The following is a 144,179-nucleotide window of genomic DNA, read 5'->3' on the forward strand; positions in this document are numbered from 1 at the left end:
ATGCAGAGAAATACAGGATGAAACAATGGAGGAAGAAAACACAAAATTCACTGGGATGATTAAGTATAATGGCAAAATAATATAACAATCAAGTTATCTCATTAAAAAGTTGTTATTCGGGGTGGCTAGGTGGTGCAGCGGATAGAGTGCCTGCCCTGTAGTCAGGAGTCCCTGAGTTCAAATCCAAGTCTCAGACACTTAATAATTACCTAGCTGTGGCCTTGGGCAAGCCACTTAACCCCATTTACCTTGCAAAAAACTAAAAAAAAGTTGTTATTCTAGCATACCAAAACTATGTACTGTACCATGAAATAAGTGATGTTTGCTATAACAGCAAATGCTCTTGATCTGCATATCCCCTGTGGTTTCTCAAGGCAATAAAATTGATATTATTGACTGCAACAAAATGTCAGGAGAATCATTTATATACACAAAATCTAGTAGAGAATCTTAGTTGGGCCAGTTGCAAGATTATTGTAGATATATTTTCTACCAAACATAGATTTAAATAGATGAAATCATATAAAATCAATTTATAACAATTTGTCCCCCACAAATGGCCCACTTAAAAATAAAAACTCAATCTTTTTATCATTTATATGTGTTTTAAAAGTATGCATCAAGTTTCAATAAAGGACTGGAGCAAAACAATATCCCCTTTTAACTGCCCTCAAGATAGATAGCTAGGTAGAGAGAGTACTGGGCCTGGAGTCAGGAAACATCAGTTCAAAGGCTTGGATATCACTTTTGAGGATGGGGCACTAAATGTCTTCTGGGTGCAATGGGGTTCTTCCAGGAACCATCTTAAGAGAGGTGAGCTATGGTGCTAGAACTGGGAGGTGGAATATAAATTCCTCTCAAGATCAAAGAGAAAATCAGGAGAAAAAACACAGCCAGGGTTGAACTAAGGTATCTGACCTAGTTTTATATAGTTATATAGTTACTGATATATGTATATATATATATATATATATATTCCATATTATATATAGAAAGGTTTTATGCATATAGGGAGATTAACAATAGACTTCCCTGATCAATGGAATGATTTTAATTTGGGTGTTGAGTGAATTTAAGACTCACTATCCTCTGGACATAGACTTGGTGCTGCCATTAGGATAGATTTCACAAATGAGATTATCCTGGGAAAATATGAGCCTGGAATCTAGCTTAAGCAAGAGAAGAGAAGAAGATCATCCACATAGTTTTCATAACTGAAGGATCAGCAAAAATCTATAGCCTTAACCTATGGAATCAAGGGAACTGAATTCATTCCTCTAATATAACCATGAATTATTCAAACTACACAAATCTCCTGGGAAAAGAGGTTGCCTATCTAGCAGTCCCAAGTTCATTTACCTTAAAAAAAAGAGTTCAAACTACAAAACAGTGCTATATATTTCAGGATATTAGGACCCTGGAGAAAAATAAAGCCCTCTAGAGAGGAAAATCAACTGTCTTGTTTATGAATGATGGCATTCAATACATTATTTATTCTCTGAGAGAGAATAGATGCTGGCCTGAATTGAATAGGTTTATTAACCTCAGTGTTTGTATGAGTGAACTTGAGTTATAATGAGTTGCAGTATATTCTGATGCTTCCAAGAGGCAACTCCAGGTGGATACCACAAGTCAAAAGAAGATAAACAAAAAGGAAAAAGAAGGAAGAGGAGAAAGAATTTGATATATAAAATGGGATGATTTGCAGAATACATGAATGGAGATAAATTTTCACAAATGTACAAAAGAAGATAAAATTAAAATTATAACCAGTAATGATTTATATATAGTGACTGCTATCAAGCAAAAACTATAGGAAAAACACGTCGAATATTTTACCCTAATTGTATCATTGGAGTGGTAAGAAACAATCAGTAAAGTAAATAGTTTCTACCTAAAAATATGAAAAGTCCTATTTTCATAAACAATAGAGTAGCTAATAGTTGGCTGCCTGTAAGGAACTATAATCAATTCTGTTTTAATGAGGGTCCTGCTATTGTGGTTGTTGGTAAGGTTCGTGGGACTAGGAGAGGTACAGAGGGGAAGAGCAGGAGAGTCATTTGGGTGTTCTCTTTGCCTTGTCCTCATTCTTCTTCAGTTTGCATCCCTGACTCTCCACAGGATTTTCTCCAACTTGTCAGAAATCTGGAAGCTCATTCCACTTATGAACTATTTCTAATACTGGGAAGAACCTTCTGTCCGTGTGGTTTCTCCCTCTTATTGCCTGGTTTCTCCTAAAATTTCCATTTTAAAGAAGATGCTCAAGCCAACCATGTCTTGGTTACTCTCTAACCTGCTTTGCTCACCCTCTAGACTTTTTTCTACTTTCATTTCTTCTTTGACTTTGTCAGCTTCCTTTTGTGTGGTGTCTTCCCCTACTAGATTGCAAACTTCTTGAGGGTTGAGACTGTATTTGTATTCCCAGAGTATAGCAAAGTGTCTGGCACTTGTGAAGTTTCATAAAAGACTGTTATTTTGCTTTTTCTTCATCTGTCAGTATCCTCAAAATATTTTCTAAGACCATAAATTGCAAAGTATATGCTGATTAGCCAGCTAGATTCCCCCCTCCCTACCCCCCCCAATCACAGTCTGATTCAAAAGAAACAAAAGCAGGCATGAGATGGCGCAGTGGATAGAGCACCGGTCCTGGAATCCGAATTCAAATCCAGTCTCAGATACTTAATAACTGCCTAGCTGTGTGACCTTGGGCAAGTCACTCAAACCCCATTGCCCTAAATAAATTATAAAAGAATTTTTAAAAAGAGCAAGAGAAGCAAAAACAGCAAACACCCACCCACAAAACTATGAAAAAGAAAGCTGCTCTGTTGGGGGTCTCCAGACGATACTAGTTAGATGGAGTACCCCTGATGGAGTCAAAACCGTGAGTATCCTCATTATCTCTGGTCTTCAGTGGATCCCATATGCTGCTCCTGGATCTCAGAACCTGAATGTGGTGGAGATCCAAGAGCTCTCCTAGGCTGACTCCTAGCAGCCCTCCACACACCCTGTTGTTATCCGGCTCGCCAAGTTCCAGTGCAACAAACTCCATTCTCAGGATAACCTCCAAAAGAAATGGCGCTCTCTCCACCGCACTCCTGTTGGCTTTTCTAGAGGATTCGTTGACCCTTTCCCCCCCTTTGATGTGAGTGCCTATTCCCAACTTTCGCATGACATTGGAAGTTGGCAGAAAGAAATGGACAGATCTCAAGGCTGGAAAGAATGGGAGGACCAGTCCTGGAAGGAGAGAGGCGCAATGCCCCCCCCCCCAAATCACATAAGCCTGGGGCTGGGGCTTGGGGAAATGAAGTTCTTTCTCCACACTCCTCGGCAATGACTCCATAGGATCCTTAAAAACAAATCACCTGAGCAGACATGTGCCTAGAGAGGATTTCCTAGAGCCCAGAGGCTGCTGTTGGTAGATGATCCAGAGTGGAGCATCGAAGGGGATGTGGAGCAGCTGAGGCCGAGCGAGGCCGGCCCCAGCCTCTCCCGCGCACCTCCCACTATGCAACAGGTAATGAATGAAAGGCGGAGAGGCGGCCGGGGGCTTCAGCCTATGAAGTGGCCGGCCTGGCTTTCCTCTGACGTAGCCCTCGGCCGGCTCGGGCTATAAAGGGCGAGCAAGCTGCGGCGGCGCGCTTCCTTCCAGCCCGGCCCCAGAGAGGGCTGCAGCTGGCCTCCCTGCTCCCCGGGCTGGCCCAGGAGGACGCTAACAGCTCCCTCGGGCTCGGGGAAAGGAACTCCCTTCTTCTTCCCCTCCGGTTCCCGACCCCCAGCCCTCCCCCGCCTGCTTGAACCGCACTTCACGTGGCTTTCCAAGAGGAGAAGTTAACGTTGCCTTTGCTCCCCTCGATCGCGGAGGGCGAAGAGCAGAGAAGCGGGGAGCTAGGGAAGTCTGATGGCTGGAAGAGTTGAGGGACTTGAGCAGCACCTGCCATGATGGCCTCTTTCTCTGGATGGACGAACTGGACAGAGGGGGGAGGTGGGGGCAACCCCCCAGACTGGGAGAACCTCAGCTCTGTTCTCCCAGGGGCTCTGGAGGCTGTGGGCACCCCCGGAGGCGACTGGCTGCAACTGGTGGCGCACGAGGGGAACGTGTCTTCATCGTCGCCCCCCCTGGGCGTCTTCGGGGGTGCCTTGGCCACGACCTCCCCGGCGCCCTTGCATCCCCGAGCGAACCTCACCAACCAGTTCGTCCAGCCCTCCTGGCGCATCGCGCTGTGGTCCCTTGCCTACGGCATGGTGGTGGCGGTGGCCGTCTTTGGGAACCTGATAGTCATCTGGATCATCCTGGCCCACAAGCGCATGAGGACCGTGACCAACTACTTTCTGGTGAACCTGGCTTTCTCCGACGCCTCCATGGCCGCCTTCAACACCCTCGTCAACTTCATCTACGCTCTGCACAACGAGTGGTACTTCGGGGCCAACTACTGCCGCTTCCACAACTTTTTCCCCATCACCGCCGTGTTCGCCAGCATCTATTCCATGACCGCCATTGCGGTGGACAGGTAAGAGGGGGAAGGAGGGGGCTGAGCAGGGCTCTAGAGGCGTGACAGTTCAGAAAGGGAATAGAAACCCTCCAGGGAAGAAGCCTCGAGCTGGCAACCTGTTCGGAACCAGACACTGGTGTTGGGGAGAAGTGAGGGGAGATCGTAGAGGAAGGGGAAGCAGGGTCTTCAGTCTGCCTGCGAAGAAAAATGCCCTTCTTTTGCTCCTTCTTCGCCAAAGCGCAGGGTCCACAATCACATCCCCTTGCTTCTTCTCCAGTCCCAGCTCCTAGAACCTGGCAGAGACTTCGCAAGAACAGGCAAGGAGCAAGGTCAAGGGGAGAGGCAGCAGCTTTTGAAGCCATGTGCTTAGTCTGCAGTATTATTTCTCTTACCACCGTACCACGCTGTCTTTTAATCCCATTTTTCTCTCACATGCCTGGCACCGACTTTACCTGTTAGAAGTTACGTGTAGAAGCGACTCATTTACCCAGGCTACTAGAGACTAAGGGAGTAGGGGGGTTGGGGAGCAGTGACTGTGCCTTTGAATTCTTCCTCATGTTTGCTGAACGGGTGGACTTGAGCCGAAACTTCATTACCAATAGCCAAATCTAACTTCTCTGGCTAACATTCCGGACTAGCTCGCGGAATTGCGTTTATCTATTGCTGGCTTAAACTTTAGCTCCTCTGCTTCCAGGGTTCCTCGAGCTCCGCCTCTCCACCTGCAACACACAAGATTCTGTGGCTCAAGCCATAGCTAGGAGGATTTAAGCCCCCCCCCGACCCCATTTGCATGACTCTCAGCCCAACCCCAGCGTAAGGCTGGGAGCTCTCCCTCTGCTTCAGCAGCCTTCCCTGCCTTGGTGCCGGACCCCAGCGGCGCTCCGGGCAGAGGCGCAAGCCGAAGCGGCACCTGGGGGGGGGGGGGGGGCTCAGCGTTCACCACCCACCCACCCCCTCTCCTGCAGGTTCCCAAAACATTATCTGGCCCAAGGGTTGGAACTATCATCTATCTTCTCTTCCTATTTGGTTATCATTTACCTTCCATCACTTTCTGTTTCTTTCTCTTGTCCATCTTTTCTCTATCATCTTCTACCTATATCTCTTTCTGTCTTTCTGTCTCTGACTGCCTGTCTATCTCTCTCTGTCTCTCTGTCTCTGTCTCTCTATCTCCCTCTGTCTCTCTTCTGTCTTTCCGTGTGTGCCTGTGCCTGTCTTTCTATTTTGTAATGACATAATGTCACTTATTAGTTGTCAATACTAAGCACATCTTTTCACCTTCTAGGAGATGGGCAGCAAAAGTCTCTCTTTAGATAGGACTGAAAGAGTTGGATCATATGCTTCTGACCAATCGCAATGCCTCCTTATAAATGCAATACTTGTATTTGTGGAGCACCTCTAACTTTTCAAAGTTCTTTCATATCATTATCTCATCTTAGGGAAGGTAATACCCTCTCCCAAGATGCCCAAATTATTAATGTTTCATAGACATTGTCCCCTTTAAAAACAGCCACAATATAAAAAAAAATGTAATCTCCATTCTCAGTATGAACACATAACATAGAGGCACATGTGGGGGAAAATACTATGAGATACCTATCTATTAATTAAAGTTGCTTACACAAAGATTCAGTCCAGCCTGTATAAGGCAAATATTGTGAATGTATAAATGGGTGGGTGTATAAAATTTATAGAAACAGATCTTTTGAACTAGGAAAATGTACCAATGCAGGTCAGCAAACTAATCTGCAATTTATTTACTGTCTTAGAGAGTTCCTTAGAGCCCTGAGAGCAACAGGTTGCCAAGGACCCCTTAGATGAGACTTGAACTGTGGTCTTTTCACTTAGGAGAACAGCTCTCTGATCACTACAGTGGTGCTGACTCTCAATGTCATATAAAAATATATTTAAATATAGATGTATAGAAATAGCATTTGAATTGATTCTAATTACTCTAACGTCCATCTATCTACCATCTACTTTTCTATCCTACATGAGATAAATGAGCACCAATGCTCATCTATGTGTCTGAGTACATGTGTATGTATCTTTCTATCATTTATTTCTTCCCATGTTTCTCTTTCTATCACAACCTTCTCTATTTTATTTTCTCCTAGTCTAGACAACTCTCTAAGATTCTAAATTGCATTGACCTGGAAAGGTACAGGTTATTTCCTCAAAGAGGTCTCCATTCCAGTGAAGTCAGAGGTCTAGTCAAGTTACTAACACTCCCCCCTCCACCAAACACATACACACACATCCAGACTATGTTTTCTAGATTTGTCTTTGACTTACAGAATAACATTTGTTAAATCACTTTGGACCTCAGACCTGAGATGTTTCACTTTCTTCCTGTCAAAGAGAATGAAAGAATTTTATTGTCCTAACCCATAGGATTATTTTGAGATTAAAAGGAAATTATGTGCTTCATTTATCCCACTCTTTCCTTCACTTTCCCTTCCCCATTTGAGAAGGAAATTAAGAAGAATGGCTTTCCTACATAATAGATATTTTCCTGGAGTCCACTCCCTCCCTCAGTACTGAAACAATAACCACCTTGACTCTTGGGGCATTTTAAAGAATATCAATCAATAGTGACTTTAAAGGATTAAACTATAGGAACAGGGACTTCTTGGCACTGGTTGGGATGAGGAGAATGAATCAGCATTTACTGCTCTAATCCTACAGTTGCCTCTTTCTCTGGTCCCTACCTTTATTTTTGCTTCCTCCCTACCCACTGTTAGGCTGGGTGCTAGTGTACTGAACATGGCCAGTAGTTAATTGTCTATAAACAGATTTTGCCATGGTTCAAGGTACATACTGGTTTCTTTGGGCATTTGTTGAACATTTCAAAGCATTTACAACCAAATGGAGTAGGGAATTGGTAATTTAATTGCTTCTTATTCCTTATGATACTGGATGGAAAAAGTTTTATTCCTTTGCTCAGTTTTCCTGACTCTGTCTCTCTCACTCTGTCTTTCTCTCTCTTTCTCTATCTCTCTCCCTTTTGCCCTTCTTCTTCTTCCTCTTCCCTCCCTCCTATAATCCCCTTTCTCATCACTTCCCTCTCCCTTTCTCCCTATCTCCCTTATTACTCCTCTCAAGCCTCTCCTTCTCCGTTCTCCATATCTACCTTTCTTCTTTCCCTTACTCTCCCACACATTTTCTTTTCCTCATTTTTCCTCTCTATCCTCAAAGCAAACATCAGAATACACAGTTCTCATCTTCCTAACCAACCCATCTACTACTGCATTTCCTGATTCCTTTTTCATAAAATTTGATATTGGTGCTGGAGCCTCTGTTAGAGCATTTTAGAAGGCAAGGGATAGGAAAGGTTGTTAGTTATATCAGAAATCAAGATTAGATGGTCATTGATAACATATCATCTTTTGCTTTATCAGTCTGCCCCATAACAGAAATAGATTGCACATCTGTGACTAGCTTGTGTGTTCTACAATTAAAAAGTGAAACAAAGGTTTACTATGATCTTGTGAACTGATCTTGTAGATTGAACTATTATAATATTGATGATTCAAAGTCATGACTACTTTTAGCAAGTTGTTTTACAGAAACATTTTCTTTCCAGGCTTAGCTTTAATCACTATCACTCAAAAAAAAAATGCAATAGCTCCACATATTATTTTGTAATGAAAATTAAATACCTTATCCTAGCATTCATGACCTCCTGTTTTTGTTTTCTCTCTCATTATTTTCCTAAATATTCCAGCTCCTCTTCATCCAGTTAGATTTTATTGCGTGTCCTTATCCAAACATGCCAAGATATGCCTATCTTGTTAGTCTTATTGGCCCTTTCCTAAAGGTCAGGTCTTATGGGAAGGGGACTGAATGCCTGCCCAGCTCCTTGGGGAATTTATAGACTATCCTTATGCTACATGTATGTATGTTTTGTGTGTGTGTGTTGTGTCTGTGTACATGCACACACACATAGCTATATATCTTGATCTTTCTCAGATAAGAATTTATGAGTCAAGAATTGTAACAGGCAATATGCTATCAGTGTTTGTGCCAACACAAACCTGACTGTTTTCTTGATAACTATCCACTACTATTGTCAAGGGCTCTATCCCACATTAGAATCTTCTCCAAGAAATATAAAGAAACTCTAGTCATATCCATTGACCAAAAGAATTGGACCCTGGACTCAGCACAAAAAATTATGTATCAAAGAGAAGAAGAGTATGCCACCCAGAGTTTTAGGAGATGTGATTTTGGGCATTTCCTAGTCTTCCTAAGCAACTCTGAAAGCTCAAGTCAATATTATTAAAGTTGGGGCAACTGGAACTTTTTGTTCTTCTGGATCTGTGAACTCATTAGTAAAGGTATATATAAGAAATTAAATTCCCCCTACTAATATAGCTACACTGTTTTAAAACCCTCATTAGTTTAGATTTTCTTGGAACACTGAGAGATTAAATGACTTCCCAGATTCATAATGCCAATATGTGTCAGTTCTGGGAAGATAGCTCAAATGCTACCTTCTATAAGAGACTTCTCCCATGTGCCTCAGTCACAAGTACCTTCCCCTTCACATCTACTTTGTATATTTGAGCTTATTTATATGCAGTGTGTTCTCTCTTCCTTCATAAGAATATAAGGACCTTGAGGACAAAAATCTGTCTTTGCTTTTTCTTGTATCTCCAGAGTGAGCTTGGCACAGTGCCTCTGAATACATATTAAGTCCTTAAGAAATTCTTATTAAATGAATGAAAGATTAAACCTGGCATTTCCTGACTTTTCACCCATCATAACCTCTCCAGGTGGTAAGATATTTGAAAACAAGGCAATGAATGTGATCCATTTGCAAGTTCTGACATATTCATCGAATTGGTTGATACTACTCCATGATTGGAGGAGTAATTAGGACACAATTTGCATCTACAGCATTAGCAAGGAAGATGCCATCAAACTCATTTCCTATCTAGTTTCTTGTCTGAAAGTTAGTATTTGTGCCAAAAGTTCCATTGCATAAAATTATTTAAGATGCTGTTTTAAGCTCCTTAACAGATTACCAGCAATTAAAAACTGAGAAGACTGAATCTCCCTAACCCCAACCCCTCCTGAAAAGATAAATCTTTAGACAAGGATATTCAATAATAAATAAAGAATAAATAAAGAATAAAATGAAACACAAAAGCTACATCAATACAATTACCTGCAGATAATTTGATTTTTCATTTAAACCCATTTATCATGCTATTTTTAGAGCAATGTCTTAAATATATTAGGCATTCAACTGATATATGTTAAATGAATAAAAGACAACTAAAACCTAGAATCGTCCAAAACCTTAACCAACAAAGCCACAACTACATTCTTCTACTTTGACCTGTGGACTGTAACCATGAACCTTATTCCTCTATTTTATAAAGTATCTCCACTATACACTTCACACTTGGAGTAGTCCAGGATATCAATTTTAGTTGATGATACTTTTTGTATATTGTCCTTGCTACCTGTACTTGCCAGAATCATGGAATCATATAATCTTAACTTTAAAAAGCATCCTAAAAGCTTTTATCGTTTAAATTTTGTCTGATGTAAGAATCTTCATATACTTTTTTTTTACTTCATATAGAAATCCTCTACTTTGAATAAGTTTAAGTGAATAAAAAAGTTAATATGTTTTGGGGAAAAGAAGGTATTATAGGTTATATTGTGCTTCATATTCAATGAGAATAATAATATTATGTTGTGTTGTTATAATTTGTTAAGGGAGTAAAGTTATAAAAGTTGGTCAACTTCACAAGAATATCTTAATATCTATTCCTATGAAACATATACCACTGAGAGATAAATAGTTTAATCTTTTTGAGATAGTTAGGAAATTTGGAAAATTGAAATCCTGTAAGTTATCATTTTGTAAATGGTTTTGAGGAACATGGTTCCATCAGTTTTAACAATTACATAGAGCATGTTTAGAAGCTACAACAACTACCATGCTAGTATTTAGGGCATTGAAATAGTCATTTATAATATGATAAAGTTTTAGTACAGTTTCCAAAAGCAAGTTACCTCATATGCTAGGAGAATTTGATCATTAACACAATTTATTTAACCTAAGAGACCTGAGTACCCATTCCTTTGAGTCAGAAAAAAAAATTTATTCAACATTTAATGCTTTGTGGAGAAAGTATCTCCTTTCCATAATTTTTAGTACATGGAACAGCATTCAAGGCAGGACTACAGCTGGTATTTCTAAGAATTAATTATACAGACATAAAATTGTGTTCTCAGATTATAAAACAAAGCCCTACCCTCTGAATAAATTACCCCCAAAATATTTTGATACAATTTAAATGATCATTGCAAATATTTTAAGCACAACAACTTTTCCCAACCACACAATAATTACCACCCCTTTCCCCCTAAAATACAATTACTTTTCCATTCATTATCACCTCCACTATGGTAAAAAAAATTGGAAATAAAATACATTATATGAGCATTCTATAAGTCATTACTTAGTCCATGTAAGGGAAAAGACTAACAAATTACAATGTTATTTTCCTAATTGTATTAGGAATTACCAGAGCTCCTTGAAAAGAGGACTGACATGGTAAGATACACACTTTAGAAATATCACATTGGCTACTGTGTGGATATTGGATTTGAGGAAAGACTTGAAGTGGGGAGAATTAGTGCAATAGTCCAGTTGAAAGGTGATAAGGGTTTGAAATGTGTGGTATAGAAAGTGGTTAGATGTAATAAGGTAGAGGTAGAATTGACAATATTTGACAACTGGTTAGATAAGGGGGTGGGGGTGAAGCAGATGGCAAAGTCCATAATAATTCCTGTAGTTATGAATCTGAGTGTTGAAAAAAGAATGGGTAAGGAACTTAGGAAGAGGAGAGGGTTTGAGAAGAAGACAATAGAATCACTTTCGGATATAACAAATTTAATATGCTTATAGGATATCTAGTTGGAAATGTTCAAAGATTGATTCAGCACTGGAATGCAGTGGTGAAATTAGGACTGGATATTTGGACCTCAGAGCCCTCTGCCTAGAGAGGAAAATGTAACAAATATGAGCTAATGAGAACACCAAAAGGGAGAGAATTGAGAGAGGAGAGAGGATCCAGGACAGGGTCATGGCAAATACCCATAGTTAGGTGCCAGGATCCAGCAAAAGGAGAAGGGGGGGGGGGAGAGAGAGAGAGAGAGAGAGAGAGAGAGAGAGAGAGAGAGAGAGAGAGAGAGAGAGAGAGAGAGAGAGAGAGAAACAGAGAGAAACAGAGAGCGAGAGGGAGGGGAGGAGAGAGAGAATCATGAAAACTCGGGGGGAAGAGAGTATCTAGGAGGAAATGGGTTTTTTTCAATCCTGTTAAATGCATTGGAGAGATTAAGAAAGAAAATGGAATGTGGGAATGTAAACTAAGAAAAGAATATCAACATATAGTTAAGAAATCAAAGATAGACATGGAGACAGCAATTTCAATTGATTTATGAAGTCAGATGTCATATTGAAATGAAGAAAAGCATCAAATCATTAAATATCTACTATGTACCTGCCACTGGACTAAGAACATTACAAATATCTTTTTTCTTCTCACAACCCTAAGAGGTAGATGCTATTATTACAATAACTCTAGGAGGTAAGAGCTATTATTATCTGCAATTTATAATTAAGGAAACAGACTGACAGAGGTTAAATGATTTACTCAGGCACACAGCTATTAAATATTTGAGGTTGGATCAAACTCAGTGATTCTGCTGACAAGCTCAGAGATATCCATTGTATGTACCACTTTAGCTGCTTCTATAGCTTGAGAATTAAGAAGTGAAGGTAAAGAGAGTCAACAGATTTTGGATTTTTTTTTGTTTTGTTTTGTTTTTGTTCTGGAGTCAAAAAGTGAAAGCCTAGAGTGATATAAAACAGTAAATTGAGATAGGGTAAAGGGAGTTCTTATTTTTTTCCCCCAAAGATGGATAGTATTTGAGCAACTTTATTGGTATCAGAGAAAAACAAAAACATAAGAATGAAATTAGAGGATAGTGAGAAAGAGGTGCCATTTATATTTCTCATCATCTTTAAATTTTTGTAGTTCATTTACTTTTTTGGGGTTTTTTGCAAGGTAATGAGGTTAAGTGCCTTGTCCAAGGTCACACAGATAAGTAATTATTAAGTGTCTAAGGTCAGATTTGAACTCAGGTTCTCCCCACTCCTGGGCTGGTGCTCTATCCAATGCATCAGCTGTTTTAACTTTAACATCTATTTGAAAGAATCTTTTTTTGGGGGGGGGGAATGCCTTCAAGTTATTATATGGTTTTACTAAGAAAAATGCTCTAAAATCCAATAAACAATAGACCTCAAGAAATCTTATATTCTCTAAAGCTTTCCATCATTTCTATAATTGTAAATATGTGACTTGCCCTAGAATATCTTCTGAAAAAGAAAACCTGCCTATTTTATTACATGGTTTCATCAAGAATATCTTTGATTCATGAAAATATGATTTCTATGAAGAATTCATAGAATTGTAATTGCCAATTTTTAGCTGTTTTTTTGAGGGAGTGAGGTTATCTGATAAGTTTTATAAGGAAAGTTTAAAAAGTACAAGCCATTCCTCAAACCTAAAATCCTGAACCAAATCAATCCAAAAGACCAATTTTATGATCAAGAAATGTGATATAGAAGAGCATGTACTTACTTGACTACTTTTAAATTCAGATACAAATTTTATGAATGACTTTCCTGAATGACACTTAATAACATTGCATGAATGACATTATTTAATTAATAGACCTGGAAAGGTCTATTAAACAACTTCAGATCATATGAGAGGAAATTAGCATTTTTATTATATTTAATGGAAAAAATACATATGTATTGAAGACTTTAAGATATCTATCAGCTCTTAAATTATCTAAATTAAATATCTATCAGTACTTAAATTCTATGTTTAAAGCTATTTTCCTTCAAACATTCCTTGACTGTCATAAATTACAACAATAAGAAAAAGTTATAAGTTACAAAAACAAAAATCTCTCCAATAATAAAAAAAAACTTCATTCAGGGATTCAGAAATTCAGGGCACTATCTGAAAAATTTAAATGAAAAGACAGTCACGTACAATCTCATAACTTCTCTCAAATCTAATGCTCCATTATAAAAAATTCAGTCTTTTACTAAATAGCTATTATCAGGTGCAAGGTTCTGAAAAAGATCTTGAAAAGAATACAATATTGTGAAAAACATAGTCCCAGCATGCAAGGACACATTCGACTAAGCTCTAACTGGAATGAAGATGGGGAAAGGGCATGAGAAAGGAATAATGGTTTATTCTGCATGAACAGGCAACAATATCTCCCCCAGTAGAAGAGGAAAAAGGAAAACTCTACAAAAATAGGACAATAATGGAACTCTAGCCTAAATTCTTACTATTCAATTTAGTCAGTTTTTTAAGTTGTCTACCCTTTGTAGGCTAGTTTAGCCCCATAAAATTATAACAACTGTCACTCTAACTAATGTCTATCAAGTCTAAAGTTCACGTTAAACATTCAAAAATGTAACTATGAAGTAATTAAACTAAATATTATTTCCTAGAAAGTATAGAAGCTTTTATCAAATAGGGAAAAACACTGTCCAACCTGTCTCTGAAGCTATAGCTTGAGCCATATTAAAGAAAATGTGTTTTTGATAAAATATAGTGTTATCTTGAACTTCATAAAGTTTAAAAATCACACGATGGTTTGGAAAGACTTTTTGACTCTTCCAAAATCAAATCCACTCTCAAGGTATGTGACATAGCTCTTAAAGAGAATGGTCCAAGTGGATTGCCTAAAATGCCATGTGTGCGATATCAGTAAGAATATAGCCTACCATGGGAACTGTTTTATAGAAGTAACACTAATTTGCATGTTTTAATTTGACTGTTTCTATAAAAAACTATCTTATAATCACCTCGATTGTACATGGAGATCTGTATTTTGAATCTGCTCTTTCATATAAGGAGGATGAAAGGGAATAAGTATTTTTTAAGTAGCTACTCTGTTTCTGAAGGGCAACTAGGTGGTAATGCATAGAGCATCAGGCTTAAAATCAGAAAGATCTGAGTTCAAATTTGACCTCAGATCCTTACTAACTGTTTGACCCTGGGCAAGTCTTAACATGTTTAACTTAACTGAATCCCTATCTAACTCAGTTTCCTCATCTATAAAATGGGGGCACATTGGAGAAGGAAATAACAAACCATTGGACAAACTCATGGGGTCATGTAAGAGTCTTATATGACTAAATGACTCAATAACAACAATAGTGTGTCAGGAACTCTACTATGTGTTTCATAAATATTATCTCATTTGACTCTCACGAGAAACCTGGGAGATAAATATTGTTATTATTTAAATTTTACGGTGTAGAAAATTGAGGCAGAGTAAAATGACTTGTGAATCTCTTGAACTCAGGAGTTTTATACTACAATAGGATAAGACAATTGAGCATTTACCCTAAACCCATAACCACTTTAGTAAAAAACAACAGCAGCAACAACAGCAAAAAAAAAAAAAAAAAAAAAAAAAAAAGATCCCACTAAGCTACCTAAAGAACTGACCCATATCAGCAATGGATCAGATCAAGAATCCTGGACTGATCAGTAGTGGGATCCATAAGTAGCCCTTGTACTTCCAATCTGGGCAAGATAGGGAAACTCAGTTTAAAAAGCAAACAAACATAATGACCCATCTCTTCTCCGTGTTTACAAAGGATAGAATAGGGAATAAATGAGTTTAATTTATGGCAAAAGGAAAAATTTCCATGGAAGTAACTGAAAAGAGTTTTTCTTATCATTCCTAATCACTTAAAGTTACAACCTTGAAATTTTTTTAAACTGCTCTCTTTTATCAATCACCAAATCCCATATTTATGTATATATCTTCTTTGTCATTTACTTGATTACTGACTTCCCCTGGTTCTACCTGTCTCTAGTATTTTTCCATTCCAGTATGACCAGTATACTGCTCCATAGCAATGATTGGAAACATTATTATTCACACCCATGCTGTTATGTCACCTAAAATACCTCCCGATCTGTTAAATGATATTCAGGTTCCATAATCTGACATTCAATTAATTACTAAGTATTCATTGAGCAACTGGTTTGCCCCTGATACTATGATATAAAAAGATATAGGTAATAAAGGACAAAAAAAATAAACAATTTTTGCTCTAAGGAAGTTTACATTCCATTGAGGAGTATGACATATGCTGTGATAAATATATGCAGAATATACTCAAAATAGTGTCGCAATAAAAAAATCCCTGATAAAGAGAAACTAAAGCACAAAATTTTGAATATGATCGATTTATTAGCAAGGCTAGAAAATCTCAATAAATGAGATCAATGCGTCATCAATAGCCAAAAATCTATCTGATAGCCAGAACAGCTCTTTTATTCGATTGAAAATGTGTCAGGTTATATAGGGTATGAAAGCAGTTCATTGTTCTGAACTAATCTAGACTGTGATTGGTCTAACATAAAGATGGAGGATGGGTTTTGCTTGACTTGATTTGAAGAGATAGGGGAATGGATGAGTTTACAATACCCATGGTCTCTGGAAAGCCTCTTGTGAACAAACATTTTATGACAAGGTTGCCTTACATTTCCTGATGGATAAGGATAAACTCACAGATTCAAATATTTGTAGTTGAACTGTAGTCCATAGAAATATAGAAACAAACTCTTACAAACTTTTTCAACTACAGCTTGTATAAGCAAGTTAATTATGATCCATAAATATTGATTCTAGTAATTAGATACAATTATTAATCAGAACTTCAAAAATTAATAAACTGATGCATCAATTTGCAAATTATGGTACTTAGTGATTATTTGAAAGTATTTTGAGAGGAAAGGCACTGATAAGGAGTGAATAGGAAAGACTTTAAGGAGTGAGTTGGTGTTTAAAGAGTCTTGAAAGAAGTAGAAATCCTATGAGGTGAGGTTAAGGAAGGAATGCTTCCAGGTATGAGGAATAGTCAAGTCAATGATATGGAGATAGGAGATTGTAATATGGTGTTTGAGTAACAGGAAGATAAGTTTGACTGGGCTCTTGAATTAGAAAAAGGGAGTAAAGTATGGTGAAGATAGAAGACAAATTAGGATCGAATTCTCAAGGATTTGGAAAAACAAACAGACCAATTTAAACTTTGTCCTAGAGATACTAGTGAGCTCCTGCAATTTACTGAGTAGGGGAAAAACACAATCAAATCCCTTAAGGAAAAAAAATCACCTGCTCATAGCTGAGTATGACAGCTCTCTCATATCATCTATATGGAGGATGGGTTCAAGTAGAGAAGTAACTTAAGGAAGTGAGACCAATTAGAAGTTCATTTCAGGGAGGCTAGGTGTCTCAGTGGATAGAGCACCAGCCCTGGAGTCAGGAGTTCAAATCTGACCTCAGACATTTAATAATTACCTGGCTGTGTGGCCTTGGGCAAGCCACTTAACCCCATTGCCTTGCAAGAACTAAAATAAAAGTTCATTTCAAAAGTCTTAGATTCTGATGTGATAGCTACATGAATAGAGAAAGGGTCAAATGTGAGAGATATAGATGGTAAAATGGCAAAATTTGGTAAAGTGATTGGGTACAATGTGAGAGAGAATGAAGATTCAAGGGATTTGATCAAATGACTGCATCATACTCATTCACCCTTTATCTATGAATGTTTTCAAATCATAACTCTCTTCTCTAACTAAAACAAATTTGTTTAGTTTGATGTTCATGCTTTGCTTATTCCTGCCTTCCCATCTTTGCCTAAGGACAAATATTTTCTTACGCTGGTGACATTGCTTCTAATTCTCTCCCTCACTCAGGTAAAACTCTATGCAAATGTACTAATTGTCTGCTAGATGCTAGGCATTGTGCTAAGGCTTCAAAATCTCCGCCCTCAAGAATATAACATTTTCTTTGGAAAGAAAACATATATAGAAAAAGTTAGATATAAAATAATTTCTATGAGGAAAACAGGTCATATATAAAACAAAGTTTATTAATGATAAAATGGAGATTCCATGAGGCACAATCGAAGGATAGAGCACAGTTGAATAGGGACCCAGAAGGGATCAATGGATAAGGAGTTTGCAAGGGGTGCTTACGGAAAGGAACTTCTTCCTAGGCAACCTATAATTCAGAGATCTCAGTCTCCAGGATGCTGAGGATTTTGAATAGAAGTGCATAACTTTCTCAATACAGTGGTAGTGTGAACTTCATAATTAATCTTTGAGTAACAGATGGAAAGTGGCAGTTGATAGAATGTGCACAATAGGATAAATGTCAAGTCCCTGATTCTTCTTAATGGCCAGAGAAGGGATCAGTGAATTTCTAGGGTTTGCTTATATACAAGGGAGTGAAGTAATATTCACTCCCTCAATTCTCAATCAGTTTGATTTCACTTAAAAGTTTATTCCAATATTGAGTAGGTTTTCTTTCCTACCATGTATATGGGGAGAAGGGGTAGGAATCTTAAGAATATCTTTGTTTCTGGAAAAATGGTCAATGTTTAAGGCAGGACTGGTAGCATTACAGAATCTCTAGTTCCTTTGAGGCACAATTTAGAAATCAATATGTCTTGTCTTTTCCTTCAATATATTTTCTCTGCATCACAGTCTTCCTATATTCATGCAAAAGTTTAAGGATTTAGTATACTTTAAGGCTGATATGGAGGGAAAATATCTCACAGCAATATGAAAAACTAGTCTCTTTTATTCAAATTTGATAAGGGAGGCAAGAGCTGTCATACTCAGCTATGATCAGATCATCTGTAATATTGCTGTTACTTTAAAGTAATTTGTTATAGGAAAAAGCAACAATGTGATTCCACTGTCTATAAAGCTGTTGAAATGAGTGACTTCATATTAAGTGAATATACTAAATAAATGACATCCCACATGAAAAATTGACCTGTCTGGATTCAAGATTATTAAAATGAAATTTGAATGGGGCTGGTTCTCGGTTTCATGCAAAATTACTAGAATATGGCTATTGATTGAGGCACTGGGCACTTTGAACTAAAGACATGTTTTGCAATCCCACTGTTTATCCCACTGATATAAGTGCTAATATCTTGGAATCACATCCAAGGAAAAAAAGTAACAGCCAATAGGTGGAGATGTTGGCCCTTCTGTATATGTGCGAAACCTTACCTTCTTCATATGGGTTATGACATTCCTAGCATTCTCTTCACTTCTCAATCTAGGTTTGGTCTTTGCAGCATCTTAACCAGTGGGAAAGCAATGGGTTATATACCACCTTCAATCTGAATCTATGTTTTTTGGATCCTTTGAGCAATTATTTTTGTTTAGGGGATACAAAAGGACAAAAAAGGAAGTAAAGAGAAATGAAGAGAAAGTCTGCTTCACTCCATGAGTGACCCTATAAATGTATTCACTGAAAAGAGATGAGGATCTTTAGACATTTAATCAGTGCATTCTTAGAACCAAGGGTAGCAAAGTTTAATGAAGAAAAGAACAAAAAAAATGCCGTAAACTTTACCTAAGACCCGAATTATTTAAAGTTCTTGAACATTTATCTCAGAGAACCTCTAAATTTTATATCAGGTTTTGGGGTGAGTGGGCAGAAAGTAGAGATTGACATAGTATTTTGTTCAGCATTTTTTCTTTGGGGTATTTTGCTATTGGATGATTCAGCAGATAAGTAAGTATAGGACACTGAAAAATATCAAATACAGAAAGTCAAGCTAAAATGGTGCGAAGAACAACCAGTATGGGAATCAATATAGTAAAATGGAAAGATCACTGGAGAAGAATACAAGTTCTTTGAGGTGGAAGTATTTTTTGTGGTTTTGTTGTTTTTTCTTTTATCCTCAATATCTATCGTAGAATGGTGACATAGAAGGTTGATCATAGAAGGTTGTTGTTTGTAAAACTGAATTTTGGTCAGAGGACTTGGGTTCAAATCCTACCTAGAGTTGTCTTAGAGCTTCCACTTCTCCAGGGAAGAGAAGCACTCACAATTGTGTCATACAAAGATCAGTTGTAGAAAATGGAGATATTTACTTTGAAGAAGAAAGAGAACACTAGGTCACCTGTTTGCTGTCTTCAAATATTTCCTTTTGGAATTTTTGTGTAATTGAGTTTCCTCTATTTGAAGGTGTTTTAGTAGATGAAGATGCTGAATATCTTTTAGGGATATTACAGTGAGGAATCATGAATCAAATGGGAATTTTATTAGATCTCTGAGGTCTCTTACAACTCTAGAATTCTACAAATTTACCTCTATATAGATAATATGAATAATATTCTTCTTAGTGGGCTGAATTGTTGTAGGTACTGTGATTCAAACATAAATTTATGATTAATTTCTCCAAAGCTAAGTTACGAGTATATTGAAGGAAGGAACCATGTCTTTCTCTTTTAATATGTTTCTATATTTAATATGCTACAAGAGTTTTTGAGGCAAAGTGGGAAAAATGCTATTGAGTTCCATTCATTTTACAATACCCTTTGCTAATGTCTCAGGAGTGACCTGCCTATATATTCTTTAGTATCAGAGCTTATTTTTGTTCATATTTAGAAGGCTAGGTTATTCATAAGCAAGAACTTCCTGACAATCAAATATTATTCTCAAAATGAGAGATTATACTGGAAGTTTGTTGAATTTCCTTCTGGGGAAACTTTAGAATTCTTCCATCTGTCTAGAGTAGTTTCCATTTGATTACAGTAGGCAGGTGGTACAGGTTTTAAGAGATTGTATTTCCATTATCATTTGAATCCTATTAGTTCTCAAAATGGACATTTATTTTCTCACTCATATTACAATAATATGTTTTGTTTTTATTTTCTTAGGCACACTTCTGTGAGCAGATTATAAAGTTATATAAGGTGATTCTGCTTCAGTTAACAGTGGCCAATATGTTTCATATGAATAATATTGAGTTTTTGCTCAGACCCACAATTTTAGAGCAGCAATGGCTCCACTAAATGTATTTGGTGAAGAATCTATTCTTTCTCCATTTCACAAGAAAATAAAAACAGGAAAAAGTTCCCACAGATTTTTAGATACTACATACACATTTCATTGGGGGAAAGGGCTTTGAAAAATCCTTTCAATGACAAATTCAAGAACATAACATTTATATTAAACTAAATACTGCTCTATTATCAGTAGACAGGCTTTGGAAATGAACATTTTTTTCAGCAAAAACTTGTGTTCTTGAAGGAAGAAAGCAATTCTAGTTATAATCCACAAAAATTTGCCATCTATTCAAATAAAGAATTAATCTTCCATGTTGAACAGACCCTCTTAATTTAAGATACACTTCTGAAATTCTAAAATACAAGATTACAAAATAATATTTTTAAATTTGCATACTTGCAAGAAGGGCTGCAGCACAATGGCAAAATTCTTTAACTCTTAAGCCAGGAACCTTAAACCTTCATTATATTTAGCTATCCTTAACTGTATTAAATGCAGATATTTTTAAAGGTTTCATCAAAAAAGATTTAGATTATCTAAGGTTCATTGTGAGGACTACAGAATTTTTTTTTTATCCAGAGGGATTAAAGCAATCCAATTTCAACTACAAAAGAAAGGATTAAAATGAATCGTTTTTTTCTTTGTAAGCAATTAGTGACAGCCAGCATTCCACAGCCTTAGGAGTCCAATAGATAATAATCATCAGTGAACAAAGACCTAGATAAGACTCCATGGACACAAATCAAGAAAAACAGTCTGTTAAGCTGTAGCAACTCATAAATGGAGCATAAATCTTGAAGCTGAAAAAAGCTTTCAGTTTCTAGACAGAGACAAATAATCACATTCCAAATAAGAGAGAAATAACCACTTTTGACTTTCTCAGATTATTTTAGAGCATCACACAGAATCCTAGCAACAGGTTGGTTAGTTTTAGTCATATAATGACATAGATATAAATATTATGGTTATAAAAATTATCAGAGGCATGAATTGCATAATGGTGTAAAAGAGAAGAAAAATCAATTGCAGCTATTGATCCCCAAGGGTACATTGGGAACACAACCAAATTCAAAATTGTTCTTTTTGCTTGTTTGTTTTTCCCAGTTTATATAATTAGTCTTAACATTTCCCAAGAGGTCATATGATTTCCCAGTCTTCATATGGTAGTATATACATACTATTGTGGATCATTACATTTCTTTTTCTTTTTTAGTATTTTTAAGAAAAATTTTCTCCAATTACATAAAGTAAAAATTTTTCTACTCATTTTACAAGATTTTGAATTCCACATTTTCCTCCCTCTCTCCCTCACCTCCTCTCTTCTGAAAATGGCAGATAGTTTGATATAGTTTATATAATTAGTCACAACATTTCCCAAGAGGTAAACAAACTCCAAGGGTAGAAGTGTCCATTTTCAGGAACTCTAGTGTTTGACTTTGCTCAGAAAAGGAAACAGAAATGTAGAATAAGGTCTGGTTACCCATCTAGCTTGAGACTGAATCACTGTTTGGGGAGTCCCTGCATCCACCTATGTATATTGAAGTGCTTCATCCATATTGCTTATTTCAGTTACAACTCTGATTTCTTCTACCTTGCTTCTTAGCAACAACCTTGCTTCTATGTGGGTATTTACCCTTCTGCCTTCCGCCAGTCTCCCCATCATTTTCCACTTCTTTTTTTGTATTTTGTAGGATAGTTAGGTGGTCCAATGGATAGAGAACCTGACCTCAAGTCAGGATAAACATGAGTTCAAAATCAATCTAAGACTGTAACCCTGGGCAAGTCACCTAATCCTGTTCACTACAATTTTCTTATCTGTAAAATGTAAGAGAAGAAAATGGTAAATCACACCTGTATCTTTTGCAAGAAAATGTTAGAGGGGATCATGAAGAGTTAGACACAAATGAACAACAACAAAATCAGAATATAAACTCCTCCAGGGGAGAGACTATCTTGTCTTGGTTTTTATATCTACATTGCTTGACCCATAGATAGCACTAAATGCTTTGCCTTTCTATCTATCCGTAAAGACTCTTCTCAAACATCTGGAGAAGCCAGGGTTACTACTGACCATGTACTTTTATTTTTTTCTGCTCCTAGGTGGAGAGGGTGGGTAAGATCCCCTTTACTGTAATTTCGTTTAAAAATCCAAAGATGAGATGATCGATTAACCCTGAGAGCCTCAGTCTCTGTATTCAGCTCAGAATAAGCTACTCTCTCAGACTACAATGAAACTAATTTTAGATTTACTGAGAGAATCCTTTAAAGCATAAAGAAATAGAACACAATTTTTCACATACTTGTGCAAAATTAAACACAGTAGCAGTTGTCTGTTGGTAAAGTTATCTTGCTTCCTTCTGTCCCCAAAAGTGAATTCTGTTCCAGGGTCCTATATCAGCAGCTGGCATAAGGATGTTACCAGGTCTGAGGAGCTAGGTCATGCCTCCTTGAATTGCTTTTATCACCAAAAGCTGGATGTTGCATTAGCCCTGTGATTCATCTGACAACTGTCAAAATGAAGTCTGCATAATTTAGGATTAGTCTCTGAATTGTCTCCTTTTATTAATCTTTTTCTGAACTCTTTCATTTCTCCAGTTAAATTTCTACCATGTATACTAGCATTGTGGTACCTCCTCACTGCAGAGAATCTTAATTTGGGAGCCATGAACTTTAAAAAACATTTCAATAACTATATTTTAAAATAATTTTTCCCACCATTTTCCTATGTATTTTATTTGTTTAAAGAATCATTCTGAGAATGGATGCACAAATCTATCATATTGCCTAAAGAGGTCCATGACAGAAAATAAAGTTAGGAACCACTGATAAATACATAAGTACTTCCATATACATTCTGCAATATATAACCATGTTTTATGCAATAATGAGCTACATTAGGCATTGTCATATTTAACAATATCAAGACTTTTAAATGGGAAATAGTTACACCAATTTTGATCTTTTGTGTACCTGTCTTATTTGCTTTGTAAGAATCACTCTCATTTTGAGATATAACCAGGACATAGGCTGATCAAAATCCACTAGATCATAAATGTAGAAGGCTGAACTGACTGACATCTTAGCCCACCTTCCAAAAAAATTCCAAAGCAGTTGTCAGAATTGCTTGAAGGCAACCTCAATCACTGGGGCCATCACCATTACTACTCCCTTATTCAGGCAACAATGAAAAAATTTGGGAAAAAAAGAAAAATATTTAATTAAATGCATGAAATTAAAATATGGTTGCTTCCTTAAAGGAAGGCTATGGCAAATCTGGACCCCTTGTTGCCAAAGCTCTATTGTCAAAGCTATTCTTTTTCCTCCAGTGATGATTGGTTCTGAGAGTTCTTGAACAGAAATGGTCTTTTGAGTTGTGCTAGAGAAGACTTTTGAGAAACTCTTGGATAGGAAGGAGATCAAATCAAAAAATTACTTAAAGAAACTAATTCCCCTTTTTTACTGGAAGGTAAAATATTGATGTTGAAATGTCTAATGTTGGGAAATATTGAAGGTAAGAGTAAAAGAGGATGGCAGAGATTGAGATGGGTAGATAGTGTCATGGAAACAGCAAACATGAACTTAGACTATGAGAGACAGTGGAAGACAGAAGGATCTGGTATTCTACAGTCCTTAGGGTCACAAAGAATCAGACAAGACTGAAGGCATTTGGAATAATAAATCTAAAGTAATACTAAATTCATTTTTGAATAATAAATATAGAATTATAAGGGACATCTGAAGTCATCTAGTCTAACCTCCTTATCATTAGAAAGACCAGGCTCATCAACTGCATCAATAGATACAAGAATCTATTTAAAATTATAGTTTAGTATAATTTCTCCTCTCTATTCAAATGGACTTTAAATACAAATGATCACAAGTTGATATTATCCTTTTACTTTGAAATAAAAATTGTGCTTCTAGTATCTCTAGTATATACAAATACATTGTGTTAATTGACATAGTTTGGCTTTTTGAGGTAATCTACAATTCCAGAGGAATCTACAACACTTGAGGAAACCAAGGTCTAGGGATATTAAATGACTCATTTAGGTCCCACAAAAGATAACAAGCATCAGAAAAAGGATATAAGCTTGTATCCTATTTTATGACTGTACCATAGTCCTTTCCATCTGTAGACTTTAATTTACTTCATGACTTTTTCCTATTTTTATAATATTCTGTTACTATATAGAATTCAGGCTGAGCATTTCTGTACCTCATGTATATTCATGAAAGTCTTTCCAATTATTACATGTAAGTCATTTGTCAATTATTAACATCATTAGGGCAATCCCAAAACCACTATTTAAGTATCTCATGAGATAGAGCATTGGGAAAGATGCAACTTCAGTGAATGTGTGTGTGTGTGTGTGTGTATGTGTGTGACTAAATTTATGTAAGACTTGATCATAAAGAATAAATTATAGAATATATCTCCCTTCTTTTTTTGAAGAGATGAGAGATTATGGGTGAGGCACATTGCACAGGCCATTAAGATAAATGATGTTGATAAGTTTTGCTAAAATGCCTTTTATTTCCTCTCATCTGTCCTTTGTTGAATGAGATGATTAAAGAGAGTAGGAAGTGATAGTATTTATAAATGAAGGTGATGTAAAAATTGAAAGCCTTCAATAAAAAATTAAAAATAAAATTCATAAAAGTTAGACATTTAGAGTGCTGTTTTACCAAATTTTTTTAAAACACTTCAGTAATATGCAACATACAGACAAAAGATTTCAAAGCATGTGGAACACACAGGTACAAAATAGATCAGAATTGATATATACTTTGTCTATTTCCTATTTTAAAGCCTTGATATTGTTAAATATGACAATGCATAATGCAGTCCATTATTGCAATTCTACTATTAAATATTTTTATAGTCTTTTAAATTTTCAAGATCATCAGTTGTTTTTACTCATATTCCCTTCAAATAAGTCTATTTCAAAATGAAAGATTACTGTTTTCTACAGCATCACAGAGCATTTCTGGGAAAAGTATAAATTTAACAAATCATCCATCTTCATTTGAGTGCTTCTTACAGTCATTCATCTTTAAAATAGCGAAAAGATATTTATTTATTTTATTTGTTTTTGTTCCATATAATGGTTTAATATTATTTAGCCTGTCTTTAATAGTATTGAAAGATAAATTGGTGCATTTAAGTCTGACTCTCAAACACTCTATTGTGATTTGTCTTTCATCCAGAGAGATTGGACATTAGAGAAAATTAGGAATAACTGAGGTCAAATTATAGAGATATCATGTTTCTCTAAAATTAAAAAGTAGGAAAAAAGAGAATATGAGATAAGTGGATCAAAAAATGAAAGAGCTAAGGTTATTCAGAAAGCTAAAAAAATAAATCAACCCAAAAGAAATTGAGGCACCATTAACATGGAAATTCAATATAACACTTGAATTTTACTTTACTTAAATTCTTTAAATCTGTACTTGTACTGTATGTATTCATTTTATATGTATACCTATAAAACATATTTGGGTATTTGTATTTAAATTTACTTGTTCTCTCCTCCATTAGAACATAAGCTTAGGGAGCAACTAGGTGGTTCAGAGCACCAGCCCTGGAGTCAGGAGGACCTGACTTCAAATCCAGCCTCAGACATTTAACAATTACCTAGCTCTGTGACCTTGGGCTAGTCATTTAACCCCATTGCCTTAAATAAATAAAATTTAAATTTAAAAGAAAAAAGAACATAAGCTTATCATGAGAAAAGAAATTTTTACTCTTTGTACTTGTAGCCATGTTATCTAATACAGTGCCTGGCATATATTAAGTATTTAACAAATACTTGATTGATTGAACAAGTGAGATTATATTGACATAAATGTCATCAAAACTATAAAAATCAAGGTTAGCTTTTCAGTAAATATTAAATAAAGCAAGTGGTTACTTGATAATATTTATGCTTCATCAGACTGGCATGATGAAGTATATTATGCAAATTTAAGAAACATTTTAGATGAATGACATTCAGTCAGACTAAAATGATTTATTAATATTCACAGCCAGGTCTGGGATAGAACAGTAATTGTGTCCTCCCTGATCCCTGGATAGCTTGAAGGATGGTGGTCCTAAGGAGCTAGGTGGATATCCCCTTCCTTCAAAAGTCCAGAAAAATGTTGGGGGCCGTGGTTTATAAGGAGTTTTTAGAAAATGGTCCAGGGGTAATAGCTATTGTTTTGCAAATAGAGTGAAGTGGTCAAGAAATATGGGTCTTTGAAAATCAAACAGGATGACATTTTCAAGATATGGACAGTAGAATTTATATCTGTGCCCCAATAGTATATTAGCAGCAGAATTTCAGTACACGGTTCTGTTTAGTATGAATTAGGAGTTACACTTCAAGAATACTAGAATTGTTTGACTGGGAAATCAGGACCTTTGGCTATATTTTCCCTACTTGTTTTATATGGCTCTATTTAGGTTGCATTTATAATTGACTTTAACCATATTTATATTTTTTCATATTAGAAACAATTCTGGTCAAAACTTTTAGTTGACCATATGTTCAAAATGAAATAGAACTGAGATGAAATTGTTAAAATCAGAAAAGCAATTTTTGACTGAAGCAGCTCATGTTCACTGTACTCAGAGCATATTTAGGATCTTACAGCTTCCATTGCCTCTTCTCCAATTCACTTCCAAACTCTTTGTGATCTTTCAAACTCTCTCCTTCAATTGAATCTAATCATTGCAGAGTTACCATTGCTCTCTCTTTTAAAAATTGTTTTTATCTTTTGTTTTTATATTCCCTAAATTTTCTTCTCTAGTGCTCAAAAAGCTTTCACATATATCAAAGAATTTTTGTGGAGAAAAAAGAAAAGGGGAAAAAATAGAAAAACCAATTCAAATATTGGAAAGAATCTAAGTCTATGCTATGTTACACATTCATAGACCCCCATACCTTTGCTAAGAGTGGGTAAAGGTATCTTCCCATGTCTTTTCTTTGGAGCCATGCCTGTCATTTTTTTTAATTGCAACATAAATTTTAATTGTCTTGTGGTGGTTGTTCTTTTTATTTTCATCGTTGTAGTCATTATGTATATTGTTTTCTTGGCTCTTATTGCTTTACTTTGCCTCAATCCATTCAAGTCTTTCCATGCTTTACTGCATTCACCATATTTATCATTTCTTGCAGAAGTCACATTTCAGCTAATGATTTCTTAACTTCCAAATTCAAAGGCTTTTTCACAATCTGCATCTTTCTTGACCTTTCTGAACCTCCCCTTCCTTAAAATATCTAGTCTATCTATTTTCCTGACACTACTTTCTCTTGATTTCCTCCTGTTTGTTTGATTGCTCTTTTATTTAAGTTTCCTTTGATGGATCTTCATCCATATCATGGTCACTAATTAGGCATCTCACGAAATTCTCTCTCTCTCTCTCTCTTTTTTTGTTTTAGGTTTTTGCTAGGCAATGGGGTTAAGTGGCTTGCCCAAGGCCACACAACTAGGTAATTATTAAGTGTCTGAGGCTGGATTTGGAACTCAGGTACTCCTGACTCCAGGGCCAGTTCTCTATCCACTGTACCACCTAGCTGCCCCCACACTCAATTTTCTTGATGATTTCATCAATTCTCATGTTTTGAGCCCAATGTCTCTATCTTGTGCTCCTGTCCTACATCACCAGCTTTCATTTTAAATTTTGAAATCCATTCCAGAAAGGTTAAGAGATTTGCCAGAATTTTATAGGGTTTTTTTTGCAAGTCAAATGGGGTTAAGTGGCTTGCCCAAGGCCACGCAGCTACGTAATTATTAAGTGTCTGAGACCGGATTTGAACCCAGGTACTCCTGACTCCAGGGCCGGTGCTTTATCCACTGCACCACCTAGCCGCCCCTGACTGCACCACCTAGCCACCCCTAGAATTTTATAGGAAGAGCCAAGACACAATTGAATGTAGGTCCTCTGACTTAAAATTAAGATTATGCTCAATCTTGAAACTTGAGAAGTTAGTGCATCCACTTCATACCAACACTTTTAATATAAATCATGGTAATGGAAGTAGAGATGCTGCCCTCTTATCTCTTTAACAGCATGTCTCAATCTAATCAATGGGGCAACTAGATAGTGCAGTGGATAGAGTAAAGGAACTGAAGTAAGAAAGACACTTCCTGATTTCAAATCTGACTCAAGAAACTGTGTGTCCTTGGACAAGTCACTTAATCCTATTTGCCTTAGTTTACTTATCTGTAAAGTGAACTGGAGAAAGAAAAGGCAAATCACTTTAGTATCTCTGTCAAGAAAAGCCCAAATAGGGTTATGAAGAGTCTGACATGACTGAAACAACTGAACAACAAACTTGTAGAAAGAGATGTAGCACATTCACTACCAGGAACGCTCCAAAACATCTAGAAAAGAACATCTGTAAAGCTTCTTCTGATTCTCTACTATACATCCTTGGCTAATAGGTAATCTATGTCTAAAAGAATGGATCATTTAAGTTCTGTTATATAGAGACAATGAGAAATATGACATGAAGTGAAATAAATGTTTATTAAGCATCCATTGTGCTCTAAGCACTAATCTAAGAACTTAACAAATATGATCTCATTCAATCCTCACAACAAACTTAACAAACATGACAAACTATTAACCCTTCTTTGCATTTGAGAAACTGATGCAAAAAGAGGTTAAAAGAGGTTTTCCCAGGGTCATACAGCTATTTAAGCTGAATTTAAACTCAGGTCTTTCTGACTTCAAGATCAATATTATATCCAGTATACCACTTAGCTGTCTCAATATGTGCAAAGTACTCTGTAATACTAAAAACTCTATGTAACTGCTTATTATTGTTAGGAGTTACCAACATCATTTCTGTTCAAGATCCATAGCCCTGATCTTTACCAAGTTTGATTTAAAGGTATCATACAACCTCAGCTAGGGATACTACAAATACCAAGTAATATTGCCCGGATTGTTCAATGCTCCTGCAATGTTATGAGAATTCTCAGACACACCATCTTCTAAATCCTGTTGTACTGTGAAAATGATATATTAATTTATTCTGAAGAATTTGATTAACAATACTTGACTTTGTACTCCAATTCATTGCACAAGTACAAGTTGTGAAGCTGTAGCAAAAACAAACAAAATAAAAAAAAATCTATTTATTAAACAACAGAACATGGACCCCAATCTGAGATAGTAGTAGAATGTAATAACAAAAAAATACTTGGTTGCACTAAGAGAAGCACAATATCTAGAACAGTGAGGATGATAATGCCTCCATATTTTGCCTTACTCAGATGGCATCTTGAATGGTTGTCTTCAATTCTAGGAGTTACATTTTATCTAGGATGTAACCAAAGAGTGAAGGTATCAAGAATACTGTTATAGGTGGAGCAAATGAAGAAACTATGAATAGTTTTCTTCTAGCAGAGAACACACACTTTCCTTCTCTTGGTAACGTGGTTAGAGACAATAGTGTGAACTGATGCCTATGCTGTCAGGCAAATATTCCTGTTCTTTTTGCTTTTATTTTTGCTATCATTTCTGTTGTTGTTAGAAAGGCAGATCAGTACTGGGAGTAGGATTTGTATCTGAAATGGTTGTGATATAAAAAACAAAAAGACATTAATGGTGTTTTTTAAATAATTTCAAGGCTGAAGAGCTGCCAATAAATTAATTGAAAATTTTGATGTCACTTTAGGAAATTCATGATGGGCTTGGTTAGGGTCTCCGTAATGACTTGCCCACCTGTCATGCTACCCCATGGACACCTTTAAACATGCCCATTGTTTATTTCTTTCTTGAAGTTGATTTTTTATATCACATTCACTTCTAACTCCTCTCCCAAGTGAGCTTTCCCTTTAATCAAAAATTTTAAATGAAAGATATTTTTAAAACAGTTCAACAAAGTCAACTAATATGCAAAAGACAGATGTAAATATATACATCTATGTGCAAATATCAGAACATTCAAGCTGGCAAAGATGTACAATTGAAAAGGCACCATGCCTATAGACACTCTTTACAGAATATACCTCTATAGAACTGTGACATTGGCCTTCTCCCAGGAAATTTGATTCCACCTCCTCAGTGTTATTGGATTAGGTATAATCACAGCTCACATCTGGTTACATCTAATGGAGCAAAGATAATTACATTCTTTTCTTGAAAGACATTACATGAATGCTTAGGTTATAGTGTATACAATCACCCTCCTGATACAAATGAGCATAAGACCCATATTATCTCAGCAATTTTGAATTACTTTAAATATTGATGGGCAAAGTCTATAAAACTGAGTTAATTAAAATATAGATTTCTTTTGGGATCATCAAGACTGTAGAGCAGTATTGTAAAAAAGTATTTCTTGTCTCTCACACAATCCTGCTACTAACAAGCAAGTCCCCTAATTAAGAAACTAAAAAATAAACAAGAAAAAGCAATGCATCCTTGTAACCATGAACTTGGAGGTATCTTGACTGTAAAGATTGCCAATCATAATTTTATCTAAAACTTCAATATTTAGAAAAGTATGGCCTTTAAAATCAGATGTTATCCAGAATACACAGAGAGAAAATACTACATAGAGGCATCTATATTGCCTTTTCATCTTGGTTCTATATTTCAGTTATAAAAACCTGTGGCACAGTAGATAAAATGCTGGGTCTGGAGACAGGAAGATATTTTTTCTTGATTTCGGATCTGGTCTCAGAAACCTACTAGTCATATGAACCTGGAGATTATGAATGCTCTCCTAACCTGGCCCTGATCTGTGGGGCATCCCTTTCTGCCTTGGAACTGTGAAGAGGGTCACTGCTCCACTAAAGCAGTAAGTTCCATAATGCCTCACATCCTTGTCCTGGAACTGGAACCCCAGAATGTGACCCAGATCTGAGTTCAGGCAAAGCAACAAAGTCCTGACTCAGAGATAGTAGAGCCCTTTGTAATCTCCTTCTGACCCCACTTACTGTCCATGAGCTGAGACCTCTGGAAGCAGTTGCCCCTGCTGAATCAGTGACTCCTGAAGTTGTTCCTGTTTGACTGGGATCAGGTCTGGGCTGCTGAGACGTGCGATGCACTGTGTTCCATTCTCACCCAAGTAGCAGTTTTCCTACAGATCTTCCAAGTTGTCCTTGGCAATCTCCAGACTTTGATGTCTGGAAAATACCCTCACTTTCACTGATCTAGTCACTCCACAGTTTGTTCCTGGATGGTTGGGGCTGGCTTGTTTTCAAGGCAGCCCAAACTGCACTGTGGGTGCTTTCTCACTCCAATGCAACAGTCCCTTTTTGCCAGTCTTCCAATTCTTAGATTGAAAAACTGTTTCACTCAAGTTTTTGTGGGTTCTCTCCTCTAGAATTTGATTAGTCATCATTTAAAGGTATTTGGAGTGGTTTTCTCCGCCATCTTGGCTCCACCCCCTAAACTCTAGGTAATTCTCTAAGCTTGGGATATAGGTGTTGATCTGCATAGGTAAAAAGAATCTATCCCTGGAAGTTTCTCATACTCATGAAATCACAATTTCGGTTATAACAAATTAACAGAAACAAAAAACCTTTTACCATCTCCTGCTCAATGTGCATCCTGATGTCTTCAGGTTTCAGGTTCATAATATTGTGCCAGATTTAGGTCTCAAATGAGGTCTGCAAAAAAGCTCTTGGTCTCCAGGAGATCATTTTTTTTTAGGTTTTTGCAAGGGAAATGGGGTTAAGTGGCTTGCCCAAGGCCACACAGCTAGGTAATTATTAAGAGTCTGAGACCAGATTTGAACCCAGGCACTCCTGACTCCAGGGCCGTGCTTTATCCACTGCGCCAACTAGCCGCCTGAGATCATTTTCTTAATTTCTCCTTGACTCTCTTATAATAGCAGTGTTTTTAAAGGGAAAAGCAGATTTGACATAATTTCCATTCAACTAAAAGTACTTTTGAGCAAAACTTTAAGTGTCATGAAATCATACTGTCCATTGTCTCATAGGAAAGCCAGCTTTCAAATCAATTTGAATATGTGATCAAAATCTGAAGGTTAGATCGGGGGGGGAGTCAGTGAAGAGGAGGGGAAAGAGGATGATGATAAGATTGCTTTCCCCAGAGATGCAAGGAATCAAATTCTGGTAGATTGCAAATAGAACAAGATTGTTCACTTTCAGCAAAAGAAAGACAATATGACTGTAGAAAAGTCATTTGTTGCTTCAAATGCCTGATCACTTAAGCCAACTAACTTCTGATTTCACAATTTTGTTAAAAATTACAGTAATGCCGAAAGTAGTAAGAAATTGACACATTGTAGGCTGCTTTGGAAAACTTTAAAATTATCTCTATCTCTGAGTCTAAAATTTGGAGGGAGAAATTATTTAAATTAAAGCAACTGCTTCCAGAGCTTTCAGGTCTTGGATCATAAAGGGGTCAGAAGGAGATTTAAATTAATTAAATTAATTAAATAAGGGCATTTTTACAAAATCACTTAGAATTACTATCTCTTTTTTAGCCATAGAATGTTTATTAAAGATATTATTTGAGGTTTACAGTTTTCCCCCAATCTTGCTTCCCTCCCCCCACCCCCACCCCACAGATAGCACTCCATCAGTCTTTACTTTGTTTCCATGTTGTACCTCGATCCAAATTGGGTGTGATGAGAGAGAAATCATATCCTTAAAGAGAACAGAATTCTCAGAGGTAACCAGTTCAAATCATAAGACATCTGGGTTTTTTTTCCGAATTAAAGAGAATAGTCCTTGCACTTTGTTCAAACTCCACAGCTCCTTATCTGGATACAGATGGTACTCTCCTTTGCAGACAGCCAAAAATTGTTCCCAATTGTTGCACTGATGGAATGAGCAAGTCCTTCAAGGTTGAACATCACTCCCATGTTGCTGTTAGGGTGTACAGTATTTTTCTGGTTCTGCTCATCTCACTCAGCATCAGTTCATGCAAATCCCTCCAGGTTTCCCTGAAATCCTGTCCCTCCTGATTTCTAATAGAACAATAGTATTCCATGACATACATATACCACAGTTTGCTAAACCATTCCCCAATTGAAGGACATTTACTGGATTTCCAATTCTTAGCCACCACAAACAGGGCTGCTATAAATATTTTTGTACAAGTAATGTTTTTACCCTTTTTCCTCATCTCTTCAGGGTATAGACCCAGTTGTGGTATTGCTGGGTCAAAGGGGATGCACATTTTTGTTGCCCTTTGGGCATAGTTTCAAATAGCTCTCCAGAAGGGTTGGATGAGTTCACAGCTCCACCAACAGTGTAATAGTGTCCCAGATTTCCCACATCCCTTCCAACAATGATCATTATCCTTCCTGGTCATACTGGCCAATCTGAGAGGTGTGAGGTGGTACCTCAAGGAAGCTTTAATTTGCATTTCTCTAATAATTAATGATTTAGAGCATTTTTTCATATGGCTATGGATTGCTTTGATCTCCTCATCTGTAAATTGCCTTTGCATATCCTTTGACCATTTGTCAATTGGGGAATGGCTTTTTGTTTTAAAAATATGACTCAGTTCTCTGTATATTTTAGAAATGAGTCCTTTGTCAGAATCATTAGTTGTAAAGATTGTTTCCCAATTTACTACTTTTCTTTTGATTTTGATTACATTGGTTTTATCTGTGCAAAACCTTTTTAATTTAATGTAATCGAAATCATCTAATTGGTTTTTAGTGATGTTCTCCAACTCTTCCTTAGTCATAAACTGTTCCCCTTTCCATAGATCTGACAGGTAGACTAGTCCTTGATCTTCTAATTTGCTTATAGTATTGTTTTTTATGTCTATGTCCTGTAACCATTTGGATCTTATCTTGGTAAAGGGTATGAGGTGTTGGTCTAATCTAAGTTTCTTCCATACTAACTTCCAATTATCCCAGCAGTTTTTATCAAAGGGAGAGTTTTTATCCCAATGGCTGGACTCTTTGGGTTTATCAAACAGCAGATTACTATAATCCTCTCCTGATTTTACACCTAGTCTATTCCACTGGTCCACCACTCTATTTCTTAGCCAATACAAAACAGTTTTGATGACTGATGCTTTATAATATAATTTTAGATAGGGTAGTGCTAAGCCACCTTCGTTTGCATTTTTTTTCATTAAGGTCCTGGCAATTCTTGACTTTTTATTTCTCCATATGAATTTACTTACAATTTTTTCTAGCTCATTAAAGTAATTTTTTGGAATTTTGATTGGTAGGGCACTAAACAGATAATTTAGTTTTGGTAGAATTGTCATTTTTATTATATTAGCTCTACCTATCCATGAGCAGTTGATATTTGCCCAGTTATTTAAATCTGATTTAATTTGTGTGAGAAGTGTTTTATAATTGTTTTCAAAAAAGATTCTGAGTCTGTCTTGGCAAATAGACTCCCAAGTATTTTACACTGTCTGAGGTTACTTTGAATGGAATTTCTTTCTAGCTCTTCCTGCTGTTTCTTGCTAGTCATATATAGGAAAGTTGAGGATTTATGGGGGTTTATTTTATAACCTGCAACATTGCTAAAATTGCTAATTGTTTCCAGTAGTTTTTTAGATGATTTATTGGGATTGTCTAGGTAGACCATCATGTCATCTGCGAATAGTGAGAGTTTTGTCTCTTCCTTCCCAATTCTAATTCCTTTAATTTCTTTTTCTTCTCTAATTGCTGCTGCTAACATTTCTAATACAATATTGAATAGTAGTGGTGATAATGGGCACCCTTGTTTAACCCCTGATCTTATTGGGAATGCCTCTAGCCTCTCCCCATTGAGTATAATGCTTGTTGATGGTTTCAGATAGATACTGCTAATTATTCTAAGGAACAGTCCATTTATTCCTACACTCTAGTGTTTTTAGTAGGAATGGATGCTGTATTTTATCAAAAGCTTTTTCAGCATCTATTGATATGATCATATAATTTCTGATAGGTTTGTTGTTGATAAAATTGAGTATACTAACAGTTTTCCTAATATTGAACCAACCCTACATTCCTGGAATAAATCCTACTTGATCATAATGTATTATCCTAGTGATGACTTGTAGTTGTTTTGCTAAGATTTTATTTAGGATTTTTGCATCTATATTCATGAGGGAAATAGGTCTATAATTTTCTTTCTCTGTTTTAACTCTTCCTGGTTTAGGTAGCAGTACCATATTGGTTTCATAGAAAGAGTTAGGCAGAGTTACTTCTTTCCCTGTTTTTCCAAAGAGTTTATATAGGATTGGAACCAATTGTTCCTTAAATGTTTGGTAGAATTCACTTGTGAATCCATCAGGCCCTGGAGATTTTTTTTTTAGGGAGTTCACTAATGGCTTGTTGAATTTCTTTTTCTGAGATAGGGTTGTTCAGGTATTTAATCTCTTCTTCATTTAACCTGGGCAACTTATATTTTTGTAAATATTCATCCATTTCACTTAGATTATCAAATTTATTGGCATAAAGTTGGGCAAAATAATTTCAAATTATTACTTTAATTTCCTCCTCATTGGTGGTGAGTTCACCTTTTTCATTTATAATACTAGCAATTTGGTTTTCTTCTTTCTTTTTTTTAATCAAATTGACCAGAGGTTTATCAATTTTATTGGTTTTTTCATAATACCAACTTTTGGTTTTATTTATTAATTCAATAGTTTTTTGGCTTTCAACTTTATTAATTTCTCCTTTGATTTTTAAAATTTCTAATTTGGTATTTGATTGGGGATTTTTGATTTGTTCTTTCTCTAATTTTTTTAGTTGCATGTTTAGTTCATTGATTTCCTCTTTCTCCAATTTATTCATATAAGCATTTAGAGCTATAATATATCCCCTGAGAGTTGCTTTGAATGAATCCCATAGGTTTTGGTATGTTGTTTCATTATTATCATTATCTAGGATAAAATGGTCAATTCTTTCTATAATTTGTTTTTTGGTCCACTCATTTTTTAATATGAGGTTAGTCAGTTTCCAATTTGCTCTGGGTCTATATCTCCTTGGCCCAGTATTGCATATGACTTTTATTGCATTGTGATCTGAGAAAGATGTATTCACTATTTCTGCCTTTCTGCAGTTGATCATTAGGTTTTTATGTCCTAGTACATGGTCAATTTTTGTATAAGTTCCATGTACTGCAGAGAAATAGGTATATTCCTTCCTATCCCCATTCAGTTTCCGCCATAAGTCTACCATATCTAATTTTTCTAACAATTTATTTACCTCCCTAATTTATTTCTTGTTTGTTTTATGATTTGATTTATCTAGATCTGATAGCGGGAGGTTGAGGTCTCCTACTAGTAGAGTTTTGCTGTCTATGTCTTCCTGTAATTCTTTCAGCTTCTCCTCTAAGAATTTGGGTGCTGTCCCACTGGGTGCATATATATTCAATATTGAAATGACTTTATTATCTATGATACCTTTTAGGACGATAAAGTTTCCTTCCTTATCTCTTTTAACGCTATTTATTTTTGCTGCTGCTTTGTCTGAGATAAGGATTGCTACCCCTGCTTTTTTTACTTCAGCTGAAGCAAAATATATTTTACTCCAACCTTTTACCTTTACTCTATATGTATCTCTCTGCTTCAAATGAGTCTCTTGTAAGCAGCATATTGTAGGATTCTGGTTTTTAATCCACTCTGCTATTTGCTTACGTTTTAAGGGAGAGTTCATCCCATTCACATTTAAGGTTATGATTACTAATTCTTTATTGCCTTCTGTGCTATCTTCCCTCTGTTTGTATTTTTCCCCCTTTACGCCCCTTTTATCCATATTCTCCAGTATTTTGTTTTTGAATACCACCCCCTTCAGTGTGTTTGCCCTCCTATATCACTCCCTCCCCCTTCTTTCCCCTTTCCCTTTTCCCTTCCCTTCCTTTTGTTATTTCCCCTTATTTCCTCCACTCCCCTTCCCTTTCTCTGTCCCCCCCTCCCCTTTTCCCCTTTTACTTCTTGAAAGGTTAGATGTTTTATAAGTTAACTGAGTATGTGTAGGTTGACTTAAGCCAAGTCTGATGAGAAGATTCAGTTGTTTCTCCTCTACTCCCTTCTTCCCCTCTATTACCATAGGTTTTTTGTACCTCTTAGTATAATGAGATTTGTCCCATTCAATCCCCTCCCTCCTCCTGTCTCTTTCCTGTCCCCCTTTTTGGGGAGGTAGTGTATTTTTTTTAGATCATTCTATCTAAGTCATAGAAAATTCTGAGTGTCTGACCCTTCTAGTTCAGTATATTCTGTTGAATAGAGTCCAAATTCCTGAGAGTTATTAGAGTCTTTCTCCCTGGTGGAGTTAAAGCCAGTTACATCCCATTAGATATCAGTCTCCTGGATAGGTCATGGATGTCCAGCATTTCTGGCTAGATATATTCTCTCTGTTAGAGTCACATTTCTCAGGATTCTCAGGATTTATGAGAGTCTCTACCCCCCCCCATGCTGGGATATAGCCAGTTTCAACTTGCTGGATTGCATTTTTTTCCTTCTACCGCCCCCCCCCCTTTTTTTACCTTTTCATGTGTCTCTTGAACCTCCTGTTTGATATCCAAATTTTCTGTTTAGTTCTGGTCTTTTCATCAGAAATTTTTGGAATTCTTCCATTTCATTAAATGTCCATCTTTTTCCCTGGAAGAGAAGGCTCAGCTTTGCAGGAAAGTAGATCCTTGGCTGCATTCCAAGCTTTCGTGCTCTTCGAAATATCTCATTCCAGGCCCTTCGATCCCTTAAAGTTGATGCAGCCAGGTCCTGCGTGATCCTTACTGTGGCTCCTTGATATTTAAATTGTTTCTTTCTGGCTGCTTGCAGGATTTTCTCTTTTATCTGATAGTTCTGGAGTTTGGCCACAACATTCCTTGGTGTTTTCCTTTTAGGATCTTTTTCTGGTGGGGATCAATGTACTCTTTCAATAACTACTTTGCCCTCCGATTCCATGATGTCAGGGCAGTTTTCCATCACTAGATCCTGTAATATTAAGTCCAGGCTTTTTTTCTCTTCAGTGTTTTCAGGAAGTCCTATAATTTTCAGGTTCCCCCTCCTCGATCTATTCTCGAGGTCAGTGGTTTTGTTGATGAGGTATTTCACATTTGCTTCTATTTTTTCTATTTTTTGATTTTGTTTAACTGACTCTTGCTGTCTCGTGGAGTCATTAGTTTCTGTAGACTCCATTATTTTTTGGGGGGAGGAGTTTTCTTCATTAACCTTTTCCAATTGGTCGATTCTACTTTTGAAAGAGCTTTCCATTTGACCAATTGAGGTTTTGAGAGAATTAATTTCTTTTTGCATTTTCTCATTTGAGGATCTGAGAGAATTATTCTCATTTTGCAAGGTATTAATTGTCTCCCCCAAATTTTCCAGTTGATTTTTAAACTCCTTCCTTATTTCTTCAAGGAAGTTTTTCTGTGCTGGAGACCAGATTGTATTCTCCTCAGAGGTTCCAGGTCTCTCTGGGTTGGGGTCTTTCCCTTCCAGGAATTTTTCTATGGATCCACCTTTCCGCTGACCCTTCTTCATTATGCTAAGACCTTGAGTTGAATGGGGCTGGTTCACCTGGGCTTGGGATCTCTAAAGGTTTTACTGAGTGCAGTTTCTCTGGCTGGCCAGTAGGAGGAGCTGGTTGCCCTCTCTGGGGTGTCTGTGACCTTGGTTTCGAGGCCTTCTCCCTTTGCTTGAGGGAGGGAATTGGAGCTATTGAATTCTTTTGCCTTCAATCAATGGTGGGCTTTACCCTGGCCTGAGGTGATTCCTCAGCTGGGCTGGTTCTTTTGCTCACACACCTGGGCCTGCTGGTACTCAGCCAAGGCTGCTGCGGGAGACGAATCCTGAGGTAGATTTTCCTCTCCTGGCTTTTCTTTCTGGGTTTCCTGGTTCGGATTTCTTTTAAGAGGTTTGTTTCATGTGATAGATGGGGAAGAGATCAGGAGACTTTAGAACTGTGCCTGTCTTCTCTACGCCATCTTGGCCCCTCCTCCCCTAGAATTACTATTGCTAATTAAAATTTAAGTTTCCTCTTTGAGGTTGCTCCTGCTCTCAGTTTCATGGCTTAATTTAAAGTACTTGTGCAAGTTAATTCCATTACAAGGGCATATGCAGATTCTATTATAATTTCACAAGAATTTGATGCTATCTCCTTTTTTACATTTCTGAAAAAATGGATTTGGTAAAATTGTTAGAGAGTGATCAGTTTCATTTCATTTCTGTTTCGAGGTTATTAGAGGTTTCTTTGTTTAGATTCAGTAATTTTAGGAAATATCTAAATCTGGTTTGAATTTTGAACCTTTTTTAAAAAAGAAGCAAAATTTAGTTTTGATTGAAGGTCAAAAAACCATATTTGGGTTCAGTTTATGGCTTAAAAAGTTAATTGATTCATCATAGTTTAGAGGTCAAGAGATCTGGAAAATACAGACAACAATTTTTGTCCTAAGAGATAGAAAAAGACAGTTTATTTTTCAGTTGTTAAATGAAGGCCAAAAGAAATCTTTCATGTCAAATCTGATGATTCAAATTTCATGGGCCATGGGTAGCTACAGAAGCAGTCACTAATCTTTATGATAAAAAAGGGTATCACCAGGCTTCATTCTACATTGGGCTTCACAGATTAAAACATTTTGTACAGGAGTCAGAAGCAAATGGGAAAAGAATCAGGCCCCAATAATGCAAGCAAATTTGCTCTCCCTGGTTAACCATACCAAACAAGCATCTGCAAATGCATCCTGACTTCAGAGAAGAAATGGCAAACAACCAAAGGAAGCATATTACAGTAATCTCACCTACAAGGTGCCCAGAGATATAAAAAGTAAATGCATTGAGTAAGCTAAAATTGACAATAATGGTAGCAAGAGAGGAAGACAGAAAAAATGACTGAGTACAATGATCCAGAAAAGCAAAGAAATTTCAGAGAGATAAGACATAATAGTTAACAACAACAATAATAATAATGATAATAATAATAATAATAAACTGATTCATGCAATATTTACTACATACCAGATATTAGGACAAGTGTTTTATAATTACTTTCTCTTTTGATCCTCACAGCCACCCTGAGAAGTAGACACGATTCTCATCCTCATTTTCACAGATGAGGAAACTGAGATAGACAGGAATTAAGTAACTTACCCAAGGTCACACAGCAAATAAATGTCTGAAGCTGGATTTAAACTCAGGTCCAGAGTCCAGTACAGGACTCTATCTACTCTATAATCTAGCTGCCCCTCAAAAAGACAATTTTAAATTTTACTTTGTTCACTTTTTAAAATTTCCTCTATATCTTATCTTTCTTTCTTATGGCTTTTCCTACTTAGTTCTAATTTTTTTCACAACATGACTAATATGGAAATATGTTAAATATGATTACACATGTACAATTTATACCAAATTGCTTCCATGGAATGGGGAGGAGTGTTTCCATATTAGTCACCCTGTGAAAGAAGAATCAGAACAAAATGGGAAAAATCATGAGTTAGAGAAAAGCAAAAATTAAAAAATTAAAAAGGCAAAAACTATATGCTGTGATCTCCATTCAGATTTCACAATTCTTTCTCTGGATGTAGATGGCATTTTCTATCTGAGGTCTTTTAGAATTGTCTTTGATCACTGTATTGCTAAGAAGAACAAAGTCCATCAGAGCTGATTATCACGCAGTGTTGCTGTTAGGGTATACAATGTTCTCTGGTTCTGCTCACATCACTCAACATCAATTCATGCAAGTCTTTCTAAGATTTTCTAAAATATGCCTGCTCATTGTTGCTTATAGAGCAATTGTATTCCATTATATTCATATGCTATAACATGTTCAACCATTCCCTAGTCGAAGGGCATTCCCTCAATTTCCAATTATTTGCCATCATAAAAAGAACTTCTATAAATATCCTTGTACATGTGGGTCTTTTTCCCCCTTTTTTTGATCTCTTTGGGATACAGACCTATTAGTAGTATTGCCCATTTGGCATTTGTAAAAGTAATATTTAAGATAAGGATGAGAACAAGCTAAAAGAAAATTGAATCTCTTTATGGATATCACAAAGCTGAATTTAGCATTTATTAAAATCTATATCTATGAAAGAAATGCCAGTGACTTTGAAACCATTTTGGCAGCATTTGTTTGGAGAGTGAGGAATTCTGTTCGAAGAGAGAATGATGTAATTAAAGTTTATTTAAGCCTATTGTGTTGGTAAAAGTCTATAATTCTCACTTAGGCTGAGGGTGGTGAACTGCTTAGCTTAGGCTAAGTACTTTACAAATATTATCTCATTTCATCTACAAAATAACCCTGGACTTAACCTCAATGCCTTGCAAAAACTAAAAAAAAAAAAATGACCCTGGGAGGCGAGTGCTAGCATTATCCCCTCTTTATAATTGAGGACATTGAGGCAGACAGAGGTTAAGTGACTTTTCCAGAATCACACGAAAGTAAATATCTGGGGTCAGATATAATACTCAATACTCAAATTTTCCTGCCTCAAGACCCAGTGCTTCTTTTATTACTCCATCTGGCTGCTTATAGTGAATTTCTAGAGAGTGGAAGACCATTAGGCTTCCTAAAGGGAGATGAAAAATTAGCACTAGGAAAAAAATGAAACAAGTTTCAGTTTCTATGCTCATCAGAAAGAAAGTAGCCACCATCTTTGGAGGTGAAGTGGAGGGAAGAGAGGGAAGAAAAAGGGAAAATAAAAGTTATTTGATAATTTTATTATATAGTTTAAAAGAATAGCAAGCTGTTATAATAAATTTTCAATTCTACATATAATCTTTTTTTATTCTACTATGTTATGAAAATGCTTATTTTGTTTCTAAAGTTCCAAGTAAAATAATTGTTTTTAAAAGTGTTTACCAATTTCATATTGCTTTTCATAACAGAGAGATACTTAGTCATGAGCCTTGAATTTTTATAAATAAAACTTCTCCTAACAAGAATTTGGATTGTTGCTTTGTTTTCAAAATAGGTATGTGGCCATTATACATCCTCTGAAACCCAGACTATCTGCAACTGCTACAAAAGTCGTCATTGGAAGTATTTGGATTCTGGCTTTCCTTCTTGCCTTTCCACAGTGTCTTTACTCCAAAACGAATGTGATGCCTGGCCGAACACTTTGCTATGTACAATGGCCAAAAGGTCCAAAACAGAATTTTACGTGAGTTAATTTTATTTTCTGTCTTTCTTATAAACAGTATAGTGGGAAAGAGCCATAAAAGATCATGGACTATTAGGACAGACTTTGTGTTTCTCTACTGTTTTATCAAATTTTTGATGTATATTTAAGATAAATATATTTATTTTTTATTATTTAATTTCTTTTTAATTTTAATTAACTTTTTTGTTTTTCTTTATTTTATATTTATTTATTCTCTTTGTTTGTACAAATAATGTTTTTATATATTAATAAAATATTCTTGTTCAAGAATAAACAGAATACCCCTCCCCACACAAAATATAGACTCGCTTGAGCGATAAAGTAAAGGGGAGAGAAAAAACTAAAATTAAAATTAAAAAAATAATAGTAATAATTGTAAGTATGGCCAGGTGGCACAATGGACAGAGCCCCAGCCCTGGAGCCAGGAGTACCTGAGCCCATATCCGGCCCCATACACCCAACAATCACCCAGCCTTGTGTCATGCAAGCCACCCCAACCCCAATGCCCTTCCAAAACCAAAAAAAAGAAAAAAAGACCCCCCCCAAAAAAATAAACTAGTAATAATAGTAGGGGTGGATGGGTGGCAGACAGAGCATTGGCCCTTGAGTCAGGAGTACCCGTCCAAATCCGGCCTCAAGACACCCAAAGATCACCCTGCTATGCAGCTCCAGGCAGGCCACCCAGCCCCATTTGCCCTGCAACCCCTCCAAATAATAATAACAAAAAATGTGCTTCAGTCTTTGTTCCAATACCAACAACTCTGTTGTGGGTGAATCACATTCTTTATGGTAAGTCCATCACAAAAGTTACTTCCATATTTTTCCAATGTTGCCATTGCTGATCGCGACTACCTCCTTTTGTATTTCTCTACTAACATGTACTATATTTTCTTTCTCTTTCACTCTGACTCTGCTGTAGGGTAGCTGAGTGGTGCAGCAGACAGATCCCTGGTCCTGCAGCCAAGAGGCCCCGAGCCCCCATACCACCCCTTAGGCCCAGCATCCACCTGGCCCTATAGTCCTGGACAGGCCATCCAATCCCAGCCCCTTGCAAGAAGTAAAAAAGAAAATGTGTCATATCTGACCATTATCCCCCTATGGTCCATCCTCTGGTCCATCCTCTCCTCCATCACTCACATCACCCCCCTTCCCCCTATGCCCCGCTTCTTACTCCAGATGCCTATACCCCATTGAGTATATATTCTGTTTCCTCTCCTAACCACCTCTGATGAGAGCGAAGATTCCCTCATTCCCCCTCACCTTCCCCCCTTCCATATCACTGCAATAGCTCATTGTAATAAAGAAAAAAACTTATATGAGATATCTTGGCCTATTCCCCCTCTCCTTTTTCTTTCTCCCATTACATTTCCCTTTTTTCTATTGACTCCATTTTTGCACCATATTTGATCTTCAAATTCGGCTTTCTCCTGTGCTTCAACTATAAAAGCTCCCTCTACCTACTCTATTAACTGAGAAGGTTCATATGAGTATTATCAGTGTCATTTTTCTATGCAGGAATACATGCAGTTCATCCTCATTAAGTCCCTGATATTTCCCCCCTCTCCTCCAATCTCCATGCTTCACCTGAGTCCTGTATCTGAAGATCAAACCTTCTGTTCAGCTCTGGCCATTCCAAAAGGAATATTTGAAATTCCCCTGGTTCATTGAAAGTCCATCTTTTTCCCTGGAAGAGGACATTCAGCCTTGCTGGGTAGTTCATTCTTGGCTGCATTCTAAGCTCTTTTGCCTTCCGGTATATTATATTCCAAGCCCTACAAACTTCCAATGTTGTTGCTGCTAAGTCCTGTGTGATCCTGACTGCAGCTCCATGATATTTGAACTGTGTCCTTCTGGCTGCTTGTAATATTTTCTCTTTGACTTGGGAGTTCTGGAACTTGGCTATAATATTCCTAGGGGTTGGTTTTTTGGGACCTCTTTCTCGGGGGGATCAGTGGATTCTCTGCATTTCTATTTTGCCCTCTGCCTCTAGAATATCAGGGCAATTTTCCTGTAGTAATTCTTTGAAAATGATGTCAAGGCTCTTTTCCTGATCATAACTTTCAGGTATTCCAATAATTTTCAAATTATCTTTCCTAAGTCTGTTTTCCATATCAGTTGTTTTTTCAATGAGATGTTTCACATTTTCTTCTAATTTTTCATTTTTGGGGTTTTGAAGTATTGATTCCTGATTTCTGGTAATTTCATCAATCTCCCTGAGTTCTATTCTTTGTCTGAAGGATTTGTTCACCTCAGAGAGTTTTCTTATCTCTTTTTTCCATCTGTCCAATTTTGCTTTTTAAAGCATTCTTCTCCTCCATAACTTTTTGAACTGTTTTATCCATTTGACCTAAGCTGGTTTTTAGCATGCTATTTTCTTCAGCATTTTTTTGGATTTCCTTGACTAGGCTGCTGACTTCATTTTCATGTTTTTCCTGCATCTCTCTCCTTTCTTTTCCCAGTTTTTCTTCTAACTCCTTCATTTGATTTTCAAAGACTTTTTTGAGCTCTGTCATAGCCTGAGCCCAATTTCTGTTTTTCTTGGAATCTTTAGATGGAGGAGCTTGTGCTTCCTCTTCTTCAGACTGAGTATTTTGATCCTTCTTGGGCTCATATGAAAATATTTCTCAGTGGTCTTCCTCTTGTTTCTCTGCTTGCTCATTTTCACAGCCTGAGCCTGTTTGGGGTGCTTCCTGAGCTTTTGGGACACTCCCACAAGGGTCTCAGTGTGTGAGGCTCTTTCCTCCCTCCTGGTCTGTGAGTGACCATATGCCCCCCCCTCTGCCCCATGGCTAAGGTGGAAGGGGTCCTGCTTTTATATGGAGGGGGCCTAGACTGTGATCAGGATCTGAATGTGGTCAGAACCCCAGTGTCCTGTTCCAGGGGTAGAGGACAGAGTTTGGCAGTCTCTCTTCACTCCCTCCCTAGGTTCAATGGGCTCATGCCCTGGGGGCTCCTGCTTATTGGCTCCGCCTACTTCTGTTTCCTGGATCTGGGCTGCAGAAAGACCACATTGCTAGCTGTGTGCCCTGAGCACTGGGCTTCACATACTTGCTCTGGCAGAGGTCCCCCAGCTGTTCCCCCACTTTGTGCCTGGTGCTCCCTGGGGAGTAGCTCAGGAGACTCCCCCGCTGCTGTGAGCCGCAGCTCCCAGCACCCTGGGGTTTCCTCCAGGAGGCTGAAGTCCTTTCACTCTGGTGGGCCACCCCTCTGGCAGGCCACCCCTCCAACCCTGGGGAGCAGAGCCTTTCTGCTCTTTTCTGGGTTACCTTGAGTAGGAGAACTGCCTCCCTGGGTCCCTCTGTGGGTTCTGTCTCTCTGGAAAGTTTAGTTAGAGTCCTTAGTTTGGAAGTTTTATGAGAGAGTGCCTAAGAGATGTTGCTCTTTTGTCGCCATCTTGGCTCTGCCCCTTCAAGAAAGATATATTTAATAAAATCAAAAAGGGAAAACATTTTTTTATAAGGACCTGAATTTTTTACAATATGTTTCATTGAATGATGAGGGAAATGAAAACATTCAAATATACATTTCTTGGAAATCTCAGCTTTGGGTTAATACTATGTCTGAACCTATAAGGAAATCTGAATGAAGATATGGGAATATTTGATAGATGTTTTATTTTGTATCATTATTTATCTTTACTGTTTCTATTGTAAAATTAAATGTTGTATATGATTAAATATACATATAATATTTATTTCTATATCACTTAATTTCAACTAGAATTTCAGTATTTTCTTTTTTCTTTTTTCTTTTTTTAGGTTTTTGCAAGGCAAATGGGGTTAAGTAGCTTGCCCAAGGCCACACAGTTAGGTTATTATTAAGTGTCTGAGACTGGATTTGAACCCAGGTACTCCTGACTCCAGGGCCGGTGCTTTATCCATTGTGCCACCTAGCCGCCCCTTTCCTTTCTTTTCTTTCTTTTTTTTTTTGTTTTCTTCAAGGCAATGGGGTTAAGTGACTTCGCCAAGGTAATTATTAAGTATCTGAGATCAGATTTGAACTCAGGTCCTTCTGATTCTAAGGCTGGTGCTCTATCCACTGTACCGCCTAGTTGCCCCCAGTATTTTCTCTATGAAAGTGACTTTTTCCTTTTGAAATAAGAAAATTTTCAACTATAATTGTCTTTTATTTACAATCATCCTGTAAACTGAATATATTTATTTTAATTTTTCTTGGCATTTGTGGGCTGTCTGATTTTTCTTTCACATGACTAATATGGAAATAAATTTTGTATGGCTACATATGTATAATCTATACCAAATTTCTTTCCTTCTTAATGAGGGGAAGAGGAAGAAGGGAGAAAGAGAGATTTTGGAATTCAATTTTTTTTTTAATTTGGTCAATTCTATTTTTATTTATTTATTTTTAATTGAGGTATTATTTTATTTTTGCAATTATATGCTCTAAAAGTTTTTCAGCATTCATCTACACAATTTTCTTCCACCCTCCCTTCTCACCCATTCCCTTCAGTGATGAACAGTCTAATGAACATTGTAAATGTACATTTGTGTTTAATGTGTTTACATATTAGTTATTTTCTGTTTGAGGAATTGGGACTAAAAGAAAAGAAAGAAAAGCATGGAATAGAAAATAAAAACTTAAGGGAAACTTTTTTTAAAAATCCCTACATTAATTTTTTAAAATTTAATATTTTTTTGTTTTTGTTTTTGCAAGGCAGTGCAGTTAAGTAATTTGCACAAGGTCACACAGGTAATTAAGTGTTTGAAATAGAATTTGAACTCAGGTCCTCCAAACTCCAGGGTTGGTTCTCTATCTACTGTACCACCTACCATGCCTTGTTCAGAACATACATAGAACTCAATTGTTCTTGCTTCTTTCTCCCAGCATCCATCAAATTTTAGCATGTGTCATCTTCTACAAACTGATCCCCAGGGGGAAGAGAAACTTTTAAAAAGCAAACATGTTATTCATTCAGATTCTGTAGTTTCTTGGGAATTTTTGGTTTGGTTTGGTTTGGTTTTCTTTTTCTGGATGTGAATGGCACTGTCCATAATAGGTCTATCAGGTAATCCTCAACCTATATATGTATAACCTAATAAGAAAATAGAAGCTAACAGATTAAGTTTTCTCCCACCAAGCTCATCTACCATCTGGAAAAGTTTTGAGTTGCAAATGAAATTTGAAAGATGGCAGCTGTGGCTAAGAGACCAAGATTTTCTCTTAAGTTAGGAATTATCCATGTACCTTCATTTAGTTTTTAATTGCTGTGAATTTTTTCTATTGTTTTAAAAAATTATTCATTCTTCCCCATTTCCTTTATTAGAATACAGGTGTATGTGCCCCAACAATTTAAGAATGTAGGTCAGTAGACTGCTAAAAGACAAGTCAGTTTTCCTCTGATTTTAACAAGGAGTATAAGTTATTAATTCAAAATTTTTTCAGCTCATAGAAAATGAAGACTATTTGTTCTATTTATACTATCTGATCCTATTTATAATATATATTCAGAAATATATATTTATAAGATAAATTTATATATTATATTATTTATATTTAAGAACTTATTTACAATATCTCTTTTGATATATCTGGCAGAAAACTCAAAAGTTTCAACCCACTTCAAAAAGGAAATGTAACAGCAAATTAGTTTCTTTTGTGTTGCACAAACTGGGTAACAATTAATTGTATTAATTTGTTCATCTAGTTCTGTAGGACTTATTTTCATTCAGTATTTATTATATTTTAATCACTGAGAATACAAACACAAAAATGAAACAAGCTTTACCCTTAAGAAAAGGAGACACCACATGCAAGGAACGATAAAACAGAAAGTTTCTTCTAGTGAGAAGGCAGGAGCAAGTAGGGGATCAGTTTGTTTGTTTTGCCTTAAGTAATAATTAAGTGTCTGAAGCCAAATTTGAACTCAAGGTTCTCTGGACTTCAAGACCAGTACTCTATTGTATCACCTAGCTGCCCCTGGGGATCAGTTTGTACAAGATGACACATGCTAAAATTTGATGGATGCTGGGAGAAAGAAACAAGAACAATTGAGTTCTATGTATGTTCTGAACAAGGCATGGAAGTGGGAGATAGAATTCCAAAGGGAACAGCCAATAGGACAGTTTGTCAGCTTCCTTTCATTACCCTACACTGTTAAGTGTTGCAGTGGATAGAGCCTTGGGATTGGAATCAAGAAGCCTCCTCTTCATGAGTTCAAGTATGGCCTCAGACACATATTAACTGTGTGACCCTGGGCAATAACCTTATATGTCTCTTATTCCTCATCTGTAAAATTAGTTGGAGAAAGAAATGACAAACCACTCCAGGATCCATGTCAAGAAAATCCCAAATGGGGTTATTAAAGCATCAGACATGACAGAAAAATGACTCAGTCAAAACAATAAAACAGTTCAAACTTGGTATTTGTGTGTGTGTGTGTGTGTGTGTGTGTGTTTTATTTTGGTTTTAAACATAAAAAGAACATTCAGAGAATAAGGGCATAACTTTTTTTGAAGTTTTTCTGAAAAGATTCATAACCAGAGTCAATTAAACCTGTGTCTTTTCCTAGGATGCTCTTAAAACCTCTGTCTTTTGCATTGCAGGTACCATATTATTGTGACTGTTCTGGTGTATTGCTTCCCATTACTGGTCATGGGCATCACCTACACCATTGTGGGAATTACCCTCTGGGGAGGAGAGATCCCAGGTGATACATCAGACAGATACCACGAGCAGCTCAAAGCCAAAAGAAAGGTACCACTGTTCCCTTTAACCTCTTGGCTAATTGTATTTAATTCCCTCTTCTTCACCTCCTTTTTGTTAAGATGAATTAATCAATATGCTTCATGTCAAATGGGATGACATTCAAAATGGCAGCTAGATTGATGTGCAGAAAAATAGCTTGATTTAAAAAAAAACAGTTCCTTCCAAGAATGCCTGCAAAAAAGATTCATTTCTAGGTACTAGCAATTAGTTAATACATCAAGAAGAAAGAAGCATGATTCAAGTTATTCAATAAATGAAAACTTTCCTGGACTTTCAAGGTAAGAAGAGGTCTCCAAAAATTTTTCCTTTTCCCACCTCAATTCTGGCTTATCCCAAAGACATTTTAGAGAAGATTGACTAAGAATCATGTACTTCATGTTCATTGAGTGATATATTATCCCAGTTTCCACTCTTCTTCTACTCTTTTATTAAGTTGTTTCAGTCATATCCTATTCTTCATGACACTATTTGAGGTTTCTTTGGCAAATATATTGTAGTGATTTTCCATTTCCTCCTCCAGCTAATTTTGTAAATAAAGAACTGAGCCAAAAAGGGGTAAGTGACTTGCCTAAGTTCACAAAGCTAGTAAGTATCCAAAGAAAAAGTTGAACTCAGGAAGACAAGTCTTTCTAACTTCAAGTCTAGTGTTCTAACCCTTGTGCAATCTGGCTGTCTGTACCACTGGACCAAGGAGAATCTAAACAGATATTTCACTTTTTTTCTATAGTGTACAACTCCTCAATCTTAAAAACCCAATATTATTATTTTTAACTATACATGAAAACCATTCAATAAGATTTAAGGGCTACATTCTCATTGTAATATTCTCAAATTATGTACAAATAATGTTCATGTACTTTGGTGACCCAATACCATTTTTAGCAAATTTTTAAGTGTTGTCTGAGCCACAGTGATAAATGTCAGAGGCAAAACTTGAACCTAGATCTTTGTACTACTTAGTCCTGTTCTCTATTCACTCTTGTCATTATCTTTCTCTTTTTTTCTGCTTATAGTGAGCAACTGTCCTTCATAAGTTAGGGAAAAGTACTTTGCAAACAGTGTTATATAAATGAATTATTATTATCTCATTCTTCTTATCTTTTTATGATTTTCATCATTATTATTTATCATTATATTAGCATACAATACCTAAAATCTCACAAATTGATTTCTCCACAAGAACCCCATATATTGGGCAAGTCACTTTCCTCATCTGTAAAATAGGGATTAATACACAATAGCATCTAACTCAGAGTTGTCATAAGAATGGAATGAGATAAGGTTTATAAAACAATTTATAAACTTTAAATATTATCTTTCACTCTTGAAGAGGCCATGACATCAGGGAGGTGATGCCATGACAAGCACATGAATTGTATTTGAATGAAGGGTGCTATGCTAAGTCACCAGCCTCAGTTTCTCTTCCAGTGCTACAAAAATAGCTGCTAGACCTTTCTTTTTTCTTTTTTAAGTAAAGTAGGCAGATTGAACGTGGTGAAATAAAATTTTGACTTTTTCTTTCTCTACAAAACCTAGCAGTTTTGTATTCATGCAGTTTTCTTGTCTAGACTCCCTAGTCCCTTTTACATTAGTGTCTGAGTGTTGATAAATAAATTGAGGACATTTTCTTTTCTTTTTTTCTGGTCCAGTAACCAGATATGGATCAGGACAACTGGAGATAGCCCTGGATTTGAGGCAACTAGCATTAAGTGACTTGCCCAGGGTCACCCAGCTAGTAAATGTTTTGATTTGATTTGAACCTGGATTTGAACCCCTGTCTTCCTGACTCTAAGATTATCCACTGTACCACCTCACTGCCCTAGCGCCTTAGCACAGTGCTTAGCACATAGTAGCTGTTTGATTGATGGCAAGTGTTTGTTGATGTCTGTCACCACGTCCACTAGTTGGATATATTACCTAATCTCAGTATCTCCCTGAAGCCAAGATCATTCTCTGCCTACACCTGGCAGTGAAGAAATACCTGTTAGTTGGACTACTCTGCATCACCAGTCAGCACAGTCTCTTTTGCAAGTAGTTATTGCTTAAGAAGTGTTTGATGAATTGAATTAACCCAGTAAGATACTTCCTCATGTAATATTGAGGCTAGAAGGCTGGAAATGGAAACAATTTACTGGTTGTGTGACTCTGGGGCAAGTCATTTAACTTCTTTGTAAAATGAGAGGGTTGGTCTCCATAATATCTAATGGTAACCTCTACACCAAATAAAAGCAGTTTCTTTAAGAACAATTTTAAAATTGTGTACACTACATTCAGAACCTATGGTGTTAGGTTAAACTAATGTTTTTAAGAAACCAAAGATGGTTCAAATATTCATCAAACTTCTCCCTAGGAAATGTTGAGTATTTAACAATTGGATATAAAGAGCAACTTAGAAATTGTAATACTATTATACTATAAGTAAGGTACCGGGCATGACCTCATTTGTCCCACATTTATCCATCAACACTCAGACACTAATGTAAAAGGGACTAGGGAGTCTAGACAAGAAAACTGCATGAATACAAAACTGCTAGGTTTTGTAGGGAAAAGAAAAATCAAAAGCTTATTTCACCACGTTCAATCTGCCTACTTAACTTAATAAATAAAATATCATAAAGTTTTCCTGATGGATAATGTGACCAAATTACTAAAAAAAGATTTGGTAACAAGATTATTTATTAAAATACTATTTAAATTTATTATTATGTATTTATGTGTATATATTATTATAGAATATATTATATATTATTAAAATTTTGAAATAAATGAAATTTATTAAAATTAAGTGTTACAATTTGGAATATATATATAAAATATACAGAAATAATCTTTTAAAAATGTCACCTCACATGTCCCTTGTATGCAAATACAGTTAGAATTTAGAAAGAATGAACTTATTTGCAATTTTATAGAAATATTCCTGGTTATAATAGACTTTAACAATACCTCATTTATATAACAATTTGTGATAACATTTTCTTTACAGCAATTCTATGAGGTGAATGGTTCGAGTATTTTTCTTCATTTTCCTTGGAATTCATGCATTTTGATTCTAGGTCAAAAGCATGTTTGCTTTCTAAGATAACATGCTGCTAGATGAGGTCAGGATCTCACATTTTTTTTTTCTGTGAAAGTTTTAGTATAATATTTATAAAGGGTGTAGCTCCAACCCCTGACTCTCTCCGGGCTTAGATTAACTCACTCACCTCTCCTGTAGTCATAATGGGTTTTTGGAATGTTCCTCAAGGAAATGGGTTACACGTCTATGACTCACTTTCAGGCTTTTGGAGACGACTTCAATGTGAGAGAGAAAAATGCATTTACATTCATTACCATAGCTTATGAACCCCCAATAGTGAATTTACCATTTATACAAATTAGTAACACCATTAATGCTTAATCTTGAAATATTTACTAAGCAAAAAAAGACTAAGCAAAAATAATCATGGTATGGATTTAATGAATTGAAGGAAAAAACTATTAATTAAAATAATCATCTATTTATAAAACTGGGTCCCATTCACTTACTAATGTAAACAACATTTCTGGGTATAAGGAAATGCAATTTTTTATAAACTCAGAAATGTGTCTGGAGCAAATTGTGAATCCAGGTTGTGTCATATATATATATATATATATATATATATATATATATATATATATATATATATACATATACATATACATATGTATGTATGTTGTCTCTTTAGGGAATAGTCTTTCTCATATATTACCTACTACTTTTCTGAACCTTTCCAGTATCCTATAGGTCAAATGTACTTCTCTGCTGTTCTTAGGAGACAAAGCAGTATTAAATATTTTTAGATTAAATTACCACTTATTTGGGGGTCTATAGAGCTTTTGAAACTTACTCCCTTGGCTTTATGTTGAGGGAATATGACACAATGAAAATCAGTTCCTTTAATACCAAGGTTTGTAAAGATATTCAGATTTTACTCCATATATAAGCTTTGATAGGGGTTTCCCTTCTTGAATCACAAAGAAAAGCAAAGGTCAAGAAAGGCAAGCCTTTGTTTGAGTGGTTTCCCTTCTCTTACCTGGCACTGATAGTAAGGCAGTGTTTCTCCCAATTAGATAATCAGAATACAACCCAGGATTCTCCTCTTATAAATAGCAGAACTTTCAAATAGCAGAACTCTCCTCCAGTAAGATCAGTTTCCTTCATCAACAGCTGAGTGAAAGGTCCAATGTCAACTGTTCAATACCAATGACTTCTCACCTCCATAAGCTTCAATGTTCTTTCACCTCATATCTCATTCTCTGGGTGCAGACTCTCCTATCAGTTTCATTGATCTTTTACCTTCTCTGGGTTCTTCTATTTCTGATTCCTGACCTTATCTGGATTTTCCATTTAATTTCTTTACTAAAATCAGCCCTTTTTTGCATTGTGATCAATCTCTACCTTAGGGTGAGAAATCCCCAAATCCCATATTTCTGTCAGATATGATAGATATAATCCATATGCCATCGCCTACAAACAGTTCTTTGATGGTTTCTCAGCAGTAACCTCCAAAGTCACATTCAGATGAACTGCTAAGAAAAAATACCTCTGATGTTCTACACTCTCTCAGATGCTCTAATAACTTTCATCTGAGGAACTGCTTTTTTTTCAGATTCTCTAAGCTCTGCTTATATTTCTTCAAATTGTTTTTCTCAATGTTCCACACAGATGTCCTTTTTCTGCTTACTTTAACAAGTAAAATGTCCACATAAGAAAAGGGACAGTACCTTCCTTTTCCCCACTAGCAAATATTTTTATTCCTTGAAAATAAGAAATCTGAATAATAATGGTATATAAACATATCTCAAATATCTCATATGATCAATATATTTTGTGTTAACTCATTATAAAATATTTTTCTTTCAAGACACTATATACATTATATTTAGTTTTTAAAAAATTTGCATCCATGAAAGAACACACATAGAAGCATACTTATTGCACATATATATGTGCATGATGAAAATTACACAAAGCATATATTATATATATCACATTTATATAAAGTTAAAACACACTTTTCAATAACAACACTGAATAGTATAAAACAAAGCAAAATGTAGTTACATAAAATGTATAGATTCAGTCAAAGAATTATTTGGGGCAGCTGGATGGCACAATGGATAGAACACCAGTCCAAGTCAGGAGGACCTGAGTTCAAATCCAGCCTCAGACATTTAATAATTACCTGTGTGATGTTGGGCAAGTTACTTAACCCCATTATCCTGCAAAAAACCCCAAAAATTAATCTAAAAAATAATTAGCTGGTTCTATGAATAATTTCTTCTCAGTTTGTATTGCCTATAAATCTAATCATTGTTTTAATAGTTTTGACATTTTTACCCTGAATTCTTAAATTTCTAGATGGTTTATTTTTAGTATCATGAAATGGTAACTGAATTTCTAAGTGATCTAAGCTGGCTATCAGTGTTATATTCTAGTTCCTACCTTTCTTTCTTTTTGGGGGGGGGGGGCGTGGCAAGGCAGTGGGGTTGAGTGACTTGCTCAAGGCCACACAGCTAGGTAATTATTAAGTGTATGAGGCCAGATTTGAACTCAGGTACTCCTGACTCCAGGGCTAGTGCTCTATCCACTGAGCAACCTAGCCACCCCTGTTCCTCCATTTCTTGAAATAAAATAGAGGATTTTTGAAAATCGAAGCAAAATTCCTCTACATCTGGTGCTGTTTTAATACCAAGTTGAAGAACTTTGTTTTTTTTTCTTGCCCTGGACAAGATTATGAGAATGCCAGAGTCCTAAATGCTAGAGAGATGATGAAAGAGCACATTATTGAAGCCTTCCACTCTCCACCCCCATATCCAATATTCTATTTCATCTTGCTTTATGAAAAAATTTTGAACTATGACTATCTATAACTAAATATAGTTAATTATAGCTATGGTCAGGTTGATGACTCTAAAGCAATTTCTGCAAAATTAATGAGGACATAAAGGCAGTGAGGTAGTATAGCATAAAAGATAGAATGCTGGGCTTATAGTTGGGAAGACCAGGGTTTCAAATACCGTCTCTGACATTTATTAGCTGTGTGATCCAGGCAAATCACTTAAATTCGCAGAGCCTTAGCTTCCTCATTGATCAGAAGAAGATATTGGACTAGATGTTTTCTCAGACCTCTTCCAACTCTAGACCACTACTCCTTGATTTCCATTTCCATTCTCTCCCCAACACATACATACATACACACACACACACACACACACACACACACACACACACACAAAACCTAGAAGCTAGATACTAGACGGTTTGAGAAGTCAAGTCATCTAGGTAGAAGACACCTAAAGTTAAGGCTACCTATGACCCAAAGGAGTTTTGGTTATACCTTATTAGAAGGTATACTAGACACATGGAAGACTTTATCAATTTGACTATAGGCTTCCATAAATACAGGCCATATCCTTGATATTATTTGAAAGGGAAAAATAAAGGCAGATATTCATAATGCATAGGTAATTAAAAGATAGTTATAGTCAGGAGGATAAGTTCTCATCTTCCATGGGAGAAAGTGTGTCAGTGCCTTTTTCTTTCTCAAAGTTCCAAACAAATCCTTAAAGGCCAAACCTTCTAATATTTTGCCTTTGGTAAATGACGGAATCAAAGAGAACCTTGGTGCTGAAAAGGACTTTACATTTCTTCTTGTCCAGTCTCCTCATTTAAAGTCTCCCAAGAAGGGTCAGCTAGGTGACATAGTGAAAAGTCAGGAGTCAGGAGGACCTGAGTTCAAATCAGACCTCAGACACTTATTAACTGCCTAGCTGTGTGATCTAGGGCAAGTCATTTAACCCCATTGCATAAATGAATGAATGAATGAATGATTGAATAAAGTTCCCCAAGCATGAAATTACTACTTACTTTAGTCAGTGGCAGAGTTGAACCTAAATCCAGGTCTAATTATCTAGGTTTCTTTCCCTTACATTAAGAAATGTCAACCTTCATTTGTATAAATTGGTATTTATTGTATTTTTTGCCTGTGGGAGGGGAAGGGAAAAAATTTAGAGCTGAAAATATTTTTATCACATTGTTGTCATGGCTCTATGATGCTCATTCAATTCTAAATTATTTTCTTGAGAACTATCTACAAACTTGTATGTGCCAGATGCATTTTCTCTCAGAATCCTCTAAGATAGTGTTGTATCAGCTCCAATACTATTAACTGCTATCTGATCTTAACATTGGTCTCAACCACCTACAAGTCAAAAAGTAAATTTGTTCCAGAAAGTTAGGTATGTATTTTGAGAGAGAGGTTTATGGGGTACAGTTGTGGCGAGAAGCTAAGAAGAGTGGCATCAAAATGGAAAAATATTAAAATACTTAACATATTAGCCATGTTTGCTTCCATTTTGCTTTGTTCATTTTATTGGGCATGTGTATATTTGTGTGTGTGTGTGTGTGTGTGTGTGTGTGTGTATGAAATTTTATCCTTTAGGACAAATCAGATTTAGTTAAATTCCTTACCAAATAAATCCTTTTTCATCTTAATAAAGTCTTTATTTTTAATCTTTGAAACTCAAGGCTCCATTGACCATTTAGGGAATTCTTCAGTCATTTCAGTTATCTTCACTTCTTTGTGACCCTATTTGGGATTTTCTTGACAAAGATATTGAAATGGTTTCCCAATTCCTTCTTCAGTTCATTTTGCATGTGAGCAAACTTAGTCAAAAAGGCTAGGTGAATTACCCAGGGTCATACAGCTAGTAAATTATCTGAGGTCAAATTTGAATTCAGCCTTCCTGCACTAGGTCAGATGAATTATTCATTAGACCAGTGAGTAGCAATGATTATACATAAAGTTGAATTCATCTTTCCTCTGAACCCCATTTTTTCCTCATACCATTTCACATTCCCCCAAGGTCAAAACCTCACCACTCCTTCAGATTTCCTGTTCCTTCTCTTATGTCAAGTACTTTAGAGTCTAACTGTAATATTCCTCAAATTCATAATTTCCTTCTAATTCCTATTGTGATCTGACCTCTCATCTAATCTAATCAACAACCATTTAAGTGACTTCTATGTCCCCAGTCCTGAGATACATACACACACACACACACACACACACACACACACACACACACACACACAATATTGGGATGAGGGAGAGAGGGAAACAACATGAATAGAAACAAAAGCCAAATACAAAGTAAATGCAAATTTTTTTTCAGTAGCAAGTATGGCAGTTAATGTAAGCAGATTAACAATTGAAAGGATCAGGCAAAGCCTCTTGAAGGATGTGACACCACACTTAAGTCTTGGAGAGAAATAGGGATCCCAAGAAGCAAAGGTAAAGAGGGAGAGCATTCCAGATAGAAGGACAGATTGTGCAAAGGACAAATTAGAATGTATTTGTCTATCTATTATTCCAATTAGACTCTGATTTTTTTTTGGGGGGGAGAGATCATAACTTTTCTCCCTGTACAATACTGATGCCAGCATCCCTGGGCATGTGTCTGTGGTGATGTGAGAAATAATCAGGCTTGGTGGAGAGTCATAGACAATTCTGATTATTGATCAGAGGTTTAGGATATACTATAGCTACAGCAGTAAACAAATTTCTGCTCCATTTGATTCTTACAATACTCATTATTCTTATCAATAGACCATGTTATTCCATAATGTCAAGGTACAAAGGTCACAGGTGTTTGTCATGATTGATCTAGTTGTTCATCAGGGTGTGGTCTTGGATCACAGACAGTCACACCAAATCTCAGGTCACATCATAGGTGAAAACTTGGAGTTGTCCTCAGAGATCCCTGTGGAGCAAGCGTGGATCAGGTATCACAATTTTCCATATAATACAGTGTCTTGACATGTTTGATGAATTAAATCAAGTGATTCAAAATGTTATTTGGTATACATAAAGACCGATTAATAGAGTTCACATAGATAGATGGCTAGATAAATGAATATTTTTTTCTATATAGCATTCCTTGACTTATGAGTGACATATAACAGTTGAAAAGACATGGTCTTCTCTTCTCCTTCCTCATCAGGTCATTCTGCCCATCATAATAATTGTGATATTACTTCTCTACTCTAGCTGGAAAGCATCCAAACTACTGTGGATTGATAGCATCTTCTTTTCTTCTCCTTTGGGGAATACTCAAACCATTAGCTCTCACACCCCACACCTATAGGCTTATTCTACAAAGTATCTTCATTCTTCTTTCCAGAAAACTGCACAATGCAATCGAGTAGATTACTAGACCTAGAGACAAGAAGATGAGTCTTTTGATTTTGTCTCAAACACTTATTAATGTTTGCCTCAAATTCCTCAAATGAAAATAATAATAACACCTACCTCCCAGGTTTTTGAAAGAAACAAATGAGATAATATTTCTAAAGTACTTTTCATATCTTAAATTGCTATAAAAATGCTAGCTATCATTATTATCTTTGCTCAGCACTCATAATGTGTTTAATTGCTTATCATTCATAGTTAAACACAAATGCCTACTTTCTATCCCTTTGCAATTTTTGCCTAAACAAAATTATTTTCCCTCTTGCTTTTTCTCTCATTCTTTGTTCCCCATGGGAGTCAAAGCATGAACTTAAATCTAAGAGGACTAATGCTAAGTATGTCCCAAAGGAAAGGGAAGGCATAAGGTCAGAAGCAACATCTCACACAATAAAGAGCTGATAACTTCAGTCTCTGGAGCCCCCCCCAAATCCCCTTCATAACATTCACAAACATCTCTGTCTTCAAATTTTAATTTAGTCTGCTTTTCCTTAAGCTTTTGCATTTCAAATGAATAATAATCTATTTCTTGTTCAATCTCATTCTCCTTCTGTTTTGTTTATCACTGTTTTTGTAATTATGAGTAGCTTAGTGGATAAAGTGTTGAACATGTATTCCTGTGATCTACAACTTAAAGGAATTTTAGAGGATAGCTAGTCTAAACCCTTCATTTTACAGAGAGGAAACTGAAGACAAAGGAGGTACCATGACAAGTTTATGGTCATATAAGTAGTAAGGAGCAGAACTAAGATTTAAACTCAGCTCTCCAGACTCTAAAGTCAGAATTCTTTTGACGATACAATCATTCAGATTGTATAAATAATTTTGACACCAAATATGTGAGATTGGACAGGTCATAGAACCCTAACGAATCTCAGAATGGATTCAATAATCTTCAAGGTCCCTTCAAATCTTTAACCTATGATCCAATGATCTTACCTCTTATACAACTGTGAAACAATGAGCAAGGAACTTAATCTTGTGACTCAAACTACCTAAGATTATAAATTATAGACAGTTTGTGATTTGTTATGAAGAAGGAACCCTATCCTACCCCATCCCCAGTGTTAAACAATGGGATCTCAAAAAAAATTTGTGATTCCCTTTTAAGTTTAATTTATGCTATTCCCATTCTCTTCAACAATATAAGTCTAGACCATCAACAAAATAACTGAAGTTCTGATTTATAGTGTTTGTCCATTTCCAAGGAAAATTTAACAATTAGCACAGGAATCTTTGAGGCTGGCTTCAGCTAGCTACTGTCTCACATGTCAAAACCAGAGTTATTTGACTTTTGAAGCATTATAATTATATTGTTTCTTCCCTTCAAATATTTTTTCAGTTAAGTTATTATTAAATCAAACCTATCAAACTAATATTCATAATATAATTTCCATAGGAAAATATGTCATCACTTCTATAATATCAATCTAAGATGGAAAGATTTTAGAACACAATTGATTTGTGTTCTTGAAGATTACACGTACTTAAAAACTCAGAGAAATGAAGGGAGGGTAGAAGGAAGGGAGGGTAGAAGGAAGGGAGGGAAGAAGGGTAGAAGGAAGGAAGGAGGGAAGGAAAGAGGGAAGAAGAGGATGGGAAGAAGAGGAAAGGGAAAGGGAAGAGGAAGGGGACAAAAAGGAAGGGAAGGGAAGGGAAGGGAAAGGAAGGAAAAAGTTTTGTTGACTCAGAAGAAAAATATGAATGTTGTTATCAGAATACTGGCCATGTGATTCTGACCACTGAAGCACAGGAAACTAATATGAATTGTAGAACAGGTGCCAATAATCCACCTTGGCACAGGGAATTTCCTCATAGAGGGCTCCCTCAAGTGATGAGATTGCAGGAAAAGTAGCATAACCTAATAGCATAATGGGTCAAAAGTCAAAAAGACTTAAGTGCAAATCTTACTTCTGATGCTTACTCCCTATGTAACTTTGACCTAGTCATGGAACTTCTCTGGGTCTCATTTTCTTTTTTTTCTATAAAATTAGAGATAGACTGGATGACCTCTAATACCTTTTCTAGCTCTAGATCTGTAATCTTATGGTTCAAGAATTAATTTTCAACAGAGTATTTTAGAAGTTTCTAATTTCTTCTGACAGTATTATAAATAAAATAGAGAATGAGATTCCTAAATTTTCTTTTAAACAGACATGTCATTAACAACAAAATACATATATAGGGTTAGATTGACTTTACAATACAATACAATACAATTCCATAATTCCTTACATAACAGAATTTAAAAACTTAAATGACCTTAGAGACAACCTAGTCTGACCCCTCATATTACAAATGATAAAATTGAAGAACAAAATGAGATAAGATTGCACATGATTTTGTGGCAAAGTCACAAGCAGGATCCATGTCTTTTGATTTTCATTTCATTTACTCTGATGATTGAAACATACTAGGTCTGAAACAACAGGGTATAATTTGGAGAAAAGGAAGGGAAAGGAAGAATCAGTTTTATATCTACCATTGTGCTAAGCACTCGAAAACTCTTCTTTTATTTGATCCTCAAAACAGCTCTGGGAGATAGGTACTTTCTCCATTTTGCAGTTGAGACCCAGACAAATGAATGAAAGTCATTTGTCCATGATCATTCTTCTAGTAAGTGTCTAAAACTCAGATCTTCCTGATTTCATACTCTTCACTGTAATCATGGCTTCACATAGCTGTCTAGATATGCTTGGTTTGGAACCAAATTTAATATTTTTGACCATACAAAAAATTCATTTTTTACTTTTGGCAATGTATCACAAATAAATTCACATTTTTGTGTATTGAATTGCTGCATACTCTACTGAATCACAATTTCACAGGCTTTCAATAAAAGCAAGCTACAAATCACTCCACTTTACACATGTAACCAGCCTACATGCCAGAAGAGTTGGCCATCTTAGGGGAAAGGAGATCACAAATATGCAGGAAAAAAAATTCAGTGACTCTAAAGCATAATGGCAAATTGTCAAATGAGTGATAAAAGCAATACAGATTGCAGAAATTCAGAGAAGTTGGGAATTTCCATGAAAGAGACAAAACTTGAACACATTAAATAATATTTGGACAGATTCAAAGCAGAGGAGTGTGTCAAAAACAAAACAAGACTTTAAAATCTGATAGGTAGGTACAGATGGCCAGGCCAAAAAATTCATTATCCAGTGATCAGACTGTTTACAAGTCTATTCATACATTGCTAGGATAGTCCTCAAATGGCAGGCATGGTTGATCATCAGGACCATATTTGAAGATTTTCCAAAACAGTAGAACCTAAAAGAGTTGCCATTTCACTACCAGAATCCCATCTAAGCTTACATTATTTCTTTTTTTTTCTTTTTTCCTGGTGCTTGACTATAAATGATCTTTTTAATGTAATTTTATTTTATTTGTTTCCAATTACATGCAAAAATAATTTTCAACATTCATCTTTTTGTAAGTTTTTGAGTTCCATATTTTTCAAACACCTACCCTTCCCTTCCCCTCCCCATGGCAGCAAGTAATCTGATAAAGGTTATAAATGTGCAATCATGTTTAACATATTTCCATGTTAGTCATGTTGCAAAAAAAAATCAGAACTAAAGGGGAAAAATGAGAAAAATAAAACATGAAACAAGTTTTAAAAGTGAAAATAGTATGCTTTAATCTGCATTCTCTGGATATGGATAACATTTTTAATCACAAGTTTTTTAACATTGTCCTTAATCATTGTTAAGAGGAGCAAAGTTCATCATCGTTTATCATTTCACAATGTTGTTGTTAGTAGGAACATTGTTCTCCTGATTTGGCTCCCTGTGTTCAACATCAGTTCATGGAAATCTTTCCAGTATTTTATAAAGTCTGGGCATTCATGATTTCTGATGGAATTATAGCATTCCATCACATTCCTAGAACACAATTTGTTCAGTCAGTAATTGGTCAACAGGCAGCCCCTGAATTCTGAATTCTTTATCAATACAAAAAAAGTTTCCATACATACACAATACACACTTTTGAAACAGGAAAAAACATCTGATTTTGAATATAACCTTAGAAATTTGGGAGTTATGTGACACTGTGAAAAAATCACTTTGCCATTATGAGTTTACAATCTTCATATGTAAAATGGAAATAGGAACAGCAGCTATATCAGAGGCTCCCATTAATTATCAAAATCAGATGAGATAATTATAGAAAATGCTTTGTACAGAGGGGACCCATTCCCATAGAAGAACTTGCATTACTTAAAGAAAAGCAAAAAAGAAAAATTATCATGTGCAAAACTGAGTATCCATTATGTATTTTTGTTTTCTTAAGTGTAAATTAAATATGTTTATGTTCTCTTCTAAATTTTTTGTCCTGTTTTAAATTTTTTATTGTTCTTTTAATCCTTATCGCTACTCAGGATTTCACCTAACAGAATGAGTGAATTTCAAAACATTTATCAAGTTCTTATATAAAGACTATACTAAACTTTGGGAGTAACACAGAAATGTAAAGAGTCTCTGCTCTCAGGGAGCTCATATTCTTGTTGAGGATGACAGCACTTAAGAGACAGTTTAGTTTCTGTGTGGGGAGAGACACAGAACTCCAAATGATACATTAAAAAATAAATGGTAAGGTCCAAAGTACATTGAAAGGACAGATGGTCAGGCATAAGCAGTTCCAAGTCCAACAGGACAAATGGTAAGCTATGTCTTGTATTGATTAAGTAGAATCAAGAAAAATGCCTCACTGCATCAGAATGTCTAAAAATGAATTAGTCATCCTATACTTCATCTATCGCACCTCTGCCAAAACGTAGAAGTTATACTTCATTGTCAGTCTTTTGAAATTATTCTTCTTCATTGCATTAATTAAAAGTCCTTTCTCAAAGGTGTTTTCCTTTAAATTGTTATAGTTATTTTTATTATTATTTCCCTAGTTCTATTATTTTCTTAAGTGTACATTAAATCTAACCCGGATGTCCCAAAAGTCTTAGTGAAGTTTTAAACATTAACAAACTCAAACTGTAATAAAACCTTTGGCATACCCTGTATAGGGTTATAACATAATTGTATTGTTCTCTCAATTCATCCCATTTGTCATTTTCAATACTTATACTACAATTTGTTCAGCTATTCACTAGTTATTGGACACTATTTCCAATTCATTAATATAATAAAAAGTACTGTAACAAATATTTTGTGCATATAAGTCCTTTGCTTCTACCTTTTTCCTCTGAATTATATATCTAATAGTTGGTTTGATAGAATATTAAAATCTTTTTTAAACCTTTAAACAGATTTTTTAAACTTTTGAAGGTTATGGAGCTGTTTGCCATCAGGAGATGCCTATGTATTGTTTCTCAGAATAATAGTTTTAAATAAAGGGAAACAAAGTGAAAATAAAGATATTATTTTTCCCATGTAAGTTCATAAACCCCTGGAAGTTTATTCGTAGATCTTTTAAAAGGTAAAGAACTTTTGACTTAGAGGAAGTCCTCTAATACAATTGCAAAAAAATTTAAAATGAAAGTTAATGGAAAACATTAAGAGACATAGATGGGCTGTGATTTATATCCAAAAGTCCAATAGTCATAGTTTATGGTGGGGGGTAGAGGTGGAAGGAGGAGGAAGAAAGTAAGTAAGCAATTAGAACACATGACCATTTGGTTGTAAGGTTGTTAGTGCTTGGTCAGAAGTGTTGATACTGCATACTGGAATGGAAATGACAAGAGTGAAAGGAAATAACAATAATTGACTGAATATGAGATGGAGGAAGGGATTAGAGAAAAGGCAAAGCCAAAAGGAACCAGAGAATTCTTACCTGGATGACCAGGAAAAATAATTCTGTTTGACAGAGGGAAAGAATGGCCATCAGGTTGGGTTATTGAGGAAAAAAAACAGAATAAGTTCAAATTTTTTTACACCAATAGAAAAATATCTGAGGGGAGATTTCTTTTTTTTTTCCTGATCTAATGTATTTTTTTATTTCTTTTAAAAATTGTTCATAGTATTTCCCTTCAACTTTCTCTTTCCCAAATAGAATATTGAAAACTTTTAATAAAGCAAAGTGATTTCTAATTAAGTAATTGATATGAGACAGAATTAAATCTTTACTTAAACTGATAAATACCATGGAAGGAATGTTCCTCTCTTTATTGACAGATTGTGAATTTATTATGCACTTGCTATGAGTCAGGAATTTTCTAAATGCTGTGAATAATAAGAAAGGCAAAAGTCCCTGCTCTCACAGTCTATTTGGGGAGATACTAGAAAACAACTACATACAAATGAGATAAAGTATAAACCAGAGATAATAAAGGAAAAGACTACCTTTAAGAAAGATATCAGGGGCGGCTAGGTGGCATAGTGGATAAAGCACTGGCCTTGGAGTCAGGAATACCTGGGTTCAAATCCGGTCTCAGACACTTAATAATTACCTAGTTGTGTGGCCTTCGGCAAGCCACTTAACCCCATTTGTCTTGCAAAAAAAACTAAAAAAAAAGGATATCTGATTTTTATTTTCTCTAACTCAATTAGAAAAGGAATAATTTATGTTTCTCTCGACTAACATAAGACGTAATGCCTGATAAATAAAATACTCTTTTAAAAAGATGGCTTGACAAATAGCTAACAGTTCGTTCCTATACTTTTAAAACTTTAATCAAATGGTCTTTTCTCAGTTCTGATCTCCCTCTAGCTTATCATCTATCATTGTTTAATTTTTACATACAAAAATCACACTAATAATAATGATGTTTCAGGCCATCTTAGTTGCATAGAGGATAGAATGCCAGGCCTTGAATTAGGAAGACACACATTGCTTAGTTCAAATCTAGCCTCAGACACTTATTGACTGTACGATCCTGGGCAAGTCACTTAATCCTCCAGGCCTGTTTTTTCATCTGTAAAATGAACTAGAGGAGGAAATGGCCAACTATGGCAGTATCTTTGTGAAATAAAAAAAACAGCCCCAAAAACCTAAATGGGTCATGAACAATCAGACACAATTGAAACAAAAACTGAACATAATTTTTTTCTCCACTAAAGTCTTATCCTAATTTCTCATCAAAGATGAGAGGAGAGCATTGGTGGAATGCAAGTTCTAGAACACACTACAATTAAGTATGACTCCAATAACAATCTGCCAAATAACAAACATTAATACATAAAAAGCACTAATAAATTAACAAGCATTAATAAATAAACATTTATTTGAGTGAAAGTTTTTGCAATTGTGTTCATACAATTCTTGATCTCATTTTAATTAATCTTTTACCTTAATTTTCTAATTTCTTATGCCTTTTTCATTAATTTAATCCCTACCCATAATGTCAAGCTTATTTTTAATATGCTTTTAAATAGAAAATGAAGAAGATTGATTGGAGAAATCATTCATATATCACAATTTACATATCAGAGAGCTGAAATGATTTAAACTAATAGTTAAAAAAATAAAAAGCCATTGTGGAACTTGAGGGAGGAAGAGATGGGGACAGGATAGTCAGGAAATGAACAGCACAAGATGAAAGGATGGCAGTCTTTTTAAACGGGAAAAATAGTGCTCATAGTCATCTGATAAAATTCAAAAATATATTAGACTAAGTTTGATAGTCATTGTATCAAACTAAAAATAGTTTTGCTTCAAAGTCTGGAAACAAAGAAGAATAAAAATTCTAAGCACAAGGACAATAACAAGGAACAATTTGTCTAGGTCAAAGAACTTATCAGCAGAGGGCAATAAAAATAATTTTGGAAGAATAGAACATCTCAAGATGTTTAATACAAAGAAGCAATGAAAGCACAAGTGAAGCATACAATGATCAGAACAATTGGAATGTACCATTGCTTTCACTATGGACAATTGAGAGAGTTTTTTTGGTGGGGGGGAAAGAAAATTAACTTCTATTCTTTGAAGATAACCATTATACATCATTGGGAAAATGATGAACCCTGGTAAAATTTGACATCATTTTGTATATCAAATATTCAAAGAAAGACCAAAGATAAACAAGTTACTACTCATTTGAATAGGATTAGGGGCTGGGATTTCTTATTCTATTTCTTCTTGCTTAATTTTAATAATAATATAAAAATGCTAATAATTCATGAGTTTATTTTATATCCTGCAACTTTTCTAAAAATAATTGTTTCAATTAGTTTTTAGTTGATTCTAAAGAGTTCTCTATCATCTGCATAAGTGATCATTTTATTTCTTCATTGTCAATTCTAATTACTCCTATTTTTTTCCTGCCGTTTTGCTATAACTGGTATTTGTAGTACAACATTGAATAATAGTGTTGACAATGATTCACCCCAATCTTATTGGAAAGGCTTCATTCAATATACTGCTAGATTTGGTTTCTAAATAATCCATTATGTTATATCTGTTTGCATTTTAGACTTGAGTTCATTCTATTCACATTTACAATAATAATTATAAGTCCTATATTTACCTTCATACTATTCTCTCTCTCTCTCTCTCTCTCTCTCTCTCTCTCTCTCTCTCTCTCTCTCTCTCTCTCTCCTCCCTTATCTCTCCTTAAAAGTTTATTTTTGCTTCTGATCACTGCCTTCCTTAATATGCCCTCCTTTGTATCAGTCCCTTCTCCTCTTATTCATTTCCATTCCTACTTCTAAGATAGATTTCTACACTGAGTTTGTGCTTTATTCTATCTTTGTAACAAATCCGATGAGAGTGATGTTAAAGTATTTCCTGCCAACACCATTGTATTTTGCCCTACATTGTAAAATCTTTCTTGTGCACCTCTTTTATGAGACATAATTTCTCAATTTTTCCTCTCTCCCCTTCTCTTAACATCCCTTAATCATTTATGAGATCATCCTATCATAGTCAATTTATACCTGTGGTCTCTATATATACCCCTTTCAACTGCCATAATAATGATAAAGTTCTTATAAGTTACAAGTATCATCTTGCCAGTTTTGATTACAAAGAAATTAACCTTATTGAGTCCCTTATGGTTTCTCTTTCATGCTCACCATTTTAGATGACCTGTATTTGAAAGTCAAAATTTCTATTCAGTTCTGGTCTTCTCATCAGGCAGGCTTGAAAGTTCTCATATTAAATATTCCATCTATTCTCCATGAAGGATTATACTATTTTCCTGGGTTGTATTCTAGTTCTTGTATTCTAGAATATTCTACCTTGTAATTCCAGTACTTTACAATTCTCAAATTTCATATTACAAGTCAATGTTCCTTTAATATGGAAGCTGCTAAATCTTGTGTGATCCTTACTGTAGAACTGCATATTTGATTTTTTTTTCTTTATGAATGCTTGAAATATTTTCATTTTGACCTCTGAGCTCTGGAATTTGGCTATAATATTACTGAGAGTTTTCATTTTGGGATCTCTTTAAGTACATGGTCATTGATGTCTTTTGATTTCTATTTTATCCTCTGATTCTAGGATAAAGGGTAGTTTTCCTTAATAACTTTTTTTGAAATATGATGTTTAGGCTCTTGCTTATTATAGTTTTCAGGTAATACAATAATTATTTAATTATTTCTCAATCTGTTTCTCAGGTTAGGTGTTTTTCTATTGAGATATTTCACACTTTCATCTATTTTTTTCATTCTTTTGACTTTGTTTTATTATTTCTTGATGTCTCATGGCATCATTAGCTTCCATTTCTCCAATTCTAATTTTTAGATTCTTTTCTTCAGTGAATTTTTATATATCTTCTTTCATTTGGCATTTCTGCTTTTTTAAGGAGTTCTCTCTTCAGTGGATTTTTATGCCTTGATTAAATTAAGCCAATTATGTTTAAGGTGCTATTTTCTTCATTTTTTGCCTCTTTTATCAAGTCATTCACTTCCTTTTCAATAATTTTTTTATAATTATCATTTCTTTTCGAAACTTTTCCTCTCTCTCTGTTATTTGATTTTTTTTAACTCTTCCAGAAATTCTTGTTGGTCTTGTGTCTGATTCATATATTTTTCTTTTCATTGTTTATAATTATTTTGACACAAATGTCTTCTGATTTTTGTCTTGATCTTCCCTGTGGCTTTTTAATGGTTCAGTTCATTTTTGCTGATGTTTGCTCTCTTGTCCAGCCTATTTATTGACTTTTAACTTTATGTGCATACATAAGCACTGGTGTTCCTTTCTGCCCTGAAACCTAACCCAGGGCACCTACTTCCTTATGAGCAAGCTTAAACACTCTTCTCCACCCTGAGACTATGAACAAGGTCCCCAGTCCTCTGTAGTCACAAGCAACAGTGCTCTCCATGGCCCTAGAATTGCACCTGGAACTACCTTAAAGGCAATCTAATAGAATCCTCACCCAACGCCAACAAAAGGTCCCTTGTAATCTCAGTTTGTTCAGTTGTCTGACTCCCTTACAGTATCTGGATTGAGAGCTTTCAAAGTTGCTGCCATCAATATTGTAGTCACTTCTGAGGCCCAGTCCCTGCCAACCCCAACTTTAATATTACAAACCTCTCCTGTCAACCTCTTAAGTTATTTTGAACTGAGAAAATGACTCACCTCAACTTTTTGTTGGCTCTGACAGCCCAGAACTCAATTTGAGACATTATCGTACAGTTATTTGGAGAAAAATGTTGGGAGACTAATAAAGATGATGACTAACAACTTTCAGGGTGATTTAGGAGACCAGGAAAAATTCAGAGTAGCAGTGTTTTCTAAAGGAATATAATGTGAGATGCAATTTGGTGAAGTAGATAAAGAGCCCTTCTCAGAGACAGAGAGAGCTAGATTCATAGTATTTTTTTTGCACACATATGGCTATGTTAACCCAGGGAAGTCATTTAACAGTTCTATTCCCTGAGCAACTTTTCAAAGAATCACTGGTACTGATAGAACAAGTTTCCTCATTGGTAGTTTTCTAGACTAATATAATCATAGGTCTGATCCTTCCCAAAAGAAGTAAATGATTTCAAAGTAGAGTATAGAGAAGAAATCACAAATAACTGAAAGGCTGATGACGTTTTTCATATCAAAAGATTTTTACTGAAATGATCAAAAGACTTGGGGGACTTAAAAGGACTATATAATTAGGAGGAATAAAAAGGACTAAATAATTACACAACAGGAAGTTTCTAAGGAGAATCTATTCATTTTGATGATTTTCCCATTCAATTCAAAGAGGTCACAAAACTTGAACCTCTGTTAGGGGTATCTGAATAAATGAAGATATCTGTCACATTTGAGATTTTAAAAAAGGGAGCCCCAGAATTTGAGATGCAGAGTAAGCAACGATTTCATTGAAATTTGCATTACTGTTTAAAGGAATAGTACAAAGGAAGTAACATACTAAACTACAGTGATCAAATTTATTTTCCCATTTTAAGAATCCCTGTCTTAGATCAATAAATCTATCAATAAGCATTTATTGTACCAGGCACTACACTCAGTACTAGGGATAAAAAGGTCAAAATTAGTCCCTGCCTTCAAGGAGTTTGTGAGACAACATGCAAATAAATACATAGAAAGCAAGTTTTATATAAAGGATAAATAGAAAATAATTACAAAAGAAAGTCACTTGAATTAAGGGTGTTGGAAAAGACTTCCAGTTTAAAATGGGGTTTTAATTGGGACTTAAAACCAAGGAAGTGAGTAGGCAAGCTGAAAGAGGAGAAAGAGCATTTCAGACATGGAGTATAGACAGGGAAAACAAAAAGTTCTAGAGCTGAGAAATGAAGTATCTTCTTCATGGAAATGCAAGTGAATTGAAGAGTAAGAAACCTGGAAAGATGAAGGGGAGTAGGTTATAAAGGGCTTTGAATGACAAACAAAACATTTTTGTATTCAATCCTGGAGACAATAGAGAGCCACTGGAGTTTATTGAGCAGGGGGTGGTGGTGATGACAAGGTCGAATTTGCAATTTAGGAAAACCTAGTCTTTAGCTGAATGGAGTGGGATTGAGGAAAGAAGGGGGCGGTATATTTGAGAGATATTGCAAAGGAGAGTCTAGAACAACAAGAAGTGAAGTGAGTTACCTAGTCATACAGCTAATATACATGATGTAGGACTTGAATACTTGAAGAACTTGAAGGCTTCTTGTTTCTGAGGCTAGCTCAAGGTATTATGCACTACACTATGCTGAATTGCTAATCTTTAAAACACAAGGAAATGCTCAAACTGAAACAATACAGATAGTTTATTCTTTCAGTAATGATTCAGAGAGCACTTTAGGATCTTTTAGTGCCCTAAAGTAGAAGTCTCCAGAGTAGAACATGAGCACCCTCAGTGGACAATGGCATGACCCTAGGGTCTAACTGATCAAAAGATAGAGAGATGGGTTCCATCTCAGGCTTATAGTAATAGCCAGTTTTTTGCCTATAACCCAACCCCATCACCTTCTTCCTGCTTACTGGACAATTCTACCTACTTTCCCCCCTCCCATGTCTGACTTCAAATGGTTATCCAATTTGTTATCTTCTCCATGAGTTCAAACCTGAGGATGATTATAACTCAGCATGGTTTCCTCCTCTTGTTTATCCAGCATGCTGGGTACTTTGAAGCTGGCACCTGCCCAGGCAGTTGGGTCCATACTCAGAACACTGGATATGAAATATAAACCTTGCTCCTTAGTTTAGCTTTAGGAAAAAGTAGTAATATTAGATGAGTTGACAAGAACAGGTTTTTATATGTACCACAAATCACAACATTATTTCCATTACCATCCCAATTCATCTCCTTTTCAACCTTCTATGTTTTTATCAAGGGCCACAACATCCTTTCCAGTCTCCAAGTTTTTAACCTTCTGTTAACCTTGACTCTTCAGCTAAAACTACAGATCAAAGTTGAGTTATCTCCTAATTGTCAGTCCTGATGGTATTTTCTTAGTCTTCATCTTTCTTGATAGTCTGTAGACCAATTTCTTTCCAACTTTACTTTGTCTTCTTTGTTGAAAATGATGCCCATATGTTACTTGTAAAAATTCTTATATCAACAGACTTGAAAACAATTTTCCCCGATTTAAAAATCTCTAAATAAAAATTTTCAGAGGGTTTTGAACCAACTTGTTAAAAACATAAAAATGTAACATCTTTTTCATTACTGTGCCAGGACAGCTGATTGAAATCAGGAAAGATATAAAATGTATTAGACAAATTTAAACAAAAGAAAATGAATGAGATTTAAAAGCATTATGATTTAGGAAACACAATTAAGAATGAACTTCCATTTGGATATATGTATCTCTGTGAAATATTTGCTTTTTTTTTTTTACTATGATAACCATCACCACCAAATATCAAAAATTATTTATAAAACACTAGGTCTATGGGCATGTCCCTCCATAGAAAAGAAGTTGCTACCCATGGCATCAGCGTTTTATAAATTATTTTTCTATTGCTTTCTTGACTTTCAGCAATGTTTTCAGTGATCTCCATTGCTTCCTGTTCAGGACTCAACTTAACCAGTTTGTGTTCTGGGGAATATAACTTCAAAGAAAGAAGATCAAATTTTTCTTGAATTCTCTAGCTTGTTGTAACCCAAATTCAGAGTGGAAATCTAGAGAAAATTTCCAATGATGTGCTAGTAAATATTTAACTACTAAGTCTTCAAAATTCCTGGCATACGTTTTAGTCTAGATTATTGACACTTTCTCCATGACTTTCTTATATCTAAAAAATCAACAAAACAAATTAAGAATTTGTAGCATTTAATGATTTCTGAGTTATAAAAACTCACAGTGAAAATTTACAATGGTGGAAACCAGAAAAAAATGGTTCTAGTCTATCCCCTAAAACTCTCTAAAACAAAGCTTAGGCACTGCTCATGTTTAAGGTCTTCCCTAAAAGGAATTATTAACAGAGTTTCTTCTAGAAAAATGTATTTTATGTTTTTTTGGCTTTTATATTATAGTATGTAAGGAGTGTAGGAATACCTAACACACAGAAGACTCATAAATGCTCACAAATGCTTCAAGCAAAAAGGTAATCCATCACCAATAATATACTTTCCCACAACTATCAAATTCATATTTTATGTATAACTCAGTTGTGTATTTGAGCAATTCACAGAGTCCAGACCTTATGACTAGATTGCCACGACTCTTCAGTCCTTACAGGTTCTTGATGGGCCTACTTAAGGACATGTTTCCCTCTGAGGGGCAGTGTCACTGTAGAAAGTACCTTCTGCCAAACAGAAGCAGGCTTCTGCTTCAGGAACCCCTGACTCCTAAACTCATATGATTATCACCAATATTAGAAACTTCTACTTCTCAGAATTGAAACTCAGGGAAAGAAAAACAAAACAAGCAACTGTGGACAGTCTCAGAATTACTAAGGCAAAAAAAGATTCTCGTTGCCATTTCCTCTTGGGGAGAAAGGAATTACCCTCTTGCTCCCCCCAAAAAATATTTCCCTTGGAAGCTTAAGGAAAAACTGATACTATACCTGTCCCAAGAGAGAGTAGTCCAAGGAAAAAGAGGTGGAACCTTTCTACACTGGGAAGGTTCATCCAAAAGAGTGAATCTTTCATGATACTTTAGTGGTCATTCTTTTTTCACAACTTCCAGTGATGGAGGTACACAAGGGACCAATTAGAAATTCTCACATCATCTCAGAAGAGTAAAGTGTTTTCCCCTTAGTAATTGGCCAGTGCTCTTTATTGAGCCCTATTGCTTCTGTAGGAAGGCTTAGAATAATTGCTAATTTAGATATTGTACTAAAATGCAAAAGAAAAAAATTCTTATTAATGTATATTAATAGAGTGATGTATGTGGTAGAACATAATGAGTAAGCTAGACCAAAGGAGGAATTTTCTAACAAATGAAACTTTTGCACATTAGAATGAAATTCTTCCTCTTGGAGAATTTAAGCAACAAATAGATTCTCACATTATTATCTATCTGAAACATTTTAATTTTGCAAATAGCCACTAAGTTCATATTTCTGAAATTTTAGGATCAAAGAACACAGGCTTAACATTACAAAGGCCTTAAAGTTTTAATTCAACTCCATTTAATGGATGAGAAAATGGAGGTCCCAACAACTTGTCCAAGGCTGCATAGTTCCATTAATGTACACAATATATTCAACTCACATTTTCAAACAACTGAACACCTTCACTACATATTTTGCTTCAGTACTATTTCCTTCTATTTAGAACCATTCAAGTTTAAGATTATCTCTTGCATGTCTCATTCTTTTCATTAACATTCTGCATAGGCTTTCTCTTCTTAGTTTTATCTTAATTCATTGCTGCAAGGACTTCCAGTTTCATCAGTGTGGGTACCTCTTGTTAGATAGGCAGTACTCGGGTCAGCACTTAACTCTTTGCAAGTTTCTGGGTCTAATTAAAAAATAATAATTATCTGATAGCCAACCTCTTTGATGAAGGATTCTCTGCAGTTAACTAAGGGAAGTCCCTGGATTAAAAAAAAAGATCTAAAGTCTATCTATTTCCATACCTAACTCCTTTCCAGCTTGGGTGATGCTGCCAGAATTTATATTCCATTGGCATAGCCGTCAAGAACCCAAAATCACTTCTTTAATAAGAATAGAAGAAGGGTTTTATGGATGGGGACAGGAAACATGAAACCAATTGGGATTACAGATCACTAAATCTAGAGGTGGAAGAGATGGTAGAGACATCAAGTCCAACCCTCTCATTTTCAGATGAGTAAACAGTTCCAGAAAAATTAAATTATTTGCCCAAAGTCATACAGGTTGCATGTGACAAAACAGGATAAGAATCCAGTTCTTCTAATTCTTGAATCTGTGTTCTTTCCATCTTTACCATGATATCTCTAAAGGGTTCCATGAAAAAAAAAACTCATCATTTAGATGAGAAGCTGATTAAACCTATTCCTTCACCACATCTTGATGTACATATTGTTTTTATGGATGTCATATATACACAGATATGCTCATCTAACACTGAACATTCTCTAATACTGAACCAAAGAGTTCCACCACATCAAAACTGTCTCTAATTCATACCACAGTCTTATGTGGATTCATAAAGCTTAGTTTGTCAGAATCACCCTCAATTTCTTGCCCTATAGTTGAGAAAATTGAGTTTAAAAATTAAAATGTATTACTGAATGTGACAGAGTGGAGCACATTGTTCATTCCCAAGTAATATTCATACTATCTGAGGTATTTGAAAAAGTCTATTTTTCTCATCTTTTCAAAAGAGATCCAGAGTTGGAAAATTTCATCTGCAAATGTAGGGAGGTGGGTAGCTTTTGAAATTTCATATATTTAATTATTTGAATGATTTATATGCTTCATTTAAAAAGATAATTTTGCAGTACATATATTTCTTGATATTTCCTTTCATTCTATAAGGGTCCAATAAGCATTTTATCACACCCTGCTTTTTGTTCCTCTACACTTCAACTGAGATCTATATCAAAAACCATAAAAAAAATTCACTCTCCTCATCTGAACATGTCTCCCTCTTAGTGCACTTTCTAAAGTTATAAAGTGTCAAGACATGTGCATGCATGTTTGATATGTCATAAATAAAGCAAAGAACATGATTTGAGGTCTGCTTATGGGATCTGTCCACTGAACTTTACAATCAAATTCCATAAAAAATGACAATGAATAAAACTGTCCTTAGAATAGGTAGAACTACATAGTTCTTTCATTGTGTTTTGGAAGTGAGTATGTATCTAAAGAAATCTATGACTATAGGAACCATAGAACAGAGGTGTCAAGTGAGACTTGAGCCAGAGTAAAATTCAGTTGGGAAATATTTAACAAAATTTTTAAAAAACACAATTTTAAATCAATAAGAAGCCTTCAGGGATCCTTAATTATAGTTAAGTGAACTCCCATTTCTATTGAGTTTAAAACCACTGCCCTAGAAAAAGGCAGATCTGAAAGTTTTTGCATTTGGCAAGGAATCAAGGTCAGGAGGCAGTAAGATCCTCTCAAATTGTATATTTATTACATACTCCTCTCTGATTTATGAACATATGGTGCTCCATTGCCAAGTCATTCTATTTTCCTTGACTCAATATTTCCAAAGGCAGATATAATTATGCAAACCCTGATGTTAATGACTTCAAACTTCTTTGACCATTCCTTTTGTAAGAAATTGCTTATGTAGCGTAAAATTGAATTAAAACTTTTAGCACATCAGATACATATATTCATGTATTTATATGTGTGTGTGTGAATAATTATGCATGTGTCGCTGCTACCTTGTTCTTCATTTTCTTTTTTTTTTGCAAGGCAAATGGGGTTAAGTGGCTTGCCCAAGGCCACATGGCTAAGTAATTATTAAATGTCTGAGACCAGATTTGAACCCAGGTACTACTCACTCCAGGGCCAGTGCTTTGTCCACTGCACCACCTAGCCGCCCCCTTGTTCTTCATTTTCAATGAAAATCATGACATTAGGGAGGTGCTGCCATGTCAAGTACATGAATTGGATTTGAGTGAGGAGGTTCAGGACAAAGTTACCAGGCTCATTTGTCTCCTCTGGAGTCATCTGGTCCAGTGACTAGATATGAATCGGTATGACTGAAGATAGTCCTGGATGTAAGGCAGGCAGGGTTAAGTGACTTGCCCAAGATCACTCTGAGATGGATATGAACTCAGATCTTCCTGTCTTCAGTACCATTGCTCTATCCACTGGGTCACCTACCATCCTGAAATATACCCTGAAATGTATCTCATCTGATCTCAGAAGCAAAGTAGGGTTGGGCCTGGTTAGTACTTGAATGGGACATTGCTTAGCAATATAAATATATAAACATTTCCATATGCACACACACACACACACACACACACACACACACACACACATATATATTTACCACATACACATATATAGTCATAGCAAAAATTTTATGTACCTCCACTAAATAGGAAACTTCAAATCAATTCCAAAAGGACCATGGATTAAATATAAACAAATAAATGAATGAAACTTTTCTGCTAAGTTATTAAGTCTTGTTGAGAGGATAATGAGTTGATGAGATAGGTGAAAAACCTCAGATTAGATTTGGAAATGGAACTTAATGAGAAAATGTTAACATTTAACTATTAACAGGGTTAAAGAACTTGTTTCTTGGAACTTTGGTCTCTTGGTAGTACTCAAGGTCATGGCTAAGTAATAGCCAAAAACTTGGTCTCTTGGGAGATGGAATGTGAAAAGAAATCCATCCCTCTTCTAAGTAAGGTGGGCTTCTCATTTGGCAATACAAAGTAAAAGACAAGCAACAACTACCTGATCAATTATATGCTTTCGCTTTTCCACTATCTATTCAAACAATTTCTGTTCCTTCTGGACTGGACAGAAAACTAATTTCCTTCTGAAATCTTAACAGCAAATTGAAACTAATGACATTTTTATATTGAATACATTTTAGCCAAAGAGTTTTTAAAAGGGGTCAAGGCAAGTAATTGAAGAAAAGACCCTCATTAGTAAAAATTATTAAAACAACTAATTACTCTTCATGTCTTAACTTTTCACAGGCATCCAAAATTCCCTGGTTTGCAGGGTGGACCACATATTATAAATAGATGATATAGGTATTTACTTTACATGTTTTAATTTCAGGAGAGCAAGTAAGAACCTCTAATTCCCAAAATACTTTCCTTCTCTATTCTATGGTATTTAAACTTCCTTTAATAGGATATAGATGTCTTCTTCAGTCATAATTAGAACTAAAGTTTAGCATATAAATACCCATGAGGGAAGAAATTTATTGACTTAATATTTATGTTGGTATTGACATATCCATATATGCCTTATATACATGTTTGCATTGACTTATATCACATATAACATATATTTTCCTGACTGAAGAGTAAATTTAAATGGGGAAAGCTTTCTGGCAGGACAATCCACTAATTAAATGTTAGAAAATAAAAATAAAGACTCTAAGGAAAATTCTTCTATGTTATATATTTTCCTGGGGATAACTCTGTTGTCACTGTAATGGGTAAATTATTAATTAGTCAATCAACAAGCAATTAATTGCTCACATTTTAATGAGAGAGTGGTAAACAACAATACCCATACAAAAGATAGACAGAATAAATTGAAGGTAACCTCACAGAGAAGGCAACAAATAATCAAATTCTCTCTCAAGGTTAAGGCATAATTTTTGAACCATAGGATGAAACAGAAAAAAAATGCTCTCAGATGGAGAAAAAGAGATCCTAGGACATTGGCATGAGGGGTAGCAGAAAGAACTCACTTCTGCCCTTCACAGGTTGCCTCCCAAATCAACACATTTATCGAATGCTTTCTATGTGTTAATTACTGGGACTGCTATGAAAACAAAATAATCCTTGCCTATATGGAGTTTACATTCCACTGTGAGGAAGAGGAATTGCACATGTAAAGAACCAAGTACATATTGTATAATTTGGGGAAGGATGGACAAACCTGAAATATAGAGTATGTGAGATGAGACTGAGGAATTCTGAGAGGTAGAGGCAAGAAGAGAGAGAGAGAGACTATCCTGGGTCTGAGGGCAGACTTTATAAAAGCAAGCCAATAGGCGATGGAATGTTGAGTTCTAGGAACAAGTAGAGCAGTTTGTTTTTGTTTTTGTTTTTTTCTGAAATGCAATGCTTAGAAGGGAAGAGTAAAATAAAATAAATCTGAAAAGGAGAGCCATTTTATGATCAAATGATAATTAAATAGATGGGAAAAATAAATATTGATTCCTATAAATTGTTATTGTTAAATTTTTTTTTTAATTTTTGCAAGGCAATGGTGTTAAGTGGCTTGCCCAAAGCCACACAGCTAGGTAACTATTAAGTGTCTGAGACCGGATTTGAGCTCAGGGACTCCTGACTACAGGGCCGGTGCTCTATCCATTGTGCCACCTAACTGCCCCTATTGTTAAATATTATTAAAAGACATTGACCATAATAAGTATTTTTAATCCAGATAAATATGGGAAATTCCTCACTAGGCAATGCTATTATTTTTTTCCTTTCCTTGAGAAATATACCATATCTTTAAGGCCTTGGATTTCTCATACAATAAAATATGATGTACAACTAAAATGGTTTAAATGAAAAAATTTTGACAATTATTTTGACCTTTTAGCCATTGTTATCATGCTTTTATATTTATTGCATTTCAGCCATTATTTTGCTCATCATCCTTGTCTCTTCCTTGAGATCAAATTGCCTGATTGGAAAAGGGAAAGGAAAGTCTATTTTATCCTTTGAATGACCATAAAACCAATGATATATAAGCCACTCCAACTCCAAATAATGGTGATATGATTCCACAATTGTTGCAAAAGAAAACAATCCAGTAATGGTAATGGGCAGAAGGGTTGAAGTGATAATTAGTTCCACCATGCCATTTGTTGATCTAACAGAAAAGATTGGGAGAGCTAATGAATTCCCAGGACATATGTGTGTATGTGCATGTGATGTATGTAGGGTGTATGTGTACATATAGAGTTTTTTGTGCTTAGCACTGTGCCTAACATGGAAGGTACTTAATATGCATTTAATGGATTAGAGTATGAAAGTCAGAGAGATAAAGACAGCGAGACAGAGAGACAGAAGTAGAGACAGACTCCTTGAGTCTCACAAATTTTTATTAAAAAAAAAAAAGAGGTAGGGGCAGCTAGGTGGCGCAGTGTATAGAGCACCGGCCTTGGAGTCAGGAGTACCTGGGTTCAAATTCGACCTCAGACACTTAATAATTATCTAGCTGTGTGGCCTTGGGCAAGCCACTTAACCCCATTTGCCTTGCAAAATCTAAAAAATAAATAAATAAAACAAAAAAATAAAATAAAAAAGAGATTGACAATGGAAAAATTACCCTCAAATATTTCAAATATTAGATACTATCAGTGAAATAGTAGAAATAAATCATAATTCATAGGACACAGTATCCAAAAAAAATAATAAAAGCCATGGTCTTATAATCTACTTGCAAATAAATAAAATTTAAATAAGAAAGTAAAGTAGAAACTCTAATGCAAGGACTCAAAATCAACCTCAGGTCTTCTGAAACTTGATAGAATGATACAAATGACCAGAATGTTGCCAGGGAAATCCATACCCTATTAACAAAGAAAAGAATACAAAGAAAGCACATTTTATATTTAGAGGATGCAATCACATTAGTAAATAATGTAGGGTATTTGACAGAGACTCAGGAAAGAAACAAAAGTCATATTATTCTAAAAACTACAGGTTCCTTCTACAGCAGAATGAAATAGCTGAAGAATTTAAGAAGCACAGAATTCAGGCATGACATGGTAGTGATGCAAAATTTCAGTTCTCTCAAAGATGAGAAGCTAACTAAATTTTTGTTTGTGTTAATGATGATTTCATTCTTCAAGAGATGAAGAAAGAAGCAAGAGGAGCTGCTGCTCTGAATTATTTTCTGATCAGGAGCAAGGAATTAGTTGTTGAAGTAGAAATAATGAGACCCTTGGAAGTATGCAATAAATAGAATTTGTGACAGGGGTGGGGAGGGGAGAAGTTGGAACTATTCCAAGATTAACACTAAATTTCAGAAGAGTAGTTTCAGAGTTTAGAAAAAGTTGAAAATGAATAATCTGAACACCCAGAGTTATATAGGACATCTACCCAAGAAGAATATGAAGATAAAAGAATGGATCATGGTGCCACAAAATAATTACAATGATAAGGAACATGTAAAATATTCTAAAGATATTCATATGATTGCACAGAGAACTCATTAATCAATTTATATTTTCAAATATCATGTATAAAAAATGCATGAAAGGAGATAATATTGAATACAAAAGAGCAGCACAAATCCAAACTGAAGCAGCAGCACCAGAACTAGGTGGTGAGAAGATCTAATGATGAAAAAAAAGGAATTTTAGTGAGGAAAGAAAAGGAACAAATAAAGGCTAAGATTGCTGCTAAGGAAAATAGAATGGCCCTTTCATATAGCGCAATTTTGTGATGAAAGGGTCAGAAAAAAATGTTTTCACTTGGATAAAATGTTTGCCAACTCATGAAGGCTGTTTTAAGATACTGTTTCTTTCATGGATGAACAATTTGATCCTTGGAAAGAGTTTGAAAAGAATTTTGGCTTCATAGAAAGCACTAAAATATCTTTAAAAACATCAATTTTCAGGGAGCATTTGAACAGTTTGAAAAGGAAACACACTGTGCCTCAAACCATTTTTGCAATGGATTTGAGATAATACCTTGTTTGCACTTTAATAATTTAATGGTTTAAAGGACATAAAATAATTCATTAATTTGAAATGTGTTAAATATTGATTATGAAACAATTTTGAGTACACAAAATGCGATTGAGAATAAGGGTCCCTCAGTTAATTTGCATAGAACTGTTTTAACACAACTGGGAAAAACTAACAAAATAAAAATCATAAAACTGTTTAGTGAATATGAGATAATTAATTAAGGACTGTTAATTTCACATGAGGAGATGTGATGAGTTTGTACCTGGTACGTGAAACCTGAGTCCCTGAGCTGTAGGAGGGTCTGAATTGGCTGAATTAAGAAGTTATTATGGTGAAAAGAGAATAGACAGGAGAGTTTCACAGAGTAGACACAGTTTCACAGGGTGTTGAAAAGTAAATGTGAGTTTTTTTAAGAACCCTTTAGAGAACTCAGAAGCAAAAATAGTCAGCTATCAAGAAAACTTTATTATCAGTTCTTGATTGGTTGAATAAAGTTGAAGTTCAAGTCTTTGCCTTTTGATGAAGCCTATAAAGAGAGGTGAGAGGTTAATTGTGCACTATAATACTCTATCCAATTTCTTAAATAAGAGCACTAATCTAGAGACAGCAGAAGCCATTTATGTGACCTAGAAAGATTTGAATATTGTACCTTTTAAGTTCTAATGTTCACCAGAGTCTTTTGATATATGGTCTTCTCAGTAACATATGCAGATTGATTTATCACAAAATAAATAATTGTGCCACAGAGAGAAGAGTTCTCAAATATTAAAATATGTGCATTCATAAAAATATTAAAACAAATCCCTAGTCATGCCTCATTGCAATTGTGCCTTAGGCAGATAGCTGCCTTGCCTACTCCTAGGCTTTACTTGGCTCTAATGAATTAGATGCCATCTGATTTCTCCAAAGTACATTTTATTCATACATTGTATTTTTAATGACCCTTCAGCATTTCACTCTTACCAAATGGAGTCATGACCATTATTATACAGATAGTTCTACCAAAAAGGAAAAGAAAGAAAAACAAAATAAAATGGAAAAAATAATAAGAAAATAATGGAACTAAGCCATGTAAAAGGGACCAAAAGTGAAAAAATAATAATAAACATGAAGATAATGTTCAATTTCCAAATTCAGACAATGGAGATTAATATCAATTGATCTAAATTTGAGCCTATTCTTTATCAGATAATCTTAAAAAAAGACTGTCCTCAAATTATATTATTTTTAGGGTGTAAACAAGAAAGAAGAGATATTTAGAAAGATGCTGCATCTTTCTCTTCTTCTATTGCCAAATTTATGTTCCTATTATGTGTTTATCATAAATTAATGTTATATTGTTCTATGCAAATGCCCTATCTTCCATACTAAATTGCAAACTTCTCAAAAACAATAAATATATATTATTTATTTTTTCATTGACTAAACTTGAGTTGTCATTAAATGAGGTCAACTCCTCTTTGTGCATCTTCAGCTCAATTACATTGCAAATCCTCATTTCTACTCTTCATCCTATACAACTGAACTTTCAGAAAATAACCTTATAGAAAAAAAAGAAAGGAAATAACCTCATAGGAATGGAGCAGAATCTCCAATCAGTGCTATAACCAATGCAACTGTAGCTGTCCTGAAAGATCTTCTCATCCCAAAAGAGTGATCCTTTGTTGCATAGGATAAAACTAAGCACTCTTTTTTTAAGGTTTTTGCAAGGCAAATGGGGTTAAGTGGCTTGCCCAAGGCCACACAGCTAGGTAATTATTAAGTGTCTGAGGGTGGATTCAAACTCAGGTACTCCTGACTCCAGGGCTGGTATTCTATCCACTGCGCCACCATCTGGTCATGTTCTCAAGGTTTACTTGAGTCTCATTTTTGCTCTGCAAATGTTCCAGACTGCCCCAAAAGTCACCAAGGTATACCAATGAAATAAAATCTGCTGGTCTAGAAATTTCCTGTTTTTCTATAAATATCAAAATTGTAAATAACACCAAATCTGGAACCAAACTATCATATCACAGTAGCACTAGCAGTTTCTCCCTTTTTAGATTTCTTTTCTTTCCATGTTTCTCATTACTAGGAAAGAAAATAATTTAGCCTTCCTTCATGGACCTACAGGACAATGGTTCCTCATCAATGAGGGAGTAAATATCCTTCATTCGTTCACATGAAGCAGTTGTTGCCAGTGTCCCTTTAAGTCTCTGATGTGCTGCATATGTCGCTACCCTTGTCCATCATTCTCTGCCCGGGGCTCTTCCTCTTTGCTCTTTTCCCAGAGGACTGGTTGGTGCCAGTAACCATTCTAGTTGTACTCTAAACCACAATGATCCAAGCTGTTCTTTGGAAGTCCTGCCAGGAGGATCTGCTGGCTCTTCCATTTTTTTTTTTTTTTTTTACTGCATCTCCACTTAGAGATTGAATTTAAAAGTCTAATCTGCCTAAAGATTCTCTTACCTCTATTAAACAAAATCTTGGTTCCAGAGATTTGCAGAGAGGGAGTGGCAGGTGAGGCAGAATTGTGCCTCACCTCTGATTGTGAAGGGTTTAACTTGGCACATACATGAAGGGTATGACAGGTATATTCATTCAACCCTTCACAGTCAGAGGTGAGGTTCAGCTCTGTCTCACCTCACCTCCCAGTCTTGTTCATATCATGAACACTAATGGTCAGACTCCTCTTCCTAGGTCAGCTTGTCTGCCAAAGCTTCAAAGCCTTCTCCGACTTATCTACTCTAAAGAAAGTTGTGGATTTTTTTCCCTCTAGAGATCCTAGTAAGAGTCTGCTGATAGATTTCAGAGACTCTGTGAACTTAGACAGGGGAAAAAACATATTTTTATTTACACTATCTCTAAAATTACCATCTCCTTCAATTAAGAATTTTATTTTTAAATTCTAAGAATGTGTTCATGGACTTCCCAAAAGGGTTCAAGAGTCAAAAAAAATGTTAAGAACCCATGTTCTAGAAAGGCACAGATTAATTCACTGCTAAACTAAACTTTATAATTTCCAAGGGTCAAGAATTTATCAGGGCTCCTCATTCCTCATTGGAAACAATAGTTTCTAGTGGTATCAGTATACATTGGGATACTGCTTAGAATGTAGAGTTCAAATAGAAATCTGGCAATCAACCCTATTATAAGTGAAATTCTGTGATTTTTTCCATACAAGTGACTATCAGATAATAGAAGAAATATATGTATTTATATTAAGAATAATTCCCTATAGCTAGGCTATTTGGATATTTATAATCTCACTTGCTATATTTAGTCAAACATTTAGCTAATCCACCCCTAAAAACCCTAAATTTATTGAATTTTGGGTCCCTCTGTGGTTGCCAAGGTAGCCTCAGACCATCCCTGACATAGAGGATATTTCAGACCTTTCCCAGTTTCTTCTTAAGCCTGTCCTTGATTTTTAAAAATTTTTCCAATTAAATATTATGGAAGTTTTTCAACATTCATCCACATGCATATGCATATTTTAAGTTGTATAATTTCCTTCTACCCTCCTTTCCCACCCCCTTCGCCTCATGTGAATATTATACATACGTATTTGTGTTTAACATATTTAAATTAGTCATTTTGGTATGAGGAATTAGGATTAAGGGGAAAGAAAAAAATTTTTTAACAAGTGAATGTAGTGTTCATTCAGATTCTGTAGGGTTTTGTGTTTTGTTTTGTTTTGTTTTTCTTCCTCTGGATTGGGACAGCATTGCCCATAACAAGTCTCCCAGGCTTGTGCTACTTCTCCGAACTGCTGAGAGAAGCTGCATTCATCAAGGTTAATCAACTCACAGTGTTGTACAGGATTCTCTTGGTTCTGTTCCCTTCACTCCGTATTAGTTCCTGTAATTCATTCCATGCTTTTCAACCATTCATGGTTTCTTACAGAACCATAGTACACTGGATAGACCTTAATCATTGAACAAAATTCACTTTCTTGCTTTTCATGAAAAAGTACACACCACTATCAGACATGTCCTCCTCAACTTGTCTTCTCCCCTTCAAACTTTTTTCAGTCCTAATGTATTCTCCTCTCCTTTTTTTCTGGAAAAGTTATCTTTAATTTTTAGCAAAGTTAATACCATGTGACTGTTCCATTTATTCCATTCTCTGGGAATTTGTTCCTTCAATTACCCCCCTCTTTTTCTGACTTGGTTACTATCTCTTGATATCGCTGTTGGTCTATCTTTCTGCCTGTCTCTTTCTCACTTCATCTCTCCTGTCTCTCTATTTCCATCAGTCTCTCCATTTCTCTCCATTTCTCTCTATTTCTGTGTCTACCTCTCTCTCTCTCTCTCTCTCTCTCTCTCTCTCTCTCTCTCTGTCTCTGCTCTGTCTCTCTCTCTGTCTCTCTCTGTCTGTGTCTGTCTGTCTCTCTCTCTCAATCCTTTTCTAGTCATCAATTTAATAAGTGACTTGGACAAGTATTTAACCCTGATTATCCTGCATCCAGGGCCATCTCCAGTCTTCCTAATTCATATCTGACCACTAGAGCCAGATGGCTCTGGAGGAGAAAATGAAGATACAGCACTCCCTCACTCAAATCCAGTTCATGTGCTTGTCATGGAATCACCTTCAAGAACGAGGGACAAACAACAGTTTAATATTGATTCAGCAATTCTGTAAAATCTGTCCTTTATCTTCATCACTCTGCTTGACCTATTGTTTCAGGGGGTCAACTTCCTGATTTCAAAATGTGTTTTCTTCAGTTTTCATTCTCCCTGATTCCTTGCCAGCATTATATGTACCCTAGACCAACATCTCCTTTTTTAAAACACTTTCATAATTGTGTCCTTTCCTTATTCTCCTACATCTTTGATCAGTCCTTCTCTAGGCAAAGTCACTCTTTCAAAAGACACATGAATGATGATAAATGAATGATAAAGCAAATATTAACTACTTAGCATGTGTCAAGCATTATACTAAGATTTTGGGGGGAAGAAATAAAAGCAAGTAAAACAGACTCTACCCTCAAAGAGCTTATATTCTAACATGGAAAATAACATAAAATGGAGATAAATGGTATGTTTTACATATATAGAAATAGATACATGGCCACATGATATGGAGGCTGCAGGTGGTACTATGGAGATATGATTTATGATCAAAGAGGGGGAAAAAGGCAAAGCTCAACCAAGGACCCAAATTCTTGAGGAAAGTGTATGAGAAATATGGTCCAAGATCAGGCATCATTCTTGTTACAGAACTATTTATACATGGAATAAGCTCCAGATACTATATCCAGATATCTAGTAGATCCAGAGGTCATAGAATCCTAGAACTAGAGATATTGAGAATGCATGGTATAGATGTGGCAGTTGAGACCTTGAGAGACTAACTTTACAGGGAATAAGCAAAGCTAGGATTTCAACTCTAGTTCCAGAATTTGTGAGGTTGCCTGAGATGCTTTCTGTCAAAGACCCTCAATTTTTCTAGTCCTATATTATTCATGATTATCAGGTTTCTAGAAGCTCATATTGGTCTCAGCAGTCTTCCAATAGACTCTTAGGTATTTAGGGGAAGGATCCAGGGTTTTAATTCCAACCAGGATCAAGTGCCACCTCTCATTACAATTGATTTTGAACACAAGCAACCAGAAAATTAAAAATAATTCCCAAGAATCCTCTCATTTCTAAAGGAAAAATTCACCCCTGTCTTCTTTGATTTAGCTATTGCTTTTTACTTTAATCTCTCTGTTCTATTTTATTTGACCTAAACTTAGAGCATTCACCCACATTAATTCAAAGTGATAGGTAGGAACAACTGTATGCATTTTAGCCTAACCCATCTAGGAGTCAGAGTTAAAGGTTTTTCTTTCTTCTCCAGCAAAATGTACCTACAGCTTATTATAAGAAGTCATAATGTGACCTGTAAATTATTCCTGTTTGTCTGTGTAGGAGTATATTATAAAGCTCTGAAATAGTTCCATCCTTCTTATAGACCTGGTATTTCTTGACACTAGCCCTCTGCAGCTGCCTCCACTTTACTGCCAAAGCAATAAATGAGCTCCATGCCCAAGATAGGAAGAAAAAAATGAGAGACTATCATCATAAAAAATTCTATTAATTGTATTCCTGAGTGTTCTTCCAGGTGTCTGAAGTGCAGTGGTAGTATTTGGTTCCATCTCTCTATGTGATCAGTGTTTGGATGAAGATAGAATGTGAGATGAGAAGACTGTCTAGAGCCAGCTATATCTGCAACAAATACAGGATTGGTTTGGAGACTGTTCTATCACTATGAAGTGCTGTTTGAAAGCTGATCTGTAATAGGAGGGAAGGGAGAAATGGAGATATTGGGCTGGCATTGTGTTGAAGACCCATGGAGAAAAATTGGCCCATACCCTGAAGCTAACTTGCGTTTTATCAGTTACTTGCCCAGAAAATGCTAAAGCATTAGGGCTTCAGCACATCCATGCTGAATATCAAGATATTTTGTCCATTTGTTAGTATTTAGCTAGTTACCCAGAACTTGGCCTGTATATATGTGAGCTTTATAGCCAGTACTGTGAGGGGGAGCTGTACTATTATCATTCCCATTTTACAAATAAAGAACTAGCCACCATCCTCAAGGAGAATATATTCCATTGGGGACAAGTAGAAAAATAACATGGAAAGGACTGATCGTTACATTTAGTCTAACTTCAGTAGCCATTTAGTGTAATTTTCATTTATATTTCCCTCCCCTAATTCTATTTTTACAATGAATTTAATATAAAGTTAAATTTCCTAATGTATAATCAATATTATTTAAGCATTTATCAAGTATTTCTTAATAGGTTAAGGATACAGGTAGATATAAAAATGAAACCATCCCAATACTTTGTGGTAGGGAGCAGTAGGAGAGGGACATGAATAAAAATAAGCAAATAAAATATGTAAAAAGTCATTAGAAATTTATCTACCTCACAGTAGAAGTAACATTTGAATTGAGTCTTCAAATAAGCTGGACAGAATGGTGAGGAAGGATTATATTCTAGACACCAGCACAATGTATATAAAGACACAGAGAGGAGAAATGGAATTGTTTACAGGCCAATTTTATTAAAATATCCACAGTATGCAGGAAGGTAACATGTAGTAAGACTGGGACGAAGATTATGAAAGAATTTGAATGATAAAATAGAAGCACTTGTATTTCACAGGACATCCTAGAGGCTATCCTGCTTCTTCCTCTTTTTTATGTTATTTTATTTTATTTTTTCAATTACATGCAAAGATAGTTTTTGACTTTCATCTTTTTGTAAGTTTTTGAGTTCCAGATTTTTTTAACTTCCCTCCCATCCCTCCCCCTTCCCCATGACAGTGAGTAATCTTACATAGGTTATACAATTGTTTTAATATATTTCCTTATTATTCATATTGTGAAAGAAATATGAGAACTAAAGAGGAAAATATGAAAAAAGAAAAATATAAAAGAAGTTTTAAGAAGTGAAAATATATGGTTTTTGCCTGCATTCTGATGCCATAGTTTTTTCTCTGGATGTGGATCTGCCTCCTACTTCTTATAGAAGAAAACAATATAGAACCTTGACTGAGAGACATTTAAATGATCAATTGATTTAAAAGATCAGTCAGAGCAGTTATAACGATGAATATAACATACAAGGAAATCATCACAAGCATTTGAGGACATGAAAAGGAAAGGTTTAAAATGTACAAAAAACTTCTCACCTCTGAAATAGAGGGTCTACAGTGAAACACAAAATCAAGGCCCTTACTCCTTATAGCTACAATTGAGATTCTATATGTTGTTGACCTGAATTTTCAACTGCAATTGTCAAATCAATTAAATGTCAGTCACTTGCTTAGTGGAGAGAGCAAATTCTTAGGGATGCTCTGCCTTCAACTTGGTTTTCTTGTGTTCCAGTTGTCTGTCTATAGAATTATACCTCCTAAGACTCTAAACTTTATCAGCTTCCTTCTAAATCTCCACCTTAAGATAAAGGGACATGTTCACTATTTGAATAATTTGGTTATATATTTCCAAGTCATATCACCAATCCCTTCCATCCTCAAACTATTTCTAAGTCAAGACCTCTATTGACTTGGATTCTAGTCACGTGCTCTACATATAGCATGAAAGAAAAAATTTTTAATAATTATTTGTAGTAAGAAAGAAAAAATTATTTATTATTCTTATTTAATAATTAAGAGGTATGTTAACACTGATATTAAGAAGATAGAACAGAAAAGCACTGATTCTAGAATCGCATGACCAGAATTACTATCCTGTCTCAGATACTATATAACTTTGGACAAGTCACCTCCCTTTTACCTTACACAAAACCACCTGTGTGACTTTGTATATATTGTTTAATCTTCCTGGACCACAGTTTTCCTAACTCCACAATAAAAAAGAGTACCGAAAATCAGGAATAGAGCTAGGAGAGGATTGAAGGTTGGCCAGCTTGGGACTCTGCTCCAATATTTCCACCTTGTGTAGAACTCATCATTGGGGGAAGGAAATCAACATGGCGATGGGATCTTCTAGAGTAAGACTACAACTAAGACATGAAGCTGAAGTCACTTTTAGGGGAAAATTTTGTATATCAGTTATTAAAATCTGATGTTAATTTCAATTCAACAATTCTTTATTGAATGTATCTTGTGTATAAGAATACTATGACAACTTCAAAACAGCAGTTCTATATATACTTGACTCATGATTTTGATAAAAATTTCTTTAGAATTTCCTAATGGAAGAGCAGCTAGTTAGCATAGCAGATAGAACATTAGCCCAGGAATCTAAAGGACCTAAGTTCAAATCTGATCACAGACAATTGGTACTTATTACCCAGGACAAGTCATTGAACCCCAATTACTTATCAAAATTCCTCATGGAAAGTTGTGAATTTAAGAGTAATTTTAATATATTTTTATTATTTAAATTTTAATACATTTTTTAAAAAAATAATTTCTCCTTTCTAGGTGGTGAAAATGATGATTATTGTTGTGGTGACATTTGCCATCTGCTGGCTGCCCTATCACATATATTTCATCATTACTGGAATATACCAGCACTTGAATCGATGGAAATACATCCAGCAAATCTACCTGGCTATCTTTTGGCTGGCTATGAGTTCCACCATGTACAATCCAATTATCTACTGCTGTCTCAATAAGAGGTAAGAGTGAAATGAACAAATGAATGAAAATATAACTTCATTATAAATTGTGTGTGCAAATACATTGAGCTCTCCTTCAATCATGACATCAGTTTCCAATAGGAAGGAAAAGAGGAGGGGTTATATAGATGTTTATAAAACTTCTTTTCATTTTGGCATTAAAAGGAACTTATATTGTTTTAAGAATCCCATTATAATCAAAGAAGATTTATTCAATACCTACCTACCTTGGACTAGTCATTGGAAATGCAAAAATCAAAATGAAAGTAGTCCCTGCCCTCATGGTATTTACAGTCTAGGGTGGAAAGACAGCATATATATATATATATATATATATATATATATATATATATATACATATATATGTATATATATATATATAGAGAGAGAGAGATAAAAAGTAACTGATTCTTTTTAAAGGTTTGATTTACCTGCTCTTCATAAAGATCAAATTTCTTTTGAAGTCCATGATTTTGTTTAGTAGAAATTTTGACAGTCAAATGTTTTCAGTTTTTAAGAACTGAATTAACACTTATTACACAAAATATCATCCATTTTCAATTAGAGGAGTAATAGTAGATTCTCTTTTTATCTTATCTTTTCTCACTTGTTACCCCACCCCAACCAGAAGTCTTCTTGATTCAAATAATGTTTGGGAATTTTTTTATTTAAATTAAGTATTAGAGTGAAATTACAATCAAACTTGAAATACATCTCAAAATAAGTTAGAAAGTAATTGTTTCTGTTGTCACCATGATCTACTTTTTTTTCTTCTTTGGAAGACCTGACTCACAGAATGACCCTTATTATATACACTTCTACCAAATTGTTCATTTGGGGGCTTTTTTTCAAGGCAAATGGGGTTAAATGACTTGCCCAAGGCCACACAGCTAGGTAATTATTAAGTGTCCGAGGTTGGATTTGAACTCGGGTACTCCTGACTCCAGGGCAAGTGCTCTATCCACTGGGCCACCTAGGAGCCCCCAAAGTTGTTCATTTTGAATCTCACTTCTAGTCATCTCTTCTTTTCTTCTATTAAAAGAAACTACATTCTTTATGATAAACTGTTTACATATTTTAAATAATCTGAGAAGAAAATGTTCAATGAATTTTTAAAAGATTTTTCTTTACAGAAACTTAAGCCTGTTGGATGATTTTATATAAAATTTTAATTTCTTCCCAGGAACTAACCAACACTAATTCAAAATCGATAAACCTTCCAAGAAGAAAAAAGTTTTTTCTTTTATTTTTGAAATAACACAAAGAAACATATTTTGAACAGGACATGCTTGTTGAATCTTGGAATCCGAACCTTTGAAGTAAGAGGTCACATCCCCCTTTACCTAAAGTACTGTGAATAAATCTCTAAAATACTAGTCTCTAAGCTTTTTTGATCATATCCCTTTAAGGAAAAAAAATCGAGTGTACACCTATTATATTTGTATTTACTTATACATTTTATGCAAATGCTACTGTGATAATAATTATGTACTTTAAAAACTTACACAAAATAGAAATAAAAGAGAAATAGTATGTTATATTAGATCCAACAGACAGCTATTTGGAGTTTGCTGAATAGGGGATGTACATGGGCAGCCCAGTGTTTTGGGAAAATCTTTTTGGTGCTAGGAGGAAAGGTATTGTGTTGGAGAGAGACAGATGAATCAGAGTGACATTGTAAAACTATGCCCCACTCACAGAAAATGTGAAAGGTAGAGTTCTTACTTATCAATTCCTGCCAGCACAGAGATTGACTTTAGAAGGACCCCTACCTCAGCCATGAGGTGGCTTATGGGATTAGAATGGGTTAGGGTGCTGGAATGGGGTGATTTTCCTAGTTGTATCCATAAACTATTGTTGTACCCCAAAATTGTGATTGCCAATGTCAGAGATACAATCTTCTTAAGGTACCACGACCTGGTATGAAAGGAGGAAAGGATTACAATAATGAGACCTTTGGAAGACAGAAAAATGGGGAACTGTGGAATAAAACTAAGTGCATTTATTTTGGATATAAGCCTTATAATGAACTATCACAGGGAAGGTAAAATACATTCTCTCCCATTGGGGTTTTGTTGTGATTCTCTTGGGATATGAACTAGGGTCCCTTGGAAAACCATCCCAGAACATTGCTGTAGAAAAAAAATAAAAACTACCATTGTTTTAGCAATTTATTGCAGAGCTTAAGGTAGCTAACTTGACCTGAAGTGGGCCATGTAACCCTTGACAAGTCACCTAACTTTTGTTTGCATCCATTTCCTCAACCTATATAACAGCATCTACCTTCAAGAGTTATTGTGAACATTAAATTAAATATTGAAGCTTAGGACATTGTACTTAATATGTTCTCTTTCCTTTCCTCTTTATGAAACAATTTAAACGTCCTTCCTCCTTTTGTGATCTCAGCAGAAATGCTTGCCAGTTTTTAGAAATTTAAAAGTATCTTTCCCTTCCATCCTACTTTCCAATTCCATTTAAACGTCTTTCCTAGGTTAAAAAAAATCAAGCTTTTTCTTTTTATTTTGTTAATTATTTTCATTGCTTTTCTCCATAGCCATTCAAAATTTTTCTTTGGAGTTGTGGAAGTCTAGCTTTGGAAATAGTACTCTAATAAGGACGTTTCTAATTCCATGTATAGGAACCATTTTACTTTGTAATTTCTATATTTCAATAATATGATGCTCTAAACACCATATTGTTGCTATTTTCAGTCCATCATTCACTGTTACCCTTAAACATGCTAACCCTTTTTTGTAATATTCATTCAGTCTCTATATAGCCTGTGTTCTCACTTGAATAAATAATAAGTAATACATTTCTAATTTATATTTAACGTGTGCTTATTATTTGAAAAAGTACTAAGCACTAGAGATTAAAAGATGAAAAATAACAGTGGTTTTCCATAAGGAGCTTGTAAGGTAATGGGAGGGAGGGAGGGAAGTGAGGTGGCATAGTAGATAGAGCACCAACCCTGGAGTCAAAAGAGAGTTCAAATTCAGCCTCAGATACTTATTAGCTGTGTGACCCTTGTCAAGTCAGTTGACCCTTGCTGACCTCAATTTCCTCAATTTCTGAGTTGAAAAAATAAATGGCAAAACCCTTCAGTACCTTTGCCCAAAAAAATGCTAAATGGGGTCATTAAACAACTGAACAAGGACCTTCCAAAGGTCATGGAAATAATCATTAGTTTTTGTTCACAATGAATTTGTGGGCCCTCAGGAATTCACTTAACTTCTCTCAGACTCAAGTTTCTTACCTGCTCAATAAGAATCCTAATAGTACCTATCTCATAGAAGCTCTATATAGAAATGTTCATTTTTGTTATACCCTTTTTACATAATCCATATTTATTGTTTCTTTAAGGTGATAAAGCTGAATCTAATCCAGACATTGTAGTTCGTTTTTTAAAACTGATGTTAAAGAAATTAAATTTATTATTCCATGCCTTTATATTATTTTTTCAGAGAAAAGAACTGCATTTACACCTTCCTAAGATATAGATTAGACCCTAGTTGCTGAAAAAAATAGCTTTTATTAATTTTCTTAGGAATCTGTGCTTGTGAGGAAAATATAAAATATATTTGCAACTGGTAACTATTTACCTTTCTGATCCAGTAAAATAGAAAGGGTTAGGCATATTCATCACAAAAGAATAGAGTGGAGGGAACAGCACATTTTGGGAAATTAATATCAAAAACTGAAAGTCTTTTAGTCACTCAGTGTGTTTGGAATTTATTTCTTCAGCAACTATTGATTGAGTATGCACCATTTGCCAAGAACTCAATGTGCTAAGTATTGGGAAGATAAAAATTAAACAAGACATATACTCTGCCCTCAGATAATCGGGAAAGATTCATAGGATCATAGGACCCTTTACTTGGAACTGGAACTTAAAAATCATCTAATTCAGCCCTCTTGTTTTACAGGAGAGGAAACTGAGCCTAGAGAGGTGGAGGGACTTGTCCAAGGTCACGCAGGTAGTAATTGAGAGAAGCAGGGTTCAAACCCAGCTCCTCTGAATCTTGATCCAGAACTCTTGGAAGACCTTGAGCAAATCACTTAAATTGCTTGCCTCAAACTATAAAAGGAGGGCAATTAAAGCACCTTACCAAATAGGGTTGTTGTAAGGATCAAATGAGAAAATGTTCAATCCTTGGCTCAAAGTAAGTGCTTATTTCCTCCCCCCAACCCAACCAGCTGGTCATCCTGGACTGGTGATCCTATGAATAAAATGCAAAGAAGTTTATAATAGAATGGTAATAGTTTCACCAGCAAAAGCAGCTAACATTTATCCCATACTGATTTATTTCACTCAACTTCTACACTTAATATACAGTGGTCTAGGATTGGCTGATTCCCTTAGTAGGATTATATAACTTTATACAATCTAAAGATTATAGGATTTTAAACATGTAATTCTATGAGCCACTCTTAGTCTATTTGTCTTAAGTCTTGCAATTTAATCAAAAGGACTATAACCTAGAAAAGAATTGAGGACAGAAAATTGTCTACATATATTCACTGAACTAGTCACCATTGAGAGAAGCTATAATGTTCACAGGAGTCATCAAAAAAGAATTTAAAAATGAAGCCAGAGACTCTGTGTGTGTGTGTGTGTGTGTGTGTGTGTGTGTGTGTGTGTGTGTGTGTGTGTGTGTGGTGTGTGTGTGTACTCAAAGTATGGTTTAAAAAAACAAAACAAAGCAAAGCACAAAGCTGAATTAATGATCCTTATGCAAAGAATCAAAGAGTCAAATACTCATGAGGATTACTGAAATTTGGTTGTGTGAGTTCTGGGTCAAGAATACATATCTAATATCCTATTCAAAAGATATGGGTTAGATAAATGAGGAAGGCTGAGTAACATTGTATATTAATAAAATATATACTCATGTGATAAAATCCAGGAACCAAAAAACTAATTGAAATTCAGAGAAAGGATTGAATTTTCCTTTTTAGCATTTAATTTATAGTTAGAACCTCTTCTTTCAACAAATATTTATTGAGTACAGAGAGCATTCAAAGGGAAGATCAAGAGAGTTAAAACAAGATGGAGTATATCACTGGAGCATATTGCTGATCACCAGACCAACAACAACAAAGAATTAGATGAGAGCCTTAGGAAAGAAATTGCAAGTAGAGACCAGAAAGTAATGTTAGGAGACTTCAATTATCCACACATGCTGAACCTCACTTTTTACCAAAAGCAGATTTGCTAATAATTTCTTGTCCTATCTTAATGAAGATTCCATTTTTCAAAAGGAAGATGAATCAATAAAGGGAAGTCTTTTTCATGATCTGATTCCCACTGAAAAAGAGGAATTCTTTCTAAAATAGGATAGGAATCTTGGGTAAAATCAACCATTCCATTTTGAAACCCATCCCAGAGAAGAAGAAAACTACAATAGTTAGATGCACAGAACTCAATTTTAGGAAAGTAAATTCCCAAGACTTTGAAGAAAAGATAGAAAGGATCCCAAAGACTTAAATTCTTTAGACATAAACTGAGCCAAGGAAAATCCTAAGTATGAAATTCTGAATCAATCAACAAGCATATATTAAATGCCTACTATACCACTCACTATGGGCTGGACATATTAAAAAAAGAAATTGTTCCTGCATTCAAGGAGCATATATTCTATTCTAAAAATCCAATGAATGCACATGGAAATCACCAACTAAATTAGAATTTTTTTTTCAGCTATAAGGAAATGAAAGCAAGGAAGGATAAAAGAAGATGAGTTCAAAATTTGAAATAATACTGTTAAAATAGTAGCTCCACATGAACTGAAGCTGGCAAGAACATCAAAAGGAGAAGGGGAAAGGGCTACAGTTTAGGTGATGCAATGATGATCTCTTGTGACAAAAGAAAAATAGCTTCTCAGTTGTTATTATTGTGCTTATTTCCTCTGTCAAATGAGGAATCTGAAGTGAACAGGGAAGTTAAATGTTATAACCAAGGTCACACAGCAATAAAGATTTCAGCTGAATTTTAACTAATATTTTCCCTGACTTCAGAGCCCAATGCTCTATCCACTGTGCCACAAACTGTAATGGACTTGGAAAAAGAAAGATATGAGTTCAAATCTAGTCCAAAATACTAATTAGGTATCTTACCTAGATGAACCATTCAACCTCCTTCAGTCTCAGTTTCTTCATTTGTAAAATGAGAAGAATAATATGCCTAATTCTGCATGATAATCTCAGGTTCAGGTGGCTTAATATTTCTAAATCACTGTGCAAATCTCAAAATGTTACTTAATTGTTAGTTATTATTTTGCCCTTTAAGTCCAGGGATCAATGATTGTTTTTAATGTCACATTGTATCATGGACCCCTTTGGCAGGCTGGTGAAGTTTTATATCCCTGGTTTTAATTGCATAAAATAAAATACATAAAGATTATAATTATACAAAGCAAACAAATGAAATTAAAAACCATTAAGAAAATATTTTCAAAAATAAGTTTATGGACCCTGGATGAAGAACCCCTTAAATCATTGAAGGGTTTTGAGAAATAAATTTGCATTTTATAAATTTTATGATTGTTTATTTGTTTTAGTCATTGTGATCTTATTTGGAGTTTTTTTTGGCAATGATACTGGAATGGTTTGTCATTTCCTTCTATTGCTCATTTTATTCTTATATAATAAGTTCAACAAGGGCACACTAAAAATTGGATTTTTCAGAATCCTAAAACTTCATGAATTATTGTTAAAATTCTTCCTCAAACCATTGTTTTCTCATAAATTCCAGTCTCTTTGGATGATACCAGCATCAACCGCTCAACTTCAACAGACTTTCTAAAAGGTTTGAATATAATAAGAAGGAAATTTTTTAAATCAGAATGTTATGAAATTAGAAAATAGAAATAAGTCTCTCATTCTCTTGGTTTTCTTTTCAGATTCCGAGCAGGTTTCAAGAGGGCCTTCCGTTGGTGTCCTTTCATTGAAGTGTCCACTTATGATGAGTTAGAGCTGAGGGTTACCAGGTTTCACCCCACCCAACAAAGCAGCATGTACACTGTGTCCAGGATGGAGTCTGTGACAGTGGTGTTCGACCCCAATGATGACCCCAACTCTAAATCTATACGAAAGAAGAAGGCAGCTTCAAGAGACACCAGTTTCAATGGGTGTTCAAGCAGGAATTCCAAGTCAGCTTCTGCCACCTCTAGCTTCATCACATCTCCTTATGTGTCTGTAGATGAATATTCCTAAAACCCTTAGCTATTAGCAAAGGTTTCACAAAAGGCAGAATTATGGTTAAAAGAGGCCATGAGGGTCTTTCATGTATTTCTTGAATCACAATAACAAAAAAAGTGTCTGTAGATAATCATACTTCAATGTGTATATGTTGGCCATAAAAACTGCAATGGTTCCATAGCAGTATTCACTGTGAGGAAAAAGTTGAGGCTTTTTTTTTGTATATGTTTCAAGATGGTAATCTGCATCTCACATAGAGGAACGTTGCTCAATCTGTTTAAAATACTCTGTGTGTTTGTTTTGTTTTTTTCAAATTAAAGTGTCACCACATACTTGACAAGGTTCTATTGGTCATTTGACTCTTCTTGAGTTTCAAGGGAATAGGTTTAAAAATTATCATACCATAATGGAAATAAAATTTTTCAAATTCAGCTTAAAAGTGGAGAAGTTAAATGGATGATATGATCAAAGCTAGAAGACCTTCAGAAATCATCTAGTCGTTGCACAGAGGAGGAGTGAAGGACCAAAAGGGATTAAATGACTTGCCAAGTTCACACAAATAGAAATCCCCAGAAGACTCCCAAATCCAAAATTCACTTTTTTTGTTTTACTACATGGCTTCCCTGTAAACTGGTTGTTGTTACAACTCATTTTTGAAATTTCAAAAGTACTTCGCCTCTGAGGTGGAGAGCATAGAAATGATCATCTCCTTTTTTTCTAAATGGGGAAGCTGTGGCTGAGTGGTTAAATATTACTATTGGTCCCAAAGCTACTGTCAGAGCCATGACCTAAATCTAGTCTACTGTATCCTGGAATAGTGTTGTCAAGCTCAAATAAGAACAGGGAGACACTAAACCATACCTAAGAATCACTGTTATGCATATTGGCTTAAAAAACAACATATCAGTATTATCTATGCTTTATTGTCCTTTTATTTCTTTTTGCTAAATATCTCTTAATTATATTAAATCTGGTTTGACATGTTTGACACCTATCCTAGATTAATATTCTTTCTATTGTACTGCATATTATCCACATACTAAATAATATAATTAGAAATAGTTCTCTAAGAAAATTCAAAGTTACTCTTTAAATGAAAAGAAAAATGGTCCCATTCTTTTGTCAAGTCTAATTTACATATCTTTCTCATTTTTCCCCAAGAAGATGAAAATCAGAAGAAAAAAATGCATCATCTCATTCCTTCTTTATCTTAAAATGAAAAATTGGGAAGTCAAAATATAAGACAGAAAATGAAAAAAGTAGTCATCACTTTTCTTTCTCTTTCCCATTATTCAAAAGGTCCAAATGGATTATATGTATCAGACTAGATCATAACTTCTAATGAAACAACATGGTATCTCCAATCAGTCAGAACAAATACTGGGTGGATAGGCAAAGAAAGAGGACAATAAAGTACTTTCACAATCTGCAGGGATGAAAATGCCGTATCATCGAAGAAAGTCTTTTTTTTGGGGGGGGGTCTCAAAATAAGGGGAAACTTTCAAGGAAGAAATTATGGCTAAAGTATCATAAGGGCTTAAAAACAGATTCTATTTACAGACTGAGAACCAGGGAAGGTATAGCATACACATGAAAAGTGTACTCATATACAATTCTTGGCAAACACAAGTGCTATTTGAGCTGAAAGAAAGACTGATTATATAGTCAGACTGAAAAATATTAGAGTTGATTTTAATATGAAAACAGAGAACTCGGCCATGTAAAATTGAATGTAATTATAAGAAAGTATTCATATTTATTAACCACTTAAATACATGCAAATGTAGACTGAGAAAAGGAAAATGAAACAAAACCACCCATCTCCCATACAGAGAAGAGTTCCTTCTACTAGGAGGCTGAATTGGTACAAGACTTGATTCCCATAGACTAAGATGAGAATTTCTTATTAAGAAGCACATATTTTTCTAGCTAAGACATTATTTGCAGACTTTTCCCCTGAAAACCATCAGTGAGGGGCAGCTAGGTGGTACAGTGGATAGAGCACCAGCCCTGGTGTCAGGAGTACCTGGGTTCAAACCCGGCCTCAGACACTTAATAATTACCTAGCTTTATGGCCTTGGGCAAGCCACTTAACCCCATTTGCCTTGCAAAAACCTAAAAAAAAACCCATCACTGAACAATGAAAATTTAAAAAAAAATCTTTAAAGAACACAATTATTCATGGAATCCATTCTGATTTCCTCCTCTATTTATATAAAACATGCTAAAATCATTACTGTTTTGTGAACCAAATAAAGTTTAGAATGATATTATCAATTTATGAGCATTTATTGGACTCCTACTATGTGACAGACACTGAGCTAAAAACTAGGAAAATAACTCAAAGTGAAACATTCCCTGACCTCAAGGAGTTTACATTCTATCAGGGTAGACAACTTATACATATGTAGGCAAATCCTGAGTACTTGAATATAAAGCAGTGGATTATTTTTCCCACAATCCAATTAGATCAAGGGATCTTGACTTGTTTTATGTCCTGGATCCTTTCAGCAGTTTGATGATGCCTTCTCATAATAATGGTTTTGAAATTCTAAAATAGAATTCTTAAGGAACAAGGAAAGCAATTAAATTAAAATAATTATCAAAATATTTTTAAAGGTTCACAGACCCTAAATTAGATTTTTGAAGAAGTCATTATAAAATAATGATCTCTAGCATGTCAACAAAGTCCAATATTTTCCTTTCTTCCCATTGGCCCAAGAGAAACAAGACCAAGAAGAATTAAGTGAAAATAAGTTTTCCATGCCAAACCACAGCCTATTTCTTCAAGACTATTTGACTGATTTCAAAATTTCACTTCAGTTTCTGAGCAATATGAGCTGAAGCTATAAGTGATTTTTTTTAAGTTTAGGGAGCTTTAAATACTTATATAAATGCTCTAGAATTGAATTCAGTGCATAGCATTTTGTCATGAGACAGATAGAATGTAATTTCAGAAGTGCTGCTCACAGGTCCCAGGAGACAGGAAGTCTGTATCCATGTGCATGTTGGATAAGCAAGGTTATTATTCTTGTTTAAGTGTTTTAATTGTTTAATTAGTGTAACTTTTTGAAATTTTGCTGAATGTTTAAACATGGAATATATGTTAAGCTATGTAATAAATGGGAGAAATGGCTAATATTGAAAAACTGGAGGTGTTCCTCTACTCTTCAAGTCTAAATTATGAGGTCTTCATTATGTTCTTAATACCACCTTGCAAAATTATAACATACAACATCGAGGACCAAAAGTCCTAAAATATCCATGCTTCACATCTACACATTTTCAAGGCATGACTCAGCCTTCACAAAAACCAAATGAGTTCATTGAAAATTACCAGAAATATCTAAGGAAAACAGAACAAAACAAAACAAATCCTCCCCCCAAAAAATTTCCTTCTTTATTTTGAAGTAGAAATGTAAATCCCTATCTTCAGCAAGATCATCCCCTTGATGATGGCATAAACCAGAAAGCTTTTTTGTACCTTTATTCCTCACATTCAATACTGAAAGTTTTCAACAGGATTCATAAAGGAGAAAAGAGAGAGATAAAAGACAAAAAGATTCATGTGTAATGTACCTACTTTTGTATGCATTACAGAATCTGTGCATTTATAAAAAGATAAATGAAAGTTCAGGTTTTTTTCTTCCCTCCTCTGCCCCTCCAGTTTTGCTGACTATGTAGGGCTAGACAGGAAAAATAAATCATAACTCATCATCACACAGGAAAATAAATCCCCAGACCTGATAGAAAAACCACTTTTTAAAATGAATTCCAAAATTCAAATATTTGAATGATAGTAGAATTTATATCTAAAAATCACCATACCCACTTAAATTTTAAAGCTCAATGCGAACCTTCCTTTTCTGGTTTCAGGCAGCCCCCCAAAATATATTCCATATGTTTTTAATAAATAAATCAAAAAACGATCCTTAGTTTACTGGCCTTGAACAAACACAGGAACACAAAAATATTACAACATGTCTGAAAGGGTCATAGATAGTCCTATGACTTATATTCTCTCATAAATTAATGTAAATAGTTAATCCTTATTTCTATTATACTGATTAAGTGTTATGCTTCTGGCAATGGTTATAAAAGAAAAAAGATATTTTTAAGGGTCAAACCTTGGTGGAGGAGCTTGATTCTCATCCTTCAATATTATGATACACAAAGCTCTGAGCAGATTCAAAGGGATCACCATACTCAGAAGTCACACATGAAATTGCTAAGGGGCAGCTTAGTATTAAGAATGGGAAGAATAAATTGAAGGTTAAAAATAAATTCTGGTAGCTCTTGGTTGTATGAATTCCCAAAAATATACTGGAAAGTTTTCTCTACCAAATGCAAGAGCCCATTTTTAAGGCAAAGGAATCAAATTAACTTCTTGCATAGTTAAGAGCAATCAACCTAATTCTGTCTAAGCAGTGCGCCACAATTGAATAAAATGAAGCAGAGAATCAAATGCTAGACTAATAAGTTGTTGTAACATAGAAAATGATTCTGAATGAGGGCCAAATCTAATTGTTATCATGGATACCTTGTCAAGTATTATATTTTGGTAAATAATCTATGATTATAAAAAAATAATGTTAATAAGGTTTATTGTTGGTTAATAAAGTCTTTTTATTGTGATGACTATAAAATATATTGTGTCATGAAATGCCATCTGATACAAGCTATTTACAGTGAATTTAATTCTTTTTTCTCTTTTAGCTTCTATTTTCTAAGAAGATGGGGAAGGGATGGAGAGAGAAACAAGAAAAGGAAAATAAAAAAGGCAGCGAAAGGAGGAAGAGATACGAAAAAATTACTAATGACTTATTGGCTAATACAAGAGGAAATCATACTATATAACAGTTTATAGCAATGATTAATTACTGATCAAAATTTATAATAAGACTAATTGTTATTTGTTGTTGTTGGTCAGTTATATCTGAGTCTATATGATTCCATTTGGAGTTTTCAAGGCAAAGATACTAAAGTAGCTTACCATTTCCCTTATCAGCCTATTTTACAGATGAGAAAATTGAGGCAAATAGGGTTGAGTGGCTTATCTATGATCATATTTCATAAGAAGTATATTTGGCTTTGGTCTAACCTAGGAAATACAGAATGACTACAGGGAGCTATGGTTCAGTCCTGAGTAAGTAGTTATTTTAGGTCAGATTTTAATTAAGGAGATATGCCTTCCTGACTGTCAATATGCCTGTCAATATTTTAGCTTAGTATACAAAAAGGATATTTGACTACTTTTTCAAAACTTCTCAATAACACACAAAGTAATAGTTAAATACTTTCTACACTGAAAGAAATGCATACCTAGATAAAGTCAGAATCTCCAGATGTGTCTCATTGATGTTATAAGGATGTAGCCTATTATCAGCATGACTCTTTAAAGTTCATTTCTTTTCATGATATCTCAAGATCAGAGAGCTAGAGACAAAAGATTCCATAGAGCTCATCTGATTAAAAATGCAAATGAGGAAACAGGCCAGAAAAGTTAAATTATTTAATTTATTTATTTGTCCAAGTTCACAAATATAGTAAGTTGAAGGACTAGGAGTTCAACTCATATTCTCTACCTACTTCCACAAGAAATTTTATATGTGAGTAAAGTTCTCAATTTATTTTCCTCCTGTAAGTATAGGACATGGTATCTCAAAACTTCAAAAACTTAAGCTTAAAACTGCACTGAGACTTTGGGGACATATACATACATACATACATACATATATATATATATATATATATAGAGAGAGAGAGAGAGAGAGAGAGAGAGAGAGAGATTATATAGATATAAATGTAGATCTGTAGATATATGTGTGTATGTACATTTTAAACCTATCAAGTATTTCTTCACTGAAGTCTTATTGATACCTTAGAGCATGAAGATAATCCTAGAAACTCCAAAGCTTTGGCATCCAAGCAGGTCTTACTAAGCTAGAAAGGATTCAAGTTTTGACCTATATATGGGAAGTTCTTCTGCCCTACATAAGAGCTGTTCAGTCTTCCTACCAAAAGAGAATGCAATAAGTTTAGCCTTTCAGTCAGCCAATCAACAAACATTTATTAATCTCTTAAAAGTTGTATTTATTAATTGTTTAAAAGTTGTCCATGTTAAGGGGTGGCTAGGTGGTGCAGTGGATAGAGCACCCTCCCTGGAGTCAGGAGTAGCTGAATTCAAATCCGCCCTCAGACACTTAATAATTACCTAGCTGTGTGGCCTTGGGCAAGCCAATTAACCCCATTGCCTTGCCAAAAAAAAAAAAAAAAAAAAAAAAGTTGTCCATGTTGGAAAAAAAGCATTCAGTGATTTGTAGTGAGATAAAAATATTGAAAGAGAATCAAGAAAGGGACAAATGAATAGAGGAATAGAATGAAATATGTGAGGAAAAGAAAGAAAATCTAGGAGTTCAGTCTGATTGGAGTTGGGGAAACCCAATTAAGAATTTCTCTTAACATACTCACTAGAATACAAGCTCTATGAAATCAGAGACTATATTTCAATCTATTCCATTTATACCCTCAATACATTGCACACAGTAAGTATTTAGTAAATTCTTTGCTGATCATTCATTTATTTATTAAGAATATATTTTGTTCAGGGCACTATGCCATGAGGCTGACATTTCTTATTCCTAATTCCTTTCCAGTCTACACTTTGGATAGCTTCTGCTGTCCTAACTTTTTTATCCAGAAGCTTACTCCAGCCCTGAAATTTACCCATTCTACCCCTGAGGTCTCTCCCTCTGATCGATGTTCCCTCCTGCAAACTTCATCTAAGGAGGCTGCCCATTCTCATTCTTCTCTGGACTGGACTTTGGAAGTCCTCTACCATACCCTCTGATTATCTTGAATCTTTTCCCTCTTTCCCCATTTCTTTCCCCTACATTTTACCACAGTCCCTGGAACATGATAAGTACTTAAAAACTTTTTGACTTGTTGACTTGACTGAAAGAGAAGGTAAAAACAATGTAGTAACCTATAGTCACTCAATAAATATTTATTAGTTACCTAATCTGAAAAAGAGCACACACTAGTGAAAAATTCACAGTCTATTTGAGGTAATAGCTGTGCTAAGGAGCATTCCAAAATTCAAATTATAAACCAAACTACATACATTATATATTTCAATATGTATACTTTGAAATATTTGTTTATTTTAGTAGTATTTTATTTTATTCCCCAACTGCATATTAGAAAATTCCTTTTCCCTTTTCTGAAAGTGGCATGAATAACATATTCAGTATATAAATATACACATACATAATAATTTAGCACAATAAGCATAACTAAATTTTGACATGGCACAGATTTAAGGTTCAGTAAGAAAAGGATTTTTTTTAAAGAGACTACAGAGAAAATTTCACAAGCAGCATTATGTTACACTATAAGAAGAATATTTGGTTCTGATCTAACCTAGGAAATCCAAAATGACCACAGGGAGCTATGTTTCAGTCCTGAGTAATTTGTTACCTGGAGCTAACCTGAAAACTTGCATTTGCTTTCAGATGAGTAGGGCCAAACTGTATCATTGGGCTTTCCCCAGAAAGCAGTCAAAATTCTACATTTTCATGCTTCCTTTAGTATATGACAAGAACCCTCTTGACATAGGAAAAAATGTTTGGTTCTTTGTAATGTAAAAAAGGTACATTGACAGAACAGCTAGGTGGCATGGTGGATAGAGCACCAGTGCTAGAGCCAGGAGGACCTGAGTTCAAATCCGATCTCAGACACATTATAATTATCTAGCTGTGTGACCTTGGGCAAGTCACTTAACCCCACTGCCTTGCCAAAAAAAAATTTTTTAAAGGCACATTGAGAATTAGAAATCCATTCTGATTTAGCTCTCCACTGTGGCAAAGAAATGATGGCCAAGACAATATTAAAATTAAAATGTATAAAACCTTTTCAAAATAAAAGGATTAAAAATATTTTTTAAAGAATAGCATGAGAATAAAAATACAAAAATTACAAAAATATCTTGCTAAAATGAAAAAATTAGATCAACTCATATCTCTCTGGACAAATATGCCCTTACCCATTTGTGCTACCATAAACATTCTATCTATTATTTCCTCATGGCACTATGGCATAGTGGATAAAGAGCCAGTCTTGGAGTCAGGAAGACCTAGTTGAGTATAGACCCAACTGAGTACTCTGACACATTCTGGACATGTGACTCCAGACAAATTAATGATATTTTTTAAGATGAGATCATAGAGCAAAAAGGGACAATGGGGTGGAGAATTAATACCATTGTTCAAATAAAATCATTCAAAAATTCCTATAAAATTCTTATTAATTTCTTTCTACAAATTAACCAACAAAAATTTATTAAGTGCACACTTTGAAAAGTACTAGAAATACACATGTACAAAAAAGAGTCAAAATATAGTTCTTGCCCTCAAAGAGTTTACAATCTAATGCAGCAGACAATAAGTAAACAAATATATTCAAGGTAAGATATATAGTGAATAAATAGGAAGTAATAAACAGAGGGATTGTGCTGAAATTCAGAGGAGTTAAAGAAATCTTCCTGTAGAAGGTAGAACTTTTACCTGGGACTTAAAGGAAGCAGGAATGCCATTAGAAGAGAGAACATTGCAGACATGAAGGACAGTCAGAGATTTTAATCCTCCATAAGATTTCTACCCAATGCTCTTGGAGCCTTTATCTGCTCCAATAATTTCATTGATGGAGGGAACCCCTAGATGAAGATTCTCCCTCTACCAAAGCATGTGGGTACTTTCTGTTCAAATTATAGTTTTAGCAAATTGATCAGAGCTCTAAAAGATAAAATGACTTCCTAAGAGGCATATAGTCAATATAGCTTGTGTAGGAACTTGAACCTGACTAACTGGTTTGCTTCTGATTAATTACAGATTTCCTCCAAGAGAATCTTCAATGTTACCAGGCTTAATATAAACACCCGAACATCCAACAAAAGCATTTGAAAGACTTCATCATTCATGAAAAATCTCTCTTCACTGAATTTTTATCATAGTATTAAACACCTTTGACAACTATGTATCTCTTTATTCTGTCTCAACTGAATTGTTTCCATTATCATCGTTTTTAGAAATCTTGAATGATTCTTGACATATAAATGGGAGACAGTTTGTTGGAAAAGAGCTTCTAAAGTGATATTTTACTATAGTGAATCAAATACTTTTCTTAATCAACAAACCAAAGACAAAATGAGGTTTTATCATCTCTGTACCTTTCATCTGTTATGAAATGGTAACTATATGGTCCATTGTGGAGAAGGACTTGTGAAAATCTGTGTATTCCCTATTTGTAAAAACATTTTGCAAATGTTTCAACTGTATATAAATGTTAACTATCAATATTATGATTATTGCTATAATTTCATAAAAATACCTTTATTTCCTGACTCTCAGATAATTAGTCAAATAGTTTTTTTGGAAGAAGAGGGTAAGATAAGGGACTTGAGCAATAGCTAGTAAATGTGTGAAGTCACGTTTGAATTCAGGTTATCCTGACTCCAGGCCAGTGTTCTATCCACTTGCCACCTAGCAACTCCTTAACTTTCATCTATTAAGTGCCTATTCTGTGTAAGGCATTGTGCTTAGCACAATGCTAGGAATATAATAAGAAGTTAAAAAAGCAGTTTCAAACATCTGGGCTACATAGTCAACACCTTGGCCAGCAATGAATCAAGAATCAGGCTGCTATACCCTACACAAAACGTTCAGGACTACACTCCCTAGACCCCAGGAAGAGGAATCAATAATCAAAATGAGCAAAAAAGAAAAACTAAAAGAGTTATAACGATAGAAAGTTACTAGGTAGTTAGAGATGATAAAAATGTCATTTCAGATGAAGAAAGTAGAGAAAAATTACCTACATGGGAAGTCTCAAAGAAGTCTATGAATTGAACTCAAATCCAAAACCTCATGGTGTTGTTGCTGATTTTTTTTCTTGGGTTCAGTTCTGCCCAGCGATGAATCATGACTCAGACTCAGGAATGCAGGTCTTGTAAAGAAAATAGACATTTATTAAAGGAAGTTACAGCATATTAGTAAAGTAATAGAAAAGTTAAAAAGAGTTTAAAGAGAAGACCAGGTAGACTGCTGATTGAATTGGCCAGGCCAGCTGGCTAGAGTTCAGCAGGAAGTTGGGAGGTAAAAAAGATAGAGCATCTCCCTCCTTCTCCTTAAATTCTCTCACAGAGTCCATGGGAGGGGGTGGTAACCTGGGAATGACCCAAGCCCCTCATTAAAGATTTTGCCTTTTGGGTCTCTTACATGGCCTGTGCTGCCCACCAGAAAAACAATGCAATCCAAATCAGGTTGAAGGTCAGGTCCCTTTACAATGCACCAAAAGAGTTACAAAATTTGTCTCCAACTGATCTTATCACTCCCATGCCCAGAAGAGCTTTAAAAAGAATTCAAAAACCAAAGAAGGTAGGAAAAATAAAAGTAAAACAAAGAAATGCGAGTTATGCAGGAAAATTACTAAAAATTGACCAAAAAATCAACTCCTTTAAAAGTAAAAATGACCAACTGGAAAAATGTAACTCTTTAAAAAATAAAATCAACCAAATGGAAAAAGAAAATAACTCATCTAAATCTCAAATCGACCAACTAAAGAGAGAATACAACTCAGCAAAAAATAAAATTAACCAACAGGAAAAAGAAAGACAAAAACTAACTGAAGGAAAAAACACTAAAAATAAGAATTGGACAAATAAAATCTAATAAATCTATGAAACACTAATATTCCATCAAACAAAATCAAAAGACTGATGGAAGAAAATACATACAACCTGGAAAATAGATGCAGGAGAGAGAATTTACAAATTATTGGTCCTACCAGAAAGCCTAGATGAAAAAAGGAACTAGAAAATGCCTTTCTGGAGGAAAACTCTACCAATATACTAGATCAAGAAGCAAAATAGTCCTTGAAAAAATATATAGAACACTTCCAGAAAGAGACTCCTGGATAAAAATTCCAAGGACTATCATAGCCAAATTTCAGAATTTTCAAATAAAAGAGAAAATACTACAAGCAGTCAAAAAAGAAGTAATTTAAGTACAAAGGAAATACAATCAGAATTACACAGAATTTATCTGCTTCATCATTAAAGGATGGAAGGGCCTGGAATATTATATTTCTGAGGGCAAAGGAACTTGGATTATGCAACACAATTTACTACCCTGCAAAATTCAGCTTATTCTGTCAGGGGGAAAAGATGAATGTTAATGAAATAGAGGACTTCCAAATTTCCTGACTAAAAACACAAAATTGAACAGAGAAATCAATCTTCAAATACAAAACCCAAGAGATGCACAAAAAAGTAAACAGAAAAGGGGAAAAAAGCAAATTTAAGTCAAAGACATTAAATTGTATACAGCCCAACAAGGGAAGCAGTTAGAGGTTCTGATAAAGGCCTCAAATTATATAGAGAGAATCAAATTTATAAGGTCACAGGTCATTCCCCAATTGATAAATAGTCAAAGGATATGCAGAGGCAGTTTTAAAATGAAGAAATTAAAGCTATATATAATCATATGAAAAATGCTCCAAATCATTACTGACTGGGAAAAATGCAAATTAAAATAACTTTAAGTTACCATCTTACATCTATGAGATTGACTAATATGACAAAAAGGGAAAACAATCAATGTTGGAGTGGTTGTGGGAGGATTGGGACATTAATGCACTGTTATTGGAGTTATGAATGATCTAAGTTTTTTGGAGAGCATTATGGAATTATATCCAAAGAGCAATAAAACTGATTATACCCTTTGACTCAACAATACCAATAATAGGCCTATATCCAGAAGAACTCATAAAAAATGGGAAAAGCACACATGTTCCAAAACATTCATAGCAGCTCTTCTTATAGTGCCAAAGAATTGGTAATTGAGGGGATGCCCATCCATTGGGGGATGCCTAAGCAAGGTATAGTATATGAATGTTATAGAGTATTATTATTCTATAGGAAACTATGAATGGTCAGACTCTAGAGAGGCATGGAATGAAATCCAGGAACTGATGCTGAGCAAAGGGAATCGAACCAAGAGAAAGTTATACACATTGACAACAATATTGTGAGTTGATCAATTATGACGGATTCAGATCACCTCAGCAGTTTAGAGAGCTAGGACAAACTTAGGAGACCTTTATGGAAAACACCAACCACATCCAGTTGAAGAAATCAAAACAAAACAAAGTAAAACCAAAAAAAAAACCCCAACTACAGAATCTGAATGAACACAATGTTCACTTTTTAAAATTTACTTTTATGTTTTTCCTTCCTATCCCGTGATTTTCTTTCTTTACCTTAGTCTAATTCCTTATACAGAAAATATAAAAAATGACTAATAAGAAAACATGTTAAGGGGCAGCTAGGTGGCACAGTGGATAGAGCACTGGCCCTAGAGTCAGGAGTACCTAAGTTCAAATCCAACCTCAGACACCTAATAATTACCTAGTTGTGTGACCTTGGGCAAGTCACTTAACCCCATTGCCTAGCCAAAGAAAAAAGAAAACATGTTAAATGTAAATGTACATGCATAATGTTCATTAGACTATTCATTGCTAGGAACAGGTAGGTGGGACAGGAGGGTGGAAGAAAATTGTTTAACTTATAAATATGTATGTGGATAAATGTTGAAAAACTTTCATAAAGTTTTTCATTCATGCATTCATAAAATGCATTAGGAAAAACAAAATAAAACATCAATAAGAAAAATGTCTCTACCCCCAAAGAACTTACAGTCCAAAGGATGGACACTTCAATTGATAATTGTTCATGTTTTGTTGGTGTTAATAGAATTTGAGATTTTTCTCTCTGTCTATCTTTAATGTATTCTCATCTTTCATATATATATATAATATTGGTCACTCAATGCCTTCACAACAGTGTTTCTTTTATAATTGATCCTCTCCAAATTGGCTGTTTTCCCATATTAATTCTCTCTAGTACCATTTCTACCTAGAAGCACATGTGCAACTATGAAGTAAGGTTTCAGATGTGGTATATTCACTATATTTCATGGTGAAAATTTTTTCCTTCTAGTAATCATTGTAGATATTTTCCATTTTTCTTCTGTCTGTCATTTTCCCATTTTTATCCACAAAGGTACTTTAGATGACTGGCTTTACCTAATTGTATCACTTGAAAAACTTAAATTTTAATCAGTGTGTCATTTATTTTCCCTCATCTTTCAATGTCAATTATTTTTCAAATTTTTCAAATTGTGTTCCATATTTCTTATTGATTTTTGTTCTGATAAATCTGACTGTGTATAGAAAGATGATGCAATGATAATCCTCACTACTAATTCTTTTCTATTAATCTATAAGCCTATGACCTATCTCATGCTTTTTTCCTATACCATACTTTCCTGTGTATATTTCACTATCTTCAGCATTAAGGAAAAGTCCACTCCAAGTATGAGAAGACTTCCCACTGCGGAATTGGCAGATGAAAACAATTTATTTCTGCACAAAGATGACTGAAATAGACTCTACGGAGTGCATAGAGCTTTATCAGACATCCAAGACTCCAAATCATCCATCCACTGCATCCCAGTCATTCTGATTTTTATCTTGTCACTGGATTTCAATGAGTCAGGAAGGGAGAGTAAGACTTATGATTTTGTATAACCCTGCCTCATTTCAGTTCATGAGAAAAATCAAGACATTACCCCAATGATCTTTCTCAAAAATGGACCACTACTACCTCCACTAGCAATATCAATCTTTCTCTACTTTTGTATTGCAGTTACTGAGAAAGTGTGTTAATTTAATTTGATGAATCTTATTAATTTGTTGAATCTACCTCTTCATCTTGAACAACTGATATTGATGTATAAGATGTAATTATTTTCATGATATCCTTTTAATAAATTATCAGTTTTTCAATATGAGAAGGCTACATAAAGTTTTTTGATGTTTGGAGGTTTATAATAAACTTTATTATTTATCTCTCTGAGGAGTACCTGTGAGATATCCTTCCAGCAACTTTAATGTCAACTTTATTCTTTTGTTTTCATTAATGAGATCAGGATTAATATAATTCAAATTCTCTATTCACATATATATACATATATATATGTGTGTGTGTGTGTGTGTGTGTGTGTGTGTATAATTACTGGCAACTGGGCAAGTATCTCATGTCAAGATTACCAAAAATACTTTCTGATCCCTTTTCCCACCACTATCTCCATTACTGAAGAAGCAAGCATAAAGGACCACACAGGATTGAGAGCCATTTTGTTTTGTTTTGTTTTAGTTACATGAAATGCCATAACCATATTCCAATCACTGAATGGCTGATCCATACTAGATTACACTGGTCCTCAGAAAGCAGACTGGGTCCTCTCAGAATTGGGATAGCCGTAGAGAACCAAAGGTCACTTTCATACCATGATGAGCCATCACAATAGGACTTTTATGGAGGCATTGATGACTATGTAACTTTAATTTATATTGGATCTAGTGAGCAGTTTCACAATTTTTCTCTACCTCCTTTCAGCATCATATGAAGAGGAGTGAAGAAGGTGAATGGTAAGAGTAATCAAAGTGATCACTGATGGGTAAAAAATGAATTGAAGTGTATTCAACATTGTAAAATCAACTGGTTAATCAAGAAGATAAAGATAGGGAAGAAAGAAAAGTCTATCCAGTGTGGGGATGGTGACCTATGAAAGATCTGAGGGATTGAGGTATTAGAGGTTAGGGCAAAGATGAATTATAAGGAATATTTGAAAAGATTAAATGATAAAAGATGACAATCATATATCAAAATTTCGGTGCACATGAATTAACTCTTTTAGATAATGACAAGATAAGTGATTTGACCAAATTTGTTTTGTTTAAATTTTATTTACTTTTTTAATGAATAAAATTTTTCCCAGATACATGAAAAGATAGTCTTCAACATTCAAGTTTTTACAAACTTTTGAATTCCACATTTTTCTACCACCCTCCCTTTCCACCATCTTCCTCATAGTAGTAAACAATATGATATAGATTGTAAATGTACAATCCTGTTTATCGTATTTCCATGTTAGTAATATTGTGAAAGAAGAATTTGAACTGCAGGGAAAACAACATGAGAAAATAAGAAAAAAACATAAAAAGTTTTAAAAACCAAATATAGTAGACTTTGCTCTGCATTCAGAATCCATAGTTTTCATTTTTTCCCTCTAGATATGGATAGTATTTTCCTTAACATGTATCTCAGGATTGTTTTTGATCACTGAATTCCTGAGAGGAATTGTGTCCATCATAATTGATCATCTCACAGTATTGCTATTAGTGTAAAGTGCTTTCCTGGTTCTGCTCACTTCACTCAGTATCAGTTCTATCAGTTCTCACTGATCTTTTCTTGCTTTCCTGAAGTCTGGCTTATTTTGATTTTTCCTGAAGTCTGGCTTATTATGATTTTTTATAGAACAACAGTACTTCATAACTAATACAAACATAGCTTGTTCACCAATTGCCTAATTGATGGGCATCCCCTCAACTTTCAAGACTTTGCCGCTTCAAAAAGAGCTGATCTATATATTTTTGTACATGTGGGCCTTTTTCTCCTTTTTCATGATCTTTATGGATATAGGCCTAGTAATGGTATAACTGGATAAAAGGGTATGCACAGTTTTACTGTGGGCAGTTCTACTGTGCATAGTTCCAAATTGTTCTCTTGATAGATCAGTTCACAATTCCACCAATAATGCATTAGTGTCCCAGTTTTCCCACATCTCCAACATTGATCATTTTCCTTTTTTGTCTTTTAGCCAATCTGATAGGTAGGAGGTTGTTTTACATTAGAGTTGTTTTAATTTGCATTTCTCTGATCACTGATTTGGAATATTTTTATATGGTTAGAGATTACTTTAGTTTCTTCATCTGAAAATTGCCTGTTCACAACCTGTGACCATTTATAAATTGGAGAATGACTTGTATTCTTATAAATTTAACTCAGTTCTTTATATATTTTAGAAATGAGTCCTCTATCAAAAATACTAATTGTGAAAATTGTTTCCTATCTTTCTGCATGCTTTCCAATCTTGTTTGCAAAAGTTTTTTTTTTAATTTAATGTAGTTGAAATCATCTGGTTTCCAATTTATTATGTTCTCTCTCTTCTTTGGTCAGAAAACAAATATCTGAAAGATAGATTGACTATTCCTTGTTCTCTTAATTGCCTTATGGTATTACCCTTTATATACAAATTCTGTATTCATTTCAACTTTTTCTTGATATAGAGTATTGTGAGAATATTGTTCTATGCTTAGTTTTTGCAATATTATTTTCCAGTTTTCTTAGCAATTTTTGTCAGATAGTGAGTTCTTATCCCAGAAGTTGGGGTCTTTGGGTTTATCAAACAGTCGATTACCATAGTTATTTAGCTCTGTTTCTTTTTTATTATATAAACATTTTATCTGTTTTCTAATTATATACAATAATAGTTTCTACCAATCATTTTTGTAAGGTTTTTAATTTTACAATTTTCCCCTCTCCCTCCCTTCCTTCCCTCCTCCTTCCTTCCTCCCTCCTCCCCCCCAACAGAAACCTCTGTTTCTTTTGTACCTATACTATTTTACAGACAGTTTGATGACTTCTACTTTATAATATAGTTTTAAATCTGGTATAGGCAGGTTATCTTCCTTCACATTATTTTTCATTTATTTCCTTGATATTCTTGTCTTTTTTGTTCCTCCATATGAAATTTGTTACTAATCTTCCTAGCTTTGTAAAGTAACTTTTTGGCAATTTGGCAATTTAATTTAAGTAGAATTGCCAATTGTATTATATTAGTCCAGTCTAAACATGAGCAACTGACATTTTCGCAGTTGTTTATTATGTCTGACTTTATTGGGTGAAAAATATTTTGTAATTGTGTTTATATAGTTTCAAGGTTTCCTGGTATGACTAAATTTGTATGCAGTTGAGATGGAGTGAAACAATAAGCCATTGAGAATTGAATAGATTAAGGAACTGGTAAAGTATGAGTTAGGGAGGAAAATCTATATATAAAAAATGAGCTGAATTTATTGAGGAAGGAAAGTATCCTTTGGGTCAGTAGATAACAACTGTTGGAATTTTGATTAAATAATAATTACAAGTTGAATGAATCTCAAAGGAGGAGAGGTTAATGAAAAATTTTGGTAAAGGGAGAGGCTAGAAGTGGCAATGGGGAAAAAGGAATATTCTAACTCTCTCATCATGACCAATAAGTTAGAGTGCATGAAACTAGCACTGGAAAGGGTGATCTGGGATTTAGTGTGATCAAGACAAAGTCAGGGATCAATTAATGCCAGACAACAAAGGAAGTGAAAAAAGAAAACATTTAAGATAAAAATAGATTTATTAATTTGGGGGCACATATTCCAGAGAACACAGGGGAGGAATAGGGTAGATATCTGGCAGGGCATAAGAAGAAGGAGTGGGGTGTGGCTAGGTGACACAGTGGATAGAGCATCAGCCCTGGAGTCAGGAGTACCTGGGTTCAAATCCGATCTCAGACACTTAATAATTACCTAGCTGTGTGGCCTTGGGCAAGTCACTTAACCCCATTGCCTTGCAAAAACCTTAAAAAAAGGAGTGGGCAGGCAATATAGGCTTAAGGAAGATAGGAGTGAATAGATAGTTGGGGATGGGCAACAAGATTTGTACACTGGCAAATAGAAGTTCAAAATAACTAGGAAGTTTATGCAGGAATTGTAGGAAGCTAACCATTGAAGAACAAATCCAATTAGTGTCTCAGATGTTAGAGAGAGACCTGTTGAGACAAGTAATTAGACTCTTCAAGGTCCTTTCTCAAGGTTCAGTCCTGTGGCAAGTATTATTGTTGTAGCCTGCAACCCTGGATGACACACAAGCAGGAGTCCAGGCAGAAGGCAGCAGTGAGACATGGATTTGAAGGAGGGAAGTCTCTGAGGCATTGAGGATGGCCCTGAAGCAAAGACAGAGACAAAAGGAATTTGGGCAAAGAAGTAAGTGAAGTTTTATAATAGGTTAGGAGAATGGCCAAAATATTGTATCAAAGGACTCAGACTGTGCTGCTGACAGATATGCCCAATAAATACAGGAATTTGGCCAAGGTATTTTGAGAACACTAACCTTGCCTCTTTAACCTACCTTTTGTACTGAATTAAATAGTAGATTAGCACTGTATTTTACCCATATCTACAATAAAGCATATTGAAAGTAAAGGCTATTTTTATCAATTACAAATTTAATGTTAGCAATTATTTATAATGCCAATATTTAGCAAAAGGTATTGGTTGTATAGGTTAAAAGTTTTGGGCCAGGTAGAGACAACCAATGGGATTTTTTTAGACCTAGATAAAATGTCACAATCATAGAGACAGTACACACATACACACATACACAGAAATGCAAACAAAACCTCCCTTGATTATCAAGTCCCTCATTATTGTAATTCATCAGTTACATAGTCACTCATAATAAATCAAAAGCCATAGTTTTTGTAACTATAAGGTGAAGACATTTTTAATGATACATCCAAAAATTATAGTGGATATTCTTTTGGATTCATATTTGCTGTCCTTGAAGTATAAAGACTCACTGAGAAGGACCATAGAACCTTCTAAGTCATGGATTCTTTTTTTTTAGGTTATGTTTTTTGCAAGGCAAGTGGGGTTAAGTGGCTTGCCCAAGGCCACAGCTAGGTAATTATTAAGTGTCTGAGACTGGATTTGAACCCAGGTACTCCTGACTCCAAGGCCAGTGCTTTATCCACTACACCACCTAGCCACCCTAAGTCATGGATTCTTAACCTGGGATCCATAGATTTTTAAGAGGTTCATAGATAGATTTCAGTGGATCTGTGAACAACTTCAATATAATTGGTTTCTTTTATAGTACTTCATGTGTTATCGTATGCATTTAAAACTATTGTTCTAAGAAAAAGTGAACAGGATTTATAAGACTGTCAAAGGGGTCCATGACACAAACAAAAATAAAAATATTAAGAAACCTGAAACTTTCACTTAATAGTATTTTCTATTCCTCTAACATAGGGACATGGCCTGCAAAAAATATTTCTTTTGAAGAGTCTCATTAAAAGTCTTCTTTCTTTTCTCAAAATAAGGGTCATCCCCAAAAGGCCAGGCTGTATTTCTTCCTCTTATTTTCAATAACTGCTCTTTTCAAATCCTCCTATGACATTTAATATTTGTGTGACCTTGTCAATTTGTCTCTTTCAGTCTCAATGTCCTCATCTGTAAAATGAGAAGGTTGGAGCTGCTGGCTGCTGGGGTCATTTCCGACTCTAGAGTTATAATCGTCTGATCCCTTCCATCTACATTCATTTCTCTTCCTTTAACTTTACAAACAACAGATTTTCATATGAGGTAAATGATTTGCAAGTCTTCCCTACATCCCAGGGATAAATTATGATGGAGTTAATTTGTGTCTCAAATACACAACAGCTGAATCCTCTCCAATCTCACCATTGGCACATCTCCCATAACTGAAGGCAAAAGCAGCTGCTAATGAGTTGTTGAACAGCATGGGGGTTAGGGAAGAGAAGATGTTGTTTGTCAATGAAAGAGGAACCTGAGCAAGGGAGATCCCAGACTATTAGCAGCTATTTAAGCAGCTTGTTGGAAATCAGCTAAAAGCATGTGGCTCAGACTCTATGACAAGTACAGGCCTAGATATTAAAATGCATAAATCTGAGTTCAAGTCTGGAACATTTGTCTAAAACTCTTCATTGATAGGAAGAACAATGATGTAGTGTTGTAAAGGGCAGATGTGGAGAGCCTGGCTCTGGGAAAGAGGAGCCAAGAACTAGAGAGCTATATATAGGGAAGGAAGGGAAGAAGGGAGGAAGGGAGGGAGGGAGGAGGGAAGGAAGGAAGGAGGGAAGGAAGGATGGAGGGAGGGGGAGGGAAGGAGGGAAGGAGAGAAGGAGAGAAGGAGGAAGAAATGAAAGAAATTCTATTTAATTAATTTACTTCCATTCTAGCTTTGATTTAGAGATTTTCAGGGATGTTCTGGAACAAGTTCATACTTGATGAATAAAGCCAACTCTAAAATATAAAGTATGAGCATATACATTTTCAACAAATGCTGTAAATCAAAGCCTGATTAGTTGTTTTGTTGATTGTTTAGGATTAAGAAAATGATGGAGAAAAGGTTAATAAAACAGATTATACTTAAAATTATGTTTTCATAGTTTTTCCTGATGGTTGATTGTTAAATATTTGCAGCATACTTTTGTTTAAAACTATGGAAGTTCAGAACTCAAAAGTTATGAATTTATGTATATATATATGTGTGTGTGTATATATTATATATATATGTATATATATACATATATATATAAATTTATATATGTTCGAATTGGAAGTCAGAGTTTGGAAGCCTGGAATTCCTTCAGAATTTGAAGCTATGACTTTCCAGAGTTTGGAAATGATTTGTCTAGGTATGACACATTCCCAGGAAGGGTAAAGTCTCCTTTAAACTAATCCTTGACTTATTTATGGGACGATGGGGAGAGTAAAGGATTAAATCAGCTTTCAAAGGTAGTGTCAATTTCTCCTCCCCATACCCCCCCAAACTATAGGTCTAGCCAGAAGGTTTTAGAATGAAACATCATGAAACAGTAATGATGTAAAATCTTTGACAGATAAGAGCTGAAAGGTACAGCCCTAAGCCCCAAGAAGGAAGTACTCATTATGGGGGCTGGGGGGGCGGGGTATAGTGAACCTAGATCCAGAGATCAACCACAATGAGTGTAGGTTAAAAATATCTTCAGGTCTCACTATGAGAACATCAGATTATGGGAAATAAAGAAGAGGGGGAAAAGAAGTGGAATATAAAAGAAAATAAAAACAGTATGAAGCACCAACCAAAAAGAACACAGTGGGGAGACCCGCAAAGTAGACAAAGGTGAGAACAAAGGATAGACATGTCATGGTAGTTACCCAAAGGCAAATTTTATCAAATCCTTAGATTTGTCTGGAACTGTTTCTGGACACCACAGTTTCATATCACTTTGGAATTCAAGCTAATATGATAGTTTTGCTGACCTTTATAACAAATTGAAGTGTGAAGGGGATTTCACTGAATATAGTCTATCTACCTTTTCCATCTCTTCCCCCTAAGCACCAAAGTCAAGAGTCAAGGATTAAAAAAACAAAAGGGAAAGAGAATTTAGAATAATGTCATTAAATTTCATCTTATTAGATCTGACCAATGTTCCAGCATGGCCAAGACTTTTTTGAAAATCCAGATTCATTTATCAACTATATTAGCTATTCCTTCCATATTTGCAAAATTGATAAACATATCCTTTTATCCAAATCACTAATAAAGAAGCATATGGTGAAGATCCCTGGGATTCTTCACTAAATACATTCTTAGCTGATGACATTAAACTAAATACTCTTGACTATTAAATTAGTCCTGCAATCACCTAATTTCATTGTTATCTATCAATTATTTCTCCATCTTTTCCAGGATAAATTGTCAAAATTTTACTTCTCTCTATTCTTCCATAAAGAATTTTTTTCCAATTACATGACTTAGTACAAAGTATTACAAAAATCAAAAGACACAGTTCTCTACATGCCATTGCATAATTTGCAATCCATATACAACCCAATAATATCAAAAAAACATTCTTCTCCCATATGAAATGCTATTGGAAGAGCAAATGGTTAACAATTGGGCTTATCATTAATTCATACATGCACATATGCATTCATGAATGAGTATATGACTGAATGAATTAAAAGGCATTAATTAAGCACTTGTGAAAAATAGATTTTTAAATTAAATATGTACCATGTGTATTGTACCATATGTACCATATGTATTGGTACACAAAAATACATTCATGCATACAAGTATGCACTTAACCACATGTGTATTTATGTGTGCATGTGTGTGTACACGTAGTTGGGGGAAGGAAGGGAGAGACAGACATAGACGGTCCCTACTCTCAAGGAACTTATTTTCAAATAAGGGAAGACAACCCTTAGAAGGGTACAACGACCAGGAAAGGCTCTTTTATTTTATGGTGGCGTAAGACTGGCAAAATAACTTGGGTGAATGAGTAGATAATTTGTAAATCAGAAGTATAGTTTTAGTGTCAGCTAGCAGATGTACTGAACTAAGTAAATTAATTTGCACAAACTCAGTTACCAATTAACTAGGTTGGATTCCAGAATTTAGGTTTCAAAAATGATTTAATTTTACTAGTTTATCAAATGTTTTCTTTTGTTTTTCTTTTTTCTTGAAAAACACAAGGTTGTCACTTCTGAAAAGGGAATGCTTGTTCCTTATAATAATATACCTACTAATGATTTATATTTTCCCTAAACTAGTTAGTATTATAATATCAGAGAATTGGTTGTATGGCAGATCATGACAGTAGATTTCAGAGAGACAGATGGAAAGAGTCATATTTGCTCTCTGACCTGGAAAGCACTGTCAGAAAAGGTGAGATCAAACTCATTATGATTCTTCAAGCTTTCTCTTAAGCAGTAGTGATGGGTAGGGTACTTGAGAGGGTAGTGATGAATGAGTTTGACTGTTATTAATCAACAGTGGACTTCCTTTGGATTCTTTGGAATGGCAGCATAAGGTCTTGCACCAACCCCACACAGATTGCCCCACTCTTTCTGCCTACATAACCACTTCCAAATGACTCCCTTATAAGGCTAATACATTGATTGATGAATCCCTGTCTTGAACCACATATCCTGAAAAGTCCCAGTCTCACTGGGACTTCAATATTGGTTCAATGTCTGTATTTGCACACCTACACACAAGTTGCCTGGACCACTAGGCCTCAATAATTAACATATTCCCATCCCATCTTACCTTCCTCATCCAAGGGATTCTGAAAGTTTGACTGTCATTGTATAAACCCTGTTCCTTATCTTCCCACTGCTAACTCACTTAATTACCATCCCTCTTAATCTGATCTACCACAACACACATTCAAGGTCCTCATGCTTCCACTGTACTCTTTAGAATATCTACTCCCTAATTAACAGGCTTGCTTTCATTTTAAAACTGTTTCCTTTTTCTCTCTCCTTAGGTATTTTGGCACTTTGAGACCTGGTCCTTCCTGATAATTTGTCATCCCTAACAACACTTTATACTCTCTCTCTCTCTCCCTCTCTCTCTCTCTCTCTCTCTCTCTCTCTCTCTCTCACACACACACACACACACACACACACACTCACACAACAGTCATGGTAGGGGAATTGAAATATTCCTTACTCTCTATTACCACTTTCAAACTCTCCCACTATCACAGTAATCTCTCCACCTTTGAGGAACGTTCAATCCATATTGATCATTCAATCAAAATTCTAGTAACTGTTATTTACCAACCTCCAGGACATTGTTTCATCCTCAATAAATGCAGTGTCTACTTTGTGTCCTCAATATTTTCTCTACTATTAGGGGACTTTAATATACATATGATACTCTATCTTACATGCTAACTTCCCTATTCCTCAACTTGTTCATTTCCCTTTACCACTCCACTCTACCTCAGTTACACACAGAGATGGTCATATCCTTCAACTTTCCATCTTTCACATGTTTCAGTTTTTATGTTCATAAACTCTGAAATTCCTCTGCCTTATCATAATTTTTTCTCATTCTACACCCCCCCTCTGCCTTACCATATTTATCAAGGGTATAAATGGGGAAAATAATGCAAAATGCAAAGTAAGGTAGCCTAGCAATAACAGATCTCAAATTATATTATAAAGCAGCAATCACCAAAACTATTTATTATTGGCTAAGAAATAGATAGTGAATTCCATCCATCTGCCCGGGCTCCTTCATGACCTGCTGAGTCCCCGCCCCCCCCCCCGAGGGTGAAGGGATGACATTTGTGAAGAGTGGTTGGTTGCTTCGACAAAGCACAATTTTGAAGAGGTGGGGAAAAAAATTGGTTTGTTCTGTGGTCAGATGGCAACTTAATCTGTTAAGATGACCAGAGGAGGCACATTGTAGAAGGTAAGATTCATATGCTAGTGGACTGCATCAACATCTGAATGGGAAATGAATGCAGAGATTTTCATCCACCTGAGGGCAAGCCAAAGGACTGCATATTGCAAATTGTTTGCCAATATGGGAAAACTATTTATCTTTGTGCAGAAAGTGAAGATGATTTCTTGGCCTGGAAATTTGCACTTGAAGATGGCAGAACAAATAAAACTTATGTTGGCTCAGAAGTCATGTATGATGAGTCTGCTTTTGCTTCATCTTCTCCTCCTTATACAGCTTATGCCACATCGTCTCCTAAGGTATTTGACTATGGTCAATATAATGGCGCATACCCTCCAGGAACACAAGTTATCTATGCTGCTAATGGACAGGCTTATGCAGTACCATACCAGTATCCATATCCAGGACCTTATGGACAACAGCCTGCCAACCATTTCATCATCAGAGAGTGTTATCGGGACAACGATGGAGATCTGGCTCTGGGCATGTTGGCTGGAGCAGCCACTGGCATGGCCTTGGGATCTTTGTTCTGGGTCTTCTAAATTTCTCTATACTTTGTATTTGTAGCTTCTAAAATCTTTATTTATTTATTTTTTGTGTGTGATAATATATTTTGCAATGTGTTCCTGTTTACTGTAAAAGATTTTTAATGACAGTTACAACAGTACTTTTAAAATAGTGACATGTTAATTATAATTAGTGTAAATTTCACAAGACAGGATTGTAAGTGTGCTGTTCAACTAAAATATGAATTAAAAAGATACTTGATCATTTCAAGTTCTTTTATAGTTGTATAAGAAGGACTTATATGAGCTCATTCATTTTGAAGAACATTATCACTGTGGTGTTAAATACAGAGGATAAGAGATATAGCTTTATCATTCATATTAGAAGTATGCTGCTCATATTATAACCCCTGAATAGATGATTATTTCTGGCAGTTAATCCAACTGCTAGCTTTCAAATTAAGAATTAATCATGGAACAGTCTGGGTGTTTCTGTTAGCATGGCAGGGTGGTAAACTATGCATAAAAAAGCAATATAGACTTCTTGCACTACACACTCCAAAGAATAATTCCTAAGACACTCCATATACCTCTGTAGTTGGCTCTGTCATTAGCCAGTGCTGTACTTTTTTCATTGTTGTGAATGGATTTAGTGAATCCTAGAGACTGGAATTGGCAAATTTCCTATAAAGAGCTTCCCATCAGGACAAACTCTTGTAAACAGGGCATAGTTCTCAACCGTGGAGAGTTATAAAAGCAGTTAAGAGGCTGGGGTGATTGGTTTTGGTTTTTGTTTTGAAAGTTGGTACTATCCATGCTTATAAAATATTGTAGACATGGCTTTTGCCTTCTTCATTTTTATTTAATATGGTTAAGCTATTCTATTTGACTGAGTAGACTGGCATATTTGTTCTATTTCCATCTCAAAGCTTACAACTTTGGAAGTAAGAACATGTTTTCTTTGAAACCTAGTTAGTAAAATTATAGAATAAAACAACCAAAATTTAAAAGATAGACCTCAAACATATCAGGCAGCTAACACCATACAGTGATTTAATCATTCTTTAATTAATTAAAAAATAATAGAATGCCTGCCATGTCTAAGACAACTCTATAGTCCTACATTATTCCTAATTGATAAAACTTTCCCTATTTTCTATTATGAATTTTTTTTAATAAATGGTTTTGGAGGTTGAATTTTTCTCCTCTCGTAATATAGTAATGATAATTCCCATAAAGACCATTCTTTTTTCATTGTTTTGTGATTTGATTGACTGTTTTTATATCATTTTTCCTCCCAATTAATTATGTCTGATGAAACTGAACAAAACTCCATGTCAAATTTAAGGCCAAACCAACTTTATAATGAATTCTTGGATTCTTGGCAATTCCTATAGTCTTTTTTTTAAACAACTGGAGATGTCTCCTGAAGTAGATAGGAAATGTCCATGAGTTTCACCTTGCTTGATATTTGATAGTTGGGGGGAATCACATAAAGTCTGATTGTACAGTTGATTGAGGCTTTAAAATTATTGCTCTTTTAGACTTTGAATTGTTTGCAATAAGAATATTAAAATTATAATGATTTAGACAAGCAGTTTATGTGAATCCTCTAAAGCACTGTGAATTGAAGGGATATGTTTGCAATAAAACAGAACTGAATGTTGTTAGGTGTTGGTTAATATGAAACTTAGTCTCTGGCTTATTGTCTGCTTCATAGAACTAAACTATCTGTAAATACTATACTCATATCCCATTATTCAGGGATAGTTTAAAACTCAAAGGACCAAAGGAAATGTAATTTCAATGTTTCCTTGATTTCCTTTGGTCTTAGATTGGGAACTCCAGGATCTGGCATGATGGCATTATTATGTTTTATTCTAAGAGACTTTGACCTTTAGAAGAACCAGGTCTTGGATGAACTCCAAAACTGTGACTTTCATTGAGTTCCTCAGAAATTTCACAAGCATGTATACTTCAACTACTTGGATTCTTGGTTACTAAATTTAAGAGGGATTTTATAAGGAGGTAATCTACCACCATCATTTCACACATGGGAATACATAGACTTAGAAAGGTAAAGAAAGTGACTTGTCCAAGATAATAGTTAAGCTGGCTGAACAGGGATAAGAATCCAAATTTCCTAATTCCCTACTCAATTCATTTTTTCTATCAGTCAACTATAACTACCTTGCTAATGTTTCAGTTGCCAGTGATTTTTCCTCAGCATGAAACAAACAAGTACTCTGGACACTTTATAAAATCTCATTTTCATACCTCTGATTCTGTTGATACCAGCTTCTTAATAGTCATTGATTTTGATTGCTTTTAATATGGTGCTTAATCTTAACTAAAGAAATTACCAAATAAAAGCACTTTCTGAATTTGTGTATCTGGAAAGGTTTATTGCCTTTTACCTTCCTTTGACTTTTTTTAGGAACTAATTCTGCCTGGAAAAGAAGCTGACCACCCATGTATTATATATATGTAGATATAGATATATATAGAGAGATAGATATATAGATATAGATATAGATAGATAGATAGATAGATAGATAGATAGATAGATAGATGTATATGTAATTTTTGTTGGCTCTATTGTTTTGTTTCCTTGGCTGGTGCTGGGATTATGGGTCCAGTAAGGTAGAGTTGAACTGAGTAAGTTAAAGAGGAAGTCTGTTTTTGACCTCCATGCTACTTTTCCATCAGAACTCGGAGAAATGGATTAAGTGATAGTAAAAATTCTTACTCAAACACAGATATTTCTCTTCAGAGAGAGCATATTGTAGATTCAAGGCAATTCTTTAGTTTAATAAAGTGCAAAATACTGGTTTTTGAGATATGATACAAGGGATACAAATTTCCTATCTTTATTCTGGATAATCTCTTCTCACAGCTTTTACAGACACATTTAGTAAACAGTGAAATTTCTTTGCCCAAGATTCTTTCCTTTGATTGCCATCATGTCTCCTGTGTTGTTTCTAACTGTTGTGCCCATGAAACCTGTTTTTCTTTTATACAGAATATATATTTATGTAGCATATAGTGAAAAATGTTAATAAAATAAGTGTTGAACTGCAAAAAAAAAAAAAGAAATAGATGATGGATCAGCGGAATAGCTTAAGTAAACAAGATACAGTACTATTATATGATTATAGTAATCTATGGATTGATATATCCAATGACTCTAGCTTCTGGGATAAGAACTCACTCTTTTGGGGCAGTTTGTAGTGCAGTGCATAGATCACAGACCCTGGAGTGAGGAGGACCTAAGTTCAAATAAGGCCTCAAATACTTAATAATTACCTATGTGACTTTGGGCAAGTCACTTAATCCCATTGCCTTGCAAAAACAAACAAAAAAATAGAACTCACTATTTGATAAAAAAAAAAAACTACCTGGTAAACTGGAAATTATTATTACAGAAACTAAGCATAGACCATTTATTTCATCCCTTATACCAAGATAAGGTCAAAATGAGTATATTAAGACATTAAGGGTGATTCCACAAGCAAATAGGAGAGCAAAGAATAGTTTATGGAGAAGAGAAGAATTTTATGACCAAACAAAAGATTTGAGAGAAAATTAGGCAATAAAAAATGGATAATCTTGATTACATCAAATTGAAAAGGGTCTGTACAAACAAAACCAATTCAACCAAGATTAGAAAGAAAACAAAAAGATGGGAAATAAGTTTTTTCAGATAGGGTTTCTAATAAAAGCTCCATTTTTTAATATATTGAAAATTGAATCACATTTATAAGAGTATAAGTATAAGTAAGACATAGGTACAATTTAACCAACTGAGAAATGGTCAAAGAATATGAACAGAACATTTTCAGAGAAAGAAATTAAAGCTATCTATAGTCATATGAAAATATATACTTATTAATTAGAGAAGTTTACATTAAAAGAACTCTGGAGTACTTCCTCATACTTATCAGAACAGCTAATATGATCAAAATAAAAGAAAATGATTAATGTTAGAGATGTAAGAAAATTGGAATACTAATGCATTATTGGTAGAGTTGTGAACTTATCCAACTATTCTGAAGAGCAATTTGGAACTATGTCCTAAAGGGCAATCAAACTGTGTTCATACCCTTTGATCTAGCAATACCACTACTAGGTCTGTATCCAAAAGATATCATACCAAAGGGAAAAAGACTTACATATACAAAAATATTTATAGTAAAGTTTCTGTAATGATAAAGAATTGGAAATTGGGGGGGGGGGGATATCCATCAATTAAGAAATGACTGAACAAGTTGTACTATATGAATGTAATGGCATACTATTGTTTTAGAAGAAATGATGAACAGGCAGATTTCAGAAAAATCTGGAAAGATTTACATGAACAGATGGAGAGTGAAGTGAGTAGAACCAGAAAAATATTGTATACAGAAACAACATTGTGTGAAGATCAACTATAATTGATTTACAGCAATGCAATGATCCAAGACAATCCCAAAAGACTCATGAAATAAATACTATCTGCATCCACGGGAAAAATTATGGCATCTGAATGAAGATCAAAACTTATTTTTTCACTTTTTTGTTTTCTGTGACTTTTTTCTTTTGTCCTAATTCTTCTTTCACAACATGAGTAATGTAGAAATATGCTTAACATTTTTGTATATCCTACATCAGATTATTTGCTGTCTTGGAGAAGGAGGGATTTAAAAATGAATGCAGAAAACTATCTTTACATGTAATTGGAAATATGAAATACTATTTACTTTAAAAAATTTTAGGTTATTTACTATTTCTTTCTTGTCCCCTTCTCTCTTACATCATCCATACACCCTCCACTATTTTCTTATCCTTTTCAACAGTATCATATAAAGATATGGCCCTACTCTTTGCCAAAGCAAACAGCTCTGCATGCACAATTGTTTCCATTCTATTCCATCTTCTCTATCAAATTGCCCCCTCTATCATTCTCACTTTCTCACTTATCTTTGATCTCTCTATTCGCTAATTGCTTTCCTGCTACCTACAAACATATCCATGTCTCCCCCAATCTTAAAAATTCTCATTTAGTTTGCCCATTCCTTCTAGGTATCATTCTATATCTTTCTTCCTCATTATCACAAAACTAATTAAGAAATCTGTCTGTAATCAATGCCTTTATTTCTTTTTTTCTCATTCTCTTCTTGATTCTGGAATCTTGCTAATGGTCTTTTTCAGTCATTCTTCATGACCTCTCTGTAACTTTTGAACTATTAATCACCCTCTTCTCTCCTTTCTAGGTTTTCAAGACACTGCTCTCTCCTGATTCTTATTCTTCTACTTGTCCTCGGTCTCCTTCTATGGACCTTAACATAGAATATACCCATTAAATATGATTGTCCCCAAAAGCTCTATCCTGAGTTCTTTCCTATATATACATATATATATATATATGTATATATATATGTATATATATATATACATATATATATATATATGCTGTGTGATCTCATTAGAACACATGGAAACAATCCTCATTTTTATGTAGATAATTCTCAGATTTGCTTATCTAGCTCTAACCTCTCTCCTGATTCTCTCCCAGCTTTAATTACCCATTAGACACTTTGAACTGGATGTTTCATAGATAACTTTAATTCAAGATGTCCAAAATTGAAATTTGCTTCTCTAACTTCATTATTACCATCAAGGGCACAAACATCCTCTCATTTACCCAGGTTTATAATCTTTTTGGATAACTCAGTCCTGCCCAGATATCTGGAGAGAGGATAGCAAGCTCTTCTAGCAGGTTATTATTTGTTCTCCCTTCTCATTCACATTGAAACCTGTCCTTTTTGAATCACCCTTGCCAAGTTTCCTCCATTGTTAGCTGACTGGGAACATTCTTAGTCCTTGAAGTTTTGTGGATGGGGCATGGGTACATGCATTTTTTGTCAATTTTGATTTCGATTTTCTCCCTCCACACCCTTGAAACACACACACACACACACACACACACACACACACACACACACACACACAAACATCCAAATAAAATCTTTGTCCTGTAAAGTCTTCTTAAAGGTTTGGTGTTCTGTTGTGCTCTGAGAAGCAGGGAGATTTCAGAATAGACTAGTTTTGATCTCCATAGTCATTTACAGGCATTAAATGGAAATGGCTGATTCATCTTTTCAAAAATTCTTAGAATCCTGGTGAATAATCAGAATTATTTTTAAGTGGAGATAGACAAGACAGACTAACCAATAAACCAATTGATAGACTCGCTGACAGAAAAATGCATTGAAATGAGAGAAGAACAGAAAAGCAGAATCAGAGACAGAAAGACAGAGACAAAGAGACACACGGAGATGAAAAGAGAAATTCAGTAGGGGAAATTAAGAGAAAACAGAACAATATATAGAGAGGATACAACACTGAATACCCTGTTTCATCCCATGAAAGAATCCCTTTCTGGAAAGGACATTTCAGTGAGGACCAGAGGGAAAACAACAAAAGAAGCTGTTTATTTCATATTTTTGTCCCTAGGCTGGATCAGTTTGAAAGGTCCTTAAGAGTTCATCTCCTTTTTTTTGTCTTCAGAAATTCTTCACCAAAGCCTTTCAAATATCAGTAAAACTTGATTCCTTCAAAGTTCATCATGCTGTGCCTGTAGATGGGGGAAGAGGAACATCATTACAAACAAGACTTCTTGAGATGCAAAACTCAAGAAAAATACACTATTTTTTTGGATGTCACTTTGACCCTAAGGATAGCAGCTCAAATGCAGACACACTTGCTATTCTCCTCAAGCCATTGGCCCATTTTAACTTCAAAAAGAAGTTTCCTTCCTTTGCAAGACTGGACCCTGAGATTTTGCCTAATAATTACTCACCAGGATGCTAAGAATTTCTGCAAATAGGAAATCCGCCATTTCTTTTATATGCCTGTCAGAATCTATGGAGATCATTACTAGACTAGTCTGAAATCTACTTGTTTCTTAAAAGACAACAGAGCAGTCAACCTTTAAGAAGACCTTTCAGGGCAAAGGTTTTATTTGTGTGTACATGGCTTGTTTGTGTGTCTGTGTGTGTGTGGGGGGGTAGTCTTAAGGAGGAAAAATGCTTAATAGTTGACAAAAACATTTTTTAAAAAGGATTTTATAGGATTTACAAGTGACCTATAATAATAAAATACCATTTCTCTAGAACTTACTATATAACTTTACTGTTCTAAGCATTCTCAATTGAACAACTCTGAGAGATATGTACTATTATTGCCAATAAATGTCTCATTTGTTTTCAATATTCAACATAGAATACTCCAGTCCACAATGATGATGTTTGTTGTTTTTGTTGTTTGTCCTCTGTTGTCTAAAAGAACCAATGTCATCCGAGAGTGATGGCTTAATGCCTACATGAATTAGATTTACATGAGGCAGAATGACACAAAATCATCAGCATTATTCTCTCTTCCAGAATCATTGAAATCCAGTGACAGCATAAAAGTCAAAATAACTGGTAACAAAATAACTGATAACAGGATTTAGTGGATGACCATGGTATTTCAAATGTCTGATCAAGTTCAAAGTGCATTTGCTTCAGCCATCTTCATTACCACTGGAAAAATCATTATCATGTCCATTGTGCTAGGGAAAGTCTTCATATGCTTGGGGTGGACATCCCCCCAAATGATTGATGGATTTGAAGTCCATCAATTACCCTCAGCCTGGTTTAGCTTGTCTGCCAAGTCAGTTTTACTGGGGTATGGGTACCACACATGATGCAGCTTCTTGGGGCCACAGGTGAAAGTTGAGTACTGGGTAGACACCATGAGGGAGAAGCATCCCTAAAAAAAGCCCAGTAAACCCCAGTATCAGTGGTACTAGTCCTCCTCCCCATGAATCCCCAGGAAGTTGTGTGTACCAACACAGTATAACATGATAAAAGAAATCTAAGAATACTGGACATCTATAATGCTAAAAATAATTCAGCAATGAAGTACTACTTCATAGATAAAGAGCTAGTCTTAAAGTAAGAAAGACATAGGTACAATCCTGAACAATCTACCCAAGTCACTCAACTCCTCAGGGGACTTAATTGCCCCCTAGACAATTGAGACTCTAAGTTGGAGTCGATGATGGTCTTTCATTGAGAGAAGGGAAGAGTTCTTTATATCAATTAATGAGCAATTCTGTCTCCCCTCCCCCAAAAGATATCAACATGGAAAATTGAACTTATCTTGATGAAAGAAGTAAGTAGCACAGATACATTGATCTCATCTGTCCTTTCTCCTCATTCTTTCTCAGGTCCTTCTTAAAAAAGCTTGGAATCTCACCCCCTGCCTCCCTACCTCAAGGAAACAATTCAGAATTCTGAATAGTGTTCTCCCTCCTCCCTTAGCCCTTTCACTTATTTACATATGAATAAAGTTGGAATTTGGCACCTTGACAATGTATGAACATTTTTCCTTTGGGGGGGAAAGATTTTTGAGGGAAAACCCTAGGGATCCCTTCCCACCATCTAGCTTTAGGAGTTCTCTCTAACCTTGGAAATGTAGAAAGAAGAGGAATTAAAAGAGTATGAGGACTTTTCAGTGATGTCTTTGTTTCTAAGATTCTTGGGGAAAAGATGAAAACTAACTAGGAGTTTGCTTTTCTTTAGCTTCCATAGCTTCCACTATGATCCATAGATAAAATTAATGTGGAGAGTATTTCATGCATCATTAAACCCTAGGACTATTACTAGTAATAGTCCCTCACTCCATAGAATTGATTACTGACATGTAGTTTTTGTCCATTCTATGAAATAATAAAAGTAAGAACATTAATATTTTGGAAAAATTATGTTTGTTTTTTAATTCTTTTTTTTTTACATCTAGAATTCCTAATTCTTTTCCTCCTTCCATCCTCTTCCCTACCCACTGAGAAGACAAGTAATATGATACCCATTTATACATATGAAGCCATACAAAATATATTTTCATGTTAGCATAGATATTATTATCTTATTAGTATTAATATCTTCCAGTGGATAGTATGCCTCATCTTCTGTGTGTAAATCCCTAGAAAGTATGCTGCCAAAGTAAATGAACTTAACAACAACATTCAACATTTGCTCTAACTATATGAATGAGGTAGTGTTGACTGGTAGAGAACCTCTGTTCCCTTGGCGATCATTATTAGGCCAAAATTAGCACAAACAGCAGTAAATTGTTTTATATTTTGTTTCATGTCAGTCTCAGAAGCCACATTGAGTACAATCATCTGTAAACCAAAAGTCACACTCCAGCTCTCCCTCTACTTCCATCTTGGCATGTAGACTTTTCAAGTTAAATAATTTTTTATTAATGCAATATCTGACCTTGAAGTTGATTTTCTCCTCATTCAAGACATCCAACAACAATGCATAAAATAAGCTTACAACCTTGTTTTGCTTCCTTGGTAACTGGGAAAGCACAAGAGCACTGTCCTTTTTCCAGAATCTGGGGAAGCATGCTGTCATAAAAATTGATATACAATTCTAATGAATTTCTGGTTAATTAAATTCTTCCATAATTTTCCATAAACTCTCATGACTGATAGTATCAAGGGCCTTAATTATATAGACAAATGTTGTATATAGACCTCTGTTCTGTCCTGGCATTTCTCCTGGAGTATCAGCAAACACCATATCAACTATTCCTTAAATCAACTATTCCTTGACCTTTTTTTGAAATATTTTATTTATTTTGAATTTTACAATTTTTCCCCTAATCTTGCTTCCTTCCCCCCACCCCCCATAGAAAACAGTCTGTTAGTCTTTACATCATTCCCATAGTATGCATTGATCTAAGTTGAATGTGATGAGAGAGAAATTATATCCTTAAGGAAGAAGCATAAAGTATGAGATATAGTAGAATTACATAATAAGATAACATTTTTTAAATTAAAGGTAATAGTCTTTGGTCTTTGTTTAAACTCCACAACCTTGACCTTTTTTAAAACCACATTGGAACTCAGGTAAGTGAAACCTTCCAGATAAATGATCATCATATTACAGAGGACTTTGGCAAGAAACTTGAAAGTGATAATTAAGTGAGACAACTGATTTCCTTTTCCTTTATAGAGAATGAAAAATAGAGACAGCCCTGAACTCCCAGGGATAACCTTTTGCTATATAACCCAACATATTGCTATCAGTTTTTATCAGTTCCCTGTCACTATAAAACTTTTGGTAGAAATGGTAAAAATGGTAAAATGGTATGGCTGCTGTCTTTTAACCTGCACATAAATTGTATTTAAGTGAAAAATAATTGCACAAAGTCATCAGCTTCACTCTCTTCCATAATCATTGGAATTTACTGGCAAGACAAAAGTCAATGTGGTTGGTAATGAAGCTACAACTACTATTACTATTACTACTACTACTACTACTACTATTACTACTACTACTGCTACTACTAGTCCTTCAGGAATGAAAAAGAGCACACCAACTTACCAATAATTAGAGGCTTGCCATTCATAGGGCTATACTGCTCTGTTATAGTATACTCCCTAGAGCTCAATCTCAATGGACACCATTTCAAGGCAAGGGACCCTCTCTAGGGAGTGAACACATTTCATGGTGGCCTTGCCCTTCACAAAGAAAAGAGAACTCTCCCCAACCACAAAAAACCTCCACCAGAGTTTCCTCTGGTTTCACTCTACCTAGGCATAGTTTCACCATCTATTGGGTCCTACCTAACACACACGCTCATGATCCAACTTCCCAGTGGAGTGGGCAAGATGGGCTGGTAGCGTGCCTTTAGTAGAATGGGAAGAAGGACCAAAGCCTCAGGACCCCACCTCAGCCAGTTTTCACCTTCATTGTATCACAAGTGGCTTTCATGTGAGGCCCAACTCATGCTCATATAAATCTCCTTGGATGGCCTTGGCATCTTTGATGGAGTTCTAAGAACTCTATGGTACCTGCTTCAGTCACCTTCATGGCCACTGGAACAAATTGCTCTCATTTATTCATTATGCCAGGGAAAATCTTCATATGCTTGTAGTAGACTCCCCTCTAACTCACTGATGAGTTTGAGATCCATCAGTTACTTTTAAACTGGTTTACTGCCAAAACAGTTTTACTGGGCCATGGCTGCTAAACATGCTACAGTTTCTTGGAGTCATAGGTGAAAATTGAGTTAATCAAGTTGACACTAAAGGTATAAAGCAGCCTTGAAAAGGACTTGGCAGCCCACACACTAGAGGTACTTGTCTTCCCTGAACACCTTACACTCCAAGAACCTTCCCTGAATACTCTGTACACCCTAAATTGTCCAATAGGCTATTATTCACTTATAATATAATATAAATTGCTTTGAAACAAATTTATTTTCTCCTCAGATAAAACAAATTTGATGAAAGACCAGCTGAGAAAGGCAATTTGAAAACATGGGATGCCATACTAATAGTTATGGAGCAATATGATAGAAGATTAAAGGTACTGAACATGGAGTTTAGAGAACAGAAAATCAGGAGATAGGGAATGAGCTGCATCACCCCAGAACAGAATTGGAAAACTTCCTGGAATTAGGGGTATGAGAAATAAGGAAAAAAATGGAAAGGTAATCCTGGTAAGGAGGAGAAGAATTGGAATTAAAAAGGAGAATAGAGAATTTTTTCCATGCTAAGTTTAGTATAGATATCCCCAAAAATCATGGAATATTGATAGGAATGTTTTGGTAAATATTTAACAACCAGTCCTCTAAGAGAAAAAAAATGTATCCAAAACACACTTTTACATTTATCTGTTTTATTTACATTTTAGCTATATTGTTATATTTACAGTGGCTGGATAAACCAAGCTTTTATAATAGTTCTGTAGAGGACAAAAAGAGAATCTTGATGCTGTAACTTAGAGAAGACCTTTTTAAGGTTTAGAACAACAAACAGAATGACTGAGAACATGTTTTATATGCTATTTACTAAGATAATCATGAGTGTTAGCATGTATGTAACTGACAAGGTATTGTGTGAAATATGTTAGGTCTAGGACTATGCTACTCTTGCCAAATGATTCCCCAGTGACAGAGATGATATTAGGATTTGGGTTATATTCAGACTGAGAATCTCATACCATTTCTCTACTGGGTGCAATGTATCACAAGTCCTCCTAGAACCAATCTACAAAGGCATTTCCAGTTTGCATTCCTTGGACTGTATTACATCATGGTCTCAGAAATCCTCATCACCAGGAATGTTAACATCTTGTGAGCATGTATCATATTTGGCACTCACATCTCATCAGCATCCCAGTTCTGCCTTCTTGATTGTAATTCCAAATTAAGGAGCAAAGGGTTCCACCCCAAACCTCCATTTAAAGAGGGTTCCCAGTGCTATCATCTCTTGATTTCCTTCCTTGTACTCTCTGGTATGGACATTATCATTGCCTCCATAACAAATATCTTCCCCCCCCCACCTTTTTATGTTTCATTTTGTGCATTACCTTCCCTTGTTGTGATAAAAACTCTTTGAGGGCAGGTATTCTCTTTTTCATTTTTGTATCCTCACAGTCTATAGTTGGTGCTTAATAAACATCTTTTGAGAAAAGGGATAATTAGTGTTAGAGAAGATGTGGGAAAATTAGTTCATCAATGTACTGTTGGTAGAGTTGTGAACTGATCCAACCATTCTGGAAAGCAATGTAGAACTGTGTCCAAAGGGCAATAAAACTGTGCATACCTTCAATATAACAATACCACTACTAGGTTTGTATATTAAAGAGATTTTTTAAAAAGGGAAAATGACATATTTGTACAAAAATATTTATAGCAACCCTTTCTGTAGTGGCAAAGAATTGGAGATTAAGGGAGACCCATCAACTGGAAATCTTGAATAATTATGGTATATGATTGTTATGGAATACTACAACATTATAAGAAGTGATGAACAGGCTGATTTCAGAAAAAGTTAGAAAGATTTATATAAATGACTGTAAAGTGAAGTGAACAGAACCAAGATAACCTTGTACAAAATTAATAGCAATGCTGCATAATATCCACATATGAATTATTTAGTCTCCGTAATATAATGATACAAAATAATTCCAAAGAACTCAAGATGAAAAATGCTAACCACATCCAAAAAAAAGAATTAATGCATATTGAATTTTCACTTTCTCTATATTTTTCATGGCTCCTTCCTCCTCCATCTTTGGGCCTATGTCTTCTTTTACAACATGACTAATAATAATGTGCTTTGCATGATTGAACATTATAACCTTTATCAAATTGCTTACTATCTCAGTGAGGGGGGAAGGGAGGGAGAGAGGAAATAAGAAAATTCAGAACTCAATTTTTTAATGAATGATAAAGATTGTCTTTACATGTAATGAAAAATAAAATACTATTTTGAAAAAATTAAAATAAATAAATGTCTTTTGACTAGTGAGAGGCTTCTTTTCTAACTGACAGATCTGTGGATTAGCCTTCGTATCTAGGTAGAAGGTTGGTGTAGTAAATAGCATGTTGGACTTATTATCAGGAAGACATGAGTGAAAACCTGACTCAGACACTTGCTAGCTAAAAAAACCATTTCACTTCTCTCAGCCTAAATTTCCTCATCTATAAGATGAAGGAAATAATGACATCTACTTAATAGGATATGTAGTGAAGATCAAATGAGATCATATGCGAAAAAATTTTTACAAACCTAAAACATATAAAAATGTTATTGTTATTGTTGATATCACTTAGGAGAAGTGAAATCATTGCATATTATCATGATGCTTTGCAAACTTTCAAGTTCTATACAAATTCTGGCCACCATCATGACCAAGTTTTGTTTGGTATTTTTATTTATTTGACTCAGTAGGTACTAAGATACTCCAAGGTTTCTGAAATCCTCATTAAGTTAAAATTTAATTTAGCAACTATTTGTTTAATGACTATTACATGCAGAGGCATTGTTTAGGTAAAAAAAATGAACAGACCCTTGACCTTAAGGGGCTTACATTCAAGAACATGGATGCAAATAAGGAAATACAAAATAATGCTAAGTTAAAAAAGGTCAAGAAATGTTTATATCCCAACAGAGTCCTAATACTATCCCCAGAACTGCAGTAATTGATAGTAACATCTGTATTAGGAATTGAGAACAACCCAGAAAGGACAAGCTGCAGAAAGCTTTAGGACTTACATGGAACCTAGTTTAAGAAAAATAACAACTATACTATACTTAAGGAGAATGTCATGAGAGCCACACATAGGGAAGCATTTATTTAAGCACTTACATTGTGCCAAGCGCCATGCTAAGAACTTTATTAATTTGTTTCACAACAACTCTATGATGTAGGCATTACCATCATCCCATTTTGCAGTTGAGGAAACCAAGAGAGAGAGAGATAAGTGACTTGCCCAATGCCATAAAACTAGTAAAGTGTCTCAGACTAGTTTTGAACTCATTTCTTATTTCAGACTATTAATTGTACTGCATTTCTTAACTGGTGATAAAGGGACAAAAGGATTTTGAATAGTAACTCGGAGTTGTCCTTTTGCCACATACATAAACAAATATAATATAATATATATAATATTATATAATATATAATATTATATATATATATAAATTAGACCTCTTAAGTGTCATTACTTCTCCCATAATATGAGAGTTCTGAAATTCTAATATTCCAATCCTACAAATTCTAGAGCTAGAAAAGTCACAAAAAAGTCACATCTAACCATTCATCTAACATTCTTCTCTATAAGAGAAAAGGTATTGGGGAATAAAAAATAGGTGATGCTTTGAGGGCTTTTTTGGTTTTGTTTGAGTTTGATTTTTTCCTGCCTTTTCAAGATACAGGCATTTTAGTCATTTTTGATTCCTATGGATAAAGGTCTGGCAAATCCAACCATCTGTCAACTAATTATGAAATAGGGATCAGGCAAGCCAGCCAAGGCAAAGTATCAAGGCATCCCAAGAGAAAGACAGGAGGTAGCTTATACTAGGCAAGTCAACCCCCCCCCACATTAAAACCTGATGAAGACAGCCCAGGAAGGTAACCCTTGGGAATGTCAGAACTACCCAAACCATCAGATCTGTATTCACCCAGTAATTGAGGGGAGGGGAAATCATTGCAGAAAGGGGACCCATCTTCTTTATCATTAGTAGCAGCAGCTACTGACCAACTGTCATCTACAATCAGAAAAGTATAGGAGGTGTGAGAGTGACAGCATTATCTCTCCCAGACACAATCTCATGACTATTATCCAGGGAAGCAACACATGTATACAGTGGTCTAGCCATCTACATCAGCTTCAAACAACTGCAGGCCAGCCAGAGAAGCTGAAGTAGCAAGGCACTTTGTGAGAGACACGTGTCAGACAAGTCAAATCACAAACAACAGCTCCAGTTACCTCTCCCCTCAGACCCTAATGGGGACAGTCCAAGACCATAAAACCAAGAGCATAGTAATGTTTCCAAAAGTAGATGTCTGAGTGCCTCAGTCAATATCCTAGAAAGTCATCCCTGTGGCAAAACAATCTAGCAAATGCTCCTGCAGGTGCTACAGACACTGCTACTAAAGACACAGATCAGAAACTTCTTGCCCATCAAAGTCCTTGGCACAATCAAATGGCTCAACATCGGAAACTGATATATCAAAAATGACATTGAAAAGAGATATTACCATCAACTTTGCCTTTGTACCCTAAGGACTATGAGATCTTTCCCTCTGACTTGCAGCTGAAATCTTCCATATGTGTTTTCTACCCCATTAGACAGTGAGTTCCTTGGGAATATGGACTATTTGACTTTTTCATTTTGCCAGGATTTAACACAATGCTTTTCATACAAAAAACACTTATAAATACTTCTTTTGCCCATTCAAAATGTCTAATTTCCTAATTTGATAGTTCAAAAACACAGAAATCATTATGATTTGTAATAATAATCTCTTTCCAATTAAAGATCATTTTCTTTTTCCCCCCAAACCACAGAGGCTTCAAAAAGACTAAAGGAAAAAAAGAAAAGGAAACAAACATTAGCTTGCCTCTGGGGGATTAAGCTCCCAAGTCAAGCTGTATCAGCTTCAGACCAATTTAAGTGAAATTGGAGTGAGAAAAATAGTTTATAGGCCTGCATGAATTTATGCTAACCTCTATCTCTGTTGACTTTTTACAGTCACAAAAGCCAAAGAGAGCATCTAGATAAATATTACAGAATTTACATTATATAAGTGATTCAGCTACAGTAACTCATAACATGAATAGATTCTTCCAACTGACTTTCTAAGTCCTAATAGGGATGAGTCTGTTAGTCAAAAGGAGTTAGACGTTTGTTCATGAAATGAAATGATCAAATAATGAATCATTTCAAATCCTAATCCCTATTACCAAAGCTTCTGTGAAATAAAATCACAACCTAGAGAAGATATAGATTACTTTCACTAAGCTTTAGGAAATTTAACTAGGGACCTGCAGTCTTCAGAGTAGTAAAAAAGAAAGGTTTGAGTTTTTTACCTTTAAAAGTGAGTGTGTTTGTGTGTGTGTGTGTGTGTGTGTGTGTGTGTGTGTGTGTGTGTGTGTGTGTGTGTGTGAGTGTGTGTGTGTGTGTGTCCTTCAAATTCTCCCCAGGGAACTAATTCATCTTTAACTAAATTTATCTAACATTGAAGAGTATGTAAAAGCTAATCCAGAGGTTGAAAACATACTTACACTAGATGAATAAAATGGTGAGATTGGGGAGATAATCAAATGGAGAATGAAGAATTTTGGAGACCAAATTTAGAGATTAAAGGAGAGGTGTTTGTAGATTTCCAGTATTTACCCAGAAGTCAGATAAAAATAGATTGGAATGGTCAATATGATGACATCAGATTTCAAATTGAGGGCAGCTAGGTGGCACAGTAGACAGAGCACTGGCCCTGGAGTCAGGAGGACCTGAGCTCAAATCCGGCCTCAGACACTTAATAATTGTCAGGCTTTATAACCTTGGGCAAGTTACTTAACCCCATTGCTTTAAATAAATATTTTTTTAAAAACTTAAAATAATGTTTCAGATTGAGAGAGTTTAATGTCACCAAATATGCCTACTGATTTGTGATCCAGATTAAATCTAGAAGTGGAAAATCAGTTCTCTAATAAGTCCAATAAACACTTATAGAGCACAGTCAAAAATTCCAAATCAGTGGATTTTACTTTTCCGAGGGTCTTTAAAAGCAAAGAATAGACTCCTATTTCAGTCATTTCCAGTCAAGCTCGACTCTCCTTGACCCCATTTAGGATTTTCTTAACAAAGATAATAGAATGTTTTGGCATTTCCTTCTCCAATTCATTTTAAAGATTTAAGTGATTTACCCAGGCCACACAGTAAGTGTCTGAGGTCAAATTTGAACTTAGATCTTCCTAACTCCAGTCCCTAGCCTTCTAGCTGCCAGTGAGATGATGTCAGTAAAATTATATATGTCTGTTTTTTCTAGAGTAGATGTGTTTTCAACCTCGGCAATAGCTTTTACTCAGTTTTATCCTCTTTGATGTTAGATAAAACTAGCTAAAAATGATCTTATTGTTTGTAGAGTCATCCAAAGTAGAATTCAAATCATTCAACATAAAAAACTGATGAAATTTCGCCAGGGAAATGGCATTAAAGAAAACACATTCCTCTGCACTTTTCTGCTGTAGTCTCAGGATCATGAGACCTTTCCAGCTTACTTGAAGCTGCAACTTTGCCTAAGTGCTGTTAACCCCCATTTGAAGGGGAACTCCTGGAGGGGAGGGTCTGTCTTACTTTTCTATTTTTATCCCCACCATTTAACATAATATTTTAGATATAATAAGTTCTCATTAAATGAGTCATTTATTGGAAGGATGTTTAGGGAATGACTGTTTTAGTTGTCTCCCAGCTAAATTCATTGTCAATTCTTCCATTTTCTAAAGCAAAGCAAAACGAAAAGCATACAAAAAGATTCAATTTACTAAACAAGATAAGTAGTTCTATTTTCCTAGGCACCCAGGTGCTAGAGACCTATTCTATTGGATAGAGTCCTGAGTTTCGAATCAGGAAGACAAGTTGAAATCCTGCCTCACATGCTACCAGCTGTATGATCCTGAGCAATCCTTTAGCAATCAGCTCTCAACCTTATTTTCTTAATCTGTATATATTGGCAATAATAATAGTAACAACATCTACCAACTAGTTACTCTGGGGATTCAATGAACTAATATGTAAAAAACATTTTACAAACCTTAAATTATTACCATTACTTTAAATGAATAAAAATCATACCTGTAAATATGTGTATATATATATATATACTTATTATAATATATCATGTATGAAATATACATAAATATGATATATTAATTAATAAAAATAACATGCCTCTGATTTTATTCACATATGTATGTATATACATATATGTGCACATGTGTGTAAGTATGTATATATCCTTACCTAGCCTAAATTATAGGGGTAAATAGCCAAAGATTAGAATTTGGGTGGGAAACTAAAAAACTTCCTGAGCCATTTGCTCTTATAATTAAAACTTTGTTTCATAAATGCTTTTCACAAATCAGCTTTCTACTTAAGGTGAGTGGAAACAAGGAGAATACAATGAATTACTATCTTATTTTGACAGTCTTTCCAAATTCCAAAATTGTTGACAAGGAGAAACTTAATGCTCTCTCTCTTCTCCTTACCCAAGTAAAATGCTAATTTGGAATGAGATGAACCAAGAGTAAGGCAGCATATGAGAGAATTAAGAGAACTGGATAGTTTGTAAAAATGAATAATAGGCCACAAGAGAGCTAACTGCTCTGAGTCCAGATGGACTCATTACAATCATTTCTAGCAGATACTATCCTCTGTCAATATTCCTTAAAGGAAATTAGAGCATTCAAACTTTCCAGGGTTGTAAGACTGACACCCACAAAAGTTTAGAGAATTCACTTAAGACTGTGACAACCTTGAAACATGAATGTAATTTCTCCTAACTTGTATATTGGCAATAATAATAGTAACAACATCTACCAACTGGTTGCTCTGGGGATTCAATCAGTTAATATGTGAAAAACATTTTACAAACCTTAAACTATTACCATTACTTTATTGAGGTTGCTCTTGTAATTATAATTATAAAACTTATTGAGGTTTACAGTCTCTGTGAAGCAAATATCAAACATGGCAAATTCTCTAGCTTTCAAAACACATATCAAATAAAGTACTACTGAAAAAAACTAAAACTAAATAATAAATAAATAATTTCCAGTCACATTTTTAAAAAAACATTTACACCTAACCACTATAGAATTGACCTATGACAATTGTTGGTGGAGAAAAAGAATCCATTTCTAGGTGATTTCTTAGAAAAGGAATCTCTAAAAGTGATGCCATTTTCTGAATTATATTCCAAAATTCAAGGATCTTCAATCAGTGGTGTTTGGGGTCTAGGTTAGAACTTTTAGAATTTATAATGACTGCCTAACTGGGTGACCTTGGGCAAGTCACTTAACCCCATTGCCTTAAATTAAAAAAAAATCTTTTAGAATTGATTCAAAATGACTTTTACAGAAGGATTATGTATAGCAGGCCTTTTACATAAAAGGAGAACTTATTGAATCAAAGATCTAGAATTCTTAGTCTAGGAAGAAACCTTAGAGGCAAGCTAGTTTAATCCAGACCTGAAGAATGATTACTGGCCTCTACTTGAGGACCCCAGGGATGAGGCATTAGCTCATCCCATTTTTGGACAACTCTAATTATTAGGAATGTCCTACTTAGAATTAACCCAAATCTGCTCCATACAAATTTTACCCAATGTTCTTAGTTTTGGGGGGAACAAACTCCTTTTCACATAAATATAGATAATTTAATTACATTTCTCTCTTGAATTTAATTTAGGAACAGTAATGTGGGGACAGTGGTGTGATCTGAAGCTAGTCACCTGATCTCTCTAGATCTCTGTTTCTAAATACATAAAAAATTGAAATATAGAAGCTCCAAAATGTAGAATCTTCCAATTCTAAAATGCTATCACTCTCTTTTCCTGTCTTAATGCTAAGCAATCCTCTAGAAAGGATTCAACTTTCTTTTGAGAAAAGAAATATAACTTTTCTCATATATCAGATTGATTTTCTTATGCCTAATACACCACACCTGATATAGCATTAGAATCAACTTTTTTTGTAATTTGTTAATAAGTAAGAAACATAGATCCAGCTAGGTATAGTGGATAGAGGACTGGACTTAGAATCAGGAAGACCCATATTCATAAATTCAATCCGGCCTCAGACATTTACTAGTTGTATGACCCTAGTCAAGTCACTTGACTCTGCTTCAGTTTCCTCATCTGTAAAATGAGTTGAGAAGGTAATGACAAACAACTCCAGTATCTCTGCCATGAAAACTCCAAATGGGATCATAAAGTCAAACAGGACTCAACAACAAAAACGAGAAACATTCTCCTAATTAATCTTTTCTTTTTTCTAGTTAACAGAACTATTCTCAAAATCATCACCTCCCTATACATTCTGAATATACTTTCTTAAAAGCATTAATGAAGTATGTGTGATGTGGCTTATCACCTCTCTTTTATGATAAAATGGTTGTTCAGATAAATGTGAAAATATATGACAAAAGTTTGAAAATAACTTTTGTGAACATAGATAACAATTACTTTCCTGACAATCTACTAAAAGATATCCATTTCTAAGGAAAACTTAGAATGATTAAAAGTAGGAGAGGGAGGGCACTAATAATGAGGCTATTCTCAGCAGTAAAATACTTGCCCTTCCTTATCATAACTCTTATACTTCAGTAATGATTCTGTGTGTGTCTGAGTATGTATGTAACACGTGCAATTCAAAATTCAATTGAGTTTCCTCTTTTGTTGAGCAATGTAGGAGGAAGTTGTATTCCTTTCTTCTCTTACCCCCCAGAAAGAAAAAAAAAACAAACTTTTGGACTATTCTGGTAGAAATTATTAACATTTTTCTTCTATTTCTGCTAAACTACTTTAAATCTAGAACATAAAGAATACAAAAAGAAGCAACCTTTTGAAAATGATCTGTTTTAAGAGGTTACAAAAAATAGATAATTCCTGTATCCATTCATACTTTATTGCTTGGTTGCCAAAAGGGGTTCAATTTTATGACAATATGCTTGTCTAGGTTATGGATAATGGAAAAGCTTTCCAAGTCACCAATGGAGTGAATCAAGGTTGTGCCCTTGCTTCCTTACTCTAGCATGATATTTTCAGTTTTGTTGTCAAATGCCTTCAATGAGAATGAACACAGCCTCAAGGTCAACTACCTCACGGATGGTAAATTCTCCAACCTGAAAAGGCTACAAGCCAAAACTAAAGTAGAGGGAGGATTTATGCAAAATTTTCTGTTTGCAGATGATTATGTATTCAGCATAGCTTCTAAAGTTGAGATACAGCAAAGTATGGATAGATTCTCTGCTAATTTTGTCAATTTTAGCCTAACAGTTAACACCAAGAAAACTCAGGTTCTCCATTGGCCAGCACCACACCATTCATATGGGAAACCTTTGGTTACATCAAATGGAGAAGTTTTGAATACTGTGGCTAAGTTCACTTACCTTGGAAGTATACTTTTCAGGGATGTACACATTGATAATGAGGTGACACATGCATAACCAGAGCTAGCTCCTTGTTTGGGAGGTACCAAATGAAAGTGTGGAAGAGAAGATGCATTAGACTGCCCACCAGACTGAAGGTCTACAGAGCCGTTGTGCTGAACTCATTGCTGTATATCTATGAAACCATACCAGAAATTGTAATTGCTTCCATTCAAACTGTCTTGGGAAAATTCTAAAGATCACCTGGCAGAATAAGATACCAAACATTGAATTTCTTTCTTAAACTAAACTGCCAAGGACTCTATTACATAGAGTGTGATTCTGATGGGCTGCCTACATTGCTTGAAAGTCAAAAGGTTTGCCAAAAAGGCTTTTTCTGGAGAACTCATACAGGCAAGGGCTCACATGGTGTTTAAAAAAAACAATACAAGGACATTTTCAAGTCCTTAAGAACTTTGGGGTTGGTTTGCAACATGGAAGACACTGGCACAGGACCATCCAGCACAGGGTTCCCTCATCAGAAAGGGTACTATGTGCTTTATGAGCAAAACAGAATTCAAATAGTTCAAAAGGAGCCATACAAAATGCATAAATTTAAAGAAGTCACCCCAAATGTTCATATGGCCTATTTGTGACCAACCCGTGGTAAAGCATTCTAAGTTTATAATGATCTGATCAGCCATAGTTGGATACAGTATGACTCCAACATAGAGGTGCCATTTTGGTCCACTTCAAGAATGAAGGACAACAACCATTATACACATGATTTGAGTCAGAAAAATCATGCACAGGAAGAAGAGATCTACAAATTTTCATTCATGTTTCTCTTTTTTTTTGTTTGTAGATAGAAGATACATAGGTAATCAGTAGGATGGTGGATGAATGGATAATAAGTATATAGATGATAAGAATTTATCATTGAGTAAAAATGTTTGGGAAAACCAAAAAAACTGCAGAAATTGGGCATAAATCAATATCTTACTTTACTAAGATACTTATTTTACTAAGATAAGATAAAAATGAATACATGACCTAGATATAAAGAAAGATATTACAAGAAAGTTTGAAGAACATGGAATATATTTATATTATCAATATATAAAGAAACAAGAGATAGCAAAATAGGAATAAAACGGATAATTTTTATTGCATTAAATTCAAAAATGTTTGTGAAAAAAATGTAGCCAAGATCAGAAGGAAAGCAGAAAAATGGGGGTAGGGAAGATATATAGATACATTCTAAAATAAAGGTTTATATCTCAAAATATATAAAAAATTTTGC

General features: G+C 35.1%; 1 protein-coding gene and 1 pseudogene across 1 annotated transcript; both read left to right on the top strand.

Moving 5' to 3' along the window:
- Positions 1 to 3,655: 3,655 nt before the first annotated feature.
- Positions 3,656 to 101,421, top strand: TACR3 (tachykinin receptor 3). Its single transcript, XM_074228769.1, has 5 exons — positions 3,656 to 4,508; positions 42,294 to 42,482; positions 49,046 to 49,196; positions 89,498 to 89,694; positions 96,597 to 101,421. The coding sequence occupies exons 1-5, from the start codon at positions 3,937 to 3,939 to the stop codon at positions 96,907 to 96,909; spliced, it is 1,422 nt and encodes a 473-aa protein (XP_074084870.1). The 5' UTR covers positions 3,656 to 3,936; the 3' UTR covers positions 96,910 to 101,421.
- A 19,337-nt stretch (positions 101,422 to 120,758) lies between these two features.
- LOC141516109 (pleckstrin homology domain-containing family B member 2 pseudogene) lies at positions 120,759 to 121,438 on the top strand (annotated as a pseudogene).
- The last annotated feature ends 22,741 nt before the right edge of the window (positions 121,439 to 144,179 follow it).

The sequence above is a fragment of the Macrotis lagotis genome, chromosome 3, assembly GCF_037893015.1.
Source record: "Macrotis lagotis isolate mMagLag1 chromosome 3, bilby.v1.9.chrom.fasta, whole genome shotgun sequence".
Lineage (NCBI taxonomy): Eukaryota > Metazoa > Chordata > Mammalia > Peramelemorphia > Peramelidae > Macrotis > Macrotis lagotis.

What these genes read in the sequence shown, in the direction of transcription:
- TACR3 (XM_074228769.1), top strand. Translation starts at nt 3,937, where the DNA reads ATGATGGCCTCTTTCTCTGGATGGACGAACTGGACAGAGGGGGGAGGT. An exon ending in ACCGCCATTGCGGTGGACAG is followed by an intron (nt 4,509 to 42,293) that starts GTAAGAGGGGGA and finishes TTTTCAAAATAG; the next exon opens with GTATGTGGCCATTATACATC. An exon ending in AGCTCAAAGCCAAAAGAAAG is followed by an intron (nt 49,197 to 89,497) that starts GTACCACTGTTC and finishes TCTCCTTTCTAG; the next exon opens with GTGGTGAAAATGATGATTAT.